Source organism: Xiphophorus maculatus, chromosome 3 (assembly GCF_002775205.1).
Source record: "Xiphophorus maculatus strain JP 163 A chromosome 3, X_maculatus-5.0-male, whole genome shotgun sequence".
Taxonomy (NCBI): Eukaryota; Metazoa; Chordata; class Actinopteri; order Cyprinodontiformes; family Poeciliidae; genus Xiphophorus; species Xiphophorus maculatus.
In genome coordinates this window covers 20758186-20902364 of record NC_036445.1, presented here as the reverse complement: position 1 = coordinate 20902364, position 144179 = coordinate 20758186, and the positions used below count along the sequence as shown (strand labels likewise).

At 37.0% G+C, this 144179-nt stretch overlaps 6 protein-coding genes across 11 annotated transcripts; 5 read left to right on the top strand and 1 right to left on the bottom strand.

Annotated features, from left to right (window-relative positions):
* The first annotated feature begins 26985 nt into the window (after nucleotides 1–26985).
* Nucleotides 26986–53462, top strand: tnfrsf11b (TNF receptor superfamily member 11b). Its single transcript, XM_023330261.1, has 6 exons — nucleotides 26986–27089; nucleotides 41235–41462; nucleotides 41890–42034; nucleotides 49193–49393; nucleotides 51418–51636; nucleotides 52256–53462. Exons 1-6 carry the CDS (start codon nucleotides 27042–27044, stop codon nucleotides 52648–52650), a joined length of 1236 nt encoding a protein of 411 aa, XP_023186029.1. The 5' UTR covers nucleotides 26986–27041; the 3' UTR covers nucleotides 52651–53462.
* Nucleotides 53463–58667: 5205 nt separating this feature from the next.
* On the top strand, nucleotides 58668–61003 carry LOC102228915 (tumor necrosis factor receptor superfamily member 6B-like). The gene is made up of 5 exons (XM_014472968.2): nucleotides 58668–58740; nucleotides 59077–59458; nucleotides 59602–59781; nucleotides 59910–59991; nucleotides 60091–61003. Exons 1-5 carry the CDS (start codon nucleotides 58732–58734, stop codon nucleotides 60314–60316), a joined length of 879 nt encoding a protein of 292 aa, XP_014328454.1. The 5' UTR covers nucleotides 58668–58731; the 3' UTR covers nucleotides 60317–61003.
* Nucleotides 61004–61296: 293 nt separating this feature from the next.
* On the top strand, nucleotides 61297–66149 carry LOC111608062. 2 transcript variants are annotated; one of them, XM_023330423.1, is made up of 6 exons: nucleotides 61297–62419; nucleotides 62532–62662; nucleotides 62782–62902; nucleotides 64271–64333; nucleotides 65683–65748; nucleotides 65838–66149. In XM_023330423.1, exons 1-6 carry the CDS (start codon nucleotides 62227–62229, stop codon nucleotides 65864–65866), a joined length of 603 nt encoding a protein of 200 aa, XP_023186191.1. In that variant the 5' UTR covers nucleotides 61297–62226; the 3' UTR covers nucleotides 65867–66149. The 2 variants fall into 2 exon arrangements, with proteins under 2 accessions (XP_023186191.1, XP_023186192.1); XM_023330424.1 differs by lacking the exon at nucleotides 61297–62419 and having other exon boundaries at nucleotides 62428–62662.
* Nucleotides 66150–68529: 2380 nt separating this feature from the next.
* LOC111607904 lies at nucleotides 68530–74278 on the bottom strand. 2 transcript variants are annotated; one of them, XM_023330088.1, is made up of 10 exons: nucleotides 73928–74278; nucleotides 73182–73590; nucleotides 72960–73065; nucleotides 71562–71779; nucleotides 71243–71313; nucleotides 71092–71152; nucleotides 70713–70757; nucleotides 70418–70605; nucleotides 69532–69716; nucleotides 68530–69418 (listed from the first exon to the last, which is right to left on the bottom strand). In XM_023330088.1, the coding sequence occupies exons 2-7, from the start codon at nucleotides 73584–73586 to the stop codon at nucleotides 70743–70745; spliced, it is 876 nt and encodes a 291-aa protein (XP_023185856.1). In that variant the 5' UTR covers nucleotides 73587–73590; nucleotides 73928–74278; the 3' UTR covers nucleotides 68530–69418; nucleotides 69532–69716; nucleotides 70418–70605; nucleotides 70713–70742. The 2 variants fall into 2 exon arrangements, with proteins under 2 accessions (XP_023185856.1, XP_023185851.1); XM_023330083.1 differs by having other exon boundaries at nucleotides 73182–74277.
* Nucleotides 74279–77691: 3413 nt separating this feature from the next.
* LOC102229027 (F-actin-uncapping protein LRRC16A) lies at nucleotides 77692–131457 on the top strand. Of its 4 annotated transcripts, XM_014474543.2 has the most exons (40): nucleotides 77692–78132; nucleotides 83040–83137; nucleotides 96763–96813; nucleotides 99741–99800; nucleotides 102024–102145; nucleotides 102856–102950; nucleotides 103150–103220; nucleotides 103379–103452; nucleotides 103656–103731; nucleotides 107374–107462; nucleotides 107820–107914; nucleotides 109422–109508; nucleotides 110735–110838; nucleotides 111777–111854; nucleotides 112385–112461; nucleotides 113734–113838; nucleotides 114350–114419; nucleotides 115337–115348; nucleotides 116180–116261; nucleotides 116359–116458; nucleotides 117018–117072; nucleotides 118479–118651; nucleotides 119001–119069; nucleotides 120503–120596; nucleotides 120745–120843; nucleotides 121052–121180; nucleotides 121411–121542; nucleotides 121646–121821; nucleotides 121913–122000; nucleotides 122188–122328; nucleotides 122943–122960; nucleotides 123787–123853; nucleotides 124298–124524; nucleotides 124686–124798; nucleotides 124945–125199; nucleotides 125275–125485; nucleotides 126155–126191; nucleotides 126635–126895; nucleotides 127007–127147; nucleotides 127995–131457. In XM_014474543.2, exons 1-40 carry the CDS (start codon nucleotides 78093–78095, stop codon nucleotides 128165–128167), a joined length of 4245 nt encoding a protein of 1414 aa, XP_014330029.1. In that variant the 5' UTR covers nucleotides 77692–78092; the 3' UTR covers nucleotides 128168–131457. The 4 variants fall into 4 exon arrangements, with proteins under 4 accessions (XP_014330029.1, XP_023187055.1, XP_023187056.1 ...); XM_023331287.1 differs by lacking the exon at nucleotides 115337–115348; XM_023331288.1 differs by lacking the exon at nucleotides 122943–122960.
* Nucleotides 131458–131643: 186 nt separating this feature from the next.
* On the top strand, nucleotides 131644–143495 carry LOC102229288 (secretagogin-like). Its single transcript, XM_005814052.2, has 11 exons — nucleotides 131644–131809; nucleotides 132092–132162; nucleotides 134711–134803; nucleotides 138791–138880; nucleotides 139531–139587; nucleotides 140067–140144; nucleotides 140662–140717; nucleotides 140838–140883; nucleotides 141652–141711; nucleotides 142595–142663; nucleotides 142965–143495. The coding sequence occupies exons 1-11, from the start codon at nucleotides 131740–131742 to the stop codon at nucleotides 143091–143093; spliced, it is 819 nt and encodes a 272-aa protein (XP_005814109.1). The 5' UTR covers nucleotides 131644–131739; the 3' UTR covers nucleotides 143094–143495.
* Nucleotides 143496–144179: the final 684 nt, after the last annotated feature.

The window sequence follows — 144179 nt, the reverse complement described above, 5'->3', positions numbered from 1 at the left end:
TGATCCTGTGGTGACAATACATTTGCTAACTATTAAAACATTTTCTTCTCTTTCTATTTCAAAAGATTGTCGATCTTACACATATTATAAAACCTTCATGCATTGTAATTTAGCATTTGATATTTGCTCACATAAAATCCGATTTAAAGTGAAAACTCTGAGGCTTTTTGCAAGGTAGAAGTTTCCTTGGAAATGGGTCCCATGCTCATTAGCTTGAGTCTGTGGAGACGTCAACATTTTAATTCCCTACATTGAGATGAACGAGCCACTATTTATTGGAGGGAAGATGCTGACTAGTAAACACCACAGAACCAGAGAAAATTCAAGCAAGTTGCTTTAACAAGCAAGTCTTTATTTCTTGTTCAGCAGCATTGTTTTGCCAAAATCAATAAAAAATTAGACATTTATAATCATCCTCGTCATAATCATTACTTTATTGTTGCCAATGTGAAAAACCAAGTTTTCAATTATTGGCCTTTGTTTGTCTCTCCAATGCCGAATATTATATTCTTCTTCTTTTCTTAAATTTCAAAGGTTTTCATATTTTGAACAGTTGGTGTTTAGTGGTCAGAAAATGCTTTGATGTGTCCTCTCTAAATACGGGTGCATCCTAACGTAAATGCCAGTGCTCCAACCTGAACTCGTACGCACCCTGGATTTCCCATAACTGTCCTGAGGAAAACACTACATTTCTTTTTCAATTGAGCAAGCAAAACTGCAGCATTAGCATGAAATTTGAGTGTAAATGTGTAATTTGACAGCTCCTATATGTGACAGCAGAAAAAAGACAAGGGAAGGAAAGAATTGGATTTAAGGTGAAGAGGGAGAAATTGAAACATTGTGTGACCACAGATAGGGCCATAAATGGCTTTAATTTACCCAACTAAAAAGAAGGGGAAAGCCAGAAAACCCAAAAGGGGGTTTTGGAATCGTCACTTTCGCAAGCGACCTGGCTAGCTGGCCCAGGAAGGTGGATTGTGTCACACAAGGGGGGCCACTGAACTGTGGCTTCTTTTTCTCATCCAGCTCTCAGTTCAAGCTTCTCCTTTTGTCTAATGCTTGGAGCTTCTTAACAGTTCAAAGATAAATACCGAAGCACTTATTTTAAATGCTTTTGAAGTGCTTTTCTCTCTACTAATCTATCCTACTTACTGCTACAACATTTTAGGATGACCAGGCAGCAATAAAAAGTACCTACCATGACCGATTACAAAGCCACATCAACTATTTTGCCTTCCGAGAATACAAACTAAGACTGGGAAAAATTAAGGCGATATTTCTGTCTTTTCTTTAGCTCTTCCAAACGCATTACCCTGCCTCAGTGGAACAGAGTTGATTACTAAAACAGAAACTTGGAAACAAATTAAACGGTGACAAGAAACAGGGGCATCTTAACCACAGAGCCAAAGTATTAATTTGAAAATACATCGTTGGGTACTTTGCAACTGGATTCATCTTGCGTTTCCTTAGTTGTATTTATGAGAAAAAAACATTAAACACTGTGTAATCGTAGTTCAAATGCTCAAATGTTTCATTATAAACTATGAAAGCTTTAGTCTTTATTTGTAGTTCTTTGTGGGTCAGACTGGGCGTCAGAAACTGCCATGAAAATATTGTTTCTCAGTGATACGTTTGGTTTGGCTGTTAATAAATACCAAAGGGAACTGTAATGTTTTATAAATACCTGCCTATGTTTACCTATGCAATAGATGAAGCAGTGAATTTGTTCACTTCCGTTCCTAAACAGCAAGCTCTGCACACATACTCTGAATAACCCAGCAATAGCCCTCCAAAATTTATCAACAAATTGCTTCAACTACACATTAAAATTATTTTGTTAGAAAACTCTTTAGCAAGACTAATAACATTTAACTGGAGTAGCTACTAAAAAGAAAAGAACATAACTAAAAAAAATAAAGAGAACACACAAACACAAACAAATAACAATAAACTAAAACCAATGAAACAATGAAGTGATATCACAATTCAGTGTAAATATCTATGTTTAATAAGAACCAATTTCGAGGATCTGGAATGATGCAGAATTATCCCCAACCACTTTATGCAGCTTCTCTGGCAGAATCCTAGTCCCTCCAGCATGTCCCGGGTCTTTCTTTGGGTCTCCTGCATGGAAGATCTCACTGGGGAGGCATCATCCTCACCAGATGCCTGAGCCACCTCAATTTGCTCCTCTCAATGAGGAGGAGCAGCAGCTCTACTCTCAGCTCTGAGGGAGAGTCCATCCATAATCTCATTCTTTTGGACTGAAAGCTTGTTACCATAAGTGATGGTAGGAACATTGATCGATCAATCTGTAAATGTGGAGTTTCACCTCTTGTCTCAGCGCTCGCTTCACCACAAAAAGCTGCAGCACCATCCCTTCAGACATCAATCCACTTATGATCACCCACTAATCACCCACTAAAATTTTTCCACTTGGTGCAAGATCTTGCCCAGAGAGGGCATTTGACCATTTTCCAGCTCCTGGGTATTGTCCTGGATTTGGAGGTGCTACTTTTCATTCTGGGTAATTCACGCTTGACTGAAAACTGCTCCAGTCTGATAAAGCCAACATAACTAATAGATCCAAATCTGAGGCCACCAAAGCAGATGCCCTCAACATCTGTCCAAGAAGGTTATGAACAGAATCAATGACAAAGGGCGACCTTAGCAGAGTACAACTCTCACCAGAAACATGTTTGACTTACAACCACCAGTGTGGACCATTCTCTGACACCAGATGGTCCAGGGGCTTGGCACTTCGTACTCTTGAAGTTCCCCCCAAAGGAATTCCCATAGGATATGGTCGAACATCTTCTCTAAGTCCACAAAACACGCAAGCTGAATTCCCACACAAGTGGGACACAAGCTTAGGGTGTAGATTTGGTGCAGTGTCCCACAGCCAGGATGAAAACCACATTGTTCCTGTTGAACAGGACTGAGTCTTCTGCTTGGACTGGTACATGCAGCAGCAGATGGTTTCTGGGTGTAGCTCAGTCCTTTTTGTTCCTCCCATGGTCGGACTCAGCAACATGTGAATAGGGCTAAGCTGTAAACAAAAGCCCTGAACTATTGCTTTTGGTCAAGTACTCCTTTGTTGTAAAAATTGTCTTTGACAGTAAATTTTATACTGTTGAAACATCTGTTTATTTCCCTTTAAATTTTATATTCGTAAGGAAACCACATATTTTGGCTTCAGCCATTAAAAAATTGTCAAATTCTCTCCAACTATAACTAGGAGCTTATTCTGCTGTCAATCCATGTTTGGTGTCTCCATTGTACTAAATTATTGAAGTTTTAAAAATAAAAGTAAAAAAACAAGACAAATTCTTATCTAACAATTTATTCAATCAACAAACATAGGCCTTTGCAGCAGTGTGTTGGAGAACTGTGCACAGTCACCAAACCTGGCAGCTCTTCCTAGCGGTGGTCACCAACTTGGTCACACACTGCGAAGGGGGGGCATCCTATCCTCCAGTTACAATTCTCACAAGTCAGCAATTGTGGTTGTGTTGGCCACTCTGGCGAAAAAGCACACCCAATTTGATCACACAAGTTGAGCTTAGAAATTGCAGGCAGTCCCTTCCATCGTCTCGACTCCCAAATTCTGGAAGATGTGGGGTGTTGATTGCCAAAGTTTCCAGACTCTCATCTCAATATCTGTCTGCATTGAGATTGTCTCTGATGATGACAAGCTTTTTTGGTTTTCAACCTGAGGTATGTGCCACCCCACACCATTCCATTGGTTCCACCAAAAAGCTCTTTGGCATTGGCAGAGAGGATTTGGAAAGTTTTTCATTGGCACCAGGCATGTATTGAACTCTGCACAGCTTAGTATAAATGCACTTTCCATACAAATGTGGCATGATTTAATGGGTAGTAAAAAGACTTTCCAACTGTGAAGGATTTAAGGTTAAGATGCTTTGTTACATTAAGTCTGGAAAGAAAAGGTTTTTATAGACTCATCTATGAGGATTGATACACATGGTTACCACTTGCAGAAAATAAAAATGACACAAAAATGCTTTAATGCAACGTTTCAAACTCACAATAGCACAGGATGGCTCATTAGACTTGTCAGTGTGTGTTCATTATTAATTTAATAGGGATGATGCACAATAGGGAAACTCATAACACAGTAAGATACTAAAAGACAGAATTATTATATACTTTTAAAGAGAAAAAGCTTAGTTTAACGTACAAACTTAAGAAAGGACACTGGCGGTCAGAGGAAAAAGGAAATGGAAGACAAGAAAGGGTGGAGCTCCTGGAAACACTGAAAACCTTTCAACTTTTTCTTTAAAGTTCAACTACTTTCTGATATTATACAACAGAGTGACGTGCACAATAAACATGGTAGCGATTGTAAGTCAGATCATCACTCACTGTAACTGAACACATTCTTTCCAGATTTTTTTTTAGAACCGTATAACACTGCAGAATTTTTTTTGAAGGAAATGTGTAGATGATTGAAGTTCTTCGCATTCCTCAGAAAATAACCTCATGAGGATTTTTTTACTCTTGTATGATGTCACCTTTTTACAGTACTGCATCAAAAATACACATCAAATGAGGTTCTTTTAGCTTTGAGTTTCAATAACTCTTTACACAAAGTAGTCGATAGATGGTTTCAGACCATCACTGACCATATGAACCCAGATCCACACGCATACCCAGCTTCCAGATGTTCATTGATAAACTATGGACCCTGTTTGGCCATTCCACTCACGCTGGTCCACTGTTTTGCTCCCATTCAGATGGGAGCATGACAGAGTGGCCTTCTCCCCAAACCTCAGTGCTTCTTTGATCTTCCAGAAGGTTTAGAAAGAGACTTAGGAGTTCTGCTCATAATATGGTTACTGGTTAACCACCAGCAACCACATTTTGCTCTCTGATGTTGCCTTCAGAGCTCTGTGCAGCTGCCTCTTGGTAGAGGTTTGGCTCAACAAAAGTCTTTGTAGTGTGGCAGGTTGCACAAAAGCCGGGAATATCCCCTCGTTGAATTTCTGTCCCCCAGAGCTTATTTCTTATCAAGAAAATGAATTTATGGCAAACTCCCACACCAAATGCATTTTTATCATATTATTCATGGAAGGTGGACTTCCGTCAAACCAACTCAAAGACATTTTAGCAGTCAAAACAATCGCCAAGAAACAATTCTTGTGCATTTTGTCATTTATTAAAGTAATAAAATTATTACTTTCTGTATTTTTTCAATAAAATAGAGCTTTTTTCTTCAAAGCTGTCCAAGTGGATGAATTTAAGTCATTTGTCATTATGATTACAGCTGAAAGCTAAAGTTATTTTAACAACGGGTTTGATGTCTTTCTCCTAAAAGTATTAAAAGTTGCTGAACAGCACCATCTGGGACTTAACTGTGATGTAAAGGAATGCAAAGACATGCAAAAAAGAACAAAGCCAGAAAAACAAACACTTTATTGCAAGATGGAAGCACTCAGTGGTTTTATCAACTGGAAATAAAATGGGTTTAAATTCACATTTCTCTGTCATAACAATTTTGCTGGTATACAGTAATGATGACTACAGCACTGTTTCTACTAAAAGGGTCAACTATGCAAATTGAATGTTATAATAATTTTGAAAATCAGTTAAAAGTTGATATCAGTTTCAGTCTACATAAGGCTGGTGAAGAAGTCGGTTGTACTGTTGTCTTGCAACACAAAGGTTTGAGTACTGGGCCTGAGATATTTATGCATGGAGTTTGCATGTCCTACTATGCATGTGTAGGTTTTCTCTGGCCTCCAAAACCACATCAACTGATAACTCTAAATCACCCTGAGGCATATGTGTGTACATTCATGATTGTCCTGTACGTCACTTTGTTGCCCTGTGACAGATCGGCGATCTATCCAGGGTGTACCCTACTTCGAGGCTATGTGGAGACAGGCACCAACCAGCTCCTTCCACAACCCTGCAAGGTCAAGAGAGTGTAGGTGTTCTTGTCCTTGTACATCCAAAAGCATATGCATATCTAAAAGGTAATTAAAACCAAAATATAATTTAAGCATTTTCAGTATCATGCCCTGAAGATATAAAAGTTGTTCTTCCATGAGACCATAAATGTACCATACCTTTATGCTTCTTTTGCTTTTTACAGGTGTATTTCTTAGCAATAAAATATTACAGTTAAAGTTGAAATGTTTAAAATTTTTCCTTTTTGAGTCTGACTTTGTCCATGTCTGTTTGTACGTTGTTCTTATAACAAGTACTTGCCTCATTACAGATTATTTTCCGTGTTTGCTTTTTTGGACTCCCTTTAATATTTCAGCTCATGAAAGACATTTTAGTATCACACAGCGATAACTTGCAATTTTAAAAAGATTTGCTCTTTTTAAGGTACCCCTCCCCCCCAAAACTATTCAACCCAACTTGGTCTGATGTAAAAAAAAAGAGAGAAAAGTAATTGCCCTCTAAACCTAATACTTTGTTGAGCCACAGGATAACATTGACATTTAAGTGGAGATGTTGAGTACCTTAATTATTATGAGTCATTCAGACTTCCTGGTGTGCCATGGATTGTTGATAGTTACTATGTAACGTAACCCAGCATGCTTCAGCTTAAGGTCTCAAAATTAAGTTAATGTGTTAATCTGCCAGGGCCATGCCTCATCCCCTCCTCTAATTTCCCAGGATCTGCTTATATCCAGTTCACCCATCTTTACAGTCTGCCATGTTCTTTCAATCCCACCCTCCTTAACCCTCAACCAGACTTCATCTCATCTCTCTCCTCTCCCTCCTTTTGAATGGTGGTACTTTTTCCTTTGAGATATTGAAGAGCAAAGAAGATTTTATGTTTTCATCAATTACAGCAAGTCATGTAGGTGTGAAACCAACAAAGCAGCTGACCTGACTGTCAGCATTTTGTACAATTTTGTGTAAGTTTTTAGCCCAATTTGACTGAACACAAGCCTCCCAAATAAGTGTCACGTTTAGTCCACAGAATATTTTCCCAAAAGTCCTAGGAATCATTTGTGTTTTGGGGGGAATGTGAGACAGGCCATTGTATTCTTTTTGGTCAACAGAGGGGTTTTTTTGCCTAAGAACTCTCTCATCAATGCAAATTTCCCAGAATATTTTTCTTAGTGTTGAATCATGATCTAAACTGAGAAAAGTATGTATGAGCCAGTCGCTCCTGGGAATGGTTTTCAGTGAGAGCTCTCAAGAGGTTAAATTATCATTTGAAAACTTGCATTTTGTTCTTCTTTTTAAGTTAATTTTGTATTTAAGGCAAACAATAGAAAAGCTAAATCAAAAAAACTTTAAGGAAGCAAATGCTTACCAAAATATCATGCAGCTCAGTAAAATGCTTCATGGACAATGAAGAGATGAGAACAAGTGCATTTCCCAGCATTTCGCTCTGCATCTTACAACTAAGTATCATTTCAAGATGTTTCTGAGTTGAAGGACTACTCTTGCCGTCAATGCTACTAGCACAAAACATCTGTGAGCTGTGATTACACCAAACATCAGTCAACATCTCAGTGTGAAAATGCACAACCACAGAGAAAACCGTGATTCACTTCGTAGATATGTGATGACTCTTGCCAGTCATAGACCAAGGACATCCTGCCTGGTTTAGTCCCCATGATGGACAGATACACTTAAGTGAAAGCACACAACATTTGTGAGTGATTCATGCAACCTAGCTATTAGTTTGTGTTTTTCACACACCCAAAGAACCACACCCTGACACAGATTTTGTAGGCTGGCAGAAAAACTGTGAAACCTTAGTTTCATTGAGTGAAAATCCCCCTCGCTTTTACTTCATAAACTTCGACAGATAGCTCATTTGGGGTTTGTGTGTTTTTTCACATCATTGTTGACCTTGCTAAATTTTGCAAAGACTAAAATAAACAAATGAGAATTCAAATGCTTACGTCTTATTTGCAATAGACAGAACAGTAACAGTTCTCACACCCTACTGCAAGAAAACTGCTGCAGCAAAGTATTGTAAATGGAGGTGAACTGTTCAGTTTCTCTATTTTAATGACCGCAGATGTAGCTGTGGATCTCTGTAGTTCACTAAAACTGTGTATAACTTTCATTAAAAAAAAATTTATTGTTTTTTTTACATATTTGTTAAAACTGTCATTATATTGTGACAGTGTAATACTGTGAAAGCTGCGATGGAGTGACGACCTGTCCAGGGCGAACCCCGCCTCTCGTCCGTTGACCGTTGGAGATTTGCTTTGAAATTCTTTCATGGATGCCATTATTTCCAAGTTCTTTCTTCTTGTTGAATTACTTATTTTCGTGTCTTGAATTAGATTTGTTTGGTCTGAAGAATAGAATAGAATAGAATAGAATAGAATAGAATAGAATAGAATAGAATAGAAGTACTTTATTCATCCCAGCAGGGAAATGACTTCGCAGTTACAGCATAGAGACAAGACACAATAACAACTACCACTTAGTAGTAGTTGTAGATAAAATAAAAAATAAGATATAAAATGCTATAAATTGTAACAATATAAAATGCTGTTAATATAAAAAGCAACTTAAGAGCAGTCCTTGCAAGATTCAAAAAATGCAGATATGTATATGTAAATATATGTACAGCAAGTGTGCCACAGTGCAGTTGTGCAAAATTGGACTGATTAGTGCAGAACAATGATTTAGCTTTTATTGTACTGTGAGATGGCATGTGGCAGGAAGGATTTCCTGTATCTGTCCCTACGACAGCGGAGCTGGAGCAGCCTATGTGAGAAGGTGCTCCGCTGTCAGTCCACTATGTGGTGGAGAGGGTGCTGTTTATTGTCCATAATAGACAGAACCTTCTTCAGTGTCCTCCTCTCCACCACAGTTTCCAGGGACTCCAGCCTTAGTCCCAGTACAGAGCCAGCTTTCCTGATGATTTTGTCCAGTCTATTAGAGTCGCTGGCTCTGATGCTGCTTCCCCAACACACACCAGCAAAGAAGAAGAAACACTTTGGTATGACAAAAAAAAGAAAAAAAAATCTTTTATTGAGGATATTTTTTTTTTGCATTGCATTATAATTAAAAGTCAGTATGTGAGTCTTCGGTTTGAAGGCAAAATTGCCTGAGGCTGCAGTTTTATTAACACACAGACATCTTAAATGATCCAGGCAGCCCAGATCTGCCTGGTCTTACAGTAGGAACTGTGTGACGTTTGGTTAGCCACAGTATAGAATACCAGCCAGTGCTCACACTGTGTTTCATGGTTTGTCTGTTAATAAGTCTGAGTCACTTTTATCTGAGCTTTATTTTAAGGCTGAATAGGCAACAGTAAGTAATATAAGAATGTCTGGGTTTGTTTCTTGCCAAGTATGCTCTCACTGAAAAAGTGTCCTGGTGAAAAAAGGAGCACACTTGATGAGCTGCTGAAGTGTGTTCTGGGGGAATTTTATGATGTAGCGTGAATGCCAAGGAAGACAGCAACAGGAAGGCAGACATTGTGCTTGTGTGACCTAAATATTAACATGCAAAATAGTTTAATCACACCAAAAATCTGGAAATGAATAAAAAGAAAAAGGAACGTAAATATATCACATCCACCAAATAGATTCTTTTTATTAGCATGATCAGTTTTTACAGCAATTTTTTTTATTATTATTTAAATGAGCAACTGATCAGGGCGGAAAGGCAACAGATGAAATGCAGTTAATCAAAAAGTCAAGGTGGATAACACAAAAAACACTGTACTCATGTCACAAACCAAACCGAATGCAACTTTTTGGCTATCAAATTAAAAGATGTTTTCTAAAAACTTCCTTTGCAATTTTTGGTGAGTTACTTAATAATTTTAAACACATCATTGTGATGCAACAGCATGTGTTTGTGTTGCGGTAGCTCATCCTGCATCCCTTTAGCTTTGCAAAATACCCCAAAGTTCTTCGCAGTACAATCCAAATTCAGTCATTTGCATGAATGTTCATGAATTTGACAAGTGAGCAGGGGAAGCCAAAGTTTTAACCACACCAACTCCTGAGTCATGCCTGCCAGATTTAATCACAGACTGGAAAAACATTGAATGAACAAAAAATTACCATCTTTAGTCAACATAGTAAGCAACATGAATACTAAATAAGACCTTTTTTCTTCCAGCTCAATGTTTGACATTTCTGTCTGACCCAGGTGGTGCCAAAAGACACTTTCAACCTTTTTTTGAAATTCGCAAAGCAGTTCCTAAGCCACAAAAATGAAGCACTCTATTCAGTAATAACCAATAGAAATGTATGTTGCACATCAATGAGCTTCCCAAAAAATCAAGCTGATGTTGCAGTACCATCGGCGGAGTGGAATTAAACTCAATTGAGTCATTGGAGCATTAAATCTAGAATATGTCACAACGTCTAATAAAACTACCTCTGCCTGTTCAACGTCTGTTAACAAGAGTAGAAGTCCATGGAACGGCACAGTGTTACATCTGTGCCAGCAGTGTTTTGACTTTTTTTTTAAAAACCATTTTGCAAAGCAATGTATGACATCAATCAGTGGAAAAATGTTGTTTCTATAATCTTTACTGTTTACCTACAGCAAATAAATACTATCTCATGCTTTCATATCAAACCAAATTGACAGGTTGACTCCAGTTTTAAAACTTTTTGTTCTCTTGTGTCTCTGGAAAGGAAAAAAAAAAGACATGTAACCACAACAAAGAACCATTGCCAAACTATAGAGAGAGCAGCTGCAATGTCCTTCATCAGTTTGGTGATGTAAAAGAGTGCAGTCATCCACAACCCTGTTGAAAATTAAACAGGTATTGTGGCAATGGATGAAATGATGGTTTTGTTACTGCATACTCAGGACAAAAACTAAAACTACTGATTTGTACTTAAGTAAGGTTTTACAATGTTTTAGTTCTATAGATTATTTTCATAGTCTCTCCATCTCTGAGTGCAAGATGTCTACAAAAAGGAACTGCTGTGCTCTTGTACATCTTCAAAATCCTTCTACCTATACCACATAAACAACAAAGTTGGGGAAATACCTCATAAAGTCTTTCACAATGTTCTCTCTCAATGAACACACTGTCTCATCACCATGTTGACCAGAAACAAACACAACATTGCTGCAAGGAAAGAATTAATTGCTAGTTACATTAGTAAATCCCATCAAAGTCCACCTTATAGTACATTAGAGCCAACAAAAGAGACTCTAACTGTGAGGATTCCTGCCAGCCTCTACAGCAGCAGAGCTCACCGTTTATTCACCCCTGACTTATAGGAACTCTCCACCACTCTACCACCCATTGCTTTGTATTACCAGTAGAGGAACTGGCTGGCCCACAAAGCCGTTCATGACAATTTAGCTGGCTCCCTCACACTGCCTTCCCAGCACCATGCTACTACGTGATTCCACTGGGGAACATTCGTCTGTGTTTCCTTTTGCCTTTGTATTGGAAGGAAGTAAATAGTTTCCGACCAGACAGGCATCACTAAATTGTTTTCAGAGGGATCACCAGAAGATTGCGGATTATGGCTTCTGAGGCATCATTTCAACTGCAAAAAATATTCGTACTGCTTATAATGCAGTTACTTTAAGAGACCAAATTTGATATTTAATATCAAACATATGATGCCAACATACAGCAATTTTCAAAACTTTTGAGAGACAGAAGACTGCAGAAATATAAGATGCCAAATGATAATAGGTGGGGTAAAGTCTGGACAGATTACCAGTGTATGGCAAGAATCACATAGAGACACACAACCACATGCACTCAATTTTATGGTCAAACTAGAATCAATAATTCAACCTCCATATCAGTGGGCTGTGGGAAGATGCCAGACTACCAGGGAAAACAGCACAGCCGATGTTTAGAGCAGAGATTTATTTCTTTTCAATGGTATCCACCACACCATTGTGTAACCTCCATTTCCCTACACAGTCATTGTTTGTCTTGTACCATGTATGGAGAAGACATTTCCTGTAAATTGTCTTTGTATAAATAAACCAAATGAAATGGAATTAGAAACACAGAAAAATCCATGAACTCATTTCATGCACAGTGAGGTTTTTTTCAGCCATTTCTGGGCTTCAACTTTTGCTTAAATTGGATAAAAAGAATGAGCAGGCAGCAGTTTGTGAACTCTCTCTACACTCATTTTGTCATTTTATCACAAAATCCTAACTGTTCCATCTTTCACATATAATGTTTCTATTTTTCTAGGCATTTTAATATATATTTTTTGCTGATACTCAACTTTAGGAATGCCTAAAATAACCACTTTTTAAATACCAGGAACATTAGGTTGGACTTTGACTCAAAAAAGTGAAGTGCCTTACCAAATATAGGAAAATGTTCTAAATACCAATGTAATTCAAGGCATTGCTAATCCAAACCTGGAGAAAATAAAAATAGCTTTTGGCAACTACAGACATAAGTATTCTGTTAAATTAAAGACTAATTTTAGACCTTCTTTGAAATGTTTTGTGTAAGTAGTTGCACCTTTATTTTTAGATGCCGTCAAAAAAAACAAACCATCACTCAATTAGGAAAGATCACTGGCTCTGTGGGATACTGACTCTGTGGGATATATCAATCATTTGTGCTATACATATATGTACATAACATATACTGCTGGAGATACAATCTCCAGCAGTATATGCAATCTCCAGATGCAATATCCAGATGCAATCTCCAGCAGTATATGTTTTACATATTTTTCTTATTAAATGGAAATCAAGCAAATTGGTGTAACAGAAAATAGATATGGAATGCTCTTAACATGAGATGAAATAAACAAAATATGGAAAGCAGTGACAACAGGTAAGCTGTGCAAATGCTTGACTATCAAAAAGTCAAACATGCAGTACATCACAAGCATGTTTTGGACACAGATGGTTTTAAACGTCTTCTCTACTAAAATGTTTTTAAGTTATTTTAAATACAAATGAAATTGCTTAGTCTGATGATAGTTGAAAAATAAATCTATTTAAAAAGCCTTTTAAACTAGCAGTTCTATTTCATGATTTTGAATCACTGCACCTCCTAAATGATTTTGTACCGATTTACATGGAAAAATCCTTCAAGTTCCCTTTTTTTCAGAGCAGCTTTTTCACTTAGTTTTCTTTTATTCCTGAAACAAACAGGTGAAATATTTCCTTGGAAAAAACTAATGAAATAACAGTCTGTGATACAAAAGGAGACTAAGAGTAAAGTTGAACAAAATGGGGGAAATAGGAAAAACTAGGAAAGAATGAGTGTAGGATGGAGGATTACAAGAAATGCTACCTGGAGAGTGGAACTACTAAGTTCACTTAACGGGATACTCTCCAGCTGTGCGGTGACTTAATGGCACATGATAAAAACCCAAGCAAACCCTGGAATAACTAAATAAATAAGGGAAAATATAGAAGAAAGGACCAAAACCTGTGATAATCAAGAAACCGATATTTAAGAATTTACAAAAATAGGAGAATAGCTCTAAACCAAATGTCATAATGCCTGTTTAGTTGGCAAAGTGAGAAGCAGGAGATATAATGGAAAGACTAATGAAATGACTAATGGAAAAACCATAAAGGGGAAGGTTACAGAAGAGGGAAGGTTACAGAAGAAAATAACTTGAAAGAGAATTAGGAGTTTAAATCTTGGGGAGGTTGATTACTAGACAAGTGGCAGGTTAACAACCTGCGGCTTTGAGGGGAGACCAGGCAGGAAGGCAACCTGATGTCACAAGCAGGATAAGTGTGTGAGATAATGGATGGATAATGTTATTCAATCAGTCACTTTGGTAAAATATTAACATTTCATGTAACCTTTCTGGAAATCGAAAACAAAGTTGACAAAATACAAAAATTTTGCAATAGCTCTAATTTCATGTATATTTCCATTTAACTTCATTCAGTATTTAATCTGCTCTAATAGTGAGACTGCAAACCTTTTAGGCCTGATTCATCAGTTGCGTACTGCACATCTATTCCCATCAGTACTTGGAGCATCAGGTCTTAAAGTGACATCATCTTAAACAATAGTAGAAATAAAGGGAAAAGTACTTTTAACAAATCATACAATAACCGACTAATTGTGCCACTGAAAAAAAAAAAATCTGTAATAACACAACTTAAGCATCAACATTTTAGGATTCAAGAAGAAAAAGATTCAGAGAATCTGATTCACATGCATGTATCATGAGTCAATCCTCTCTGCATCCAAGAAGAATAAGGCACTGTCGTGATGTCGTGATATGGAAAGCAGAAGCAGAAAGGATTATATGACTAAAGCGTCTTCTTAAAAGTCCTCCAGTCAGAAAAGTCAGAAAGTAATTACTTTCGGGAAGCGCTAGATGGCTAATGGGCATTCCTTCCAGCTTACCGGGACCACCTAATCTCCAGAGAGACTGACCTAGGAGAAATCCTCTTCAGGTGCTTAACCCAACACAACCAGCTCCTTTGAAGGAGCAGCTGCAGTAGGTGTTCTTTGACCTCTTCCTTATTTTCAAAGTCTTATTACCCAAATCACGAGCCCCGGGACACAAAGATCATTCTTCTTTTTCTAACTCAACCTCGTCAGTTATAGGTGAAAGGCCAACTAATAAACTCTAATATTTGCCTTACGGCTCAAATCCGTCAACACCACCATGCAGTACAGTAACTTGTCCCTCTTCTACTGCAGATGCAGTACATGGGGTATTTTAAATTTCCTGGTAGAGATTTTAAATACCAGGAGATTTTCCATTAAAATCTTCTGGTATATTATTTTACATTTTGCACTGTAAATATGGCTCCTGGGATTTCTTTGAAACAGATACAGGCTTAGCACCACAGATACACATTCTTTGTTTCACCGTTGACTCACATGTAGGTGTGAGTCGACAGTGCGTCCCAGAAGAGTTGATACATTTTAATCACTACGCTGTTTTCCAATTTACACTCTCACTCTTGGCCACTCATATAACAATGTTCTGGTTCCTATGGTTGTGGTTTTCCTGTCTGCCTGTTCTCACCTTTTGATATTGTCTTGTCTTGATCACTTGAAAAAAAAAAGTTAACCAGCTTATGAGCTGGGTTTGGCCACAGCATAACCTTCAGTACACCACCACTGTGGTCAGAGAGGGAAACTTCTGATGGATTGCCTGGATGAAGCTTCCCAATATGTCTCCTCCTGACAACCTCTGTTAAGCACATATAAAACACTGTTTTGAAGGCCCAGTGGAGCACAATTATTAATATTTACCTAATCTCTTTCTCCAAAGATGGCTTGTTCCTTACTTGTCATCTGTGAGACCAAATCAATATATCAGTTTAACTTGAATTGCATAATTACCCATTTTCCCATTTCCCCCTTTTGTTCTTCTGTCTCATTTCTAATTTTTCTGGTGTTTTTTTTCTCTACAGGCATTTTTATTCTCCATGCCATTTCCAGTAAGTCAAGTCCTGCTCAGACAAGTAATTTTAACACCCATAGAGGCAGTGGATCCCTCAGTGGGTATCGCAATTGCTCCCTGCTGACTGGTAATTTAATGTATGAAAGCATCTATCTGAGATTTTGTTACAACACTACCTGGTGCTGTTCTGTGTGCACACTTCCAAAGTTTATCATCACTGTAAAATTAGTGTCAGCTTAAGAAAATAAGCATAACAAACATGTATAATTGATTGCAAATAAAGAAGGGATAATGACTGGAAATCACGCATTTAATGCCGGGCCTCCTTAAAAGGCATACCCTAGTTAAAATAAGCAAATAAATGCTTCAGCTAAAAAGGGTTTCACCTCTAAAATCTCTGATGTTTACAGAAAACTTTGAAATGGCTTTTGATGAGTGAGCACATTCCTGAATACAACACAAGCAGTATGCTTTTACTAGATTTTTTGAAAATCATGCTAACATAATCATTAAACATTGAATTGCTTTAAAATAGAGAAAGCACAACTAGCATTTGACTGAAGGCATCTTACACCTTAAATTTAACAAGGTTTATTTTATTATAAAAAAATAGTTCATATTTTATACAGTCTTCATTTTTAGCTTTTCAATACTGATCCCACTCACATCTCAGCTCCACTTCAAGCTAGACTCAAAAGCAGGCAACACTGTGCTGGCTCAATTTTAAAAGAGCAGTATGTTTAAACCAGCCTTTCTATCATAAACTAGACATGAGGACCCGACCAAGACTTTTGTAGGCTATTTATTTACGAGACAGGCAGCCTGAATGGTTCTTGAGCTTGTACCTGCAGCTGAGCCCAATGTGTCACTTCAGAAGCAGCCACATGCTTCCAAAAGATGCTTTTGAGCCAAAGTTTTACAACTAGAGCGGGATCTGCTGTGCATACATGGAGCGACCTCTAATAAAACAGGAGGAAAGAGAGACTGAAGGAGTTTCAAACGAGAGCAGTTCCCAACAAATTAGTTATTCTTTTATTCAGCCAAACGTTCTTGTTCTTTACTGTACAAGAGGATTAAAAGCAGTGACAGAATATTTAGCCGAAAATACTTTCTTTTTCCAAATGTTGTCTGTCACTGTGACGCGTCATGTGACTCCAACAATACCAACACTGAGAATGTGTTTGGCATTAAAATACCTTCATAGATTTTAAGGAGACAACAAAATGTAGGTTAAATGATACTAGTCGTATGTTGAAATGGAGAAGCATTTTTTTTTTGTTTCATTTACTTTTACACAGCAACACTCACCCTCTCCGGTAATTGTCTTTATCACCCAATTAACGCACAGGCCCACCCAAACAGAGTCCTCTGTAGGCCTCTCACAGGGAGAAGGGCCTTACCTTTCGACTGAGCTAAGAGCCCAGTGCTGGGAAAGCCTGCAGGCTGCATGCCAATGGCGTCCTGTAGTGAGCAGGAAATCCTGCTGCTGTGTCAAGGGCTGCTGGAAGATTTGTCATCTTTTCCAAGGTAACCAGAAACTGCAGGAGATTGTCCAAGTGGAAAAAACTCAGATAATGATGGAAAAAGACATCATCAAAAACTTTGACTCAAGTGGAAAGGCTGTTGTCAAACTCTTGTCAAACTAATGATTTTGTCATCTTTGAATAAAAATGATTGATATTTATTCTAAAAAAAAGAGATGACTGTTCGTGCAAGGAAGTGAATGGATAGTAGGAAGGTGATGAACTTCAACCATATCCTAAATATAAAGGTTACGATTCTTTTTTAAAACCCATTGGTGTCCAATTTTTGTGGAACAGCATCATGCCGTTTAATAATTCATTTGCAGCTTATTTGCTTGTGCTTACTGCTGTTGAAAACGTCTCATAGGAAGTCCAACATCTGAGTAATAATGTGTAATTGTGAATGTGTAATTTTCACCCTTTCATGAGGTGCAACAGGGGTGAAGCCTCAACGCAGTACAGTAGCTGCACAGTTAAGCCATCTTTACTTTGGGTCCACGCCACTGTAGATTGTGGTCGGTGAGTAAGGCCTTCTTTGCCACGGGCTCATTTTGGATGGCAAACATTTGACACAAATACACACATTGAGTGATCCTTTCATGAAACAAATTACATAAACAAGGCAGCAGGCTGCCGACTCTTGTCTGTTGACTTTTCCCAACCATCACTTTTCCCCTGCTGGCGGCAAAATAATGAAAAAGCTGTAAAGTGCATCCTTGTAATTCAGCTGCGTGTTTATTTGAAATATGTTTTTACAGGAAGCAGGCGCTTCCCAGCAAAGAATTGTCTGTAAACATTGTCATTCATTCTTAAAAGTGAATGCAGTCAGACTGTCTTAGCAGCAATACCTCAGAGCACCTGATTTTATGGACTTGAAGAATGTTGATGCTTTCAATTCCAATCTAGCATAGCTCACGGTCTGGTTAACAGCCGAGTTTATCATGGCTATGAGGTTCAGTATCACATTTCTTGTCCATGACGGTACACTATCTGTTCCAACAACACCAACTTGAGTTGTCATTAATTATGTAGAGTGCACTTGTTGATGTATGAGAAATTGCTGGTAGCTCATACACTTCACAGCCAGAAGTAAATATTAGTTTGTCAGCTTGTCTTTGGAAATGTAAAATATTTTGTGGTCGGCAATGGTGTCTGGCAGCAAGAACATCCCAGGTTGCGAATCCCAGCTTGAGCTCTTTATGAATGGAGTTTGCATGTTCTCCCCACACATGCTTTGGTTCTCTCTGGGTACCCCTCTCACAGTTTAAAGCATTATGTCCTTCACTTTTCTCCTCTCAACATCAATATCTGTCTGAACACAACATGCAGAGTAGCTCACAAGACAAAAGACAGCAAAGCAGCCAATGCAGTCTCTTTTTCACTCTGAACATCATTGTAAGAGGTAGAAAACACCTCTGTTTGTTGGGGAAAACCCATATATGTTGGACGCATAAAATAATCTGTATGGTCTTTCGTAACTGTGCACACAAAATAAGGAATTGTATCAGCATGCTGGCTATCACTGTTGGTGCAGCTGACAAACGCATCACAGTACACCAACAAGTATTGAGAACTGAGTTCAGAAAGGTACCTCAACTGTGATATTTTAGTTTTTTTCTCAGACTTGCATTAGTCACACTTGGCAAACACAAGCCAGCTCGGGTTTCAGTATTCGAAAGAAAATACGCTTAGTGACAAACACCTTTCTATTTGGCTTAGTATGTGGTCAGAAAAACACAAATTACATAAACATTCATGTAATAAACTAATAAATTAAGAAAAAAGAAACAGGGATCTCTACCCATTGGGGGCCTTTAGTTTTCGAAAATATATTTTGACAGTTTTACAAATTATTTCTCTTTGGGATGCATAATTTCTGTACTAGCACAGTAATCATGTAAACAAGTTGACTTTGCTATCCGAACTGAGTAAGACGTCCAGTCCCTCAGACGTTCATTACCGAATGAAAATGATCTAAATGTGATTCTTCTCCTTCAGATAAGGCGTTGAAGCGTATCCTCAGAGTGAGGCTCACTGTATGCGTCACTCTCAACACCACACAGTTCATAAGCCCAGAAGAGTTTCCCCTAAATCATTTTCAGAAACCTCACCCGAGAAAACAAGGTGACCACATCAGCTGCTGTGGAAATCCAGGGATCCCTCTACTGTTATTTCTTCTCTCAAGGTCACATGTGACTCACTGCTTTAACTGGCAAGACTTCCAAGACTCGGAGAAAGTCTGCTGGAACTCTTTGCCTACTTTTTTTTTTTCAGCAGCCCTGTCTGACTATTTCTCTCTGCTACTGGTTCCTTTTCACCCTCTTTAGAGAAAGTGTTTGGCTACTTAGTTCATCTAATTTTAGTTTTTTGTTCTGCTCCTACACATTTCCGTTGCCCTTATGAGTCTACATTTACTTTAGCCATCTTTGCCCCACACTAATTTGCATGTTGAAGGTTTGTCATCCGTTTGTAAAATAAAGACATGTCCACTCTGATTTCCATTTGAAGGGTCTGAGCAATGTGAATTAAAAAGTATACTGAAACAAGACCTCTGAGGTGGACCGCAGGAAGGCTGAGCATCACATATGAGAAGGTCAAGATCCCCAAGAAGGTAAAACTCTGTCTTGGCTCAACAAAAAAGTGAGATTTCCCGAAAATCTTAGGGTCACCTTATGCCACTGATTTCCAGCACAGATAAGGTCGATCTAGTTTACTTCTGAGTTAATATCCAAGTACTCAGAAGTCCCTTCACTCCTACAAGTCTTAATAAATCCGTCATTATTTTTGATCCCCTATGATGTTATCAATGGACAATTGTTAAAGGATAAAATACTTATCTATATATCTAGTTTAACAGTGATAATTATTTTCTCAGTTAGAAACTCACTGTATTATCAATAACAATGTAATAACATAATTTCATGAACCATGGACATCGGACACCAAAGTGTAATCTAATAGTGCATGTCCAAACACGACTATTTCTTGAATCTCTTCCTTTGATTGACTGGACACAAAATTTGGAAAACCGATGTCTCGGAAAACTGTGTTTTGACCTCTAGCTGCACTTCAAAACTCCCATTTTTGGTTTTTGTATTTGGTTTGTGTTTGGAAAGTTGTAGCTTTAAACACTTGTGGTGAAGGCTGTGTGTTAAAAAGAAATAGTGTTAGCCTTCAAAATCAACTTTGGTAAGGTCAAGAAAATATTTTGGTTTATGTTCAAATATAGTCTATATCCTCTTCCTAGATTATAGGGTAACGACTCCAGTCCTTTGTTAAATACATAAAAGGGGTTTCAAGTGAAATGTGAGCCAAAACTGCCACTGAAATATTTAATTTAGTAAGTTTTATTGGGAAACATGAAAGAGAGAGAGAAAAAGGGATTCATTAAGTTTCCCATTGGGATAACAATTTCCTGTCAGTGGAAGTGAAGTTATGTTCATTGAGATGACATTACATTGTTATTGGTGTATTAATTTATTTGAACTGATCAACTGAAACTAAACACCCAGCCACCTGTTTTATGCATCTTTCACTGATGTTTGGAAGATTATGAGATTGTTACTGCATGACAAACCAGAGAAGGCAGCCAACTGAGCTAGAGGGGACACATTGAATAGTGTGACATACAGTATATATAGGCCTTTACAAATATTTACAAATATTTGACTGTTGTGAGTATGAGGTGACCCTTGAGAAATTGCTTCATTACTGTTACTTCATGCTAGCGATCATCTCAAAATAAGAAGGAATACTTGGAGCTGCGAGTATAAACACACATAGGCTAATGTACACTGTCCGGTAAGAGACTGTTGTGTTTTTGTTTTTGACTGGCCCCAAAGGAATCTCTCTTTCAAGTTAAATGCCAAACCAGTATCTTGGTTCTTTGGTGTATGTCTGAGTTAAAACCTAAAACTGTATTTAATGGAGACTATCACCATCTGTAAGCACCCAGGACAGTTGGTTACCATGGAGACTGAATGCCGAAGTTGCTCTACCAGGAGACTTTGTGGGGGGTTTCCACCATGCTGTTTCCAGTTTGGTGTGTTTCCACACTCACTGGCATCAGTGTGTGTGACCCTGGCAGCAGTAAACTGGTGCTGTCTAATCGCCAGCTCTTACCTGGACCAGTGGAGTGAACTGCTTTTGCTACAAGTTGCATTATGATCCTTCTCAAAACTACAAGATTAAACTGGTGGAGGATCAAGTGTTTAGTAGGTGACATTTTATCACGATGTAATAATATGACTGTTCAATGGACTTCAGACTGTGGACAACTACAGCTGTTTTAGATGTACCAGGTTCTGTTCCACTTCCAAGTGATTTCTTCTCCCACAACTGAGGGAAAGTAGTACTTCAATGCAATCCCCCAGTAAGAGAAATTTGTTACTCTGTATTGTGTTGATACATTTGAAATCACAATAAATTACTTGTTACCCCTGAATATTTGAAGGATTTTATGCCACGTCTGTTTTACAACAATACCAGCACAGAAGAAAGTAACTAGGAGGAAGTTTACACTAAAATACTTTTTATTTGTTATTGTTCATGTTAAGTTGGGCTTGACCATTTTGTTTCAATAAAACTGATTTGTTAATCTTTAGCAAGACATGTTGGACTATTTCATGCTAATAACTTTTAGAAAACAGTTCACATCGATATCATATCAAGTTCTGTGGATTATTAATATAAAGTCGCCCAAGTCGTATGTGTGTGAAGGTCATTTACACATGTTATTATAAAATTATGATACACTGAACACAAACTTACTTGAAACAACTAATTTGCAGCCAAAACCTGTGCTGTGGATTTAGAGCATCAAAGGTACCTGGGAACACAGCTGAGAAAATTGAGAACATAATCACATGAGAATTTCCAACAAAGTTATCAGCCCATCTAATGGCACCTGATAGCATCTGTGGGAGGAACAGACTGATTGCTAAAGTCTATGTATTGCACACTTCTTGAAAGCTCTGTTCAGGAAACCCAGGAACCTGAATGATAAACACTTTACCATAATCGTTTGTAGACATGCTACAAAAATGTAACACAGCTGTTGACAAGTCAAAACCAGCAAATAATTTACACTGTAAGAGAAGTCAGCAAAAGTCACATCTTTACACCCACTGTCATCCCGCTTCAACACTAGAGGAACTAATTTCAAAACGTCAAACAGGATTGTCTCATATGTGTTTTGATACGTGTGTAACAGTGTGCGCTTGAGAGGTTAAACCCTGAGTTTGTGATACCCTTGTTGTGGTCCCTTCTGACCTCAGTGCTAAAAGATCTCCGCAGCCTGTGTATTTGTTTCAGTCTTTTGTAGTCATGATTGTGCCAGTGTGTGTATTTGTGTATTTGGTCATGCTGTGGTGAGTTTTGACCTCATCTCTAACATTTCCATTACACGCCTCAGCGGCTCGTACGTGGGCGAGTGTGTATTTCTGTATATGACGTTGAGACCTTGTACTTCTATGTCATCTGTGTGACATTTGGTCATCCCTCTGCTCAGGCTGGACTGGACAGCGACAAAAAGGACAAACTGTAAAACCATACTTGTTGTGGGTCTTCTCACGTCACGCGTGTCGTTTCGGTGGGGCAGTGTTGACATCAGTGTGTGGGTGCGACTGTTGACTGTCATGCAATTTGACAAATGTTAGGTGTTTTTTAATTCTTGGTGGTACTTTAATAGACTTACTGTACTTGACAAAATTAACATGTCTTTTGAACAATTTTATTACAATGTTGGAAAAACAGAAGGGAAAGTTTTAATTGCTTTGAAATCTGAAACATTACCTAAAAATGGTCTCATCCAATTATATGGTTCTTTCTTGCTGGTCCTTTGATTATGGAAACCAATGTGCTTGTGTTAGTGTAAGTTTATCTTCTAATTACTAAAAGACTGTCTTTTCTTAGCACACGGCATAAACACAAGAGAGTATAGCATAGGAATAATCTCTGTCAATTATCAGTTTACAAGAAAGATTTTGCACAAGTTTACCTTGGAAATCATGAGTAATTCAAACAGACCGTTGACTCATTTGAAACAGTGTCCACATGATATGATAGGAAGCACCTCCTACAAATGACGACAGGTATAGCTTATTGCTGTGTGCTATCACTCATGAAAAGTGGACCTGTGTTGCTAAACTGCTTCTGCTATTCTCAATACACTGGCAAGTATTCAGCAGGCACACAAAATATAAGCTTGCACATACATGGGATTCTTATGCAGATCCTAGCCGTGGTTTATTTTGTCTCATTTCCTTGACTTTGTTAGTTTTTCTCTCATCTGTAACTTCAGCTGTTATTTCCTTTTTGGATTTATTGGCCTTTATTTGATAATTAATTGACAGGAAAGTGGGTAATGAGAGAAGGGGAAGAGGTCGCCAGGCTGGGAACTGAACCTGCGACAGCCGCGCCGAGGACTAAGGCCCCCATATGTGGGTTGTGCTTAACCCATGCGCCACCACAGCACATCCCAACTTCATCTGTAATGACATGCAGCAGTTTTTCTTCTTGTAGATTTCTAGGAGATAGGTGCACCAATACAGCTGTTTTTTTTTTTGTGACTCTAATTAATTTAATGTGGTTGGCCACAGGAGAATGTGTTAGTTTCTTCTCCTCTTCTGTACTTTAGTGGTGATGATTTTGTTTGAGTTTTATGGTTTTCACTGTATGTACAGAAGAGGCATCCTTCAGTAGCAGGGGCTTACAGTAATCGACCATTCGCCAAGTAACACTAGATTGAACAGTTTTGTATGACAAGTGGAAAACAAATAAAATACAATAAAAAATAAAATATTACTTTCAAACCAGCAGTGTCTTGCATAAACAATACTTTCTTCCAAGTGTCCTTAAACTTTGAAAGCATGTCTTAACATAAAAAACAGCATCATACATCAATTCTTGAAATGGCAAAGGTCAAAAACTTTACATAGCAAACTGAAGGTAGAACATGATATTAATGTAAGCAAAGCTGATACATATTTAGAAAATAAATAAACAATAAAGATGGAAGAAGATCACTTTTAGCATATCTGTGAAAATGTAATAAAAGCATTCATTGTGAGGAATGAAACATTTAAATTGGGAAAAATATGAGCACAAATGCATTAAGCATCACATCCAGAGAATACGATTAGAAAACTGATTCTTAGAATTTTGTAGGCTTAAACTCTGACATTTAGTTTTATGTGGTCCTGATTGTTGAAGGGAGAGAGAACACCATGGTGAAACAGAAAGAGCTGCCAGAGGTCTTCAGACAGAAAACTGCAGCAGCCAAAAAGTCTGGCAAGGGAATCTAATTGGTTTCAAATGAATTCGTAATCCTCCAATCAATATGTGGCAGACATTTAAAACAACATGGCCAGGTCTGATTGCCTAAACAACATCTCACTGAAGCCAGACTGCAAAACACTCAAAGAAGTCTCCAAGATCTCTTGCTTTTCATAGAAAAGCCAGACAATGGATTTTTGGGACACCAGAACATGTGACAATTTGGCATAAACCAAACACAGCACTGTGTTTTCAGAGTCGGACCCTGAGGCATGACCCAAAACATAAAACTTCCATCAGATATGTATCAGATTAATAGGTGGCTGGAAGAGGTGCCACGGATTTTTTTTTTCACCTGACTGTCATTTTGCAATATGCCTAAATGGTCATTTAGAGCATGTTGACAATGTAAAAAAAAAAAAAAAAAAAAAAAACAAGAACATTCCCCTCTGCAGCACATAGACTCATATATGCATGTGTGAAACTCCTAATATCATGCCGATGTGAAACCTGTTGGGCTACAAGTAAAATGGACTGAACATTTATGATTTTGTTCTTGACACATCATAAACTTTTATTCTACAAGTCACGCTTTTATTAACGGATATGCAGACCGAAAGACAACACAAAGTTCTCATTACACAAAGTTTCTTTCACAGGAAGAAATAAAACAGGGTAAGATAGTTAAATAACGCTATATTATAATGTTAACGTCACCAGAGTTTGTGTGAATGACCTTAGTTCACTTAAACCAGGAGTGTATAAGTCCAGTCCAGGAGATCCTGCAACTTTTGCATTGCTTCTCCAACACACCTGGATTAAATGGCTAAATCCCCTCATCAGCAATCATTCAGTTCTGCAGAGGGCTGGATTTGATTCAGCTGTGCTAGAGAAGGGAATCAATTAAAGGTTGCTGGATACCAGCTCTCCAGGACTGGACTTGGGCAACTCTGATTCAAATTAACATTCAACATTCATACTTTGACCAAAGAATTGCTATAAAGTCAGCATACACAAAGAGTATATTTCATACAAAGTTACATATTAAGAATATCCTAATTATATTATCAATAGAAGTCTCATTAGGCATTTATCTAATCATACAAAATTAAACTAAAAGTAAAAAAAATAAAATTAATAAATCCATTTGATACTAATAAACCAAATACAGTATGTTGGATCAAATGCATGATCCAACCTCGTTGTGTTAAATAAACCATGGTCTGGATTGGTTCACACATGACTCAGGACTGGATTAGCAAGATAACTCAAAGTGACTCAGCAGCTGGTAGCGTGCATCAGACACCAGGCTAGAATATGCATGCATGTTTGAAGCAAATTGAAAAACAATGTGTTAAATTGTCAGTGTTACAAATAACATGCAATAAAGGTTTACCTATGTTACTTTGGCAAAGTTGAATGCATTCTGTCTGAGAATTGGGTTTGTAAACAAATTACTGTAATTAGGACGTTCCGATAGTTTGTACAATAAACAAATCCCTTCTGAACCTCAAAATGCTTTGGATAAAACTTAAATTTCACTCTGAAATTCTATGGGTAATAAATACTTTGACCACAAAATGTTATGTAAAACTTGTTGATTTTTATTTTTTATTACAAGGTTTTATTACCTCAACAATGAAATGGGTAATTATTGTTTCAAAGATGCTTATTTTGCAGTTCCATATAATTTATTGGAGTTATGTGATTAGTCAGATGTTGCATGGAAAAACAGTAGTCTCGGAAAAACTGTATAACCTATTAGATGAGTTTGACAAAACTCCTTTTAGGTTTTCTTTGCCCTACTCCTTATACTTGGTCAGGTTATAGGGTGTATCTTTTATGTCCAAGTAGGATTTCAGGTCAAATTTCAACAAAACATTGTAATGAGCGAGGATTCACTTAAGAAGTGATTACAAGAACATCTGACTGTTTGAAAGAGAACTATTAAGGACAAAGAAGAGAATTGTGGACAGTAGTTTGCTTCTGCCAAGTGGAACATTTAAAAATGCACCAAGGATATTCAGAATATTTAGAAAATGTTGCCAATACATATCCAAACATGGAATAAGGTCACTGAAATGTGTATTTTTAACCCAAACCAGGGTTTTAAGAAGGTATGGGGGTGTGGGGACAAAGAGTAAAACACACATATATGCATATAGACTACACAGTTTGTCTTCAACCTACATCTGCATATCAGAGCATTATAATTTATTCTAGGTTATAGCAGAAACATTCGGATGTACTGTATATATGAGAAATTCAAACAGCCTGTTTTTTTATTTCTCTTTGCTTTTACAGTTTGACTTGTGAGCAGATGGATGATGTAAATTTCAGCTGTCATAGAGACACAATCTAATACATGTGTAGATTTGTATATACATTTATATGTATGCACGTAAATATTGAATAGCATTCTGATAGAGAATTTGTAGGTTTGTAACTCATGGGAGGGATTGGAAAAGACATAATTTTTTCTCTTTATTTTTGTTTAAATTTTATTTGGAGAAATTTAAAAAAGGAAGGAAGAAAGAAAACTGTTACGTCTTTCTGTGGCTGTGCTGCCTGCTGTTTTTCGCTCAATTGATCTTATAAAAGAAACTTGAACCATTTGTCTTTGATAGTACACCTCAAAGCTTAATGCGTTCCAAAAATAAAAAATAAATAAAAAATGTCACGTCTGTTTAAAATACAGATGGACCCCCTTTTGGGGGTTGGGGCGGTGTTTTCTTCATCCCTGATGCTGTACACCTACTTTTCACAATCGCTGCGCTCGTGGGGTGGGTGCGCCCTATTTTTTTTTTTTTTTTCAATGGGACAACGTGCTGGGTGGGCACCTTCTGTCTTTCCCTCCCTCTTTCTGAGCCATATAAGAGCCGAACTGTTATGGAGACCCCATCACACTGCAGTTCGCTGTTACTGAGAGAAGATGAGCACACGGATACTGAAATCCAACCCTGCCATGAAACTAATAGTGGTGAGTAACCAGAATTTCGCATTCTGCGCTTTTCCGTCTGGCCAGCTGGAATACAGATGTTCTCCATAAGGAGCAGATCGTCTTGTTTTACCCTAACGCGTACACTTTTAAAGTAGGCATGAAGCGGTTTTCTCTATTTCTTTTTCTCATTTTCTGTACGACTTCAAGTCGCACAGATGCTGAGTGTAAAAAAAACTGTGGGAAAAAACGCAATATTCCCTACTTTGCGTTGAGTTGTGCAGTCATTCGGTGCAGGTAGCTTTCCGGGCTCCAGATTATTATGTTCGCCACACTTACACGCCTTCCTCTTTTAATTTAGCTAATAATTTTATGTCAAATGTAATTACTGTTTACTGGCATTATTATCGTTCAGTTGAGAGTCAGGTATTATTTGCTGAAAATAGTTAATAGGTTAAAGCACTGGTACAACTTAACAGGCTGTGTGTTATCAGTTGCATTAGACTGTGTATTTATCTTTTGCTAAGAAATACTGTCTTAATAATTTCATATTATATGAAACTCCAACTAACATTTCAGATCATTAATAAATTATTTGCATGTAAAGCTAAACTTTGTTTATACTTATTGCTGTTTGCTTCCAGTAATGGGCAAAGCTCATGTTTCTCGTTAATACACTCATACAAACAAGATATGTAATTCAGTCCTGAAGGACAGTTTACTTTAGCTCACATTTCATTGCTTTTGCTCATGTACCTTTACAATGAATGATATTTTACTCTCCCAGGCCGACCCCTTCTCCCCTTCCTCTTAGGGTATGTTTGACATGACACCAGTATGTTGTTTTTGAAATGTTCGCCTCTTGGATCAAAGGGGTATGCTTTGCATGCAGTGCCGATCTCTAAGGTTTTGCATATGGTAATAATAGCGATGTGTATCAGGTGAGAGACAGACCACATTCTGTAACCCAGAACACTCGCTTCACTATCTGTCACTATGGTCTGGGTGTTTTGTGTGGGTGTGCTGGCGTGTGCGCGTGTGTGTGTGTTTGTCACACAGCTGTGAAAGGAGCCCATGTTTTGGATGAATCCCGGTCGGTTAGAGATTCTGTTTGTGTGATGTATTCAAAGGACCAGGGTCTTTACATGCAAATGACTAGTGAGCGCAGCTACTTTGTGTGCTCACATCTTGGGGTGTTATGATTACAGATCAGGTCCTCTCTGACTCAACTGAATCTTTTGCTCCCTGCAGGGTTCATTTTCAGTAGCTCATGATGCTCTGAGTTTTCCTTTAACAAGGGAATATTTCTTCCTCACCTGTCTGCTTTGGTGTTTTCCCGCCTGTCTCCAATACATGTTCCTCTCTTCTAAAACAAAGGCATTTTGTTTGAGTTTTTTCCAGGATGCAGTCAGTGGAAAACCTAACGCAGCTCTGTCTATTTGGATGAGAAAATATGTTTATATACGAGAAGCGCAAAATAGTCTAAGCAGGTATGGCGCCAGTGGACAGTTAGTGGGATTTTTTTCTTCCAATCCATGCCCTACTCTCCACTTAAATCCATATGCAGAAGTTCTCATCCCTCTGTTGTGCTATGTGCTATCTGCAATCTCTGTATCCTTATCTCGGCGACCCCCACCTTCTTAAGTCTCTGTTGTGGCCGTTGGATGAAGCACCAACTTCCCTAAACCTGGAGGCTTCTTTGCACACAGTGCAGGTCACATGTGCAGAGGCAAATGAGCCAGCAATACTGACCTCCTCTTTTTTTTTCTTTCTACAAAACATCGGAACTGCATGAGCCAGGATGAATTATTAAAAAAAAAACTTGTGTTTGTCAATGTCTAGGATCAAAATTGCACAACAATTAATCAAGGTTGTGGATTCATAATGCAAAAATCACCTCTGCAAGTTGCTTCCTCACACCTAACTTCCCTTTTCCATCAACAGTAGCTCTGATAGCAGAAGTGTGTACCGGCGTGTGTGTGTGTGTTTGGGATGGTTTATGAGTGCAGCACAGCTGTGACAAACTAACGGATCCAGACGATGTTCAGCGCTTTGTAAAAGTATTCACATCCCTTAGACTTTTGTCCACATTTTGTAACATGTACACCCTCGAGCTTCAGTGTATTCGTTGGGATTTTGAAGATGAACACAAAATATTGCATGGAATTTTTAAGACAATGATAAATATCCAACTGTTTCAAGTATAAAAAAAAAGTGTGGCATTTATTACAGACCTCTTTTACATTTACATCCCAAAATGAAAGGTCAGTGCAGAAAATTGCATCAGGAAGTCAACAAATGAGTCAAGTCAATAAGTTAAGACAGTCTATGTATGCATCAGGTGTAGACAAAATGTAATGAATACAACAGTTGCTGCAAAATGCTAAAATCATACCTAAGCGCTTACATTAGTTCCACTCTTATCACCCTGCAGATTATATTAAAAACAGGATGCAAATTTCTTCAGAAACAATATTTCTGACAAGAAGAGTTTGATTTATTTGACTTGGAATTTGAACAGGCAGTTCAAAAAGTCCACTGATTTAAATGTGTGAAGCGTTTTTAGAATTGCAGCAACTGTTCAATTTGTTTTTCAATTGTTTCAACTTAAGTCTGTAGAGAGACGAGAGTAGTGACTCTGACTTTGAATAAAATGCAAAAAAGAGGCTTCTTTCAATTTCAGACTGCAGTTTTTTAAAACTAAAAACAATGTGCATGATTTGCCTACATAGCTCTATAACCTGCTTGAAATTCAAAGATGTATTTATTTAAGTCAAAATTTGTTTGTGCCTAAATTGTGCCTATGACTGTTTGCAATTGCTATTAAATTAGTTTTGGCTGCTAGCCAGACCTGCCAACTCTGTTGATTTAGCTACACTGACAAAAATAAACTGTAGATTTTATTCAGTCTAATTCAATTTGCATAACTTTTATATTTGTAGATTTTAATCAGCATTTTAGAGTAGAAATGTTGTAACTTTAATAGCTAAAAGACATTTAAACATATTAAAACACAAGTATTATTTAAGTATAGATACTAATTTATTACCTGTGCTCTTTAGATAAAAGATACAATATAGAAGATTTATATTAACTTAAATCTCAAAAGCAACTTTCTGTGCATTTTACATCACAGAAAGTCGCCTTCAAAAAACTTGCATTATATGTCAAAGGTGCAATACCTCTACATTTAGTCTGTTGCCTTCTGTGTGATCTTACTGTAAAATTATATGATCATATGGTAATTGTCTGACAATAAAAAATCAGTTCTTACCTCCTCAATATAACTTTAGCCCTGTGAATATTATCTAAATATTTATACTGCCTAGGATGGTTCCGCTCTTTTAGCGTGTGAAAATATATAATCCCGATTTTCCTGTCAATATTAATATAGCTCATAACTGATATCTTTATTTCAAGTAAATCTGCAATGAAAATTTGCTCATGAAATACTAGAACACGACTTCACAAAGCCAAATTGAACGAACCCGTATTACATTGCCTGCCCAGCTCTAATGCAGGAACAATATTATTTTCAACAAAACCAAATATATTCTGAAAATAATAACTGACAACTCTCACATTAACTCGCATACCTAAAAAAAACCTCCGTAATAGCAAATAATTTCTAAGACTTCCATGAACAAAGACCAAGGCTTGGCAGCGTGTTCCAAAGTCACTCCAGATCTCTGTGTGGTTTAAAAAAAAAAAAGACTGATTTGATATTCAAGTGAACTAACACAAACACACACACACGCACACACCAGAGGGCTGGAATCCCCCCTCAGACCACCTGCGCTCTACAGTTAACTGAATCCATGTGCTCGGTGCATGAGCTGGTGTGGTGCGGTTTGCTCCCTTTGTGCCATTGGTCCTTTCCTCGTGCCATGACTTTCAAGCTAACCCCAAGGCAGGCCAAGCATGGAGTCTGGGCCTGTGTTGCATGTCAGTAATGCTGAAAGTTGAATGTAACTCGAACCCTTTAAATGTGTATGCTGAAAGATGCTTCACCAATAAACATTTGCATCAGAGATAGTAATGATAACTTGAAGATCAAAGATTTATTAATTCATGACTTCCCCACGCTAAGACTAAATTCACTGTTTGATGATGTAATTGGCATTCATGACTTCATTATAAGACTTCGGTTAACTGTCTTTATAGAGTAATTTTGTTTGAACTCTCTGTCCCTGCCTTTCTCTCATCCGTTGCCTGAGGCAGTTTTCAGCTCTGTCATCAGGTTGGTCAAAAAAGAATCAGCTCTCTTTGGTCTTTTGGCGCCATCTGAAAAATAGACAACATTATACAATGCTTAAGTTCCCAATAGCAGCCTGTGATATATAAACAGAGTGAACAACTCAGGCTTTGCTCACTCAACATCCTCTCACGTTCAGTAAACAATTGTCTGGTTCTGAGTATATTTGCTTCACAGCCTATGGGAGTCTGCTTCTCCGTCAGGCAGTTTTACATGAAAGAGTTCATAAGTTGCACCGCCCCTTGTGTATCGCTCAAGCACGCTTATGTAGGTTCTTTAAAATTCTGCTTCCAGTCATACCTCCATCCATCCTTTCCTCTCAGCTGGATGAGCTCCATGATGGGCCTCTTGGCTTCCCAGAAAATGGTGACAGTATAATTATGACAGTATAATTTAGGTTTTCCGGGGTTGTCCAGGATGTCTTCATATGGCGGCTTCTGAAGTGAGGACTAGGGTAAAAAGTTCAATATCTCTCTAACAGTTGGTAGAAGCCCTTACTCACAAGACATCTATCCTTATGGCCAAAAGCTGCACGTGTGGTTGGTTGTTGGAATATTGTCTGATTTTGAAAGAAAATATATTCGATTACCATATTTACTTACTCAGATGATTTCTGATTGACTAAATCACAAACAGTTATTTATTTAATTGAAAACCACATAGCATTTCCTGCACAGATCTATTTGGACATGAACAGTCTCTATATCATGATTCATTTTGTGTTGGGTTCATTCCTGCATTGCTTATTCAGCCTATTCTTTGTGTTGAGTGTTTAACGTTTTGTTCTCTTTGCAATTTTGTTAATATTCTTAGACTAATGGTTTTTCCCCTTTTGGTTTGTGGATCGTTTTATTCAGTGCAGCTCTTTGTGTTCTTTTTATTTATTAGTCTCTTTCCTTCATTTACCCTGTTTAATATTCTTTCTCGGATTTTGGGCATTCTGATTCGACTCACCTGGTTTCCATAGCACTTGAATGTCGAACTGAACTCAATCCGTAAGTTTTTCATATCTATCTTTTTTGGTTTGGTTTTTTTAGCCCAAATAAATTATTTATTTGAATCTACTCATAGCTGTGTTTTTACCACCACCTGTAAGTGTTATTTATTCGACAACGGTTGGAAATGTTTTATTTACAATGTCCTTTATTGTGGCGTTGAAAATTTTAGCTAACCCTATTTTACACGGCACAATTTTTAGTTTAGTTAATTACTAAGAATTTTTCTATCAATTATTTTCACTGACATTATTTGACTGCTGATGCATGTCTATAGCTTTTAAAATGTCCCTTTTAACTGTTAATATGAATATTATTTAGCACTGAAGGTAGCATAGCTGTTAGCATCGAGCCATTAGCATTGAGTCGTTAGCCTTTGACTGTTGGCCAGATTGATTCCAGATGTTCTGCATTGTTCAGGTTGAAATAACCTTTTTGACAAAGGGTATTTAAGCGTGGTGAAGCACAGAGGGGAATTCTACCAAACAGCTGCCATGACGCATCGTGAGCATGGTGGACATTGGAGATGGAAACAGATTCATCAATATGTACTTTGTGTATGAAATTAGAATGTTGTAATAAAATAATTGTGTTGATATACTTGTGTTGTATATGTGTTTTTATTGATTTACATACATTAAGTGGTCTGGGACAAAAATGGCATTTACATCTGGCCCAGATGCCTCAATGTATGACGGGCCACCAGTGGCCAGGGTCTGGTTTGCCAGTGGTGAAACGGTATATGGGCCAGCTATGGTTCATATACTATAGCTAGCATATGGTATATGGGCCATATACCACTGGGCCAGGTGTGAACTGGTCCAGCACTGGGCCATGGGGGGGGCGTCATTAATTGCGCCATGTGGGTCAGATGTAAGGGCCAGCTGTGGGCCACATCTGGCCCAGACCAATTTTGCTATGTGGGCAAATGTTGTCTGAAAGTTGTCTGAACATCCGTGTGCTAGTTTTTATATGCGTTTACTAGCTTCAATACCCCACTTAGGCACTAGGGGGCTCCACGCATGGCCAAACATTATCCTCTCCATTCAAATAATGGTTACAAGTCTGATTTTCTCATTCCCTTTCCTGCATAATCTGCATTGCGTTTATTATAAAATAATGTATCTCAAAGGAGAGTAATACTTAAATAAAAGTCCAAGAAGTACTTTCATTTGAAAAATATGTATATTCTACCGAGTGACGTCACTTCCCAACCCGGATTGTATTCGGATTTCTGCAGTCATGAAACGACGCTTCTGTATTTCACATGAAACTGATGGGATCTGTTCGGTAAGTTATTGGTTTCCATACTTATTTGTACCATTTTTTGAGCAAGCATGTGGTTAGAGCGTAGAAAGCCGTATTTGTTACCGACTCCTTTTGTGTTTCCTCCTTCATGCAGACCACGTGGTGCCATTATCTAATTTCTTCTCAACTTTGATTATAAGTTTGACGCGGCCAGAAATATCATTCTGTGTGAAATGTTCTGCTCTGTTTTTCCCATAATGTTGTAGTTTTCTGAACCACAGTGTCAACATAACTGGTAAGCAGGTAATCCAGAGAGTTTGCGTACGGACCGCATAGACTGAGGGCCTAGAGAAAAAAACCATCATGGCGTCAGTCCGCATATCTACCTAAAGTCAGGAGGAGTGAAGCTGCTGGCAACGAGTAAAAATGATAGGAAGGGACTGAATGCGAATTGGCTTTTTCAGCGCAATCAAATGGTAACATTTAGGTTTGAGTTGCACATTGTCCCTTTTAAAAAGCCAGGTTAAAGAAAATAAATGCATTAATACTTAAAGTTTATACAGTCAAATGTGCAAAGGAGGAGGAGACGGCCTGGGAAACATAGCGAGCTGTTCTGACCCGACTGACAGCTATTAGTTCTGCTGAACAGATGTTCTCACTGGATGAGCTCGGCCTTCCAGCCTCCGCTGGAGAAAAATTAGAAGTCCTAAGCCAAAAACTGGAGTGAGGAGTTGTTCAGAAATAAATAGTATGTATAATTCTTGGAAAACTTAATTAGCCTTTCTCTTCACATTATTCTACCCTTTCATCAGGGGCAGTACTGTTTAAATATCGACTTTTAAATTATTTGTTACTTTTTTAGCTGAATCTCTGAGAGACCTGATCTGCTGTCTGCAACATTTTATCCAAAATCCTCTCAAACCACCAAGCAGAGCAGCAGAGCGAACGGGGTGGAAAGAGAAGTCTCTCTGCTCACCAGCACTTGGTGACTGAAATATTTAGTAAGTATAAACTCATGTACTTGTCAGTCTAAAATTGTGTGAACTGTTGTACATTATCCTATAGGTGGATTTTGTCGTGCGCATTTCCCTGTAGCCAACGAAACATTTTGTTTCATAAAACCATGAAACATGTCTTTATAATACACATCTCAGTTTAAAATATATATTTTGTCTGTTTTTCAGGGCTAATGGTCAGATTCAGAACACCAAAACAGTTTTAAGAAGGCTCAAGGTTGTTTGGCTTGTTTGTTTTGTTGTGTGTTTTTTTTACGTAGTTTATGCATGTGTTAATGCTCATTAAATCAATTCTGGTGTAAATATCTCTTTTAAAATCATATTTTTAAGCAGTGGTTGGTCTTAAATGCTGACTTTGCCTTGATTTATTATTATTGTGAATTTCTTTTCTGAAAAGCCATTGTATTAAAATGTATACTGTGCTGTTTTACTTTGTTCTAAGGAAGGTTTCATAAATGTCTTTGGTACACGTGTATATGTATGAATAAATGTGATTCTTATCATATTTTGTCTTGTGTAGTCTTTAATGTTAATTCTCTAAAATTAATGAATTCTTTGCCAAGTGTTTTAAAAGTGCTTGTCATCGATTTTATAATTTGTTACAACATTGGATTAATATGACTAGGCAATGGAAGTTCCTCATGAAAACCTTTCATTCCAATGAAATTGCTGCTATATTAGCATTTCCACAGACCTAGCAGAACCACATATAGCACTTTATTTTGACCTACTGCGAATGTCCGCCGAAAGTTGTCAGCGAACTTCTGGCGGACATTCAACTGAAAGTCCGCCGGAAGTCTAATGGTTTTTAATTTTGAGATGAGAAAACGTCCTCATGAACGTCAGCGGACGTTCAATGGTATTTCATTTTGACGTCCGGAAAACGTTGGCGGCGGACATTCAGCGACTGTTCAGCGGACGTCGACTGAACATTCAATGCTAACTGGGTAATCATACCTCTTCAGTGTCTAAGCTTCCTGGCTTTCATTGTTTATTGTGTTATTATGCTCATCCTGTCATGGACCTTACCAGAGGGGCCGCTTTTCATTGGCTGATGCCCATTCTACGTGGTGACGTGCGTGTCCGTCTCACAAACACACTTAGCTTCCCATTAGCTAAGAAAAGCATAATGGCAGTACCAACTTCTACACAGTCTTACGTTAGCTAAACAGATCAATATGCAATGTGTGCTGTATCTGACATACACTAAAGATTTTATTTTAGCAGAAAAGGCTTTGGACTAAACTGTTACTCGTGTTAGCCACGTTAGCACCAAGTACAGCTAGTCAATCAACCATCGCTGTGTTCAGGGAAGCGCTGATTAATAATCGAGAAATAAATATGAAGCCTGGAAACTTAATACCGTAACGGACTGAATGTTATGTTTTTAACGTAATCGTTGCTCGTCTTGCGGGGAGCAGACGGTTGCCACGGTAACAGGTGTGCTTAAACTACAAAGAGAGAGAGAGTAAAAAGGTAGGAGTGGTTTTGAGTTGATCACCTGTTCAGGTTATTTTACCTTTGTTTACCTTTGCTGTGGCGCATTACAGCCGCTGTAGTTTCTAAACGTTGGAGTTTACCTTATTCACAACAAACATCAAATAGAACAAATATATTTCATACAATTTTAACAAACAAATGGCTTCTACCGCGATAATTATGTGAAATTAAGTTAATTATATCCCAACTTCAGAAGATTTGCCTTTACCTTTACAGAGCTCTTTGGTTCCTCCTATCAGTCTGTAGCTTCTCATATTGACGTCATCAAACCAAATTTCAGATCTACCATAACTGACTGACACCTGCTGGCCTCAGGTTTGCAACCAGCTTGTGACTGAGAAACCAGTAACCTCCTCCCAGATGATGACATGAACTTGTTAGTTCCTCTGTCCATTGTAGTAGCTGATATATTGTGAAAATCCAGTAGAAATGATGCACTAAAGGAGTCATGTTTACATAGAAACAACGGGCTGCGAGACTTTGCTTGTGAGACTTGAGGTCACGTGGGTCGGTTGTGGGCGGAGCTTGGTAAGGCGCATCAGTTTTGTAAGTTCCTTTGTTCCTTCAATAAATCATCTCTGCACTACTCCCACTAGGTTGGACATAAAAACAAGGAAAAGAAAATTGATCACATAATCTTTAAAAGAAATCACTCCTTACATTTGTCATTAATTCATTGATTAAAGCAGTGAGATGCCTTATATTTCTCAGAATTCAATCAAATGAACAGTAAGGTCTATTACCTAATGATGTCATTTAGAAAATGCTAAACAAAAAATAATATTACAAATGTTTTATCTCAGCTGACTAGGAAATTTCAGCAAGGTAGCTATTGTTCTAACCAGGAAGGTGGAATGCTCATAGTTCCGGTTCAGTTGACTAAAATGTTTAACAAAGTCAAGGAGGGACTGACTCCAGTTACATCGTTGGTGGGAACTAAGCAAAAAAATAAGTTGCTAGAAATTGTACAAAGATTTTACAAAAAACCCCGCCTGTAGAAAACATTTGACTTTAGGAATAAAAAAAATATGTCTGTTTTAATTTACATATATATATATATACTGTATTTTGATCATATTCATTGAACTAAACAGAGGCCTGGAATTTAAAGAAGCTATGATCGAGATAAAGATTCCTGAGTGGAGTTTCCTATGTGAATTATTGAAATAAAAAAATAGACTATCTATTTCAGAATAATAATTTATTGCCTTTACATAATTCCAACACTTTCTGGAATTCTAAATTTGCAAAATAAGATTATTTATATATGTTATACTTTGGTTCTTATTCATAGGCATTTGTAAAGTCCTAATGCTTCATGGTGATAACTTTATTAGCATACAATTAAAGGGCGCTATGGCTAATCACAAAGATCAGCAATGGGACGTTGGAGAAAGTTACAGTTAAATATGTGAAAGGCCAGACATCTGATTTTTTTTAGCAGTCCACCTTCTTGTTGGTTTTCATTTTAGATAAGAATTTCATAATAAGTGTAAGACAAAATTTGCAGTAGTTTTTAGAAAGCCTTTTTCAATTACAGAGCTACATGTAAAGCGAAAGTTCTGAACTTGTGTTGCAAATGGTAATACCTTGGTTGCCTCTAGTGAAACCATTTTGGTAACAACTATTTTAGTTAAATAAAATCTTATTGATAGTAATGTGGAGCAAACATGATCCAAACATTATCCTTTCTTCAAAAGAGAAGTACAGAGGAAAATATTTGGAAAACGCCAAGATAAAGTGAAACCAGATAACAGAGAACCAAAAAGAAGTGTTGGTGGCCTCTTCACTTCTGAGGATCTGGGAATAACATCACAACCAACGTAACCATTAATGAATATGTTAGGTTGTGCTTAGTGACGAGCTGATGTATTATCAATACAAGCTAAGTATAGTCCCCCCTTTTTTTACACTTAAACAGTAAATGAACATTTTACCTACACTGGCTTTAAATTATAATCTTTTTAAATAACAAATAATAATAAAAATAATGAATAAAAGTTATCACTACTTTTTATAGTTATGTAGCCACATGGGGTTTAGATTCTTGGTTGCTTAAAACCCCCTGACATTTGACATTCATGTTTAAAATCAACTTGGACATTCTGACATCTTAATAAAAATTTAATGCACTATTGAACTACATCCTTCAACTTGAAATTCTCTATAGAGATATATGTTTTTTATTCAACAATAAAGTGGAGAAATTTCAAAAGTCCAAGAGTGTATCACTCTTTTCAAATGTCTAAGCTTAGTTGGAAACCTTAGACTTCTCCGAAGTGGCATTTGTTACAAAACGTTGAATAACCACCGGTGCAGAGCATTTAGAGGTAAATTGCATGCATTGTAATGATTGTCTTGAGATAATTTATTTGTTCATTTTCCCAAATCTGCAGTATTAGAGTTTTCACAGTTTAATATTGTTGCCCAGGAAACTTATAGGGCAGAAAAATCAAATGATGGGGCTTAGACGAAATGATCGAGCGGTTAAAGTCATATTAGTAGGATCAAAGATGTTTCTAATGTTTGATCATATTTTTGTTTTAAAAAGCATCTATGAAATTTCAAGTTAACTTGCTGTTGTGGCTTTTTATCCATTCTCGTAATTGCTTTGCTCTATTTAGTTGTCCCAGTAATTAGGCTACTTAGATCTACAGAACCCTCTGGTGACCCTCTGCCACTACATCAGCACACATCATCAGTAGTTCCTCATGTTTCTAAACTTAATAGGATGTGGCTTCACGGCCCTAATAGCAAATGTATACACTGTGATTGTGGGTTTGAGCCCTGATGGGGCCACCCATACTACAAACAAACCCATGCAGTTATGGTTCTCCTCAGTGAGCTGCTGTAGATGAAAGCTTGCCCTTAAAAACGCTGTATTCAGAGTTTGATAGGTTTTGCCGGGAAAACCGCCGCACTCGCCAAACTGTTTGAAGCTTGGGTTTCTATTATGGTGTTTAAAAAACGTTCATCTATTTTTGCCATCCTCTTTTGTGAGCAACATTGCAAAGAAAAGCAGTAACAGATTAAAAAAATGAGCAGTATTCAGCTCTAAATTATAGGCACAGTGCACAAACTGTAATAAATTGATAGGAAGGAAAGCTCAAAGCAGCTTAAATGCTTTATTCTATTTATATTGTATAAATTAGTTAGTATTATATAAATTTTTTTATTATGAATTTAATGTTTAATGCTTATTTAGATGCTCAGTGCACCACGGGTTTGAGAGTAATTTCAATCCTCTGTATTAACAACTTTGTGTTTCCTCATTTACTAGCAAATACAGCTGATCCTGATATATTAACATACACTGCAATAAAATACATGTGTTTTTTTTTTTTTTTTCTCCACTTACATTTAGCCTGAATAAACTGTTTTGTTTTCTGGTCAGCTAGGATTACAAACATTATCCGTATTGTTGAGCGATAGAATGGTATGAGTGAATTTTATTTTATGATTTTCTTATTAATTACTGAAAATTCAACAATTTACACACTCCATGGCTTTGTGGGGTTCCGTCTGCAAAGGCGGTCTGTTTCCCAGAGATTTTAGGGGGATGGAATGTGTGAATTGACCTGTGCACGAAAAGTCTTGAGGTGCGTGTGCTTTGCTGCAGAATAAACTTGTAAACCTTACAAAACTTATGCCATCATGAAGAAAGACCATTTTGAGGAATTATTGAAGCAACACTTTAGCAATACGCTCGCAAATTAATACTTTACCAGAAATTTGTCTTGCAAATTTTGGATGACCCAATCACAGCACCAAATTAGTTGCAAAGCTTCTCAATGACAACAAAGTCAGTCTTTTGCTCTTGTTTGCAATAGAAAATTTGTGAGCAGAGTTGAAGAAATCTATGTGAGTAAGTCGCCCTGCAAAATAGTTGGGAAATATCTGAAATTGCAGCAACTATAAACATCTCTCTCATTATTCTGACATTTAGCAATTTGTCCAATTTCACACCTGGAAAGGTTTTAATCTGAATAAATGTTGACTTTATGTTGACTTTATGTGTCCTTTTATAGAGTGAAAATACCTGCTTTTAACAAATGCTTGATGAAACTGTTCTATATGCTATATCCCTCACACTTGCTATGAAACATGAAATTCTTATAAATATTAAGAAAACAAATCTGTGGCAAAATGTGTGAGGCAATGGTGAAGTTCCCCTTGAACATATCTCTCTTTTACACTGATGACAATCTTGTTTCAAACACATCAACAAATACTAAACTGTGTTTTGTGGTAAATCACAAGTACAGATGCGCACACGCAAGAAACAAATCAGTAGTTTAAAGTTTGGTAAACTGTAGAACAGAATGTTTTGTACTCTGGTGGCAAACAGGGGAAAGCCCAGCAAACCTCTAGCAGCTCCCTTTATGTGCTGCAGCCAGGACAGGAGGCCACAGAGCTCAAAGACCAACACTAAGGAAGACCGTAATTGTACGTGAAGCTCAACAAACAGGCAGCAAACACACACACTAGTAGAAAACACATTCCTGAGAGAGCACTCTTGTTTGTTGAACGCGTTTTAAGATGCACGCTTTAAACATGCACACGAGCAATACATGCTAAATCTATTGTTAGCTGCCCAAACAGTAAGGATGAACCCTTGCCAAAGGGAAAGTCCGCTGAGCCAATGGTTGAGGCCCTTAGAGGAGGGAGCCTGGTGGGTGACATCTGGTCTGCATGTGGGCTGGTCCTGCTTCATGGCTGCATGTCTGACATGCTTCCCAATTAATGTCCTAAATTTGAGGCCTGACCAAAGCTTTGCACATCTTGCGCAGGCAGCGAGTGACATGTGAGTTGGTTAATGAAGCAATATCTAAATTGGTTTGTGGCAGGAGTCATACTGACAGCTTCTCTGTGCCAGAAAACATTGTTATATTGCCTCAAGAGGCGACGTTGCCTGCAGATACAGGCAGGTTGTTTCCCTGCAGTTATGACAAGCAGTGAAGTTGCTGAAGTTTCTTCTCAGAATTTAAATCAAGCCCATTAAGAGCTTTACCTGAACCACATTGACCTTCATTTGAACTCATTCTGTGGACAGTTTGGTTTAGCACAAATTCATAAATTAATGAGTGCAAAAATATTAGACCCTTTTTTGGGCATGGGGGATATTAACCATGCTGTTGAATCGCTTGCTAAACCGAATTCCTTTCTCTTGCAGCTCTTCACGGCTTCTTTCTCGTGGGCCTTTCAGGAGCAACCCGTGCCACCAAAGTACCAGTACAGAGATCCAGTGACATCTCAGGTCCATTCTTGTGACCAGTGTCCCCCCGGTACATCCGTCAAACGACACTGCACCGCTGACACGCCAACCGAATGCCAGCCCTGTCCTGAGAGGCATTTTGCTGAGAACTGGCACTGGGGGGATACGTGTCAGTACTGTACCTCAGTAAGTACAACACAAACTCATCTACAGACATTCCTATATCAGACAGGATTGTATTTATTTATTAGAATATATTTACAGACAAAGAAGTATTTTAATCTTTAATGCAAAATGTACTGTATATATATTTTTTTCCAGTTTCGACTTAATTACTGCTCCGAGGGTGTTTCTCTCTGTATACTTTCCTAAAGCACGTTTAGTGATTATTTGATTATGAAATTAGATGAAAATTATTTCAATAATCAGTTCACCAAGATAAGTCTGATTAATTGTTTCAGCCTAAAGTAAATTGATCCTTAACTATCAATTGGAACTGTTTGTAACTCTTTTTAAAACATATTTCTCATGTATGTATCTATGAATAAGTTCTGGATTTTTTCTTTTCTCATCCATTGTTGGAATATTTGTAACCAGTGTGTGTTGTGTCTAGGTGTGTAAGGAGAGACAGCTAGTGAAACAGCAGTGCAACAGTACGCATGACCAGCTCTGTGAATGTGTACCTGGATACCATCTAGTGGTGGAATTCTGCATTGCACACAGTACCTGTCAGCCTGGATACGGAGTCACAGTATTGGGTAGGTCCTCTCTTCATTGTTGTGAAACAGTGAGGTTTTATTCAACTACATGAAATATGGTGTAGTAATTATTTAAAACCTTTCCAGATTTTGTCAAATTCCAACCACAAACATGAGCATGTTTTATTAGGATTTTATGTGACGGGCAGTATATTATGTAAAATCGACTTTTTTAAGCGTTATTATGTCATAATGTTATTCCCTCAACAAAAACTTATCTGGAGTATTGCCTTGATTCTTTCATGCATGTTTGAGAAATCCTTTCTCTCGTGACAACCGTTCGTCTGGTTGGATCTAGCGCCGCCTTCGGACGCAGTTCCTCCTTGGAGCGGCAGTTTCCAAGCTTCGGCCTCACAGAACATCCCTTCCCCGTGACTGCCTCAACTCAGCTCCTCCAAACTAGCCGGCAGGGATTAGCAAACCCAATGGAACTGCGCTTCTCCTGAGCTCATTATATGAATTACTTCTCATTGCATTGTTGCTAAAAACATTATCAAAGGGTTAATAGAGGAGTGTTGTTGTGATGACTTCCTGTACTCCTCCAGGAAGAGCTTGAGCTTTAGTAAATATTAAATAAATATTATATATATTTAGTAAATATATATATATATATATATATATATATATATATAGCATTTTTTAAACAACTGGAGTTAACAAGCTAGCATAAAATGGCACTGTGTGTCTGGAAAACATGTAATACTGCCCCTTTAATAAGAAAATAGTGCATACTTGTGAACTTGAAGGAAAAATAATAGATAGTTTATTGAACGAACACTGTTTTGACCTCCTCTCTATCTTTCTGGATAACTGTTATCCTGAAAACACTTACATGTTATCCAGTTGAGATCACCGGTGTCCTCCAGGCAGTTAAGGGGTTTTAAGGTACAAACACATGGACAGGATTTTATTTCGGGGTAGTAGACTAAAGGGATCTGAATACAACACAACACAAGTTTCATATGTAAGACATTTTAAAAATCATAAATCATTTTCATTCCAATTCTTTTTAGCACTCTACTTTTTGTAGGTTTGCCACATAAGACTCCATTAAAATGCACAAAAGTTTGCTTTTGCAGCATTTAATTTTTTCTTCTTTCTTTTGCGAGACACTGTTTTAACATTTCTCAGCTTGTATGTATGTATTTATGTAGGGGTGTGTGCGTGTGTGTATGTATATAGGTGTGGGCAAGGGTGTGGATGTGCATTGAAGCTCTTATCCTTTAGTGTTTTCAGTAGAGAAAACTGTATTTTTCTCAGTTTTTGTTAATTTAATGATATGGCAGAAGCTCTTGAAAGGATTCACATGCAGCATTTTTATCTCAGTCTTCTTATATAAGATGAACAGAAGCATGTCTACTTCTTTTCCTCTAAGTCACCGCATCAAATCTTTATCAGATGTATGCATCTCTTTTAAAAAACCCAGAAATACATTCTCAAAGACCGATTCTTTCTGAGAAATGCTCTCTGTGTTGTCCTACTTGCTCAATCTCAGAAATTTTTCATGGTCTATACAATCTCCTTAGGACATTTTTCTATTGAATCTCTTTTTCAATGTACTTTTTGATGACAGAAAGAATCTATTAAAGAATAAGATATTGAAAAAGCATGTTTTGTATGTGTTTTTGCAGGTGTTTTATGGGAGTATGACATCTTTAGCTGCTTTCTGTTTGCTTCAACTTCTCTCCACATGTCCTCCTCATTCATTTAATGTATGATGTATTCATCATACTCAAAAATAAATGCCCCTGGAATCAAGACAGATCACATTAGACCAAAAACCTTAAAGTATAACAAACTGTTTCAGGTAGTGCTAAAGCAAATGTTATATATTAATGCTTATAAATAGTATACTATGTGCTTAAATATCAGATAAATGGTAGGAAGACAGGGTTTTTATTCTTCACAGTCAAAGATTGGATTCTATTCCAGCTTTTGTTGAATCTAAAAGTCCCTTGCATTAATGCTAACAGCATAAATGCACGTTCTTTCTCTGTATTCCTGTAATTATCTTACATAGACTAAATTTCCGTTGGCTAATACCAGGAAAAAATGTGAGTCAACTGAGTTGATTTGGCTTCTTTATAAAATGGGAATGAGCCATTGCCTGACAAAAAAATGACTCATTGTGTCTGCATTGTAAGGATCATATTTAAAGAACATGAAGATGTGTATTAATTTGATAAAGAAAAGTAAAAGTGGTAGGTTTAGGGCTATTTAAAGGTTATTTTGTAAACATATTTTTCAATATTTTTTAAAATCTAATAATTTAAAGTCTGTAACCACTACATTAATTTGTGGTTAAACATTAAAACAATACATTAAGCCACTGCGTCATACATCGAGCAGGCTGAGTTCCTTCCAATATTTATCTCTCATGGTTTAACTCAGCTTAAAATCCAAAATAATTTTGGTAGTCTTTGCTGACATAGTACAGAAGAAAAGTTCAGTTTTATTTAATTATAGAAAATGAGGAAAAGTTATTTCTTTTCACAAATTTATGTTAATATCAGATTCAAACTGAATATACCCAAAGGGGAGATAAATGTTTAACCTTTTTACAGCTTTAAGTTTGGTTTGAATTGATGAAATTTGACGTGTTTGCCCTCAACATTTAAATTGTTTTAGTTCCCAAGCCTGAATTTATTATTGCAATAAAACTGATTTACGTCTTTCAGTTAATAGTAATGGTTTTGTTTTGTATATCACCTTATTGTGCAACATGGGGTTTTAGTTTCATTTATCAGAGGTGACTAAGTCTGAAATATCTTTATTGAATGTGATACTCAACGTCTTGTTAAATATTTATAAAGCGTGATGCTCATTTTCTTCCATTACATCTGCACTGGTTCCTCCTCGCCGTAGTGCTTAGTCATGATTAGTGTAACGTATTGTAGGTCTCCCCCAGTGGACCAGTTAATATGCTCTCCAACAGTACAATTGCTAGAATAAAAGTTGGATCAACCATTTTTTTTTTGCACTCAGTTACAATGTTTGCTCAAGACATTAAGCACTCATATATCTTTTTGGGCCAAACCTCTTTCAGTGTTATTTGACATGTCAGAGAGCACGGTGGCGTAACACTGTCATCCACAGTGACAGATATATTACAGCTGGCTGTAAGCGGAAACTGGAGGCCATCTGTTAGCCTCAGTAAAGTGACACAGTTTCCACTGAATGCCTGAGATTTTCCTTCCTCTTTTATTTCATTGAAATTCGGTTCATGGTAGTTAACATATAATCTGTCCTGACAATTTATTTATTCAGAATCTCAGATTCAGAACTGAATCATTTAGAGTTTGTCCATTTAGAGGAGGAAAAAATCACTACGTGACTAGAAATAAACAGCTTGGCAATTAAACCCATTATCCTCCATAGGTTATTTGTTTATTGATAAAAGATATTATGCTTAATGTATGCTAAACTTGGGATTTTAAAGTTAGGTTGTACTTTATATAGGTATTTTACAATAAATTGCAATAAAGCACATAATCTAAAACATTGTAGCTTAAGCTACCATTCAGTCCAGATTCTTTTTTGTGACATATGGTTACAACAGTCTTCTATTTTTCTTTTTTTTTACCAGAGCCAATACACAAAACTGGTGCAACAAATTTTCCAGTTCCCAAAAACATTTTCTTATGATGTTGTCACATTGATTCAGAACACAGCATGGACTTTTTAAAACCAACATTTCTCATCCTAACTAAACTTGATCTTACAAGTTTTCATTTTCTCTTTGACAAGCTTTGAGGGGAACCTTTTAGTAAGTCTCTGATTCTCAGGTACGTTCCAGTGGCTTCAACTACTTCCGTGTATTCACGGAAGTAGACGATTTGTCTTCAAATCGTCTGATTTCTCAAGTGCTATATTGCTCAGATATGAGACAGTAAATCCAATAAATCCACAGCAAACTTTTGAGTTGGTCCAAGTTTAGCAGACAAGTGACACATTGAAGGATTCAAGGAATTATTGCACAGTGCGTCTAGTTGCAGTTCAGACTTTTAAACCACAAGTTTCTGTTTCAGTCCCAATAAATTACGTTCTGTTTATGACTATGTTGTTTTTTCAATTGGCCTCTCTCTGTTTGGCTTTGATTGTTACCACTAAGTGAAATTAAGACATTCAAGCTGATTTTCATTCTCGTAGCTGATGTAACAGGTGGGATTAAGCAATAAAGCAATGTTATTTAACCAGTGCAAAAGGTTTTTGGCTTTTATCAATTAATTGTTTGATTAGTTGTCCAAAACCATGGATCACTTTTTTTTAGTAATCTTCACAGAATTATCAAAAGTAAATTCATTGACGATAAAACCATTTAAATGTAGCCGCTACAAAAATATCAACACTCTTTGCTTCTAGGCCTTGTCTCTACAATATGGCGCACAGGTTTTGGGTTATTTTTTTCCCCCTTCGTCTTTACAGATTTTCTCAAGCTTAGTCATGTTGGAAAGGCAGCATCAGTAGGCAGTTATTTTTAGGTCTTTGCAGAAATGTGAAATTAGATTTAAGTCCAGGTTGTGTCTGGAGTACCAAAGGACATGCACATACTGTTCCTGAACCCATTCTTTTGTTATGTTGGCTTTGTTAATCAGCTTGTTGTTATGCTGGAAGACAGTTTGTAACCCTGACATACATGAGACGTGAGTAGGCTAATCAGATGAAATATGGAACAGCTGTGGCAAGAGATGAGACTACTTAACCTAGGAGCTGAACTGAAACTACAAACAACTGGGACCAAAAGAAGAAACAGGACTGAAAACAGTCTAAAATGCAAATATCCAAGAAACATAACTCAACATGAGGAAAGAAAATAGAGTTTTTAGACAATAGCCTGGCCATTGCTTTTCTGTGCAATTCCGCAGTAGCAATTTTATATTGAAAAAATAAAAGGGTTTTCAATACCTTTTAAGTGTTTATTCTAAAACACATTTATCAAGCATTTTGATAAAATACAAATTTGACAAAAAGTAAATTTTTAGGAAAAACATATTAATGTCAGCATATATTTTAAGTCACCTGTGTCATTCACAAGTCTGTACTGTATGTGCTTTGTCATCATCAGTGCAGGAAATATTTTCCGTATGCATATCTGCAGGTGGTTTCTTGTTTTTGCGTAATAGTAAAAGCCAACGCACGCATGCCTTGTGAGCGGGAAACGAATGAAGATGTTACATCTGATAAGAGCATGGTGGCTTCCCACGCACTTTCAACTCTTTGGTTAAAGTTTTAAAATAAAAAGAGGAAGTGAATAAACCACTATTTCTGCTATGTCAGGTAGTCATGTGATCTGCAGGGGAAAGTACCAGAATCCAAGACCATTTATTGTAATATTACCAAGCAGGAATCCCTCATTACCACCTCTAATTGAAATTTCAACAAAATAGATTTTCATTTTGCAAGATAGGAAAATGGCTTTCGGACTGCATTGCATAAAATGTGGAAATATATATATAAGATTTTTATATCTAGTCCGCTTCCCTCTCGTGATATTTTTTATGTAAAACCATGATGGTCACATGTCATGTTCTCAACGTCGTAACAGTACTGAAACTGCTACTACAGATACATCATAAGTTATAGAAACTATGTGGGTGTGATGAGGAAGACCTGCCTGAGTCATTTTCATACAGTTATCTGTGGTTTTGATTGATGGACATATGTTTGCGGGCTTGGTTCCTAGAATTACGTCAGATTAGTTGATGATCTTCATGAGGGAGGAGATTTTCACACACTGAAAACAGCGGCTATAGATGAAACAAAGGTTACCAGCAAGCTATTGAAACTGATGCGGCATCTTTTCAACTTCCTCTGGTTAGCTAAGTGCACTACAGGGTAGTTTGTGTGAAACACCTGCAGTAGTGCATTGCCCGTTATTTCGACATAGGCAAGCTCACAGAGGCCACAAAAAGCAACCTTTTAAAGGAAAAGACAAAAAAATACATTTCTTGTGATTTGTTTTGTACTGGTCAATAATGCAGAATTTTAATGAAACGAACAGAGTGGACAATTTTTTGCAGAAAAAAAAATTAGTAATTCACTGTTGATTAAAAAAATTAAAATCCTGATTAACTCATAACAAGATAGGCAAATAATTAACATTTTTGGGAGGTGGATCACTTTGGGTTTTTTTTGGCAAGAAATCTTTTTTCTTGGTTTTTCTTAACAAGAAAAGGAGATAAGTCAGTAGTTTCTGTATTTAGCTAAGTGTAATCAGTGAGCCGGGGATGCTTGGGTTCTTCTTACTACAAAACTACACAAAAGCACAAACATAGTTGTTAAAAGAGAAATACTTCTTGTTGTGCTGTATTTGCTCCACTCATGAATTGTGGCCAGGGGCAGAACAATATCGTTAAGAGGGGCACACTTTGGAAACGCCTGATCTAACCTTGTCCTTGGTGGCTCTGCTTGTATGCTGTATGGAGCCTTCAGATTCTGTTGCAGTCTCTAACAGATCTTCTTCTGGGATTGCTCCGTATTGCTTTGACCTACTTTGACCAGTTTCAACATTCTTTCTGAGAAAATGTTGCCCACAAGATGCTTCGTGATGCTAACACCACTAAGTTGAATGGAGGGATGGAGTGTTCAGATTGATGGACAGTGTTGGTTTTCTGTTACACTTAAGTTCAGTTTTGGTCTGATGAAGTGTCATATAAAGATTGGTAGGAAACTTGGTTTGACTGACACGTAGTGGTGGAGAAGGCTTTTACTTTCCCTTAGATTTTAGAGATGTCGGTATAAAACTGCAGGGCCACATTATTAAAATATTTTTGCATTTGAAAAAAGCTGCACATTTGATAGATTGATATACTTTATTGCCATCATATGCCCAAGCCAATATATTGAAATTTTGTTAGCAACGGTATGTCAGTGCAAAATTGCTGGTCGTATTTTGCCTGCTTTCTCTATGTGACAGAGCAGTGCCAAGATGCTGCGAGTTCTCTCTCCGCTCTGCTATTTTTCTTCCACTGCACAATTGTAAGCTACATGATGACTGCACACATGAAATCTCATTAAAATATGACAAGAATTGAGGTTGAGATATGAAAAAGCGTGAAAAGGTCAAAGGGGTGGCTTTGAGGTTGCTCCTTTTTTGTTAGGGAAAGAATCCATTCTGTCAGTTTGAAATCAAAATAATTATTTGTGGATGTCTTGCAGGTACACCTGAAAGTGACACCGTGTGTGAACGCTGTCTGGATGGTTATTTCTCTGTCGGCGGCTCCTCCACGTGTCAGCCGCACAGACTCTGTGCTGATTTTGGCATGAAGACTCTGCGATGGGGAACATCCACTTCAGACAGCCTGTGTGGCTCTCCTGACATCAAGGACTGCTCCCAGCATCACACTCTGTGCCATAATGGTGAGAACATAGAGGCCACAACGGATGTGAAAAGCTTTAGAACTATTCCAGCAAGGGGTTAGTTTATATCCAGCACATCCCTCCTTTACACATGCATATGTAGGAGCGCTTAGAGTAAACCTCAATTGTCAACAACCGAAAATCATTCCGAGCTGAGCTATTTCAGACTTGTGGTCAATTTCATTCCCCAAGGCAGGGGATTTCCTCAGTCCGTTTTCTCTTCCAGATTCCAGGCTTTTTTACTAATTCTTGCATGTCTGAAAACCAGCTCTAGAGAGACTCACCAAGGGTTGCAATGAATGTTTATGGCGCTCAATTCGGAATGACCCCATGATGGATCAATTATGCATTTAACTGTCACATCCTCAAACACAATAACAAAGGAAACTGAGTCAATATGAGACACAAAATGAGCCTTTGGGGCTTTGTTACTCAGACTACAGCTATGGTGGATGCTTAAATATATTTCAAAAGGCAAAGCCTCAAATATGATACTGAATTCCTGCAGCTTTAGAAATCACTCACAAGACCAAACCCCAGCACACTTCTGCACAGTATGTAGAATATTTTGAAGATCATTCACAAAACTCTCAGTACTCAACAAGAATGATGCTTCCCTCAAACATTCGTTCACCAGCTGTCTTCCTTTGAGGCACATAGCCACAAACTGTCTGCAGCTAATCTTGCATCGGTTGGGCAGTTTGAAGAAAAATGTGAAACTGAGATCAGTGGTGTTCCCAAAGTTAAGTTTTGAGGGATTTCAGGATGCCATGACTGAAAACCACACTTACATCATCAGGGTAGTAGAGAAACAAGCCAAATGCCTTCTTCATATTACTGTAAAGTCAACCTCTAGGTTTGAAAAAGAAAATTTTTTGCTCACTCCGGAAACTTAATATTTGCAGATTGATCAGAAACCCACACGTATGCACAGAAGCGCTTCATGATTTGCTTAAATTCATGAATCTAAGCACCAAAAAGTTTCCGATTACCTTCAGCTCTGAATGTCATATGCAAATTGGGACTGTCCACACTGACAAGAACAGCCGCATTTTTATAATAGTCAAATTTAGTTGAACAAACCCTTCTCTTTGCAATTTTTAGTTTGCCTTTTGAGGTATTCTTTGTAGCCTCACACTTGCAGTTTTGTGCTGCTGAAACATTTTAGTTTCCCTCATTAGACAAAAGACTGAGTGGTTTTTCCAAATGGTGTGATGTGTTAAAACACGTATGAACACGTGTAAAGTAAAAAAAAAAAGTCTTAACGAAATCTATTATGTTCAGAGTCAGGATAGTTATTTAAACTCCCAAACTTTTTGGTATAAAGTAAATAAAATTTTTTGAACATGTTTACTCTAACCGGAGGTAATATTTTAGAGCTACAGATTGGGGTGTTGGCAAGCAGGCCTTCCATAGTCACAGACTTGAAGCTAATCCACAAATATCCTACGTACAAAGGGCTGGCCAGCCTTTTTAATAAAGGCTTCATTACTGAAATGTCAATGAACTAAATCCCAGCGATTTATTTAACTGATTATTTAGCTGAGTAATGTTTAGTGTGCCATTTCTAAAAATAAAATGTGAATAAAGCAGTTAATATTTCAATATCAAATTTTGTAAGATGTCTAATTTTCTATCAGAACCGAACTTTCTGACTGGAATTTATTTTAAGTATAAGTCTGTCAGGGGGAGGAATAATTTGTAGCTTAACAGTAATATGATTTTTGATATGAAAAATGTATATTGAAGAATTCTTTCTTTCCCCATTTCTCTTAATTCTTTGTCCTTTTTTTTTACTGTCAAAGTCAGGAATTCCAGGTTTAAAGCACAGTTACTTAAAGCTCTGCTTAAATGCATTTGCTAAATGTATGGGATTTACCATGGATTTGGCACATTTCTAATGAATTACAAATATAAGTAAGAGGAAGAACACCTCCAAATATTTAGCAGGTAAGCATCCAAGTAGCTATATGTTGTACATTTTTGTAATCCACAAATATTTTCTCTTCTATAATTCTTCGTAGATGCAACTCTGTGTGAAGAAGCAGTTTTCCAGTCTCTGGCATCGCTGCGACTGTCCTCGGTGCCTCTGGAGCGAATCCTCGAGAATCTCCCTGGACAGAAGGTTGATCTCAAGAGCCTGGAGAGGCTGAAGAAGGCGTGCTCTCCTCAGCAGCAGGTCCTGCACCTGCTGAGGCTGTGGAGAGAGCAGAACAAGGACAAGTTGTACGGCATCATACAAGGTATGGATTAGAAGCCTTGAAACATGTCTAATCTAACCATTAACACCCCTGGTATAGAAGTGGACAGATATCTTAAAATGACTGGTTGCTATGGAATTTATGTAATGTTTGTGTAAAAGAAATTGGATTCTGGTCATTGTTTTTGATCCTGGTCCAAAACAATGACCAGGAATGAAACGTTTTATTGACGATCAAGCTGCATGGACAAGTTTAGACAAGGAGCAGCTTTGTTGCAACCACTGCTTCAGTTCTGAACATAATCATACATTTGCCTTTTTTGTAGGAACTATTTTCTTGTTTTTCCTGTTGTTACAGAGTGGCTAGGAGAAATGTACCAGTGCTTCATGCCACAGAGAAACAGGAAGTTGTGGTTTAGAAATGAAAAATCCTTGGATTGCCTTGATCAACTTAATAACTAAAGTATAAATAAAAAAAAGACATTTTTTTTGTTTATTTTTAATAAAAATTTTTAGAGGTGGACTTTGATTTTGTTTGAAGCAATTTTTGTAGCTAAATTAAAAATACAAACCAGGAAAGCTAATAAAATATGGAAGCAGCTGCACACTTTTATTTATGACTGTCACTTATACATAATAATATTGTCCCTGCATTTCCCCAGGTGTGAACCACTGTGAGCGAAAGGTCTCCCGCTGCAATGCTCTAAAGAACCTGACCATAGACGACCTCATGAAAGTGACTAACAGCCTGCCGGGAGTAAAGGTCCAGGAGCAGGATGTGAAGGCCGTGGTCTCCACCTGCCTGCCCAGGCAGTACCTCCTGCAGATCCTCCACCTGTGGAAATCTGCAAACTACAACCTGGATCTAGCCAAAGGTCTGACTCGTAGTCTGAGGGTGCTGCGCAGCCAAGAAGCGCCGCGGTATCTCGTCAGAAGCCTCAAGAAAATCAGCCGCATCATAGGGACCACGTCAGCGCACAAGAAGTACGAGAAGATGTTCATGAGCATGTTCCAAGATGAGTCGTGCTTTAAAGCTCATAAGCAGCTAAACGAATGAGGTCATGAGATGCGCAAACATGAAACTATGCAGTCCACAGCATTTCAAAAACACAAATGCATTATCTGACTGAAAACACGTGAAAAGATACATAAGAAGCAAAAGAACACAGCAGCCATTGGACAGAGAAAAAGTCATTTGTGAGAGAACGTTGTGAATGAGGAAATACCAAGCAAAGCACATTGAGTACAGAAAAATAAGGAAAGCATACAGAAAGTAAATTTTTTTGTTGATCTTCAAATAATACCACAGGCAAATATTGTCATCCAGAATCTAAAGTATCAATGTGTAGGGATGAATCTAATTATCCTGAAACAGGAAGAAAAGAACTCCCGCAGCTAATGTGTTCTCACATCTGTTTCCTAGAAACATTTTTTCTTTCCTTTTTTTTTACCAGAGTCTGTTGAAAATTAAGATCTAGTTAAGATGTAAACAAGAGGCTGCTTCACAAAAAAAGGTTGAAGATTCTGATTTGTACTATTAGAGCTTTCTCGCTGTTTGAGAGCAAGAATTTGATTTCATAATGAAATACATTTATTTTACTCAGCTGTCCATTTTTATTTGTTCTGGACTGCTACAAAGTAAAGCTGGTTTGTTTTACATTTATTTTTTTGGGTCAGTTATATGAATGTATAAAGGAGTGCAATTGAGTGTTTTCTTTATTTAAAGTGTAATTTTACTTTCTTAAAGTGTAAAAGCTTGTTTTTATAATTTTTTATCGTAAATACTGGATTCTGAAATGCTGCAAGTCCCTGAAGTGATATTTTTTTATGTTTTGTTTTGTCACTTTTATATTGGAAGTGGATGGTCTATGTTGTATATATATATATATATATATATATATATATATATATATATATATATATATATATATATATATATATATACAGTATGCCTGCCTGTTTCTCTTTAAGCTTGTGTAACTAAGTTGTGAAGATTTGTAAAACTCTGACGACAATCAGTTTGTAAAAAAGTCTTGTTTTATTATAAAAAACGCATTGAACAGGAAAAAATGACGTGTCTTTGCTTTTCTGTTATCAACTAAAATCCTGACCTAAAATGATCTAGTTATTTACTTTCAGCTTCCGTTTTTCTCTTCTGATTTCACGTTACTACAAAGACCAAAACCTGTCAGACTGTCACATGCTTCAATTGCTCTATGGCCTGGATTTAGAACAAACAAACCTACATTGGTTACAAGAGAGAGAAGTGAAAGAACACGTTCATGTGAAGCCAGAAGAACCTACCTGGAACAGAAGAGGTGGTTGAAGGTTTTTATCTTCCTAACATCTACAGTGACATTACAGTAATTAAATCCACCTCCCCACTCAGTTCTACTGGAACTCACACCTTGAGATATGCGACCAAAACTGTGCACAAGTTGACATTGTTGGAGATTTGTCAAGGTCATCAATGTCAACAACACTTACAGGGAATTGAATAGAGCCTTCACTGTGTTTCAGCTCAGGACCCCCAAAGTGATGGAGAGCCAAAGCCCCAACAACACTGCTCAGAGAAATAGAAGGGAAAACTCCAAGTCAATCACACTGCTGTTAAGTTCCTGTCAGGACCTTGTGTTGTTTTGGGATTTGTTCATTGTTCTGTTTTTTAAGCTTCTTATTTTGATTAGATCAGCCTTGTTTCACTTTAGTTCAGTCCTTAGTAATTCTAGTTCATTATGTTTGTTTAGTCCTTGTGTCTAGTTATTCTTTGTTGCCTTTAGTTCCCCTGTTGTGTCTCCCTCACCCCCTGTGCCATATTATCGTTTTCTCCTCGTCTTCATTTCCTTGCCTTCCTTGTTCCTGCTCTTTGTGTTTTTTCTCTGGCTGATTGTATGTTTTGTTTTATCATAATTTTTTTCATTATACCTTCTCTGCCTCTCTGCATATGAGTCCACTGAAAACATGACACTTCCATGTTGTGTGGAAGTGTTATTGTAGAAGATGCGATTAGACCACATCTTCCAGCATTCTTTGTGTTGCAAAAATCACTTTGTCTTCCTTTCTCTCTCTCTTTCTCTTATTCTCCCCTTCCAATACATCAGAAGTGATCAGATAAGAACTGAATCCATTATAAAGGAACATGGGAAGAAAATAAAGCTGTCTTTTAGAGTCAACTTCCAATAAAGACAGTTCCTCCTCTCTTTTGCTGTTTGGAAGAAGGACTGTTAAAACCTTCGAAGAGTACCCTGGAGAAGTTTTAAGGAAAGCCGTATGTGTGTCCAGCTTTTGTAGAGTTCTTACATCAGCCAGAGCTGAGGTCCAGGAGACTCGCACCGTGTCCAGCACACTGCAGAAGTCCCTGGAAAAGGAGCGTAAGTCCACAGAGCCAGTCAGCGATTCTTCCAGATATTGATCCTTCTCTTGGACCAGTCCCTGGATATCATGTCTGAATCTGAGTGAGCCTGATCAATTCTCAAAAATAAGGTCAGAGCTTAAGTGATTTGCATCTTGTGCAGAGTTGAAAGAATCCTTCATTCTTGCCCATCTCCTCTTTCTCTTTTTCTCTTCCCTTTTTTCCCCCACTATTATCCTCTTGCCATCACCAATGTTCATTTTGTTGTGCAAAGACCAAAGTCCTTGGTATAACTTAAAATTTTGCCTGAGTACATGGTCAAGTTTTATGACTCTCCATTCCAAAGTGGTGGGCAGGTCTGAGACTCTCTCTCCTTTTGTTTACTCCTCCTCATGTCTCTCGTGTGATACTGTCTTTAGTAGCATCGTGGCTCTGCTGACCTTTCTCTTTCTTTCTTTTTTGTTTAATTAATCAATTTCTTTTGAAATTATTATTCAGTATTCTATTTCATTTTGTCATAGTTTGTTCATTAATCTGATTTAATCCCCATTTTATCATTCTGTATATACACATTACTTTTTTTCTTTTCCATCAGAAAAGTTTGCATGCTGATAGTTAGAGGAAGAAGCTTGTTAATAAATCCACAGACTTAATAAGTGTGCCAGTGATCATTCCTTGTGAAGAGTTTCTTCTGTCCGGTGGTCTGAATTCATTCCTTCACGAGAGACTGAAACGCTTAACTTGTGATTCCACAGATTCTAGATGGTGCCCCAATTCAAATGAACAAACCTGAACATCCAAGATGATACATGATTGTGAGCTGTGGCAAGAAGGTCTGCCGTTTGTTTGTTTGTTTGGATCTCCATTAGCCATTGCCGTAACAATGGCTACTCTTTCTGAGGTCCACATCATAAAAACATTTATTGCAAGAAAGCACTTACACACACTGTAACTCCGTAGAAACATAGCACATTAATTCATAAATGCATAATTATCACACTTTGCATAATAAAATAATTAAGTTATGATTGAAACATAACATATTTCATGATTATAACACTACATAGCAAAAATAGTTAAGCAGGGCGCTTTTAAAAGCTCCAGCATTTGTTACATTCACAGATGAAGGGAATGAGTTCCATGTTTTCATTCCTCTAAAAATAACAGTCTTTCGTCCAGCATTCCTGTTACATGGTGGAATAGTAAAACAAACTTTTAAAGCATGTCTTGTATTAAAATTGTGTAAAGTTTGGCTAATTAAACATTGATTATTTAAAACAATCGGTATCTCAGAAACTACAATATTTCTAAAAAAGCCTAAGAGGATAATTTCCCCCTGCTCTGTGAGCATGGAGGAGAAACCAGGAGAGGTGGAAGTGGATGTAGGAGGGCAACAACCCAGCAGCAGGACAGTTACTTCCTCCTTTATGCAAAGAAGAGCAGGAAGAGCAGGAACAGCCCTGCACAATGAAATCCAGCAGGACACTAATGTGCAGGTTTCTGCTCAGAATGTATCTAAAAAAAACCCACAAAAGGGCTTGAGGCATCAACGATGAAAGGAGAACATGTTCAATCTCTGTCTGCCAACTGCTGTGAATGTTTCTGATGACAAATTTATAATCAAAACTTCATGCGAATCATTTACATATATTTGGTGATGGACGTTACCATCCTGTAACATACCTGTTGAGTTTTGGTGCTATATACATAAACCCAATTGAATCTGAGTTTTAACTATATGGTTTGACCCGCTAGCTTCTTTGTTGTCAGAGTACGGATGGTATGGTTGTTTTATTAATAAAACGGAAAGATCTGATTCATTTCCTCTTCCAGTTTGTGTCCGCAGGCTGTCCCTTTTTTTTTATTATTTCTTCAAAGAAGGATACTGGTCACTTACGGTCCCCAGGGGAATCTCCTGCATGCTTCTGTGCTTTTGGTGAAAGTGAAAGAAACACTGACAGACCATGGTCAACGGGAGATTTTCATTGAAGTAAAAGATTGCATCGACTTCTCGGAAGGTATCCGCATCCTTGGGGGGAATTCGGAACAAGCCTCTGCTCCAGCCCAGAAGAAGAACCACGCTATTCTGTTTATCTTGCACAATCTTTGTTCAGACACAAAGATAATGCATAGCACTAGCTGTCATTTAATTATATCTATTTTGCATCAATGATACATCATCTAATTAAGTTCTGCTAACGTTCAAATGGATGTCTATGCATATATCAGTAATTTCTTGTGAAAATCTTAATTAGTCAAGAACAAAATAGGCTAAAGTAAAATAGGAAAAACCAAATTGATAATTTGGCAAGTAGGTAGAGTATGAGTTTACATATGACTCTTCTAAGTGCTATTAGACACACATTTCTAACATTTTTTCAGGTGAATTTACAAAAGGTATGGAAGTTTCTGTTATTATAAAAGGTGGATTTAAGACTGTTTAGTAAAGAAATGGGTAGATTTGATTACATTTTTCATATTCCCTACACTGATCTTAAATATAAAAATAAAATTTTGTGAAAGAATAATGAAGTATTTTTATAATCAGAACATTTTGAAAAAATCATTGCCAGGTAGTTAAGCATAGAATATCACAAAATGTCAAACAAAGCATAAAATTAGTCTATTCAGCCATTTAACTCTGACACTGTATTTCAGCAGTATAGTGCTCCATGAAAACAGGAACAGATGACACGTGTATCCGTCTGAGTCACAAAGCACTCACATACTCAAACAGCGACTTTTCAAACTCAGCAAATTACTCTACTATTCACACCTCTGAGTCACTGACGGGTTCTTCAAAGAGCAGCGGGGAATTATTAACCTCGTTTTCACCAGTGAGCAGAAAATTATTATTCAGGTTTTTCAAATGTTACAAAGTGGAGTAAAATTATATGTAGTCATGCAAAATGTCAGAGAAGAGACATTTCCGGAAAGCTGGGGAAGCAGGAGTTTTTCAAGTTGTGCAAAAAAGTATATTTTCTTTAAACCTTTTGCTACATCTTTAAACAACTTCAGCAACTTCCAAACCATCTAGCCATGTGTTAAAAAAAAAAGTCATAGCTATTGAATTTAAAGAGCGGTGTTAATTTTTACTTACTGTAATTCAAATGTAAATATGAAATGTACTGACAATGGGAATGCCAGTCAATTCATATCATGCAATAAGATACTTTCACCTTTTGTTTTAAGGAAGTGGCTAGCAATGAGGCTGGAAAGAGCATGTTGAGAAGAGATGAGGCGGCTGTCTGTGTGTTATCTATTGCATTATTTAAAAGCTCTGTAAAGGTGAATTAATCAGATAAAAATAATAATTTCTGTCTAGGTTTATTTAGCAGGCAATGCATTCAGCATACATCAGTTTGTAGCCAAGCTAATTTAACTTAAGTCTGAGTCTTTAACATCACCACCACATTGATTGTCATTATATTTTATTTGCTTTCCTTGTTTTCATGAAAATGGGAGAAACATGTTTTTACTAGAACTATAGCATGATTCATTGCTACATGTAATTATTTGGTGCCCATTGAAATGAAAGTAAATCAGCTTTTTTAAATGCTGATTTACTGCTACTTAATCACACGTAGCAGTCGTTGTTGTTGTCGATCTTAGCAACTTGATTTACATCTGTGCATGTGCTTTCCATCACATGGAACCAGATTGACCTTTCGACGTAAGCTGATCAAAAGATTACACCACAAGAAAACCACCTACGCAATCACTTCCTTATAAAAGTCACTGAATCTGCTCCCGATGTCAAATCCACTTTAAAGAAGTGAAGACATCATGAGCATGGTGAGTGTCTGAATGATAGCTTTAATGATGAATGAAACTCAAATATTTTATTTAAACTGATGCCAAATTAGAGTTTTTTTTTTTTTCCAAACCTGAACAAACATGACGGAGCATTTTAAATGACAAAGGGCTGGTTACTCGTGTGTTTATTTAACTAATTGAGAGATACAGCATGTACTTTTCAAAAAACTTCAAGATGACATTTTAGAGGATGGCTGTGAGACCTGCAGTACGTTATGTTTAGAAGAAAATGGAAAATGGCATTACCAGGGTCCAAAATGAACAGGATTAGAAATGAGTGTGTCATTTCTCATCCTTTAATAATTCTCTCCACAGCTCTCCCTGTCAGTCCTGCTCCTGCTCCCTGGCATTCTCTTCTGCACCGCAGAGGTTCCCACCTATGAATACCAAGACCGTATAACAGGTGAAATTCTCCAGTGCAAAAGATGCAAACCGGGAACTTACCTCACCGCTCACTGCACTGCCGCCAAGGATACACAGTGCGCACCATGTCAGACTGGCCACTACACGGAGCTGTTTAACTACCTTAACAGGTGTCTGTACTGCAACAACTTCTGCTCACAGAACCAGGAAGTGGAGATTGAGTGCTCTCCAATCACCAACAGAGTCTGTCGTTGCAAAGCAGGGTTTTACATGATGGAGGACTTCTGCGTCAGACACACAGAATGTGGCCCTGGACATGGAGTTCAGGCTATAGGTAACACTAGCTTTATTACACATAGTCCGGTATTAATATGAACGATTAGATTATGTCTACATTATACAGAAACCTTTATGAGATCTTTTATTTCACAATTGCTCCTAACTCAATGCAATGGCAAATTTATTTTTCTGTCGTAGGTACACCAACAGAGGACACAGTGTGTGAAAAATGTCAGAAAGGATATTTTTCCAGCTCTTCTTCTGCCTCAAATCAGTGTGTAAAACATCAGGCCTGCTTAGGGGAACAAGTCATCCTCCTTCGAGGCTCAGCGTTCCACGATACAGTTTGTGGCACCTGTCAAAGTCTTGCAAATGGAGGTATGGAACTTGAGTCTGGAATTTCATATGACTCAAATATTTAATGAAATTCACAAAGTAGGTTAGTAAGTTTTGGTAAGGCGAAACATTTAGACTTTAATTGAAACATCTGGTATTCTCATCTACAGGTGATGACCTCAGAGCAGTCCTGTCTGCATCATTTACTGGGAGCAGGATACCAAGAAGAGATTTAAAAAGACTTATTCACAAGTGAGATCACACTTAAACTTTTCTGCAATAACATTGTTCATCCATTATTTGTTCATTTCTTTAAAGCTTGAAACATCTTTTTTTTGTTTCCTACAACAGGATCATTCATAAGAATCAAGAGGATGATTGCACCGGAGACTCAGCTCTACCAAAGCAGAGAGGCCCTCTTGTAGATGTGATCAGAGCGTGGCTGGCCCAGGCTTCTGCAGAGCAGCTGAAAATGCTGGCTAAATCCATGAGGGATTCCCAGTTTAGCTCCATAGGAACTAAACTAGAAAGCATCCTTGATGAAATTAAGCAGCAGGATCCTACCTGCAGTCTATAAAATCTGTGTGGGGAGCCTGTGCTGAACTTAAACATCCTTTCTCATAGTGTTTGTTTACTGAACATATTTTTTACAGAACGCTTTTAATTTTGCAATCATGTGCAGCATTACTGGGAGTAACAGACGTTATCAGTATTACTAAATGTTCTTCATGTCTCTATAGGCTGGAAAAAAACTGTTCAATCTTTGTTTTAGTTTCCTGTATGATGGGCCAGGTTCCCATTCATAAGAGCATAATGACGTATTATTTTGAATATCCCGGTGAAGTACTGAATTATATTTGTGTCAAAAATAAGCTTTAGAATATTATGAAAAGAATGTAAAACATTTTGTAAACTACATGAAGTCAAACTGAATTAATAAACTTCTCGTACGGCAACAAAAATCACCCGCTTCGGATGTTATCATCCCATAGAATGGCGATTATCAGTGGTTATCAGCCCCATTGAATGGCCTCAGTTGGTCCCTGCTCTACCTGCTAGCAGGCTGTTATCAACCGTTATCAACCATTCTATCGGTGATAACAGCCGCTTGTCGCTAATAGAACCTTTTTTTAACCTTTTTTTAAAAACCTTTATTTATAATTTATCTGCGAATTTGAACAGGATATTAAGAATTTACTAAAAATACAAAAGCCAAACGTATCCGTCATAAGATTTTAATTAGGTATTGTAATAAACGTTACAGTATTTAAAAACAACTCACTAAAATCTAAAACCGGAGGTTTTTTTTTCTGTTTTGTTTATTTTTGTTCGCTTTTTTAAAGACTTATATTCCCAATATGCCTTTTATTTCTTTGGATTTTTTCCAATAATTCACTCAAAATAAATGCCAAAATTTAACATACTTGGTAAATTTTATTGGATCTTTACAAGACGTGTTCTCTCAATACATGCCGTGTTTTTATCTTCCGGTCGTGCAATTATATATATATATATATATATATATATATATATATATATATATAAGCATACAATGAAATTAAAAGGTATATTCTAGAGTTATGTAGTTGTCCAACCTCATAGCCTTCCACTAGGTGGCTGTATGTACATCCGAAGTTGCTTGCAATCCATTAATAATGATAAGAAGAAGTTAGGGTTGGCCCTAATCTTATTTTTAATTTAAAAAATTAAAAATAAAAATACGGATGGATTTGCTCATATGATTATATGAAAATCTGTGTTTGTACCATATGAAAATGTTTAATATTTGTATTAGTAGTAATAATAATAAATTACGGATTGCACCCGACAAAACATTAGAGAAGAAGAAGAAGAAGAAGCTTACGTCATTCGACGCGACACTTTCCACGGTCGGAGCTGGTGAGTAGCCCCTGAATCTGTCAAATAAAAATGTAGTAAAAAACCTCAAAAGACCGAAAGTCTACATTTATAAATCTGCTGATGGTAGTTCTATGAGTTAATGTTAGCGAGTATGTGGCACAGCATGTGTTTGTACAGATTTAGACACGTTTTTAACCCTATTTGGTAGAAAAAAAAAGCTAGCTAAAGTAGCCTCTTAAAAGCCAGTCACATTCAAATGTAGCTGTCCTTCATACCTTTAATGACAATGTGCTAAAATTTTGTTTCATATATCTTAAAAAACCGTATACTTTTCAGTATACTAGTTTATATCAGTATATTGATTTAATGTTAGGATTCTATCATACAGTTCATTACATTTCATCGTTTCCCACAGTGTATTATAAGCCCTGAGGCCATCATTCTTTATTTGTTGCCCCACCAGGCTAAGCATTGTTTATTTATTTAAGTCTTTGTAAAACGTTTGCATTTTCTATGACTTTATAGTTATTGTTCAAGTATTAATCTTCCAATCTTTCAATAACACATAATTCTCAAAATGTAATTTCAAATTTCCCGTCAACTTTTAACATTTTTTATCTCAAAAACATGACCAGCTACAGGATGACTGACTGTCATAAAACTGAACCACCGGGCTTACCATGTTTTCTGGGGGATACCCTGCAAGCACAATGCATGCTAATATTTATTTATCACATACCAGAAAAAACAGCTACCTTCTGTTTATTCATATTCATGGTTGTATTTTCTGTCTTTCTTTTAGGTTCAATGTCAAGAAGAGGTATGTGTAGCATCTCTTAAACATTGAGCTATACAGCAAGATCTAAGAAAATATGTGTTTGTCCTGAATATTATTTTTTTATATGCTCTGCTTTTTTTCATTTCATGATAAGAGAGAACACATATCTCGGAGGAAGCGAAGGTCTTCCTCCAGAAAGACTATAAAGAAGGGATGACCAGGGTGGGATCTCCACTGGTTGGAGCGGCATCCCAGGCCACTGGCTTGCCACCGTTTGTCATTGATGTATGTTTACCAAAGTTCTTTCTAGCCATTCAATTTCAGAATTCAGAAGGCAAGATGCAATTTCATATAAAAATAAATTCAAACTTCCTGTTTTGTAACAAGACTTTTGTGTTTTTTAGAACTGGATTGGAAACTATAGAAGAAAAAAGCCATCTTCTTCTCAACCTAAAAACAAGAAGTTATACACCAAGGACCTGTCTGGTTACAACCTGTTCTGCAGGGATCAGTTAAAGAACAAGGGTGAGAGAGGATTTACTGTAGCTGTTATGTTGACAAGCATTGTTGTGTGTATAGCTAGCCTGATCATTGCAATTCTCACTTACAGCACAGCCTTTGCTTTCTCCCCTTGACTCGGATTATCTCCTGCAGACGTTTCATTGTGCCAATCAGTAAACAGAAGGAGAAGTTGTTAAGACTGCCAATTTTCTGTGCTGTTTTAGAATTGCAGTCCACCTGTAGTTGTAGCAAAGTAAAGGAAGCCATTCAGTCTTTGTTGGCCTTCCAAATATGGAATTAACATGGACAGCTGCCTCGATGAGCTCAGGGCTTCTGTCTTTGTAGTGACAGATTTTATGTATTTATTTATTTTATTTTATTTATTTATTTATTTGCAGCAAATGCAATTTCAAGTAGAATTTTTGGCATTGAACTGGCACATGACATACGTCACAGACAAACATTAGCGATTGGGTAAAATTTAACACCTCTAGAGAGGTGTTAAATGAGTGTTAAGTGAGCAATAGTGTCTCAATAGCCATAGCCCAGACCCTCTGGATGCTTCAATGTGTAGTACAATGGGTCATTTTTTTACCAGGCTATTCATAAACTTAATTTTTGGAAAAAGTATCTTGCCTTAGTTATTTTGTAGTTGTGTAATACTTGCATTGTTCTGTTCGATTTACTTTCTAGAACAGTGGTTTCCAAAGTTGATTCTCAAGGGCTGGAACCTTCATGCCCTTGAGCCATGATTGAATCTAGGTTAACACACCTGGATTCAATCATGGCTCATTAGAAGGCCAAAGAAGAAAATTGACATGTTGAGGAGGTTACAACCACCAGACAGAGAAGTAAAACAAGCGGTCCTTATTGGAAGGACTTCATTCAGTATCCCTTTCCATGTAATAGGGGTTTTTTTTTGGACTTGTTTTAATCATACAATTCCATTTGAAATTGTATATATGGTTTTTATATCAGATTTATATTAGAAATAAATCTCTTTCCCTGTGACAATTCTATTCAGTGTATCCCAACAGATACCTGCTTAGTTATTTGCAATTATGGTCTATGATGGAATAGTTACCGTAAAAACTTTGCAGAAGCAGATGCCAACTTACAACGAGAAATGAAACAAATATACCCTGAAGTATGGGAAATTGTCCTTTCGTTCATTAAAATTAATAAAGTACAATGTTGTGTTGATTAATATTAGCCTTAAGAAAACCTTTAATCGTTCACACTTCACAATGTGTACTTGAGAAATACTGTTTAAGCCATGTCCTGGATACTTGTACTTTGTACTTCAAGTTTTGATATTGCATTTTATTGTACTCATATTGAAGATATGTTGGAAAAACAATTTCAATAATTATATTTTATTCTTTGTATCAGACCCCGGGAGGAAAATTAGGACACCAACTGTGGAAGACATTTTGAATGCAATGTGTGCAAATGGTAAGTTTGTTGCATGTCTATCCTGAAAGTCCTCCATTACAATGTTGTTATGTATGTTATGTGGGTATATTACAAAGCGCACTACACCCTCGGTAACACAATATGTCTGGTCTTCCTTAGGAAAATATGTATTCCGGATGATTTATAGGTTTTCAGATACAAAAAGTGTGGGGAGTCCAGCTTTGTCTTTAGGTCACTCTGACGTACAACCAGATATGTTTAAGAAATTATAAATATTCCATACTTAGATAAATCACATACGCTTTGGGGTACGTGTATTGGGTGATCTCATTAGTGAGGATGTAACACCTTTCAAAATGTTCTATATGGCTATTATGTATAGTTGGATTATAGCTGTACTGTCATGTCAATGTCTGCAAGATTCATCTCGGCATTGATATTGTGGTTGTACAAAAATGTATGTGTAATATAGTGCATGTGATGCGTTTCTCATGCTAAGACTGTTGAACAAATGTAGTTGTGACAATTAGCAAGTTGGCAAGTCTCACAACAGCTGATGTTCCCTCTGAACAATAGTCACATTCACAAATGCGGAATACAGAAATATTTTATTGTGAGCTGTTAAAAGTAATAGTTGCAGCTGGTGTCACAGCTGACATAAATCCGAATACTTTGCAGCACTATGTTTGGTTATGTTTTATTGCTTATTCAAACCACTTGAGGTGGAGACCATCAGTCACACAACAAAACACAGAAAACTCTCATTCCCTATGTACATCAACCACATTTCCAGCTTTAATTACACATGCAAACATTAAAGAAATTATTAAATTAGATGTACCACAAAATACAGTAGTACAGAACTAAAGCATAGATGCTTATCTTGCATCACTTGTTTAACTTTAAGGAAGTAGAAGACATCTCAAATTACGGAACTAATGAATGAGCAGGCAATAATTTGTTTTCAACATAAAAAAAAAATTGCAGAAATAATTACATACAAATCACACTAACCAATAGCTTAAAGTAGGGGTTCCCAAAATTGTTCCTCAATGGCCAGCACCTTGCATTTCTTAGTTCTGTTCCTGGTTTAATGCAAGGCCTATGAATAGGTTGACATGATGAAAAGTTTGTAACTTCCACCGGTGAGAGAACTAAAACATGCAGGATGCCCATCCTCAGGGCCCTAATTTTGACGACAATGAATAAAAATAAAAAGTATTAATAATAAAACTGTTTCAATATGTTTAAATATGCTGTTTACACAGAACTGATAGTAACGCTTGAGTTCAACATATTCCCGTATAAAGTATAATATGTTAAACGTTACTTGAAGGTATGACCTACCTTGAGATCACATTGCAACCAAACTGTTAATTCTTCTTTAGATGAGCGGAGCGTAACAGAGACTATGGGTTTGACGGAAGTGCTGTCAAGAGAACCGACTACAGATGGTATACATTTAAATAAATTAAGGCATTATGCTTCTTTTATGTTTTTTAAACTACATTTGTCAATAAATTACTTATTTTTCTTTATTTAGATACTACGGATGTTTGCAACATCTGTTGAACAGACGTTCATCACTGAACGTCTGTTCAGTGATGAGAAAAAAAATGCCAAGAAGAAGTGGCGTGAGTGGCGACGTTGCAACACATGTGAGCAGTGGTCACACCTGGCATGTGGATTCAAGAAAAACTGAAAAATTGTCTGCACTGGGACTGCAAAAAAGACACTTCTAATTTGGTCACAGTTGTGACATCTGACATCTGTCAATGTTAGCATTTCCTGTAGTTTTTTCTTAAACAATTGATAAATGTACAATGCATCAATAAAAGCTTTTGTATTGAAAAGATATTCTGTCAAATGTGAGTTCTTTAAATAGTAACAAACATTTGGGTATCAAACGAACACATCAGTGAGCATGTTAGCTGAACTCATTACTATTGCACTTGAAAAATTTCCACATGGTAGCACAGATAATACCCTTTAGCAAAAGAATGAGTAAGATCTTTCCTTTTAAATAAACAAATTGACCAGGTTAGAAGACGACACGTTCAGGTAAAGGCACTTTCTCCCTTCGCGAAATCGTTAGGACAGGCATGTTGATAGGACACAGCTGGAGAAGATCCCAGTGTGGGATGCAGTAGTTCCACAACGTCACGTTACTATTGGTTATCAATGGGTGACACGCCACGTGACCAGTTACACACTTTTTGCCGCTTAATGAAAACTATTAATACGATTTGACATTAGGATTTCATTCTGTCTGATAATTTCAATTTATGACTGGAAAATGTGATTTACTTACTTTAACAGAATTTACTACCCACTCAGACTGGTGAGTTCAATCATGACATCGCCCCGTGTGTCAGTGCACCCGCGATGGGGCGCATTCCATTTCAAATATTGAACGTGTGCCGCAACAATAAGACCCTGTGAGTTGTAAGTGCGAGGCTGTTATAAAGTAATGTATATGGTCATTGAGAGTATAATTGTAGTGTGTAGTGTTTTAAACTATGATCAGGGCTTCACTTTTTTCTCATATTTAGTTTAGCTGCACTATTACAGATAGTATGTGCTAACAAGGAGAAGCTGTATGGGAGAGTGATGCAAAAGAAGCCTTTTCAGCAATTACGCCTCAAACAGAGCCGCTTGAGGTCTGCAAAAGCACATTTGGACGAGCCAGCTTCATTTTGGAATAAGGTCCTGTGGAGTGAAGAAACAAAGATTGAGTTGTTTGGTCATAAAAAAGGCATTATGCATGGCGGGGGGGGGGGGGGGGGGGGGGGGGAACAGCATTCCAAGAAAAACACTTGCTACCCACTGTAAAATTTGGTGGAGGTTCCATCATGCTTTGGGGCTGTGTGGCCAATGCTGGTACTGGGAATCTTGTTAAAGTTGAGGGTCACATGGATTCCACTCAATATTAACAGATTCTTGAGAATAATGTTCAAGAAGCTGATACGAAGTTGAAGTTATGCCGGGGATGGATATTTCAGCAAGACAATGATCCAAAACACTGCTCCAAATCTACTCAGGCATTCATGCAGAGGAACAATTGCAATGTTCTGGATGGCCATCCCAGTCCAGACCTGAATATCACTGAACATCTGGGATGATTTGAAGCGGACTGTCCATGCTCGGCAACCATCACACTTAACTCAACTGGAATTGTTTTGTAAAGAGGAATGGTCAAAAATACCTTCATACAGGATCAAAGAACTCATTAAAAGCTACAGGAAGCAACTACAGGCTGTTATTTTTGCAAAAGGCAGATCTAATAAATATTAATGTCACTTTTCTGTTGAGGTGCCCATATTTTTGCACCTGTCAAATTTTCTGTTAATGCGTACTGCACATTTTCTGTTAGTCCAATAAACCTCATTTATTTCTGTGTCTAATGGAAACAGAAATATTACTGTGTCCATTAGATATATCAAACTGAAGTAGCTTTTGTAAACACCCAAATATTTATACATAAAAATGATTGAGATTAATAGAGGGGCCCAAACTTTTTCATATGACTGTATGTTGCCGCTTTCTCAGGTAGGTTACAAACAGTTATGTCATAATGCCCCAGCCGGCATACCTAGGTGGGCCCCATAAGGGAAAAAAGAGGGCAGACAGTATAGGTCCCAAAATGGTTTGTTACCATTTTCCATAGTGGCCCATATATTTTTTTATGTAAGCAGAGACAAATCACATAAGACTACATGTCAGAATTTTCTGACATACAGTTGGTGTTATTCAGACTCTCTGTCTTTATATTCCTGCCTGATCTGTCCCGCTGTGTGCTTACATTTTAATGTAATATCTGGTGTGAAGGACGTCAATATTCGCGTTGCCCTCCTGAAAAACGCAAACATCAACACTAATATTAACTGCTCTATAACCTTTTAAACAACCAGGAATGTACATGTCCTTACAGTTGCAAAACTAAATGCAAATCTAACAGTAAGATAATTCTCACTAGTCTGTGCAGCCATCTGAGTGGTGGAGCAGTGGAAGGAGCGCGTAGACAGCAAACACTCAACCTGGATGCTGGTGTGAGGGGTCTCCTAAAAAAGTAGTCAATCATCCAACTGCAGATTATATATTATGGTGCTGCTGGCATTCTTACTAAAACCAGGAAGGTAAATCAAATAAACCAGTTTGTAAGTCCCTACACAGGCTACAAATAGTCCATATTGTAAGTTTTGAAATCTGTCTGAAATATCACAGAAACACTGACGTAGCTCTTAATGAATTTTTAATACAGAGTAGTGCCCTTCAAAATAATGTAATTCTTGGATAACAGTCAAATATTTCTCAAATATGAACATCACAAAATTTTTGTCCACTACGTTTTAGTTATTTCGTTGTTGTGCCCAAATTTAAAGATATTATGTAAAGCACATTATGCAGCATCTCAAAATTAAGAGTTAAATTCAAACTGTAAATGAAGTTTAGTCATTAACAATGTCATACTGAACAAGAACATTAACAGTACAAAGCTGTAATGAGTAAAACTAAAATGCCCTTGATTATATATAGCTTGACTTAAAAAACAGATATGTCTCAACAATATCAAAAGCAATAAACTGAGATGTTAGAACAAAAAGCTTATATGAAAATCATCAAACAATAAACTTTTTATACTGGAATATGTGCTCTTCACATAGGACAGTAAGTGGCCATAAATCATGAAGATGATTCACAATCTATGCTGTTCTCTCCTTCGTCAACATTGTCGTCATCATCCTCTCCATCGTCAATGCTTTCATCATAGTCTATGTAATGTAGATCTGGAGACATAAGTGCTTGAGAATGAGAGTTAAACTCTGGTAGGTGATGATTTGGAGGAGGGGCACCAACTTCAATAAACCTCTTGAACATGTTCATTGCACTGTACATTTTCTTTTCTAACATGATAATGTTTTGATGAAGTACAGCTTTTGAACCAGGATCTGCAGTATCATTTATAGCTGAACTTAAATGTCCATGTTGTTGATGAAGGTGAAGAATGACAGTGTTCATCTCTCTCTTAAGTAGAAGCTTTTCTTCAGCTGCTCTAGTCTTCAAATGCAGGGCTTCTATTGCTCGACTTTTTAGGTTCTTTGGAACAACACCATGATCTTCAATCTTTAAAATAAGAGAACAATTGCAAGTGGAACCTTGTTAAAGCGTAGTAGCAACATAAAGTGAATAACAGCATGTAGAAAGTTGAATAAAACCTTTAGATCAATTCTACTCACTTGTTCATCAAACAATGTGTACAGCTGGGAGGAGGCATCACACAATTCTCGAAATTCTAAATGTGATGGAAAGATGCCAGTTTGTGGAGGCCACTGCAGATTATTGTACTCTGTAACAATCTTCTTCAGTTTCCTGTTACAGGCATTCACTTGCTTGGACAGCCTTAAAGCAACTCCCTGTCCATCTGTAAAGAAAGAAGAAATATAAATACTAGTAAAAATAATACAATCAACACAATATGAAAACATGATACAATAGTCATTTATTGAAGTATGTTAAACATAATAAAAGGTCAACATCTGAAATAGTGTTTATCTCAATTTGGATTTTGTGAACACAAGTAGTGGCAGCCAATTCTACACAAGATATTCAACATGACACTAAAGTTTGCATAAGGAAATCTCAGTTTGTAGGTCAAAATCTATTACTGCCAATAATTGAATGATATTTTAATTGTACTCTTAAAAAAGTTATCCTCAGAATATAAAGACTGATAGTTCTTACAGTGACTTAATATCTGCAGTAATGCATAAGATCATTGAATGTCCATTAGAAAATGGATGTATTACAATACTCACTTATCTGTGCCTATTTACAACGGGCATTAGGTGAAAGACAGGATACACCCAAGAAACATATTCATACACCAAAGATAAATAACCATACACATCAAAAGCACATACCCATGACAAAGGACAAGTTGGAATAAACCAGTCACTTCTTACACTGCATAAAGAAGCTTAAGTACCCAGAGTGAACATATGCATGGTGCAGGGATAACATAAAGATTAAATTTAGGTTTACCACATGCTGGGATTCAACCACAAGACCTTTGAGCTTCAATTTTGCTAATGACCATACAGTCAAGAAAAGAAGTAGCGTTACCATTATATCTTCTTTTCAGGTTGAGAAGAGTGGTCCTCTCCCTTGCTTCATTTTGTGCTCGTCGTATCAGCTGACCTCTAAGTTCCTGGTCAACATCTCTCAGTGTTCTCTGGAAAATGTCATCCGAAGGGAGCCACCTTCGTTTTACACCATGGTGTCTCTCAATTATTCGAAGATCCCTGTCCAGCCTAACCACAACAAAAACAAACAAAAAAAACAAAACAACGCACAGTTTCTTTACTTGAGGCGAGAACTGTTGTTCAAATATAGAAGAGTACAAATTTCTGTCTCTTACTGTGATTCATCTTCAATGAGTGACTCCTGTTTATGTGATCCGGATCTAAAAATGAAAACAAAGACTTTATATTGGCATAGCTTGTATAATTAGCTGAACTTAATACTTTGTCATTAATGTGGCAACATTGTAAGTCTTGTGTAAGTATTTCACAATGTTTATACATTATCTTATGCATGTCTGAGGTTAGTGCCTAGTAGTGAGGCTGCTTCCCATAGGTGAGGTTAGGAACATGGAACAACCACCAAATCGAGACATTTGACTACATTTTTTTGTATTTACTACATGTCTTGAAAACTGCAGACCTTTGCAGTGCCCTCGTCATTACAGACACACCACCAATCTGCCTACTGATTTGGTATTCAAAAAAGGATCATACCTGAGCTGGTTGATTTCGGTCAGCTTCATCACATAGTTCCTCTTCCATCTTGGAACAATCTCTGTAGATAAGTCAACAATGTATGTTATTGAACAATCCAATATCTCTGTGAATAATTGGAAATAATACAAATTACATCAAAATTAGTGACCTTCGTCGGAAGTGATAATGGCGAAACTGGGAAATAGACTCTCCTACTAGGGCTCTGTACAGCATATTAACCTGTAGTAAAAAGAGTCACAGTACTTATGTTTAATCTATTAATTCCAAAGGTACATAAGTAAAAAAAATAAATAAATAAATACTGTAAAAAAAAAAAATTCTAAATGAGAAAGCAGTAAATAACACATCTAGTCTACTGGAAATGCCATCAGTGACATTAATTTAAAGAAATATTTAATATATTAAACAGAATAAAAAAGTTGCAATATTGTTGACATATTTACTAGGACATATCTTTTTCTCTCTACCTCCATAACAGTAAGATTGTTTTTCCACCGTAAGGTGTTGATGAATCCCTCTACAGAGACCTGGCACTCCAAAGAAAGATGGACAAATAGCTCAAGAAGAGCCATTGAAAAAGCAGCCTGTGGCTTCTCCGGTGAAGCAGGCCAAAGGCCATACTTCAGAAGAGTGCAGACCTCAGGTTCGCATTTACAAAAAGAAACTGTGCAATTAATGAGATGACCTAAAAAGACAAAGGAAGAAAAAGGATTCATTCCATTTTTTATCTCACAGAGTCAATAAATACACTGTTTTATAGAACTCGGAATTAAATCAGTCCACAATATGTGTTATAATTATACTTCGATTTTATAAGTTGTATAACAAATACATGATATCCATATGAGGAGTTGATCTTTTTATTACTGCTCCCTTTAGGGACCACCGAGCCACATCTATGCTTCTAAGATGGAATAGGACAGGGGTGACCAAAATTCGTCCTCGAGCACCTTCATTCTGCATGTTTTAGTTCTCTCTGTGGTGGTGGTAACAACCTTTCCAGCAGGTCAATGTTCTTCTACTGAGCCATCACTGGATCCAAGTGCATTAAACCAGGGACAGAACTAAAACCTGCAAAATGCTGGCCTTCGAGGACTGACTTTGGGCACCACTGGTGTAGGATGTATTGGGATTACACCCTAGGAGCTGGCCCAATTGGCTGGGTAGAGGGAAGTCTGGGAATCCTTAATTATGCTGTTACTTGGGTGACCTGACCCCAGATAAGCAGAAGGCAATGGATGGATGATATATCCCTTCTTTAAACATGTACAAACCAACGCAGACTTGCCACTTTAACTGTGTTTAACTTAACATGTGTTGTCTTTAACTGAGCTTCCCCTCCAATCTATGTATTTATGTAGTTTTCTATATTTGTGTATCCAAGTATAAATAAATAACAACAAAGAAGAATAAAAAGTTATTCCACAATAAAAAGTCACATAAACATATATTCACGTGGGACAAGATTAATAATCATAAAGTGAAAACATAAATTTTACTAAATAAGATTTAGAATTTTGTAGAATATATATATATATATATATATATATATATATATACACTGCTCAAAAAAATAAAGGGAACACTTAAACAACACAATATAACTCCAAGTAAATCAAACTTCTGTGAAATCAAACTGTCCACTTAGGAAGCAACACTGATTGACTATCAATTTCACCTGCTGTTGTGCAAATGGAACTTTGTACAGAACAAAGTATTCAATGAGAATATTTCTTTCATTCAGATCTAGGATGTGTTATTTGAGTGTTCCCTTTATTTTTTTGAGCAGTATATATATATATATATATACATACACATATACACAAAATTAATTAATTAAAAAATTACATAGTGTAAAAACATACCTGTGTTGACAAAAGTCTTTACATCTCTGGAGTAAACAACATGGGTACTGTGATCCCCACTTAAATGCAACACCAACTGCTGGAAAGCAGCCTCATAGCAGGTTTTCTAAAGAGACACAAAAAAGGACAGAGAAAAACCGAATTTTATGCAATTAAGAACTCATTCTCATTCTATACATCAATTACAATATTTATTAGTACATTCAACAAAAATGAACTTACATTCCACTTTTCAGGGAGGTGCAAAGAATTTATGGGTACTGTGTAGACACAATCCTTGCAAAAAACACTGCTTCTGCTGCATTCCAGACAGCGGTATACTCCAGGTTTCTTGCACACAGAGCACATGTCAGAGAAAGGAGCGGAGGACTTATAGGACTCTTCCAAGACCTGATCTTTTAGTGTATCCCATAGGCTCAGCTCCTTCCTTTTTGCCCTGGTATACGCGGTCCCTTCTTCCTTTGAGTTTTCAGTACAAATATCATGTGATGAGGGAAAAACAGTGTTGGTGTCAGATGAGCCTGCATGTGAGGGAATGTAGGAATATTTCGCCCGAGCACCGATGGTTTTCCGAGTTACTTTTATTTTTTTGGTCTTACAACGGACACTGCTCTTATATTTAGGCATGGTTCTAAAGTGGGAGAGAACAGAAAGAAGACAGAAATACTGTAACACCGAGAAGCATAAAATAATAATAAAAAAAAAACAAAATTTTAGCACATTGTTATTAAAGGTATGAAGGACAGCTACATTTGAATGTGACTGGCTTTTAAGAGGCTACTTTAGCTAGCTTTTTTTTCTACCAAATAGGGTTAAAAACGTGTCTAAATCTGTACAAACACATGCTGTGCCACATACTCGCTAACATTAACTCATAGAACTACCATCAGCAGATTTATAAATGTAGACTTTCGGTCTTTTGAGGTTTTTTACTACATTTTTATTTGACAGATTCAGGGGCTACTCACCAGCTCCGACCGTGGAAAGTGTCGCGTCGAATGACGTAAGCTTCTTCTTCTTCTTCTTCTCTAATGTTTTGTCGGGTGCAATCCGTAATTTATTATTATTACTACTAATACAAATATTAAACATTTTCATATGGTACAAACACAGATTTTCATATAATCATATGAGCAAATCCATCCGTATTTTTATTTTTAATTTTTTAAATTAAAAATAAGATTAGGGCCAACCCTAACTTCTTCTTATCATTATTAATGGATTGCAAGCAACTTCGGATGTACATACAGCCACCTAGTGGAAGGCTATGAGGTTGGACAACTACATAACTCTAGAATATACCTTTTAATTTCATTGTATGCTTATATATATATATATATATATATATATATATATATATATATATATATATATATATATATATATATATATATATATATATATATATATATATATATATATAATTGCACGACCGGAAGATAAAAACACGGCATGTATTGAGAGAACACGTCTTGTAAAGATCCAATAAAATTAACCAAGTATGTTAAATTTTGGCATTTATTTTGAGTGAATTATTGGAAAAAATCCAAAGAAATAAAAGGCATATTGGGAATATAAGTCTTTAAAAAAGCGAACAAAAATAAACAAAACAGAAAAAAAAACCTCCGGTTTTAGATTTTAGTGAGTTGTTTTTAAATACTGTAACATTTATTACAATACCTAATTAAAATCTTATGACGGATACGTTTGGCTTTTGTATTTTTAGTAAATTCTTAATATCCTGTTCAAATTCGCAGATAAATTATAAATAAAGGTTTTTAAAAAAAGGTTAAAAAAAGGTTCTATTAGCGACAAGCGGCTGTTATCACCGATAGAATGGTTGATAACGGTTGATAACAGCCTGCTAGCAGGTAGAGCAGGGACCAACTGAGGCCATTCAATGGGGCTGATAACCACTGATAATCGCCATTCTATGGGATGATAACATCCGAAGCGGGTGCAAAAATAAAGTTCAAGTTGTTTTAAGTAACTCAGGAAAGTCATGTGACCATATTTATATATTTTTTTTACGTCTCCTATAATGATTTTATTATTATTATATTTAAAACTTCTTTGATAGAAATCAACTGATGATACAGTATCCTTGAGATCAACTCACCTAAGACTGTAGCCTATTTCCATTGCCTTCTACAGGCTTGTTCATGATTTTCTAAAAGAACTCTTTACTGTCAGAAAATATTTTGTAACTACCTCTGAACAGAAAGCAAACACTTAAACTGTATTGTTGTTCTAAATCTTTAGAAAAGACAAGACATTTAATGTAAACGATTGGGAGAGGTTAATAACGCTGGAAAACCAGAGAAGCTGTAAATGATGTTTTACAGTAATATCTCCCAGCTTGTCATGTTCTTAATAATTTTTACATGATAATAATGTTCAGGGTCTGTTCTGGATCTTCTTCAGTGCAAACTGTTTCTGTTTCTATTTAATGAAACATAACTTTCAACATGAGTTCCTACTTAAGTTTATGCACATCTCAAAATATTAACTTCCCTTTACGCAAGAAATTTGACATTTCAGGTTACATTTCTCATGTAAATATTGTGACTCATTTGATAACAGGAAAACACCCATATATTCAGATAAGTTCCTTGTCTGACTGGAAATACAATCTGATCGCAGAACTTCCACCATCAAAACTCAGCAACATAAGTGAAAACATAATGAGTCCGATAGTTTTGTACATTAGAGCTTTAGGAATGAATGAAACTCTATCTATTCATATTTCAATTCACAGTCTAACAATGTTTCTGTTTTGAACCTGAATTAGATTTATAGTGACATTTCACTATGGAGTCATTTGCATTTTTCAGCAATGAGCATCAGTCAGGGTAGAAGCTAAATGACAGGTTTGATCAAATCACAGGAAACTCACTGTTTCCCTATAAAGATATCAGTTTTACTTCAGATAACAGTAGCATGTAGTGTCTGTAGAATGAAAATGCAGTTGAAATGAAATTATTCTAAACACATTTCTTATTTACATTCAAATGTCCTGCCTGATTATCCTTGCAGAGTGTTATTTATCTCCAGTGGTCATTATAGGGAGCACGCTTTTTGTCTGTTATTGGCAGAAACAACCATGAAGTTAAGGGAAACCCAAATTAATCTAAAATATGAAATGTGGGAGGACACTGGAGTACTCAGAGAAAAAACCAAACACAGGAAGAATGTGTAAACTCCATACATAAAGGTCCTGGCCTGAATTTTAAAGCCAGAACCTTGTTGCTGCAGGGGAACTGAGCATTTAGCTGCAACACAATGCAGCCCATTTCTTTTTCACAGATGAAGAAAATAAAAATCAACTCAAGCTTAGTTCCAATTTGGTGCAGATATTTCCATGGAGAGGTATATTGACAATAAAACAAGTCATGAGTATTTCCAAAATGTTCACTTTTATGTAATAAAAATAAGACATAAAGGAGTCAGATACTTTTACTTGTTGAAGTTGACATGATTTTCCCAGATTGACTCATTTTTATCTATAGATAACAAGAGGAATAAGACATCCATCCATCCATCCATCCATCCATCCATCCATCCATCCATCCATCCTTGCTTAACCTTACAGGATTGCTAGTGTCCATATATCTAGTGGTAGAATAAAAAAAAATACTTAACTATAATTTAATCCAGGTAAAGCACCAAAATGAAGTTTACGTTATTTTCACCAGCGCAGCTCTTAGGTCTTCATGTGTAATCATAATACGTGGACACAAGGTGGCGCTGTTTCACTTCTCTACGGGTACCGGAAGTATATGCTTCGAGAATTTGGTATTTTCATCATTCACCAATCATTGTGAAAGTTGAATGCCAGGTTTGGTTTGATCAAGGAAAATCAACAATTTAAACGAAGGTATCATAATTTAAAACAAACTTTCAGCAGGATTTTGGTAGGCATGATTTCTGATCCAGTCCAATTTCCTACTCCTACATGCGTCCCAAAATCAGAAAACCATGCAGTGTTTGTGAAAGTCTATATTTTATCCACATAATGAACCCTATTCAACGTGATTTACCTAAACTAGAGTAATGTAGATGATAAAATATTATCACAAATGTTATTCATGCCAATAAGACTCAACAACTTTGTCTGTCATCAATTCAGGCACACTATGTTTTGATCTAAATAGTTTTGTTAGCCTAATTGTGACATGCAAGAGAAAAGTTGTATTTTTTATTTTTTATTTGGAAGTGTTATATCTGACCTAAAACTAACACAACCAACGAGCAACAGCACATCATGCAGTCAAAACATGGTGGCCACAGTGTGAAGATTTGGGACTGATCTGCTTCCTCAACACCTGGACAAATTGAGTTTTTTCTGACATTTTTGACTTGCAAGAAATTTTTAGAAAATTTCTGAGATTAATGTAAAAATTTCCGAGTTTTTTGACGGCTTTTTTTTTTTTTTTTGGTGGAAATCTACTTTTTAAGCAACAATGGCTGTGATCAGCCGTCGTGGAGAACCCTATGTTTGTATACTTTCGGAATATGCAATAATTCCCTAAAATAATATTTTACGGATTTACTGCCTGGAGGTCAGTAAGCTTACATAACCGCTAGGAGTCGCTGTTTCACAGAATCCACCTATGTAGACGTCTCATTAATAACAAGTCTGTCACCACCATCTTCGACGCCCCCTTCTGCCCCGCCGTGACGCCCCAGCATCGCATCGGCTCCCGGCTGTGGCATCACCGAGCGGGGAGGGGCTCCGTTCAGTACTACTGGTTTGCACTGTAATACCGACGGCTTTCCGATAGGGCCAGGGACGAAAAGATGTTTCAGAACAGTGGTCCTTTCATGTACCCGAGGCTCCGGGCTTTGATTTGATTTTAAACAATACCTCGTTTTGTTTTTCCTGCCTTTGTTCTTATTATAAGTCCTCGGGACCGAGGGAATTTTACCAACCGAGAGGAGATGCGTCCACCAAAACGCGGATACATTGTCCGGACAGGAGCGGAGGAGAGGAGCATGTAACCGGGAGAACCGCACTATCACCACCTGACACTTCTCTTCCACTCTCCTCATTATTCCCCTCCAAATTTACTGGCTTCTCCATGTGTTGACTCAGTTCTCGGCGCTGTTTGGGAATATTTCTCTGCAGAAAAAATGAGCGAAGAATCGTCTGATGTTCCTAAAGAGCTTCTGGGTAAGAACAGACAGTGATTTGTAACCATGTGTCCCTCCTGCAAACAATCACTGATCCTGCTGCTTTATCCCACTCTGATCATTCGCTCCATGTGGGTTTAGAGTGAGTGGCTATTCATTATCTTATTTAAAGTTGCGTTATTATCTTCTTAAATATGCAAAATTTTTCCTACACTGACAACAGTTTCCTTTTTATTATTGTAGGGTTTGCAAACCATTATCCTTCTAAATATATGCACTTTATGCAGAGTTTATCATGTGAAGGTGGTCCAGCTGCACTGGACATTGAAGCTGTTTATCCATGGAGCTTTGCCACAGAGCTCACACGCTCATAATGTGGACTATATTAGGAGGAGAAGCCAAATAGTTTAGATGTGAGTGGTCTGTCTGTCTGGGCTGTGCACATTACTCACAGGATCATTTTCCTCATATGGAAAGTCTGGGCCGATCTCCCATCTCTGACCTGCAGTTTTAGCATTCATAGCAGCCTCATTATTTCTGCTTTCTTGTGCTTCTTCCCTTATTTGTCTTTATTATAACCTCAGAGTCCTGTAGCTCTTTGGCTGTAGATCAAGGTTTCTTTGTTTGGGAGAGTAATTCAGTGTCTGACTCCTCAGTGTAATATTGAGCTGTTTCTCAGGGTTCATTTCTTACAAGCCCAAGATGCTTTTGGCCTATTTCATAGTCATGAAAACCCTTAGGTCACAGGTGTCAAACTCCAGTCCTGGAGGGCCACTGCCCTGCAACTTTTAGATGTGCTTCTGCTGCACCACACCTTAATAGAATAATTAGGTCATTAGCAGGACTCTGGGGAACTTATCTACACAAGAAGGAGGTAATTAAGCCATTTCATTTCAGTGTTTTGTACCTGTGGCACATCTAAAAACTGCTGGAGAGTGGCTCTTGAGGACTGGAGTATGACAACCCTGCCTTAGGTGGTGTAGAATATTATTAAGATTTCTTTCTTTCTCACTGCTATCTGTTCTGTTGGTTTAACTTTATTCACTCCCCCAAACTGACAGCTGAGCCACAGTTATGCAACAACTGCCATGATAACATTTTTTAACCCTGCAGAAAGGAGGACCAAAGACAAAAGAAGAATTCAGAATGATCTTTAAATCTGAACATTGACAATATAAGGATGTAGTCTTCTCCTCAGGTTTACCTCTTGACTAAGACAGAAACAACAACCACAAATTATATTAAAATTACAATTGTTATCATAGTTTCAGAGTGCGGTGGCACAATTGTAATTTAAGTAAAATGCAGCAAAAATCTGCATGCAAATAAGAAAAATTGTTTAATAGGCTATTGTTGCCCCTGATGACCAAACCTCTCAGAGATGCTAGAAATCACAACAAGATAAAGGAAAGAGAAAAGTGAAGAAAATCAGCTTATTGACAATAATATCACAATTGCATGGAGTCAAGGGAAAAACAAAGCAGAGGAACTTTAAATTTCTGACACAAAGGGAAGCTGGTTGTTGTTACTACAGAAGGGTGCCATTCTTCCAGTGTCTGCCATGTGATTGGCAATGGAGCAGGTGAGTGTAGACTGGATCAATTTCTGGTTGTGATATTTTTTTTCTATAGAAAAAGTTTTAATTACCTTTTATACAAATTCATCAAACGTTTGATGAATTTGTATATTGCAACTAATATTTGCAACTTTGACTTTCATTGTTGGAATTTCTTGAAACCCTTGTTAATTTACTGACCCAATTTTTTACTTGTTGCATAGAAAATCTAGCAGGTCATGACTCTCAAGTCATGAGGTGTTGACTGGAGAACTAGACCCGGTCATTGTTTCCAACCATGCTGCCTGTGATTTAACATCATGCATTATCCTTCTTGGCATGCATCCCAAAGAAGAAAATTCTTCACGATGCTGTTGACTGAACTAAATTGATGATTTCAGCTAAGTTACACCAGAACTTTCTATATCCTCTTAGACATCTTTCGTAACTAGTTCTTAGGCCTATTAACTTTTATCTTAAAGCTTTCAGAATGAACACATTTTAATGTCTCTGGGACTAAATGTTTAGTAGAGAAGAAATCGTCAGAGCTGATTAAACGTACGAAACAAATTGTATGCAATTTGTAGCATCACGCTGTGTCTAACAGAGATAATCGGGACACTTTTGTGTCATCTCAGCAGTGAAGAATCGATTTGATCTCAGTATGTGGGTTTTCTCACATGGCCTGCTTCAAAGAATATATATGCACTTATTATGGAGACAAGTTTCTGTAAGATGGATGTGAGGAATAGCGATGATCAAGCAAAGTTTACATATGTCAGAACACAGATTTCTTTTTTTCAACCCAACTTGTCTCTATATAAAGATATAGTCACCTCTCTCCTTGTGAAATCCTTTCATTACCGTTTTTTGGTTCAATTTCACAACTCACAACCATTTCCGAAGACGAGCATATAGATTTAGAAACCACTTACACAGAAGCTGTCTGGCAACATAATATAGGGCTGACGATCTAAAAAAAATAGACCAGCATGTTATGAGTCAACCAGATGATGACAAACAAATCCACAGCAAAATTTAAAGCACTTATACCCTCACTTGCTTCATTTTACGTCAGTGTCCTTGATTCAGGAATAAGGAGGAGAAGCTGGGCATAACGAACACCTGTGGCACTATTTTCAAAACCTTTTTGATTATACCAAAGACTATTGTGAAAATATTCTGTGAAATGACAATACAAAATTTAACCAATTGTGGATAATGTGTCGCCAGTGACAACGAGCAGAAAACTAACGCAGCATTTCAGAAAGAAAGTCATACTGACATTCAAACATGGTGGTGGCTGTGTGATGGCCTGGGAATAGTTTGTTGTTTCAGGACTTGAGCTACTTGTCGTAATTGAGAGCACCATGAATTTTGCTCTTTACCAGAAGATCATGAAGTTAACTTCAGTTATGCAGCAGAATAACGGTCCTCTGGATGATTCAAGGAACATTTATTTGTGTCTGAATAGTTTATCCAGACTCTACAAGTGACCTTGGTGTCATATTTCATTAAGATTTTGTTTTGAAGTTAATTGACAGAACAACCACATTTGACAAACCACTAGATACCACTTCTGCATGTGATCCCAAGATGGCTAGACTCGTGAACTCAGAAAGGCCTAAGATTTGGATAAAACATTTTTAAAAAACCCTCACCTCTATGTGTTTTACTTTGTGCTTGTGCGGTGGCAATTCTGCTGAGGATTAGGATGCACATTTGATGTTTATTTTTGAAAGCTTCAGGCTGGCAGATGAACCATTCTTGCCTTCTACCTAATTATTAGTGTTGCTTTGATCTGATGATGGTGGGAGGAAGCCTGGAGGCGGGGATGTGTGCATGCCAATACAGATGCCTGCTCCCAGAAACACTGCCCGTGTCAGACGCGTGCACAGACTGTTGGAAGTCAGCTGTAATGCGTGTGTGAAGTGAATGCATAGTATGAAGAGGTGGTTGACCCACTTATACGTTTTAAACCAGTTGTCTGACTGATGACTGTCCTACTGGGTGTGAATAATGAATTTGAACAGAAAACCATGTCTCATGTGTCATTTTGTTTTCATCTAATTTCTTTATATATATATTATAAAAAAACAAATAGGTGAGTCACATATACAAGGGCTAATAAATCCACTAAACTAAACTGTCATAATGTTTAAATTCCTTTTAAAGAAATTTCAAAGTGACCAAATTTGCAATGACAATATTGTTTATGCCAAGACATTTCTCATTCTTTATCTACATCACACTCAATGGGCCTTAACATCTCTTTCGCTAAAGTTAACCTTATTCTTAAAAGTACAGTGTTCCTCTTCACTGGTGGTTACGTTCACAGTCAGTGAACCACAAGTAGAGGCCATTTACCAAACACAATTTTGCACGTGTGTATGGAAAGCAAAAAGTCCCTCCCTGCACACTTGTCTTGAAAATTTAAATTATGCATTGTCTTTCTGATTGCAAAGACATATTTTTTTATCTAGGAAGACCTAGATATAGGTCTTGTAATGCTATTACCTTTAGGATTCTGGAGACTGTATTTAGCCTCTATAAGTCAACTTTCAGGATGAACCTTCTTGAACAGGCAGACCTGGGAATGGTGTTTTAAATTTCTTTGACTTTCCATATCATTCCATATTGTAAAAATACTTTTTTTTTCTTTTTTACTTCTTTCAATCCTTCCTAACCTTTTGATCTTCAGGTTCCAGATTTTCTCTCTGGGAGGAATCGGCAAACTGAGAATTTGAGACCTTTTTTACACTTGGACTCATTTGCATCAAGAATGTTTGAGAGAAACCATGATGGCATTTGAAAACTGTCTTTTTTTTATATGCTTCAAAAATGAAAAGCAAATAGTACAAGTCATTTTGCTTTACTCCTGACCTGAATTGGCTTACCAATGCCATTTAAACACGGCTCAGAACAATCGCAACACTAGTTAAGCGTTCATCTTATATGAGAATGCTTGTAAATTAGTGGTGCAACCTATCAGAATTATGTTGGTAGAAATGTAAGGATATTTCTAAAATATATTAGTTTTTAAGAAAAAAAAACATGTCTGTATTGATGTGACTTTTCACATCTCATTCACTGACAACTCCACAAAAATATTCCCACACACTGGACTGGGAAATTAAATGTGAACTACTAAACCCCCCCTGTCCCGTAGTCAATTAAAATTGGATTTGATAAATTCTTCATTGAACATCTAGTTTTTCCTAATTAGCAAAAATGGGGAATTATTCCCCCCAGTGGCAATAGAATCTTGAGCTGTGTTGGGCAAAGTAAGCAGAGCTAAATATCTCCTCTTCTATCCTCTCCTTGACTCGACTCAAAAGATTTTCCTCATAAGTTTCATTCTCTTCTCATTTTCTTTCTTGTCCTTTATGTAGAGAGTGTGAGGGATGCAGTGGGGAGGAAGGTGAAGTTGTCACTGAGGAAAAGAGTCAAATTGGAAATCAAAGGAGACAAGACGGAGAACAGAGTTTTGGTGAGTCAATTTTTACTGCTATTAAAGTCCTTCATTATCACTTGTAAAACCTTTAATGTTGTAAAATGTCATAATGCTTTTCATAAAATATATAGTTTTGTTTTGACAACACAAACTTCCTCTTTTCTAGCACTACCACAATTCTTACCTCCCTAATTGGCAGCAAACATTTCAAAGTACCTTGTGTAATGTATAAGACAGGTGGAAAGCTAAAAATGACAAAAAATAAAAATTAGTTTAGCCTTTACTCAGCTAAGCCTTCCTGTTATCTTGTGAAAGCATTGCTGTCTTGCTTTCTTGCAGACTGAAATTACCACAGACTGATGTTGAAATGTTGTAGAAAATTTGTTGATTTGTAAAAGGTGAATGATGTCTGGGTTTCCAACAGTGAAGCCTCAAAATGGTTCTTGTTAAAAAGTAAAGAGATGAACAGGGGTGATGGCTTTGGACTGGTAATAAAGCACTGCAGATTTTTTTGAGCATGCGTGTGTAGGTTTGTGTGTATTTATAGGTATGTCTTTACGTATATGTATTATGTATGTGGGCGTTTGTGTGTGTAGGCATATGTATTATTTACATCTGGTTTAGGAACTCTGATTTAGAAGGAGAACAGAAAATGGGAAGATTATTCATGTCATGATCTACAGGATGGAAAAGGGAAATCATTAAATAAGTTTAACTTCTTCATGCCACTTTTCAGACACACAGTTACCAAATAAGTGATGATTTTCTGTGTAATTGTGAATGTATGGTTGGCTATAGGGTGTTGCATTTACACCGAGGAATATGTAAATAATGCTTTAATTTTGTCCTGCTTTTTTTTCTCTTGGTGGAATGTCTGACATAAATTCATCAATTCAAATTCAGACAGGTCGCCCCCATCAAGCTTAACATGATTCCGATCGATTCCTCTGTGCATTTCTATTTCCAACAAAACAGCAAAATTGGATGGTATTTGCTTTCCAAGTATTGGAGGGAATGATTATGCAGCTCAGTAATATGGGCATAAAGATACCTTTTTAGACTTATTGACTTTATTTAAATGCCATAGAGAGCTGTGGTGTTTGGGACAGTCTTGTCTAAACCGTTTAATTCACTGACTTGGTCAATATCTTCATCTAGCAGTAACAGCTCTGTATTTAAACATCAGCCCTCAATGTGTTCAAAGCAGATGAAAATGTCTGCTTCAATTACTACCTTTTTGGTAAAGAGACATAAATTCACCAACTGCTGAATAATTGATTCTTGGTTGGTGATTAAAAATGCATATTGTCTCCGTCTGAGAGGCACAGGGATAATAAGATGATGACACTTAGGAGTCAGCAGCTAAATTTGTGTTTCAACAGCGTCTATAAACTTGACCACTAAGTCGGAAAGCTTTTTGTTGCTGTTGAGATTTACTGTAATGTGCTTGTGTCCGTCGACATGACAGAAGCCTTTTAGCTATGCAAGACTCAGTGGTGAAGGGAGATTTTAGTTTTATTGCACTATATGGAATAAACTGTTTGGAAAAAGCAGGAAAACCTTGGAGCCTCGTAGAGATTAAACCCACACAGCCAGGGTCTGCTTCAGACATATCTTACCATCATCATGCTATTCCAAACATAATTGAATGTTTTAGGAAACCTAAATATTACTCTTTGGAAGACGTCTACAGGGACCAAGAACAGAGAGAGGTGAAAGTAATTAGCCTTATTTTCTCACACCCTCTTTGCTAAATGATGTAGGAAAAAGACTGAGGTGAGAAACACCAGAGCTGATCAAGTTTCCTCAGAAGGCCTTCAGATAACAGGGGGTGGGGAGCTTAAAACTGGTCTAAGATGTGTATTTTGTGATGCAAGATGGAGCTGCCCAATTATGGCAAAATCAATAATGATCATGATTAGTATTGGTCTCTTTTGAAATCAATTGTTTAAATAATTACTCATGTAGTTTGGACAAGCAATGCATGTACTAGAAGAACAGCTTTTTCCCTAATAGCTTTATGTTGAAACTTCTTCTGAAGTAAATGTAAAACTATTTATTCAAATATATATAATAGCTTATAAAAAATAAAAATAATGATGTCATTATGGTGTATTGCCCTTGAACAATCTCTTACATAGAAAATACTGAATTTAATTTAAAGTGTAATATACTGTAAAATACACAAAAAAAAAACATTGCCAAAACAACTTTTCTTGGATTGTAACACTGCTTCTGGTGCATCATATACATTTAATTAAACTCTGGCTAAATATGTTCAATATATTTTTAGTTGCTTGTTAATGACTCACTTTGTGTTTCAGCTTCAGGTGGTTGGTGTAGTGCTAAAATGACCTTGGGAGCTTTACTTGCATATTTATCCCCTTTCTCTCGCTGCTCATTTCCTGCAAAAGACACCACTACCACATTTTATTTGTCCAAAAATCTAGCATTTGAACAGTTCTGTTGTAATTTTGAGTGGTGCTGAAACAACAGAGCAGTAAGTGGTGAAATGAACACCCACAGAAAGGAATTGACATCACCTTATTATCTGCTGATATTGTACTTTTGAAACCACAGTTCCTTAGTATGGCTGCATTATAACAGAAATGTTTTTTTAAAGGTATACAAGCCATAAATGCACCATATTTATAGCCTTTCTAACTAATCAAGGCGTCCCCATTGTAATGTGTTGTTTCAAAGAAGTGTTGCTCTAAAACTACTGACTGGTGGTGATCCTCTGAATATGCCTATATTTTACACAATCTTAGAAATTACAGAGGAACTGACCTGTGAGGGTAAAGCATCAGTCTATATGTAACTATAGACTCTTTATGACATTCATGGTTTGATTAAAAATGACTTTGCTTTGGTACTATTGAAAAAAACAAAGCAAAACATGAAATTGTTAATAATATAACAGTGATTATTATTTTTCTAATGTTGTTTTGTGCCACAAATATTACCTTCCCACTAGTCATCTACTTATCATAGTTTACCAACAATATAATTAAAACTGCAATAGCTCAGCAGGAGAGGCAGGTTTCTTTCCAAACAATGACTGTCTGCATTTGAAGATGCAGGAAGTCCTTCCTAACTTCTGGTTTTATGTTTCTTGTGAGCAAAGGAAAATTGTACGGACATTCCAACAACCAGCTGACTGCAAGTATGCAGAAAATAGCACTGTGTGCTTTATATAGTTGGAAAAAACCCTCTGGTCACTACAGCAAGTTCTCTAGAGCTCATTAAAAATAATTCATAGCCAACAGGAATGCAGTGATGAAAAGTATATTCAGCTCTAAGACTTTGATGCTGGTTATTCAGCTCATGCTCACGTACACCTCAATTAAACAATGAATGTCCCACCTTTTAAGGGGGGTTTATTATTTTTTTTAACTGATATTGATAAGTCACTAATGATTTATTCTTTATTTTTTTATTTTCAAGCAATATATTTTGATGCCTAAAGTCCCTGGTATTGTGGCAGGTTTTCTTTCATCCTCTAATGTTGTCCGTCTTAGCTTTTGGTTTCAACTTAAGTTAAAATGGGCATCACAGCTTCATCACGTGGGAGCAGGACACAGAGGCCATAGTAGTGCACGCACATTCTCAGACAAAAAAATGTAGTGGAGTGGGGACTTGGAAGTGAGGAATGCCAGTGGAGCGGCTGTGGTATTTCATCCTGACGCAGAGCAGGGGTTCGTATCAGTGCTCTGCTTGACTGAACTGGACAAATAAACCCCTGTTTGTTGCTGCAGAGAAGCCGAGTTTGAAGGGGCAATTTTGGAGGAAGCCGCTTGGAGAGAAAACAAACTTGTCGTTGGGCTGTAACCTGTTAGTGTTGGGGTAACGAGACATGATGAAAGAGCATTTATTTACAGATGGTTTGGAGATCAGAGGTTGTGATCAAATGGTAGTTTTAAGAGTTTCTCTAGGGTCTACAGACAGGATGCAGCAAAGCTTTGGAAGGGTCACTTTGTTTTTCCTTTCTCCTGGAGATAACCAAATGTCCCTTTTAAAAAAGGACCTTAACAACATCACAGCAATTATAAATGAGTTAAATTGCATAATAACAAAGAAAATGGAGTAACATATTTGATAATTGGAACAAATATTTTATTTCCCTATTACAAAGGAAGATGCAATGTATTGATTGTTGAGACTATTGTGTTCATCCACTAACAATAATGGTAAATTATGTCAGTTTTAGTTTGAAGAAACCACCTAAATGTGTATCTGTATACCCTCTTGATTTCATCTTCAAATAATCATTTTTAAACACCTCAGTAACACTGACAATGGCTAACATTAGGTCTTCTTCCCACAGTGACAACTTCCACACTTTACAGCAACCCACCTGTATGGTGCGTTCACTGATTAAAAAAAGAGCTGTAAACTTCTGACCAAGAGGTCAGATGGAAAATTAGCTGACTCAGGTCAGCAGCCAATTACTTGCTGTATCTCCAACTTCAGCAAATGTATCTCTATTCAACCATATCAATTTACAATAAAGCTGCACACACACAATTGTAAGAATCTAGATTTTTTTCCTAAGTCAATTTTCCTATTTCAAACATTGACAGGCCCTTCTGTCTTTTCCTGGGAGTGGAGCATCACAGTACCTGAGGTGTCCCTTAAGCCCACTCAATCTTGATGGATACAGTAGTCACTCTCCTTTAAAGATTAAGGAATGAAGGGCAAGGTGATAATAACATCAGTCCATCAAACACCCCGTGAGGAAGTAGATAAATGGAGACGGAGCTAAAAGAAACATCAAAATAGTCTGTAGAGGACTCATGACATGGAAGGGGGGTGAGGCTGAGATGAGAATAATCATGAAGTGTAACTTTAGAGTATGACTTGTTTGGGAATAAATCAAATGTGGTGTTAAACTATGAACACAGTCATTTTGTCATTTTCCCTAACCAAACTATTTGGAGGAACAGGAAAAATATAAATGGCCAGTGTCCTTATGTCATGATGGTTACTTGTTGCATTTATAAGATTATAAGAACCAGTGATCTTGTTTTGTCCTTTATGGAAGAACTAATGTAGCTCTTTTTTTTTATCAGCAATAAATAGCATTTTGTTTTTTTCAACATAATCACAAAGGAATTGGTAGTATTTTGTAATATACAGTTTAAATCAATATTTTTATTTTTTGTTTCAAATTGGTCTTGTATGTTGGAGCATTTGAAAATTAATGCATTTATTAAATAGAAAAGCAGGACAGAAAATCATAGTGATACTGAGACTGTAATCATTTGAAGCATTATTATACTTTGATACTGCTAATTTACCCCCACTTTGCAATCCACTGTTTTAGATTTATATGTGAAGTGGAGAAATTATGAAAAATTCTTCTCTAGAAAAGATCGTCTACAAAATAATTTCCTAATTGACTATGTGCAGCTGAGCTTTTCTGGAAAAAAAATAATTAACTTGTCTGTCTGTCTCCAAATCCCATCCACAAGCCTTGATCCTGATTATCTCAAAGGTCAGGGTCATTGTCACTCACGCAGTCTTGGTAATGAATTTAACCCTGTCATTGACCTGAATGATTTTGTTTTAAAACCTTTACATTATTGATTTCTAGTAAATCAAGTTTCAACTCTCAGCCAAAGGGACCAAATTAGCTATTTGATGACTTCTGTTATAGGGTAATATTTTAAATAGTGCCTTTTCATGATGACGGGTGCAGCATTATAGGAAATGTATTCTAGTGTTGCAGTGGGTTGCAGTGGGCCAGATGGTTCTCACTTGGTGTAATTGAATTAGGTTTGTAGGTCACAGAAGAAGTCACAATTGAAAATGATGACTACTTAACATTATATTAGACATTCACAAAGCAATAGATCTGAATATACGTATGTTTCATATTTGAAAATAACAGATTCAGGAAAGACAATTATTTGTAGTTTATTTTGCTTCCCAGTTACATTATCCTTGACTGGTTGGATTTCAAGTTTCGCTTAATAGAAGATGAATTTTACCACCAGTTCAGGCCAGAGGAGAGTCAAATCATTCGTATCGTCTTTGTTTTCAAAGTTTGTTATAGAAATTTGAACACATGCAGCTACTTCTCAGTTAGTTTACTGCAAAGCTTTTGGTGTGTAGCTTACAGCCAGGCTTACATCCTGTTGGTATCTTTCTACGGATGTGCATAAACACTCTTTTACAGATTAATATACAACTATTCATGTTACCCTTTGTGTCGTCAATTTACATTTGTTCTTCAGTGAACTTTACTAATATTCTGGGTATCTGCAAAAAATAAAAAATTAATGGCCATGTTTGATATCAACGTAACTGCTAAATTTATGATCAGGTCCTCTGCTAAGCGACTGCATCCTCTGCCACTATACCAAAACAGATTGACACCCAAATAGTAATGGAAACCAATCAAACATGCTTATTACAACCATGATGCATTTTTCATACTCTGGTTCACATTAGCATCCATCACAGCAAATGGATTATCAGCATTATATTCAAGGCTAATTGCTTGTAGCAGGAAGGCTTCCTCTGTGTAGGCTGTTGCTCAAGAAAAAAGACTATTTGCCTGGAGAAAAATGCTTCAAAATTCTTGTTGAAATAAGTATATTCACTCAGAGCACAGTGTTTCCTAAACCCAGTTTAAACAGGATGGTCAGTGTGGGATCTCTGCACCCAAATTATGTGTGCAGAGATTAGGAGAACATCCAACCATGTAAAAACGGTACTCATTGTATATATTTTGGGTAACGTAGACTGTTTTCTGCAAGACATAGCAACAAATTGCAATAACTTTTGCAATCCCAATGATCCTACAATCATTAAACCAGCTGTTTACTTCCTGTTTTGTTTCTTAAGATCACTGGTTGTGCAGCTGCATAACTGGGGGGGGGGGGGGATGAATGCATCTTTGGTCATTCACTTTAAAATATTCCCAAAATGATATGCTCCCATTTAGTAACTTATAGACACCTATAAACTGCAGATATTCATAATGGATCTTTAACAATTCAGCTTTAATAATGCAACTCTAATCTTTTTGAGTATTTATTATCCTGTAGTTGGATCATGTGGTGACTGTCTGATCCCTGGTGCTGAACAGGGGTTTGTGTTTATCTGTGTGTCTTATTAGTGTTCACTGATGCCATCTCAGAGGAAAAGCATGGGTCCTGCCAACATCAAACACGATTGACTCCTCCTCCCTCATCCCCACATTGCTCTGTCTTTTGTCTCATTTATTTATTTATTTTCTTATTTTTGTCATATACACATGTCTGTATCATGTCTTCCACTTTTACTTTTTCAAGTGAGATGTAGCCTCTTGTATTGTTGTTTGTACCTCAGCTTTTCCTGCCTGTCTTGTTTATCCCTGTGGTCTGCAGTGATTGCTTATTTACCCAGAAGCCAAGAGTCAGAATCACGTTGCTGCACACACAGAGCCCAAACCCACGTCCTCCCCATTGTCTGTAACTGGAATACTGATGAATGAGCAGGATTTTTCTACAAACTAAACGGGGACACATGTCTCCAGTTAATTTCCACAGCTTGAAACAAAGAACTGTCATAATTCATTGTAAAAATACAAGTGTGTCAGTTTAATATCTATCCTGGAGCCGAAACCTTGAACATAATCCTAATCTGAAAACCCAAATAATCCTTCATTTAGCCAGTTTGCTTGTTTGTTTACTCCCAGGAGGGTTTCAGCGGAGGATGTTCTCTGAACATTTTAAATATGAAGCTGAATTTTTTTTTTTTATCTGCTATATGGGATTTTATTGTCTCCGAATTGCTGCCTTGTATCCAAAATGTACATTATTTCTGTCATTTATGAAGCAACACATATACACTGGCAATTTTTTCTATAAGCAAGACCAGAAGCAGAGACCAAAAACGGCATTAAAATAAAGCATGAAATGTTACACAGTCAGACACCACATGCCTCAGCTCACTGCAGCTGTGGTCTGATGAAACCAGCCAATCAAATCGGTTCAGGAAGCACCACTGTCGGCTGCCTTTGTTCTTCTCCGAGCTTCCCTCTCCAGCACTAAACACATAATGATGAGCAGGGCAGTGATAAAGGAAAATTGATGTCTTTTTTTTTTTGTTTTTACTGAGGCTGCCAGTACAGCTTATGAGAAGGATGTGCCCAGCAGATAATAATGTGGAAAAGTGGTCTCCTGCTGCCTGCCTGATTAGTATCTGGGGAATCTGAGAATGCTTCACTAGGAAAAATTGCATTTTAAGCATTTTTGCTCATTGTTTTGTCTTGTAGGTGTCTATCCTTACTGGTGGTAATGTGTTTTATTAAATATAGAGAGTCCTATGGAGTCTGCGTTTAGATTTTGCTTTTATGGAGAAGTATTAAATATTTCCCCTCAAATATAGACTTTGAACATGTTGTGCCATGACTACCTGTATAGTTTGATCTGTAATTTTGGTGTAGTAGGACTCCTCAGACTTTAGCGCAGGATGCTCAGCTGTATTGTCAACAGCTTGTCTTTGTTGTGGACAAGTAATGTGAAACAAGTGTTTTCACTGTTTATCTTTAACTCTTTTATTTATTTATTTATTTATTTATTTACTTATTTACTTCTTTTTTTCCCTGCAGTTTGTTTAGTTTCAGTTCAAGACAGGAACGATCTCTATGGCTCAGGAATATAAATCTGTTACATTTATTTCTAAATTATTTGAGTTTTCTTAAATTAGATTTTTTTCCACTTTTTTATTATTATTTTTTTAAATTATTTTTTGAGTTCTATGTTTTCAAGTTAACATATTCTAAGTACCTAAAAAGTATTGATTCATAAAGCAAATTGGCAATATAAAAAACAATCTAAGCGTTTTGGGGTTTAATCAAATTTTGATAAATTGTCTTTTTTTAACTCTACTTTTTTAACTCTATTTGTAAATATTGTTTGTGAAAGATAAAGTACTTGTGTCTAATGTGACAGGAAACATGACTGTGACTTAAATTCATGTTTATTTAATCCATATTACATTTTTTACAACAGTGTTGTATTCTGTGATCCACTTAATTCAATCATCAATTATTATTTGATTATTAAGATTTATGTCGGCTTGTCCAACACATACAGGTATAAAGGGTCTTTAATAAATGCCCATTTAATGTTTTCATCTCACATCTATTATTTTATAAACTTCACTTTGAATACTAATTAAAAATGTCTAGTGTTACAGCAGCCTTTAGAGGATTACTCTTCTTTCCCACATGACTTATCAATAGTGTATTAACCTATTAATCTTGAATCAGGTAATATTAATAGCTACTTACTGTATGTAAAACCAATTCTTTCAAAAAACCATGTAATTGGATGTTCTTTCTAATGGCTAAGGATTACCTAAAATGTTCCCTTCTTGTTGTGTTTAATGATATCGGATATGATGCATCTATTACTCATTGCTGACTCTAACTATCCCAGTGAGATTAGGTTAATGTAGATCTCATGAATAATGAGCTGTTATAGCAGAGGATGCTGCAGAAGGTCTTTGCCCTGTAGAGTATAGAGTCTTGCTTTGTTTGCTCACCGGCCTGGATTCACAGTAACAGCCTACAAGAATTCAACTGTTTACCTCAGTCATTCATATGTAAGTGGCTTCTTTAAGATTTCCACAAAACTCTTACAAAGTAAAGATAATTGAACTCCACTGAGTTTATTTGTGAAACATTGTTTAAAAAAATGTTAGAAAGCTGCAATATGTAACTTTTAGAAATGATGTTTTTTTTTCTTTTACACATTTGTTAAAACTTGTGACAGATAATCTGTGGAAAAAAAATAAATAAATCAAACTCCTCTAGCTTCCCCCTGTGATAATATACCCATGTGGAGAAATGCACAGCTCCCGGTCAGAAACAACCAATCAGAGCAAAGAGAAAGATCTTAACTGTCAGCCGCCCTCTTGTATGTGCTTTTCACACCTTTCCCTCTACTTCCCATTAGCATGCAACTTCCCTTTACACGCTATGAAAGTCATTTTTGGTTAGCCACTTATTTGACTCAGGGGACATAAGAAAAATTAAATGAGAAAATTCATCTCCATTTCCACTTTGTCATGTGTTGTTTTTTTCTGTTTGGACTTTATGTCTTTACCTGCTGCTCTCCTAGATTACATTGAATTTAAAATGTGGGACACTGTTGTGAAATGCACAAATAAAAAAACTGAGCATTTCATTGTCTTTAGTTATTTTATATTACAAGATGAAAATTCTTACCTTTAAATATCTTTATAAATTAAATTAAATTAATTTACATTTTTACCACTTGATGTTATTTTCATATACGGTGCAGTAGTTTTTAGAAAGATAAAACTTTTAAACCCTTCGGTTTAACAGATCTGCTCAACTCTAATTTGTTTTCAATAGTGGCTCCATTTTGGGTCATCTGTTTAATAATTTCACTTGTTCTGCTCCTCTGGGTCCCTTTTATTTAATTATGGCCTCCTTTGTATCTTCATCGCCTCCACTCTGTTTGTCTCAGTGGATGGTCTTTGTGAGGTTTCCCTCCTTTTCTGCTTGGCACTAGAAGTAGCCACTTCTGTCATGCTGTGATGACAGTTTATGTTTGTAGCTGGGACATCACAACTCGTTAATGTCAGATACGCCGGCCTGCACGTGAAGGACATTCTGACAACAGTTATGCAATAAAAAGCCTGTCGGCAGTGGATCTGTGAATTAAGCCAGCTCTTATTCTAAGACAACATCCTAAATAATTCTGTCTCAGGAAGAATCAAACTCCCAGTTGCTTTTTCCCTACTAAACCTTCAGACGACTCAAGTGAACTTCTGTTGAATACTAAACATTTAGTCTTAAAAAAACCAGCACAATTTTTTTTAAAGTTGGACTCTTCCAACTTTATTTTTAAATGTCTTAAAATTAAATTTAAAAAAACTACTTTGAAACATTGAATGTCAATTGGTCATTGATCAGGCCAGTCAAGTTGAAAATCGGCTTATGCCAGTCTCCTGCTGAGCAATCGGTTCATCTCCGTGTCAGTGTTTGTGTGTTCTCTGTGCTGCAGGCCAACAAGACAAATGGTACTGTACAGCCGGTGGCAGTACTTTTGTATGTAAGCCACCAGTGTGTGGTAGATTGTGTGCATTACAGCGAGTGAGAGAGAGTAATGGCAGATGCTCTCCTCAGCCGAGTACACATGCTCCAGTACTGCTGCCATCTGGTTGTGTGAGTGTATCTGAGGGCGCAGAGCTGGTCACCGTGAAATCACTGACGGAGGAAGGCTCCAGGCTTAAATCCACTTAAGATAGTGAGCAGAGATGGAGAGAGGTAGAAGGGGGGGTTCACGGACTGTAATGCCTTTGTCCCTTTGAAAGGGCAGATGGAGAGAGCCCTGTGCTGGAAGAGTGCAGTGGGACAGTCATGCATTGAGGGAAATGATAGGACGTTGGCAAGCTGGAGAAAATCATGAGTTGTAATGGCAAATTCATCGGAAGGAAATACAACATTTAAACAAGTTAGTTTCTATTGTTGTTAATGTTCTCAAGCAATGATCGTACCTCCTACAACAAATGACACTACTCGTCTACTTGTTGTGAGACTTGATGTCCAAAAATGTAATTATAAATGGTTCATATTGATATGCCAATCAGTTGGCTTCTGATTGAAGTTGGTGAATTTGGTTTTATTTACCTATCTAATAAATGCATAAAAATTGTAAATTCATCAGAAAGCAGAATTAGCTTTATTGCAGCTTATGTTGAGTAAAGATTGGATACAGTTTAGGGTTATGTTTGTTTTTGTGTAAATTGGGACAATCTTTAAAACACCTTTGCATTTTTCTACTAGATTTGGCGCCGCTTTTACAAACGACTCAGAGAACATTATTTGTCTTAGTTTTCAGTGTCCTTTCAATAACACACAGCTTAAACCTGACAAATGATTGTCAAAAAGCTTTTCCGCTGAGCTTCACATATCCCGACATCATATTCTAATTTATATGAGTGCTTTGTAAAACAGCAAAATAAATGCTTATAACATGCATGAAGAAGTGAATGGTTCAAAAGCAAATAGATATGCAAAAAAAACTAAAAACAAGAAGGAAAATATTTTTGTTTCTGTGTCCATCAAATGCATTATTACTCAGAACGTCAGTACTTCAACCAACATTTATTGAAAATAATTTTTGTTTATTAAAGGAGAGATGAAGATTATGAAGGTCTACTGATTAGTTTTGCATCCATTTCTTTCTTTTTTTTTGTTTTTGAATTCAATTGCAAATGTAGTTGCCAAACATTTAAAAAAGTTTAAAGATGAAAAGTGCAAATGTCAGATGTTTTTTCTGGCTAAATGATATCAGAGTAAATCTATCATTAAACATGTGAATGACCTGCCAGATAACTACACCTGTTAAAAGAAAAAAGAAAAACAAAGAAACAAAAATTTTTGTTATTGTCCAAACTGACACGCTCATTTTGTGATAATTTAGCAGGCTTATTTACATTTCAATCTGGTGTTGGATATCATCTTGCACTGTCAGATTCCCTTTCCTTGCAGCCACACAGCATGCAAGGTCCACAGTGCAGGAATGAGACGTAGTGCACGGAGAGGAAAGGCTGAGCAAACCAGTCGTGACTCTTGCTCTTTAGAAGAGGTTATCTTTGGCCATACAGGCCTGCCTGTCTGCCTCCATCACATCAAAACATGCAAACGCTGCCTGTGGAGCTGACCCACACAGGGCTAGAAATCACTGTCATCCTTTTTTTAGCCTTAGTTCACACACTTCTGCTTCATTCTTTCACATCTTTTAGAAATAATGGCACTTTCTGGGCTTTTTGAATCCAATCGTTGCTTTATGTTTTTGCTTTGCCTCTCTTCTCTTTGCTGGATTTGTTCAGATAATTTTGCCCTTCATCTCTTTTACACACTTTCTTCCTTGTTTTTCTTTGAAAACCACCTTCCATGTATTCTTTCTCCCAGGCATCAGTAGAAGTAGAAGTCTACTTCTGGCTGGTGTTTTGCTGATAACTGGAAGTTAAATGTGTCTTACTCAACGTGGCATGCTCGAACACAGTCATTTGTTGAAATTATTTTCAGATATTTAACAGAGATTGCTGTTCCAGCTTTTTCTGGGAGTTGTGTTTGCTGACCATCACAAGTATTCTGTCAAATTGGTGAAAATCTCCCTCTGATTGCTTATAGTTACAGGTCAAGGTATATACCTTCTTTCTTTAAGATGTTATTTAAAAAAAAAATTATGACTGTACCTTTGTTTATGAATAAAAATCACTTACATTCATTGTGTAAGTCATGATGTTTCAGTAGATGAGTCCTTAATTTCTTCTACCTTGGCTCCAGATTCTCTGGTCAGCAGGTGAAATCTTCAAAAAGTGCATTGACAGAGTGATGCATCTGTCAATGCATCACTAAGATGTGGTGTTTAAGGGATTTTATTTGGTTAACAAAGTTTAAAAAGCTTCTGAAGTTACTGGTTTAATGCATTGAGTTAAAATCCTCCCCGTTCGTCCTTGTTTTGTGTTTTTTATGGAAATGTTTGTGTCTGCTGCTCTCTGAGTCAGCGGGACATTCCTCTGTGTTCCTTGTGATTTTCTTGTTCTTGTTTCGCAGAGGGTATTTAAAGCTGCTAATTATATACATCTCCTGCGACACACTCATTAATCCCTCTGTTCTCTCTTAGGCTCTTGCGACTCACCGAGCCTACCTCCTAACAGCACGCATTCCAGCCAAGGTAAGAAAGATGGCAGAGGTATCGTCTTTATTTAAAAAAAAAAAAAAAAAACTCCAGTGGAATGCACTAATTATACCATGCTGAACTAAAATCATTTTGGTCACAACGTACTCTCTCATGTTAGTCATGAAAAAAACATTAGTTGATACTTTTTTCAATTAAATAAACAATTTATTCAAAGATACGTTTAAAGGAGATCTAACCTGGTACCTACAGTATGTCTAGTGGTCATTGGGCGAGAGGCGGGGTACACCATGGATAAGTCGAGAGCCCATCACAGGGCAGCACAGAGGACCAACATGGACACACACTCATACCTGTTGACCAGAAGACAACTTGACACAACAGCCATGTTTTGGACTGTGGGAGGAAGCTGGAGTACCCTGAGAGAACCCACACATGCACAGATGGAATATCCAAACTCCATGCAAAAAGATTTGAACTTGGAAGTTTCTTGCTACTCCAAGATGACCGCTGATCCCTGACTGTTTACTGTTTGGTCGGCTTATAAAAGCTCAAAAATATTAGAATTTATCCAATCTATTTAAGTCTTTTGAGGCTGAGGGAATTCATCGATTTTGGAAGCAGAAAGCTTCAGTATTGACTTGCTATGTTTCAGTATGGAAACTCAGTTTGCTCCTGGCTGTAAATTCAGAGCTGAAAACTGCCTGTAGCTCCTTTTATTCTCTTCTCAGCGGGTTTTCCTGTGCGAGTTTCTTAGATTGATGATTTGGCTCCTCTTGTAAAAAGCTTTGGGGCTTAACAGTCTGTGACTGCTCTGCAGCATTCACACAGGCTGTTTCTCTCTCACATAATCATTCATGTTTTCTTCCTTCTTCCCCCCTCTTTGTTTGTTTTTTATGCCAGGGTCTGGAAAAATCTGGAACTTCCTTTTAGTATTTTCCAGGTTTGGCTATGCATAGAAGAATGAAAACTCGGTGTCAAAAAATATTCATGTGTTCAAACTTCATTCACTACACTTTTGCTTAAAAGTTAAATAAATGAATGGGTAAAGTTCTTTTCACATAGATTTATGTTCAATTTACATCCTTTGTCTTTGGATTGAAACATCTCATTTTCATATTGTCATGAAACTTATTAGTGGCACCGAGTAAGGGAAACCACAGATAAACACTACCAATATTTTAATCATAGTTTTGGCATTTTCATTTCTGTTTTTGGTGTGTTGCTGCTTAGTGACTGATTCTGAATAAGTTTTATTCCATGTTTCTTTCTTTATTGGAAAAAATCTGAAACAGTTTCAAAGCGATGCAGCAAAACAGATATGCTAAGATATACTTTAAAGCATAGCAATAAAACCTAAAATTATGTTAAATGATTTGTTACAACCAATCTTTTTATATCAGCCAATGAAACCTAAATGAAAAGAGATACTTGAAACCACAACAGACATAAAGAAGATGAGCTACTAAGCTGACAGATGGATAGTGGACGACTGACCAAACAGCATTTGGTTCCTCCACACAGCTCCCAGTGTGACATTGTAGTCACTTGTTAGCTTGGATTTATCACCATATTGACTTCAGTAAGAGCTGTCCAGCCATCAGAAAGCAGAAGTAGATGAAATTGCAAATAAAACAATTAAAAATCCATGCCTAAGGTTTATTGTATATTATTGTGTCACACCAAAGTCCAACAGTTGCCTGTAATTATAGTTTGTGTAGCAGAAGATTAAAGTGTTGGTAGAAACCAGTGGGTATGTCAAGTTTTGCCGATGAACTTTGGTCATCGAGCAATGATTTTCTCACAGGCAAAGTAGTAACAGCACAGTCACAACTAGAAATCTATTGATATCCAGAAACCTGTAATGTACACCTGACACACACTTAGCTGGTGTCTACTGAGGCCCATAATTTAAGCTTTACATTGTACTATATTCACTGAGGTAAATATATGCAGCCTTTAAGCCTCTGCTCATGTGGAATGAACTGTGACAGAGAAGCAAGTAGCAGTCAATAAGGTTATCTTCCCACAGTTTTTTTTTTTTTGTCATTTCAAAGGCTACACAATCTAATGTGAAAACATGAAGCCTAACTCCTTTATGTGTGTGTTTGGCAACATATGTCACAAACTTAGCTTTATTTCTTTGGGATTTTAGCCTTGTATCATTTGTGTATTTAATTATTTCCTTCTTTGAAATGATTATAGATGATTCCATAGAATGGAAATCAATGAGCGGGCATCTATTTTCCAAATGGAAATGGAAAAAATCTTGTTGTTTATATATTCAAGAGTGTGTTCAAAGCCATTGGGAACAAAAAGGCATACACACACACACACACACATACACACTCCATACTGTAGTGAGACAGTAGACAGACTGAATATCCTCTTCCTCTCTCTCATCTCTGTGCCAAGCCTGAGAAACAGAGCTCCCACCTGGAATAGTCTGGTCTCGATGCCTGGCCTGCCCTCAGGCTCTCTGCTGTTCGCCTTTCTGAAAGAGGAAGAAGCGGTGGAAAACTGTGCTCACTGTGGCTGTGTGCAGGATACCCGTCTCACATAAAACGACTTATTTTGGTCTCTTTTTAGATGTGGAAGTATAAGCAATGAGGTTTTTCCTTCTACTTTTATCTGCCCTAAAATGCAATTTAAACAGAAATAAAATATGTTAATGCAAGAGTGGATTTTTATTTGCTTGGAAATGGCAATGCTGAACAAATTATAAACTATATATATATAATGATTTGTTTTGACAGTAAAAGTGACTATAGTCACATTTTATGTATATGCATCAAAAATCAAACCCATTTGAAAAGAAACATACTTTTTGAATGAAATTAGTGAATAAACTATTGCTGAACTCTTGCTGAATGTATCAGATCTGTTTTATGTCTCTTCCATTGCTCCTTTCTTTGTCTGATTTCATAAGTTTTTTTCCATCTCGTTTCTTTCTTTTTTTGCAGGTGGAACACTCCTTTAATTATCTGGAGATCCAGGGAATAGCTTCCAGCAAGCCGACCCAGGTATTGCGCATTACCTATAAGAATAAAATATTGAAAAGGGTTTTACATTTTTGGAAATATAAATAGAGTAGAAGAAAAATGGCTTATTGGAGACAGTGGTTGTCGTTTAAAAGTGGGTGCATTAGTCTTTTTAAGTATATTATAGGCACAAGGTAAGCTAAGCCTAATTTTGTGTGGCTTGCATACCCCTTAATTTCTTTCAAATTTTATCATTTTACAATCACATACTTAAGATTTTATGATAGAAATCAGTAAATTGTGCTGTATACTTGTATGCAGGCCTTCCACAGTATTTACAACTCTAAATAATATTTTATTATTACAGTATTTATTTTATTTGCCAACTTTGAACATCTACATTTACATGGTTGCCCATTCTTCTTTGCTATATAGTTCAAACTCAGACTAATTGGATGGAGAGTATGTTTGAACAGCAATTTTTGATCCTTACTGCAGTGGGGTTCAGGTCTGGGCTTGGACTGGGCCATTCTAACACAAGAAGCCCTTGCTGTTTGTTTACCACTACCGTCGTGCTGATTTGGGTTGAACTTCCAACCCAAATCTTTTGCAGCAGATTTTCCTTCAGGATTCCAATTAAATTGCTAAATTTGTCTTAACGTCAATTCTGACCAGCTACTTTTGTATAAAGTGAATTTATATTACCCTTCAATCAACAGAAATTAATATATGATTTTTTTTTTACTTTTTATTTTTCTTAAATTGTTATACATACCCCACCAATAGGGTTGCACCAGATATTTTTGGCATGAATATGTGTACTTTTACACCACTACTATTTACTACTTAGGCAACTTGATAATGTAGTTGTTGGTTGAACTAGATTTATTTAGGGGTATCTCAGTAAAGGGGACTGAATACGTGAACTCTGGACTTGAAGTACTTCTGCTACTACATATATGTACTACTTATTTGTGTAGTACAAAGGATGTCAAATGTACTAAATATGTACCTGCAAAACTGGAAATGTCATATTTATGGCTCCAGTTGTTGTAAAACTAGCAGAGAATGTAATAATGACTGAAATAACCCCTGCAATGACAAATCTCAGGAGTATTGTATGAAAAAAGGAAGCAAAAAATAAACACTACCTCTGGAAAAACTTATAAAAGTGTGCTGGTTTCTAAATTGAAGCTCTTCAAGTCTCAGGCACAGAGTTCCTGCACACATGCTACTTGCAGCAGCTCCTGTAAATTGTGTGATTGGGAATTGATGCTGCTCAGATCTAATCATCATGTTCTTCATTCTGAGCTTATATGGCAGCCTAATCACGCTTCAATTTATCCCTGACCTGGTTTGGTGCTAGGAAGAAAATCAGACATTGTTGTCATTTGTGTCAAATTGTAATGTTTTGGCTTGTCATTGGAAAAAGCACAAACATATTAAAGTTCTAGATGCAAATCATCTGAACGAGTGTTTGCTTTAAAACGTTCTTAAGTCTTCCAACTCTGCTTGGAAGATCGTCCTTAAAATCTCAACACATTTTTAATGAGGAGATAAAATGGACAAATCCAGAAACACACCCTTACAATATCTGAATCCTTCTGTAATCCTTAAAACTCATTAATAGCAGACATATCTAGGCTGAGCCCCCAAAGGCTTTTTGACTGGAGCGAGTAAGCTATAAGTCAGCAGAAGCAACATTCAGAGTATAATTTGTCACAGACAATCCTGTTTCTGCAGCTGTACCCCTGTCCTGCTCATTTTGACTGTCAGTTCTCTGAATAATTTGACTGAGGGTCTCCTGTGTCCCAGCCAGGAAGAAATATGCTAATTCCGGCCCACAGAGGAAGCATGTGTGTCAGTATATCAGCATTTGCATAATTGCAGTGAAGACTGCAATGGTTAACAGACTTGGTTATGTTATTAAGCCCCTGCCTATATCTAATAAATCCTTAATTGTGTTAATGAAAAAAACCATGACTAAGCTAATTTGCAGTAAAATACTTTTTAAAAATCCCAACAAAATATAGAAATCATTAAAGTCTCATAAAAAAAATAATCTGACATTTGGACTGAGAAAAGAGGGATAATTGAATAAAACAAGAATATGTTCTTGCTCATGTTTCCCAAACTAATTCTTCAGATCAACAATAAAAAAGACAAGCATAAAGGGCAAAGACAGTCTATGGGGTCAGCTTTATGAACAGTTTTTTTTTCTTTACTGACTTGTATTGATCATTCATTATCAATTTATGCTTTTAGCTACTGGTAGAGTATGAGCGAGGCTCGTTCTCAGTGAAGCTGCTCTCCACAGAGGAGGTGAATGATGTGGTCGCTCATGTAGGAAACTGTCTGCTCAGGATATGTCCTGGTTTGCCACCCAGGTAAGTGTAGTCAGTACAGATTTCTGTGTTTCTCTATATGTCAGATGATACATTTTTAGACTCATTAGTCCAAAAACAATGATTCTACAAAGGTCCTTCTTTTGTATTCTCAGTGGGTCATTTCAGCACTTGAGTTTTCTCCTTGCACAAAACCCAAGAAGGTTAAACTTTTGCATGCATGTATAATTTTTCTGATTGTCCATGTATGAAGTTTTATATTTACAGTAGTAAAATGCTTCTGCAGGTACTTTAATGACCCATTTAAACCTCTGACAGACTCGAAGGAAGCTGATGTCTCCTTTCTGAAGGTGTTGAAGGTGCCATTAGTCTCATCTAATAAGTCTCATCATTTCAAAATCCAATCTTAACATTGGATTTATGCTCACAGAAATATTTAACTAAGCTAAACTCAAATTAAATCTGATGTTTAAACAGGGCAAGTGTCTTTCAAAATGCTGAGTAATGACGTTCTAATCTAATGAGCATTATGTAATATGCCTTAGCGTTGATCTTAAATTTTTTTTAAATAAATGTGGGAACTTTAGATGATAAGTATTCAATTAAACCATTAGCAAATTTGTCTTTTTTTGCAGCATTGCAAAAGTAGTTCAGCAATCCCTCTTTTATCTACAGCAATGGATAATTTCTGAGGCTTTCATCTGCTGCAACACAAAAATGAATGAGCTAAACGTTTTCACTTCTCTCGTCAGTAAAGTGATGAAGAAGCTTTGCATGGAGCCTCCAGACCGACTGAGCTACCTGCAGTCTCTGTGGGAAAACAAGCCTGCTGAACCTGGACCTTGTGGTAGGATCCTGACACTTTACCTTAATTGCTGTCAGGCTTTAAAACATAATATTAAGAAGTGAGTGTGTGTTAATATAACACCCCTACTAGTTGCTGCTAGTGTTTATCTTTCCCTGCACAAGGCCAGATGAACTCTGACTATATCAGTCACTCCACCTTATATAACTATGGGTCTCTGTGTCTCTTTCTCTGCCTGTAGGTGGGTTTTCCCAGATGTACAGATGTGTGTGTGACTGGTTAGGACTACCTTACAGAGAAGAAGTGCAGTGGGTAAGTGTGGCTTACTGTCTTTTTTGGTATAGTTTCACATTAGAGCTGTGCATCTGTCTTGTTTTTCTACTGGCTACATAAAACTGCATGCCGTCTTTTGATGAATATGAGTGCAACAACACTAAGGTTGAATGTATTATTGAATGTTTCCTCTGCAGGATGTTGACACCATCTACTTGACACAAGACAGCAGAGAACTCAACCTGCAGGACTTCAGCCATCTAGAGAACAGGTCATTATTGTCTTTCTTTAGTCTTACTGATCAAAATGTAGGTTATTTTTGTTGAAAACATAACATTTTGCACAAAATAAAATTGATATTCTCTGGAGGGATAAGATTAATAGTTTGCACCATTAATAAGCAAAAGCAAGTATGTCAATACTGAATGGTATTTCTAAGAAAAATTCACTGCTGGCTCCTCTGTGCGTCATCAGGGATCTGGTAGCTATAATAGCAGTCCTGGAGTTCAACCAGTGGTTCACCAAGCTGTCTACCAAGGATTACAAACTGGTCAGTACCTGCTAACATCAACAATCATTCTTGTCCTTTCCTGTTTATGTTTTTATTTATTAAGAGCATCACAGTTTTATTATAATGTGTAGAGGTAGTGTACTACACAGAGTCAAGGCTGCTGGCAGTGTATATGTTTTTATTTAAAAATGCACTTTTTAATAAGAAAAGTGTAGACCAATTCTACCATTTCAATGCCTTAATTCATTTCCATGTTTTTCTATAATTTTCTAGTCTAGGTTACTTTCTATGTTTCCCTCTATGTGTGATTTTTATATTCATCTCTTTCTTCTTCTGTGTTGGACTGTGCATAGCTGAACCTGTCTGTCTGTAGAGAATATTTGTTTTTTTCTGTCTTCCCCTGCAGTGTTTTGACTGAGGATCAGTCCAAATGTTCTTGTGTGATAAGACTCCTAATCCAAATGAGACAAAGGGGTTCAATGTCTGAGGCTGTTTCCCTCCCACCCCCACTCCTGGTTCATCACTCCATTACTAACTCAGCATCTCCACGCTTCTCTCAGTCTCACAAATTACCACACGCAGCTTCCTCTGTCCAAACAATTACCTCACACCTCCGTCACAGACATTTCCTCCCTTTTATTGAAACTTAAAAAGCCGTCCCTCACCATGCTATGTGGAGATTGAAGGAGCAGTGGTTCCTGCAGGCATATGTTTGACTAGTCCTTTGTGGCAGCACAAATTTAGCATGAGCGTTGGCGCCTCACTCATATGAGGTGCAGACAGTTTTCGACGATGCAAAAATCAGAGAAATTCCATGTCATAATTTTGGTTCACTGGAACAGAAGATCACTGTATCAAAAACCCAACCAGGATTTACTCGCTGTAACTGTCCTTCTTTAGTAGATATGCTTTAAATTTTAATTAATTAATACTGTGGATGACCATGATCGTCCTAAAGAATAAAGTATTGGTTGAATGAACTTGCATGGCTATAAAGTATGCAGATCGTTGTGTCAGGGTTCCTACACAGTCTGGAAAGATTTGGAACTTGTATTTTTCAGGTTTATTAAAGTAGGAAATGAGAACATGGATTGGAAAAATATGTCTATTTCCATCTATCCAACCATCCGTGTCCATCCATTCATGAATCCAACCATGAATCCATTTGTTCATATGTCCATCCATTTAGTCCTTGCAGGTGCAGTATTTAAGTGTTGAAGACAGCAGATGTACAGTATGTGCCTTTAGGTTTTTAGAAAACTTCTAATAACAGAGCCCTTTGTAGATGTGTGAGTATTAGAAACCATTTATGTGGTTGCCCAGCCTCTGCAAGGTTTAAAGGCCTGACTTGTGTTAAGTAGCTCTTTTTGAGCAGACTTTATTAAAACATTCGAAACTGTCTGTTTAAAAAGATATTGGATTGAGCAGTTAATTGTAAAATTCCAGGATGCTGTCATTGTGTCCTTTCCTGTGGTGTTTCATGTATGTAAGGGTATCACAAGGAGATGAGTGCAGGCAGGGAGAAAAAGTGGTAACACAGCAGACAGAGAAATGGCGAGGCCTGGGAGAAAATGACAGATGAATAAGAAAACAAGTCAGCGTTTGAAAAGGAAGCCTCAAAGAAGGATAGAAAATACACAAATTTCAGCTTTTAAGTCTCCAAAACAAGAACAAATTAATCCTGCAGACTTACAGAAGTTCAGCACTATGAGTGTTATATCAGTGCTGTTGATAATCTAATATTTTACATCTGGAATAACTAAAACTGAACAGATATGTGTCGAACATGAAGAGAGAAGAAAATGTTGCTGAGATGAGTAAAACCAAATCCTAAAGCTGCAAGTCCAACTCACATTCTGACCACCTCAGTCAAACAGATAAGGAAACTCTGTGCTGTTCATTAGATAAACAACACACGCATACACACACACGACAGGCTTTCACAGCGAAGGATTATGCTGCTCATCCCCAGTTCAATCAGGCTATTAGTCGTGGGGGGTGATCAAGATGTTGAGCCAAATTGAGATAAGAAGGGAGGATGAGAGAACTGCAGCGATAAGAGGACTAGCCTTCTGGCAATCTCAAGATTGGACAGAAACTGTGGAGGCATGTTCAGTTTGACCAGATGTCGGGTCAGGACATTAATTCATGACCACGCTGGTATTTAATGAGGAGAAAATGGTACAATACACATGCTGACAGTGTCACTGTTCTGTGCTGCTGTGACGACTGTGCAGAATGGACCTCTCTGTGTTTCCATTTGACTATTTTCTCATGTTTCACACCATTTCACCCCCACAATACTCATATTTTATTTCTCCTCAGATTGCTGCCATCTCTCCTTCTGCTTCTTTAATGCTCATGGTTCTCCAGCATAGCTGTGTGAACAACAGTCCCCTTCTTCTGTGCTGTCCAGTTATTCTCTCTCTTTTCCATTATTGCGCCCGTCTTTCTCTCCTCCTCGCTGCTGACTCGCGTTGGACAATGCGTCCCCTGTCTCCGCCACACTGAGACAGCAGGCGAACAGAAGCAGTTCTTGTAGGGCTGATGTTGTTAATCAGGAATAACAACACAACATTCCAGTAAAGTTCTGTCATTATAATGAAAACTGTTTGCTAGACTCTTAAAAACTTTTATTATAAAAAGAAGTCATTCTGAATGCGTATCGATGCGTCACACAGTTCATGTCTGGCTATGACGCAGCACTCGGTGAAGTGGGTCAGTGAACATCAAGGTGGTTTTCAGACTTTCAGCTGTTGAATTTTTAATTTTGCTTAAATATGAGTGCTTTCTCCTGTTGTGCTGAGACCACAGAAGAGAGGCAACTTGTTCCTCTCTGAGTATGCTCTGCCCGATGTGTCTTTCTCACACATGAACAGCTTCAGGTGGAGGATTGAGATCTTGTTTTCTTTTTCACATTCTGCTGCACAGTTTTAATCGGCCTGCATTTATGTAAACCTAAGAGATTCAGCACAGTTTTTCTTGTGACCTTGATCACGTCAGTCTCAAGTTTTGATGTTTTACATCTCATGGGATCGATAAATAATCATTTTATTGATATTTTATAGAATTTACTGAAGTGTAAAAACCCCCAAATTTTAACATCTATTTATTTATTTTTTAAGTGTTGATGGAGTTATCTTTTTTTTTATTTTGTTGAATGTGCCGAAGTAACCCAAAAAGCAATGAATATTGAAATTATGTCACTTGGTAATGCAGTTAGGCAATGAAAGGAAAGTCTGAACTACAAATAGTTTACACATTGCAAAGTTATTTCAAAGTAATCCCAGAGTGATGTTTAGTCATTCTAGTTTGATCAGGGATCAAAATCTGCCATATTTCCCTGAAGTGTATGCTGGCTCAAATGGGCATCAGAATAAAAAGGAATGGAAATGGGGTATAATTCAGAATGGGACATAACGTTATTTAAATTGCAAGTGAGATTTGGCGATGTTTATGATTACCTATCTCAGTAATGCATGAAAATAAATTCATGTACATCTTTTTTAAGATTACAAAACAAGCCAGAATGGAGAAAATGGCATTGATTGGCACTAAATGGTGGAATTGGCTACTGGGGGAACTGAGCTGACCACTCACTCTGTAGACGCTATTACACCCACAACACATTTTATAAAAATAACTCAGATAATCTAGTTCTGAATATTTGTGTGCCTTTAGTCTGCAGACGTATGTGAGCAGATTCTTCGAGTGGTGTCTCGATCCAGTCGACTAGAGGAGTTGGTGTTGGACAACGCAGGACTCAAAACGTAAGCAATGCGTTTAATTAAATTTTGTTTCTGCTTTGTTTTAATTGTGGAAGAATCCTCTGCCCAAGTTTGTTGAAGCGTGAGTATTTGATTCAGGGAATAATCTGAAGTTAAAATAATTTGAAGTAAATTAGAGCTTATTTTTTGGCTTTGATGCAACAGTAAATTTTTGAAGAAATGTTTTTCTATCAGATAAATTAACAAATAGATCATTTTAATTTTAATTTTGTGTGATTTTTATACATTTCTACTTCATATCGATATTTAATCATTTTACGTTTGAGTCTTTCCGTGGATGAATTAATGTTTGGCATTTCCCAAGAATATGTTATCAATAAATCCTTTCACAACTTGCAGAGAGTTTGCCCAGAAGCTCGCTGCTGCCCTGGCCCACAACACCAGCTCAGGACTTGCTTCCATTAATCTTGCTAACAACCCACTGGAAGACAGAGGTACAGTCAAAGTCCTGATCCACTCGCTGATTGATTCATTGCTGCTTTAAAGTTCCCTTTTATGCCTTTCATAGCCTCTACCATCATTCACTGCACTGCTCTTATGTTACATTCTTTAAACTGCTTTAGCTCTCTTCATATTTAAGGTAGCGACTAGCAAGACGTAAGAAGGAATACTGAGTCCTTTTTTTTATTCTGCTTTTTATATATTCTATGCTGGAGTTATTTACCTAGAACTAATTGTAACACTATGGTTGGTGATGAGAAAATATTCCGAGTTGACAAAATATTAAGTAAAATCTAATACAAAGCACAGTGTTACATAAAGGCTGCATTTGAACAAATCTCCAAACAGCAAAACAGAAGTAAAACCTAAAACCTTATTATTTAGTTTCATAAAATCTTTCCACCATTATTTGTAATATGCACTGCTTTATTTAACTTAATTAAATAAAGCTTAATTAATTCGTAGTAAATGGTACAATAATTAATTATTTATTTAATTAAATCATATTTAACTTAATTTGGACATTTAGGTTTCTATTAGCCATCGCTCTTTAGTTTGCCTCTTAAAATGAAAACCTTCTGACAATAGTTTAATGTATTTTTTCTTAGATATTTATCTTCACTCTGTTTTCCTCAGCAACTGGCAGACTAACCACAATCATCTTCTAGCCATTTTAAAGCATCCAGGGTAATATTAGCTGGAAATTTAACCATTCTTTTCAGATTTTCTTTTTTTACATTCATTTAATCAGGATAATAATTCATCCATCCATCCATCCATTTTCTGTTCACCCTTTGTCCCTAATGGGGTCGGGAGGGTTGCTGGTGCCTATCTCCAGCTGCGTTCCGGGCGAGAGGCGGGGTACACCCTGGACAGGTCGCCAGTCAGTCACAGGGCAACACAAAGACATACAGGACAAACAACCATTCACACACACACTCACACCTAGGGAGAATTTAGATAGACCAATCAACCTAACAGCCATGTTTTTGGACTGTGGGAGGAAGCCGGAGTACCCGGAGAGAACCCACGCATGCACAGGGAGAACATGCAAACTCCATGCAGAAAGACCCCGGGCCGGGAATCGAACCCAGGACCTTCTTGCTGCAAGGCAACAGTGCTACCAACTGCGCCACTGTACAGCCGATAATAATTCATTGAGATTAAAAATCTCAAGAACACGAATGTCCTGGGTTTAATAGCAGCAGAATTTGCAGGTAATTTGAGGTTCGAGCAGTCCATTATTTTGAATGGGTCTGAGTTTGGGTTTAAAGAAACTCAATGTTTTAATTTGTGTTTGGAATCGCAGTTATTGTTGGAACCTGCAATTGTCAAAATTACAGCCATTCAGCAATTTAAATGCCTCAAAATGAATGTAACTCCTGTTAAGTTAGCCTTTAAAGCACTTTGCATTTAAAAGTTAAAAGGTAATTGACACATCCTGTTACAGATATAAAATAAACATGTTTTTGTGTTTGTTTGTTCTTTTGCTTGCTGCAGGTGTTTCTGCTCTCGGTGTGCAGTTTGCTAAACTTCATTTGGGGCTCAAGCATTTAAACTTTTCCAAAACCTCAATCTCACCCAAAGGTATGTGCAATTTTCCAGTTACACAGCTGTGGCAATAGAGAAGACAATGTGTTGTTTGTAATGAAGCTGTGTTTTGATATAGATAAAATTGTAGTGTTTTGTGATTATTTTATTTTGAATTGTTGCTGTTTTGATTTCCCTTAACACCAGATACAATTCATATCTTTCATTAGTCTGATTGCATCTCCAGCTGACTTGCTGCTGAGACTTATTACAGCACTAATAGAGTCAAGATGAAAAAGGAAGGAGAAGATTTGCGTTCACAAGCTGTTAAGTAGCGTATTGTGTATTTCTATCTGCATAATGAGTGTTCTCTGGTGCGTTTAACTTTAGTTAATTAAACTAAACACCGTTTTACATAATGGGAAGTCCTTTCACTCATCAAAATGGGATGAACATACAACAGAGAGTTTAGAAAGAATAAATGTGTCTGTCATCAAACATTACATGCAGATTTCATTGCTGATGTTTCCCATCCCTGTTCTCAGTACCAGGCAGCCTGTCGGGATTCACTGCCAACATGTTCTGCTCTCAGGAAGTCGATAGAGCTATCATGTTTCCACTCTGAATGTTTGAAAGGTCCTGTGCTGCCTAAACTGTAGCCTGATTCTCTTGCCAAAGGCTCAGTCCATATTCTGTGGCCCCAGAGAATTAATAGCACATTTTAAATATCATTTTAACTATTTATTTTTCAACACGCTATATTCTTTTCCATCTGTCTAACTTGATCGGGAGAGTCTCGGGATTTATGACCTGACAGTCTGTCAGGACATCACTGCTGAAATTTGTCAAATCAGCTTGTCAGTCATGTGATGGACATGGCACAAATCAGAGGCTGAACACATAGCTGCATCTGGCTGCCATAGAAACAGCTTTTATTTTTCAAATATGTAAACCACTGGGCACTTTTGAAGTGATCCAATGATGCATTATCTGCAGAGACACCTTTCTGTTTTTGGAGTTTTTAAAAGTATATAATGTAAGAAAGTGATTTTGTGTTGCAGGACATTGACTTGCCTTTTGAAAACCATAAAAATTCAGAATCTTTTGTGTTAACAACCACACCCGTCTCCAGCCTTCACCTGCTTCTCATTTCCTCTGTCATTTCCTTCAAAATGATTTCAGAAATGTCAAGTGAAGATTTGAGCATAGTGATAAAGCCAAACACTACAGGGCTGTTTATCTGTGTGTGTTTGTGTGTTTGCTTGTGTCTGTTTGGGCTTTAGGGGTGAACAGCCTTTGCCAGTCACTGAGTGCCAACCCATCCATCGCCAGCAGCCTAGTCCATCTGGACCTCTCAGGAAACATGCTCCGAGGAGACGACATGCAGGTGAATAACCCTCCCACTCAAGCTGGATCACTAAATATATGTGTCAAAAAGAAAACAAATATTAATACATTAGTAATACCTAGCATGTTGGAAAACGCTCAGTGACTTGTGTGACCTGCATATAAGAAGTGCATCTGTTCTTTCTCTGGACAAGTCCACAGTAGTAACACCAGACACAAGAACAAAGTTTTGGAAAGAAGTTAGGTGCATGTTTGAGGGAAAAAAAGAGAATGGATAAAATATAGTTAACCATTTTCTCTAAAAATCAAAAAATACAACATTTTGCTTCTGTGTTATAAAAGAACACAAAGCAAATTCACTAGTATTCAATGTGATTTAATTTTGAGAAACTGGAACTGAGCATAGTACAATGAACTGTTCTTGCTTGTGTGTATGTGACAGACATGATGCATGCTTTTAAAAGTCATTACCAGTACAATTGGAAAAAGTATGGTATACATTTGTATTCAGCTGGCAGTCACAGCTGACAGCCCTTTGTCTCTACAGCTAGAAACTGAGATTTGCTCCCATTCTTATTAGAAAATACAGAACAAGTTGGTTTAGGTTGAATTGAGAGCATATGAAGAACACTTATCGATGTTTGCCACATATTGGTAAGTAGATTTAAATTTAGACTTCAACTAAACAATCCCAACACATGAATGTGCTTTGATCTGATTGTATGTTTAGAGTCTTTCTTCAACTGGATGGTGAATTTTCACACCAGAATAAAGTCTTTTGCAGCCTGTAAACCGTCTCATTCCACTTTATATATTCAGCTCCATCCATCTTTCCATCAACTCTAAACAATAGTGAAAAAATATCCCACAGTGGGACGATGCTTGATGGGGAGGTGCTTTTTTTTGTTGTAATGTACAGTGTCCGTTTTCCACCAGATAAAACATTTTAATTTTTGGCCTATTTATTCTTGTTCCTAGCATTTCTACAACTTCCTCGGTCAACCCAACAGCCTGGCAACACTAGACCTCTCCAACACAGACTGCACACTGGATCAGGTGAGGCTGCATGACTAACAGAAAGTAGCTAGATAAAATGTATTCGTATTGAGCAAATATTTCCATCGATCATAACAGAATTTCATAGCAGAACTTACCCCTAAAACTTTCAGCATTTCTTTCTGTAAACCATAACCTGTGGTTAGGGTTGTAGCTACGTGGAAAATGACCTGCTGGCCAATGAATAACTTTGTAGTGGGAGGTGTAATCTAATTTTGCACACCCATTCAATTTGTTGTTGCAGGTCACTGCACGATGAAGTGGTCTGAATAGTGTTGGTGATATATTGATGTGGGTCTGAGAGCCAGCCACGGCTTATTGATTGGTTTGAGATGTAGCCAGCTGTCATACATTCACTGAAATTATCGATTAAGCCTGAAATCATATTTTGTCGTTTCACAGTCAGATGGAAATGTGGACAAATAAAACCGTTTTACCATGAAAACTGCCCACATGTTCAAACTCGCTGTCATTTGAACACCACGTTGCAGAGACCATTGCAGTTATGTGAAGGTTTTGTTGTGTTTCAGGTTTGCTCAGCTCTGCTGCGAGGCTCAGCTCAACACCTCTCTGTTCTCAATGTGTCCAAAAGCATCTTCCCTCACAGGTGAATAAATATCAACATTTTAGTAGCTTGAACGGAATGAGGAAATTTGTATGTTCCAAATGTTTTGTGAGTACTTGGGAAACGAGTGAGTTAAAATAAAAGCTGGCCAGATCAATACTAGAGGAACAAAGTCTGTTATTTCCTACTTTGATAGAAATATTTGGGCCTTTTTGATAAGGATTTATGAGTTGGTTACAACTAGACAGCTGAAGGTCCTAGATAGAGTATCTGGAATATGTTTTAATGTGATCTCAGTCTGGAATAGTCTGTATTTTATCATTCTTTGTTGTTCTGGCTGTTGTGCTGTCTTTGAGCTGGTAGAGATATCCAGGGTTCCTACACAATCTTGAAATGTATGGAAAGGTTTTCCATTCTAATTTTAAAGTTCTGGATATGTATGGAAAATAGAAATCTTATTCCTTTCTTCCTTTTTCAAAAACAGACATTTCTAATAATGCTTTATTATCACAGTGGTTTTCACATTTACTTTTAATCAGTGATGTTTTTTTTTTACTTTCAGACTACATGTACACTGATTAAATATCTAACCAGACCAAACAGATTTTGGTTGTCAAACTTCAAATGCATGTTGAACTACACTTGAGGTTGTTGGTCTAAAATGTCATAAATGCCATGAATCTCATTATTTTTGCAGCTTCCTTTACAAATCACAGGTACAAACTGCATCTCATAGAATGTGAATTTAGTGTAGAATACACCAATCCTTATCTGAAAAGCCCAAGAGTTGTAGATCGTAGTAAATGGGTAATTCAGGTTAGATTGCAAAGTTTTTTAAACTTCAGTAAAGTTTTAAATTTTGTGATTAAAAAAGTGTTTGAAGCCTGGATGGGGTTTTTTTCTGTATAGAACTGTATACTGAGAATTTTTTGCTGTTTTTCTGCTTTTTCTACTTCCACTGTCCATATCACAGTGAGCATGTTAGTGTATGACACCTGCTGGCTACCAAGGAAAATTACATCATACATGCAAGGGAAAGTACCCATGTTGTATGGGGTTTGTGCTTTTGCCAACCTGCAATGTTTCTCCGTGTTTTTCTCTCTGTGTCCTCATATTTTGCAGCTTTCATTTATTAAAATTCTCATGGTATAACTGTTTGTGGAGCTCAGATAGATGTTTTTTTGTAAAAGACAAATTAAATACACTCTGGGTCACGGGTGTCTTCTACATGAAAAGAACATCGAAATATTGATGCTGGTTTAAATTGTAGGTCATACTGATTTTATTTTGTTTGTTTTCTTTTGGGTTGCACAGGAAAGGCAAAGAGGTGCCTCCATCATTTAAGCATTTCTTCAGCAGCGCCACGTCTCTCAGCTCCATCAATGTGTCGGGAACCAAGCTGCCGCCAGAGGCTCTCAAGTGAGACAGAAATTCATTCACGAGTTCATATTCATTCCCTTACGTCTCAGCTGAAATTCTTTAAGATGATTCTCAAAAAATGTATTTCAAACAAGCAACTTCTACTTTTATCAGCATCCCTGGTAATGATCTACGCCTTTTAAATTCATCTTTTATTAAAGTGGCATTTTCACTCTAGAATAAATACATGTGTAACTCAACCTTTGTTTAGTTTTTAGGTGAATTGTGTGTACCACACTAATTGGTACCTCTACCGTTAAACTTTTTGCAATTCTTTTTTGTAATTAAGCACTTCTTGTGTGTTAACATGACAAAAGATTGGATCAGAAACTCCATACTGAACAGATTTTTTTTTAATCAATGGGTGTTTTTTTATTATACAACAACGTTTTTAAACAAAAATCCTGATTCATAAACACTAATATTAAGTTGACGCTGTAAATATTCAATTTCCCTTGTTCTGTATATTAAAGTTATTGCATTTTACATTCACCATGTAAACTTTGAACAGAGCACTTCTACTTGGCCTGGCCAGTAATCCCAGTTTGAAGGATGTCTCACTGGATCTCAGCTGCTGTGAGGTAAGACCGTTTTAAGACCCAGCGCACAATCACTCTCATATTCTACATGAATTAATTACCTGTTTATTTGCTCAGTTTGTGTCAATAAAAACCAGTCTAAATGATGGGTGCACTAACACGTCCATATGAGGAGAGCTTTTTAGATCCATTTGAGAATATTGGTGCTCAATCACATAATTAAACCTGACTAGTTGATGTAAACTTTGTTGGATGAATCAGAACACTCAACCATTGGGACCAAGGTTTGTATTTTTTATTGCACTCTCCTCTTTTTGATTGCTTCTGTTAGCTTAAGTTTTGTGATTCCAGTTTTCATCAATTTCGAAGTATTTCTCATCCAATGCGATGGAGCTTTTAGGATGCACTTGAAAACCACTTGACAGGCCAGTGGCAGTGCCAAGAGGCAGCATAATGGACTCGTTGGCATACAGCAGGGAGTGGGTGATGGAGGAGGCGGGAAAGAGAGGAGGGGGGTCCAGTTTCCCTCTGTTTCATCACAGGATGCACTAAGGCTTGCTGCCATCTCCTCTCTCCCTTGTTTGAACAGAGACAGATTGCTGCAGAACATAATGACTAAAGATAGCTCATGAATACAAATTATACAGGATGTCTTCTTCTAAAAATCTTCTCCAACTGAATCTTCGGGGTGAAATGATGCCTTTTCAAAGCCTGTAATGAACCGTTCGACAGAGGCGGCCCTGAGCTGCCCTGAGTGAGCAAAACGGTGTGAAAAATCCAGCCTTTCTGCTACTCCCTGCTGAGCATGTTTTGCATGCCAGTGTGTTTGTCTTTGATGAGTTTTGTATTTGAACACAAGAATGATCATTAAGCATCTGTGGGTTTCGTTGCTGGTAATTGCTGGCTTGGCTTTGACTTGGCTTTGACATGCTGTTTTCTCCTCCTAATGCTTCTGTAAGCTTGGGCATTGTGTAAGTATCTATGCGCTCAATCTTATTTATGAATGTCTCATTCTTCCCTCTTTTTTGCACGTCTGCTTCAGCACTTTCTTCTCCTGCCGATCATAATTTATTTTTTTACATCTTAGACAAAAGTATTTATATGAATAAACCACAACTTTGTAGCAAATTTCCCATATCTGGATTTTGTAAAACTAGGACTTGCCCCTATCAGTTTTATTCTGACTTCTCTAGTAACTGTAATTTAGAAAAAAAACATTCAAAAGGTTTTTCCTAGTTTTTATATGTTGAATAATCATGGCAAAACAGTGTGTGAGAGAGGTAGTTAATAAAAAGTTTCCATTTTAGAACAAATGTGTGTAGGATCTGATACACACAGCTAACATATCTGTGCATGTTCTCTGAATATCTGCCAAAGTCATGCTCTCTTTCCCCTGGTTGCATGTTGACTGGCCCACAGACATGTCTTAATATCATAAATAACTGTTCACTTTTACACGCAGTGTTTTCCATCTCTGACCTTGCACTTTTACTCCTCACTGGAACAGAGCAGTTTTGTTGTTAGTCCTACATCGTACTGGTTAAGTATGATGTGTGCACTGATCATAAAACGGTCTGACGTTTTAGTTCCTGACACGTCACAAGTTGGGGACAGTCAGGCTTAAAGTCGACTATCTCCAATCTCACCATTTAATTTTTTTTTGCACATTTTTATGTTTTATGTGTTATTGAAATGTGTACAAACATTTACTCTTTAGTGAACTTATAAAACTTTGCAATATATGTTATAAGTCTCCTAATAACACATTAACTCTCCCTGCCTTTTTTTGTTTTTCTTTTCAGCTTCGTTCGGGTGGTTCTCAGATCCTTGAAGGTTGTATTGCAGAGATCCCAAACATCTCCAGTCTGGATCTTTCAGATAATGGTGCGATGGCAACGCCTATGCTTGTGTACTTCTAAGTCAAAAATCACCAAAGATGTTTGAAAAACATCAATAAAAATGTAATAATCTCTCTGTTTAGGCTTGGACTCGGAGCTGTCCACTCTTCTTGTTTGGTTAGCCAAGAACCGCTCCATCAAACACCTGTCTTTGGGAAAGAACTTCAACAACATCAAGTCCAAGTAAGCATGCAGGAGGAGGGGTGGGAATATGAATTTTGATAGTGGAGGTATGACTGATTAGGATTAAAATAAACTTGACATAAAAATTTGATCTGATTATTTTTTCTCTCTGACATTCAACAGTGAAGGGACAAATGGTCTTTAAAAACATACTAAGCACAGTGACAGCGAGATTTATTTGCTGCAGCTTTAGCAGCAAAAAAGCAAATAAATCTACAACATGTTTACTACAACATGAATTATTAATTATTACAAGTTCATTTTTCTTGTCACCTAGCATAACCCAACAAGACTTGCTGCACTGCTTGAAATGAAGCGTGGTTCTGCAAAGGAGGCTACATTTCAGATTTTTGTTTTTAAAAATAATTATTAGTGCACTTTACAATTATGTGCTAAATTATGTGGGAGTTTTCACATAAAATACACAGAAATTTTGTGTTGTAACATGATGAAATGTAGAAAAAGCTCCAACTTTTGTTAAAACTGCTGCATTGCACTGCTTGTAAAAGAAAAAAAAAATCCCCAATTTTTTCCCTCCCTCTTGTCTTGTTTGTATTAGAAACCTTGCTCCAGTACTGGATGGCCTGGTTCACATGATTCAAGAAGAGGAGTCAGTAAGTATTTAATTTCTCCACCCTCTTCTCTGTGAGTCATGAGTGTAGCTTTGTGCACCGATCGATAATGCTGAAGTGAAGCCATAAAAGCACAGGTTTTGTGTTGTGAGTGTGTAACCTGCCATGTCAAGGAACTGTTACGCTTGATGAGCCCTTCTCCCTATGGAGACTTAAAGAATTAGTCTAACCTTTCACAGTCCCTCTATCCATCTGCTTTGTCTTATCTAACCTTGTAATGAGAGCTGTAACAGGTTTTACTCTGGTGTCTGCTCTTCTTTCTCCGCCTCCGTGATGGATTGATGGTCCTTCTGTGCAATGAGTTCAATTTCTCTCTTGGTGCTTATGCAGCGAGGGTGCAGGTGCATAATTAGTGTTGAGGGGGGGGGTCATTTTACTGGTATTTTAGCTGGCAAAACTACACAGAAACTAAAATGGATGGAAAGTGAATTAATATGGTTAATGGAAAGATGTTCAGTGTGTGAACATCAAGAAAATGTGGATTTTTTAAAATAAAGAATAATTATAGCAATGACCAAATAAGAGAGCACTTATTTCTTTTTTTGTATGTGCAAGTTGCACTTTTTTGTTACTGCATTGTACAAGCAGTTAACAACCAGATCTTACATTGAAGTGATTGCTTGTTGAGATAAAATGCTTGTGTGGCTTTTGGAAAATTATACAGTTAAATACATTGTTGCACACATAGTTATTGTTTTATTTCAGTGGTATGTTTTTGCATGTGCAGATGCTGCCTGAAGCTGATGCACATTATTGTCAGTAACACAAAGTCCTGCACCGACATGAACTGAATTGCCACATGGAGAGGAAGAAGCCGTTACTCCAAAGCTAACATCAAAAGACAGATTACAGTGTACAAATGCACTTGAGGGACAATTGCTTTATTTGGGGGTTACATTTGATCCCATAGCAGTATTTTTGTTGTTGTGTTGCTCACTTTTGTATTTTTTTTTTTTTACTTTTGAGAAAACTCCAATTTGTACCATCAACTTTAAAATATAAAAATTTTCCATTGCTACAATGTTTTTTAAAAGGGAATTATTGTAGAGACAACACCTCAGTGAGTATTAATCTGCATTGCCATGCTGACTTTATAGGTACTGCCAGTCTGTCATGTGAGTGCAGTTCTCATTCTCTTAATATGATCTTGTGCTGCAAAATATTAGGAAACCTTGAGAAATTACAGGTGAAAATTCCTACGTATAAAAGGACAGTGAAAGTCTATCTAAAGGGCCAAAACAAATTTTATTATTTGGCACCTGTAATATTTTAGCCTACTACCTACTGCCTATTCTTTCCCAAGCAGCTTTTTCAGACAGAGATATTGTGATTTGATTCATTGTTCTCTGTCTTCCCCTCCTCCTATCGTTCCTTCCCCTCTACCCCAGCCCCTCACCTCTCTGTCTTTAGCAGACTCCAGACTCAAAAGTGACCTAACCATCGTCCTCAATGCCCTCGGCAGCAACTCCACGCTCACCAGGCTGGACATCAGCGGCAATGCTATGGGGGACATGGGAGCCAAGATGCTGGCAAAGGCATTGCAAATCAACTCGAAACTCAGGTGACTCCCAGGGTGTTCAGGAACAAAAGACCATCCCACATGTCTGTCAGCTTTGGACTCATCAAACTATTCCTTCTACATGCAGTGACCAATCAGCTAGCTTCCCATAAAATTTTATTGTTAAAGGGGTTATTGATAAGCACAATAAAACAGTATGACAGACTTAAATACATGGTAACAAACTCAGAATGTTACACTGACTAAAAGATACAAGTGAATCACAACTCAAGTTTTAGTTGAATTACGCTTATGTAGCATGCGCTTTAGATAACTTCCATGCTTCAAAATCCATATGTCCATTATTTTTTGTGATAATAGAGTTGTTTGTTTTTGTTTTGTTTTTCCACAGGACTGTAATCTGGGATAAAAACAACACCAGCCCTCAGGGCCTTCAGGATGTAGCAACCGCTCTGGAGAAGTAAGTAGTACTGTAAAATCTTTTTATGCACCAATCATGACAGCTTAACGTTTTCACTGACAGATTTACTCATGACTACAATTAGCAATGTGCATCTTGACATAAAGCTATCCTAGATTAAGAATTAACATATTTGACATGGTTACACTGAGCCTGTGCCTACATGTTATGAGTAAAAACGTGTATTTAAAAAAATGCACAGCAAGTGAAAAGATGAACATCACTCAGCTTTTCTACCTCTTACCTAGGTTAAAATATCTGTGTTAGCTGTTACAGCAGTGATTTCTTCTACATTCATGCTGAGCAGAAAGAAAAATAGAGAAACTTATAGACAGGAAGGAGGGAAAATAAAGGAAGGCAGGGGAGAAAAAGGCAAAGTCTCAAACGGGGAACTGTCAGATGACAAAATACAACCTATGAGGGAAAAGGGAAACACATCAGAGTAAGAAAAACATCAGGACTGAAAAGATCAGATATCGGCTTTTTGATGCTTCTGTTTAAATGTTGAATCTTCCCAAGTGGCTGCATTTATTTCTGGGACAAGCATCTGAGCTCTTGGTGGCTGTTCAGATGCAAGCATGTCCTCCCTTTGCAGCTCTGATTCTCCCAGCAGTGTGTCGCCCCATTTCCCCTTTGAGTTGCTGGGTTGCATTATTCAAAGGATGATGTCTTTTTTTTTTCTTTTTCCTTGTCCCTGATCATGATTCTGTGCAGCAGTCGTGTGTTTTTATCCATTCATTTAATGCTCTTCTGTCTCTGCAGCTCTGCTCATTCATTCCAGATTTATTTCAGAAGTTCTGCGAAGAATGTCAAATTTATGCTTGTTTTAGAAGAAGCTTTGTATTTTATCGAGATCCTATTCAGACTGGAATTTAAGTTAAATAAATTCACAAGTATGAAAAAAATATATGAATATGAGAAGTTATATGTTTAATGACTTTTCGCCCTGGGCCGTTGTCCAAATGTATTCATCGTTTATCCATTTTGTCCATCCTGTCTGTCTGTCCTTTTATCTATTTTTTCATTCAGCCATTCCTAATTTCTTTATACATCCAGATGACTGTTGAACCAATAAGTATGTTCCTCCATCCACTTTATGGTTTTATAGGATCAGTTTTAAAAGCCTCACCTCTGTAGAAATATCTGGCATTCATATTCTCACATTTATTTTCATTAACAAATGAACTGGGAGCTCTTAAAGTATAACATTTTATTATGATAAATGTATGTAAACCCTGTTTTACTACCTATGAATTTTAGCAATGCTTATACTTTTGTTTACTTAAATTAACTACAAGTAGATATAGTCTATGTAATCTTTTTTTACAGTGTCAGAAAACTTTTTTTTCTTTTCTTGTAAGTCTTTACATATTTTTCTCTTCTTGCATAATATAAACTCATACTGGAATGAAATGCTCTGTGTATTGCATTAGAAATTTTACCATTCGCTTCATGCCCATCCCAATCATCGATGCCTCGCAGGCCCTGAAGGCCAGCCCTGAGAAAACAGAGGATGCCTTGCTAAAGGTACAGTACAGGTTACTTAAATTCTTCTTTTTTTCCTACCTCATTAAAACAAATCTGTAAAATCGACAAAACACCGACTCTATTTTAGATTTTCATGACCAGTGTTTATAAATCAGACATTTACTGTTTTTTTGTTTTTTCGTTGCAGATTGAGACGTATTTATACAGGAATCATGAAACCAGAAAGTACCTCCAGGAGCAGGCCTATCGCCTTCAGCAGGGCATCGTAACCACAACCACTCAGCAGGTGAGTGAGCACAAATAGACAAAGACAAGGAACTACACTGTGCACTGTTTTAAGTTTGTTTTTTTGTAATTCCACAATGATGCCATAGATTGATTTTTAAAAAGTTTTGGACCTTCATTGGTTTCTGTTCTGAACAATTTGTCTATAATGGGGATATGACTGTTTGTTAAATGCAAATAAATGCAACTGTTATGGTCTTGTTTTCCAGATGATAGACCGAATTTGTGTCAAAGTCCAAGACCATTTGAACTCACTGAAGAACTCCGAGGCTGACGCCATCTTGGAAGACGTCAGATCAGCGGAAAATCTCATCAAAGATGCAAGAAACTCTAAAACGGTGAGGAAACGTGCAATAATTTCAGCTGCACACTTAGTGTTTTGGGTTTTTTTTGTCTTTTACTTTCTATAAAAAATACTTTACATAAGCAGTAGCTTATTCAAATGACTCTAATTTTAAGGTGTAACTCTAATGTGATTCAGCACATTAGATCACTGCAGCCTATCTTAAGAATGAATGAACATGTTTGTGGCACTGCTGTGAATACTGACTTCTCTGCATGATCCTAGCTGCTCCGTAACCTTTACCACCTTGGATCAGCATCCAGAGAGGAGCTGAACAGTTCATCAGCAGGTCCCATCCAGGAGAAACTGGAGTCCATGGCTGGAGAGGTCACCACCGTCATGGATCAGCAACTCCAGGTGGGATGTTTGGGCTAAGCATCTGGGGGAAAAAAATATTTATAACCACTGGAAACTAAACAAAATTGGCATAATCGTTTTGTGATGTGGTTGGGGCTTTCAGTCTCTGCTAGAGTCCATGATGGACACTGCGGAGTCTCTGTGTCCACATGTGATGAAGAGGGGAAATCTTCGTCCAGAGTTGATGAAGGCAAGCTCAACTAAGATGGTTGTACCTAAATGCTTTGTCACTCAAACCCTCCTGGAGCAGTCAGGGGTGGATATTATCAACAAGATCAGGTCTGTATCTCCACTACACTGGCTTTGAATGCTTTTTTTTTAAATCTTTATATTGACTTTTTACCTTCTCTCATCTTCTGAAATTACTCAGTGAAGTGAAACTGAGTCTGGCCTCCTTTCTGTCGGATCGCATCGTTGATGAGATCTTAGAGGCTCTCTCCACATCACAACTCACACTGGTAAGAAGACACCAGTTTACTTCATCTTGCCACAGCTGGAGGAATATATCAAAATAAAACAAATCCAGAGTCAAGTTGATGAGATTCTTAAATTAACACCTCATGTTTGCTACTATTATTCATGCTCAGGAAAGCCGAACCCTGCCTACAGTCTCTCTCTGGTTTTTCTCCTAACTGGTCTCATCAGGCAGACCATCTTGTGCAACGAGGACGCCGCTTGGTGCAGCAGGAGTCTATGGATCAAGACGTGCCTGAGGAGAAAATTCCTAAACGGGCATCGGCTGAGATACTAGAGGCAGAAAGGCTTGAGGATCTGGAAACATGCATGGTAGGTGACCACTTTGTTTTTTGTGGGTAAACCAGTCCACTGGCCAGCACTGGACACAGAGGATTCTATTAAATCCACTTTTTTTCTTTGTACCGTTTATTGTATTTTTTTTAATTATTATGAATTGAGGTTTCCTTTCACATCTTTGTGCAAATAATTTGTTTTATATTGTGTAAAGTTGTAAAATGTCAGTGTACCTCTCTCAACACATTTTTATTTTATACTTTGGCTTTATTACTACCTTGATCTTTTTTTCCTCTGAAGTGTTTTTTTTTGTAATATATTTCAGGAAGTGATCTGACTTTTAGCTTGAGTCATTTTTATCGTTTTTATTTTATCTAATTTACTTTGGTGGCATTTTAATTTGTGAAACTATTTGAATGACTTCACAGGGAAGCCTTAGTGCAGCACAGTCTCCTGTCATCTGTCGTTTTTCTATAGTACTTGTGCCCATAACTATATTCACCCCTGCTCTTGATCCAGTTTCTTCCTCTTCTTCCACTTCTCTTGCTGCATGAGTTTTTCATTTTCCTCCTTAAACCTTATGGTGTATTATTTTCTCTTCAATCTTCTCTTCTGTTCCTTCCTGCCCTTTCTACCTTTGCTCCTTGGAGATTCTGTGCTGCACCAGCGTAAGTAACGCAGGACTGCCCCTCTCTACACTCCTTTCTCTCCCGTTTTTATCTTACTTTGTTTTTCACCTCTCTTCAATGTGCTTGCTTGCTGGACAGTCCTCTGTGGCTTCTAAGCTGCTCTGTGTCATCTGCTTAAAACTCTGTACAGAAAATGCACTTTATTTGACTAACGGTAATTTGTTCTTCTTATCATCTTGTTGAATAATAGATTTCATTAACCTCCGCACTATTTTTTTTGTCACACTGCTCTGTTCCTCTTCATGAAGTGCACCATTTGTCGCTGTCACTATGTGAATGTGGGTCAGAATCAAAATGGGATGCATTAAGAAGTCACTATGAACAGAGAGCATGTTATGATCCAGAGATATATCCCAGTTCAGTCACTTAATATTCCATTATTATCCAGTTCTTAGTGTTTTAAGATTTGCACACTGTGAAATTACAGTCTTTTGTTGGTATTTTTGAAGTTATGCGTTTTTATAATAATGACCTGCAAAACTGCTCAGGTTTTTGGGAGGAATGTTTTACACATATTATAATATTCTGACCTCTATCAGTTGTACAAATAAAAGACAGAATGTTACAACACACTGCCAGGCAGTCTACAAAGAAAATGAAAGTTCATGATGATGTGTTTGTAGCTCTGTGTTTTGGTGGATGAGAATACATGCTTTTATTGTTTTTGATTTATTTTTAATTTGCACAAACTTAGTGAGCTTAATGGACTTCCACATGCATTGTACTAGAAATGCTTGCTTGTTAAAAACCACAAAGTTTCTTCCTGCTGTTGAGATGTATGACTAATTTCTGCTGTTCTCTTCAGATGACTCCTAAGTCGAAAAGGAAAAGCATTCACAGCAGAATGCTGCGGCCTGTGTCTCGTGCCTTTGGTAAGTTGTTTCGTTCTTAATTTAACTTTAATGTATCAATAAAATTTTTTGAAATAAGCTTAGACACAGTGCTGGTGCTGTCAATAGCTACAAATCCCATATAGCTTGTAATGTGTTTTTTGCTAAGGGACTTTCAACTAAATGCTATATTTTAGCATTTCATTTAGATTTGATCCGCAATACATTTATAGCTCCATCCATCTTATTTTCAAATTTTATTTAAGTTGTTCCCTTGTATGATAATTTCAGCCTGAAGCAAAGTTCAGATAAATCAAAAAGCACAAAATTAATGAGATCAATATCTTTAATGAGCTTATTTTAACTTCTGAGCAGTTAAGTTGCTCCTGAGTGTTTTATTAGTAACAATTGTTTGGTGTATGAGCTTATTAAAGTTAATGGAATGACAAATGTGTTTAAGAATCTTATCAAAATTCAAACCTGCAGAGATGGAGTTTGATCTCGATAAGGCCCTGGAGGATGTTCCCATCTACATGGATGACGCCTCCACTTCGTCCCAAACTCCTCCCACTCCGTCTGTAGGTGGGCCCAAAGCGGAGCAGCGTCCGACCGGAGCGATCGCAGAGCTGCCGTCTGAGGAAGAGAAGAAACTGCAGCATTTCACCAAACTACGACCGCGAAGGAACAAAAAGATGCATTCTAGTAAAGTAGCTGTAAGTAAAACATTGCTTCTCTTTTACGACTTAAATACTAGTCAAAAGTTATTAAGTCATTGTCAATAATTTAAGTTGTTGGCCTTGCAAGTGCTGAAATAAACAGATAAGAGTAGATCATTGATATTGGATTTTTCTTCTTTTTGCTTTTGGTCTTTCAGCAAATTAACAGCACTCCATCTCAAGATGGCGGCGAACAAAATGGTCTGATGGGCAGAGTGGATGAAGGAGTGGATGAGTTTTTTTCTAAGAAAGTCACGAAGATGGATTCAAAGTGAGAAACTACTGAAAAAAATGACAAAATAGTTCAGATAAACGCATTTCCATTTTGTTAAATATGAACATATTCTTATATTGTATTTGATCATCTATTTAGTTTTGACTTTAACATTCTATGCTTCCTCTACTGCCTCTTTTAAGACGGTCTTCGAAGAGCTCAGAATCTCAAGATGGAGAAAAGAAGAAGAGTAAAGGAGGATTTCTGAATCTCATCAAGCGATCCTCCAAATCCGATAAGTCTGATAAATCTGACAAATCAGATAAGTCAGAGAAAAGTCAAGCAGCTCCAACATCCTGTGGTGCGCCCGCAGCCTCTGCTGCAGCCTCAGCGATCCCAGAGGAGCCCTCCTCTCCAAAGGTGGCAGTCAGGAGCCCACCTCCTGAACCAAAGTCAAGGTATGGCTAACACCTGATCACACATAACGTGTGCCTCAGTTTCAACTCCTCTAACGGTGTCTGTCACCAATCCAGAGACTCCTCCACCCGCTCACAGCCCACAGACTACAGCAGCAGCTCAGACCGGTCCGAAGAACTGAGGACTCCGGACTCCATAGATGAACCCTGGGAGGGTTCAGACGGCAGGGGAAGTCCTCAAGGTGGGAAGAGGTACACTGGAGTGCAGATGATGGGAAGTGGCCTCTTGGCAGAGATGAAAGCAAAACATGAGAGGAGAGCATACAAGGTGAGCAACGTCAGGTGGAGCAAAACTCATGTGGTAGTTTAGAGAATAATAAAACCATCCATCCACTTTCTACAAGGAATTTTCCCTTTCTTTATTTTTTCTGTGCACACTAGTTTGAACACCTTGAGAACATATAAGTAATTAGAAATCTGAGTCTGGAAAACTATGACCTCAGTATTGTTTTATGTCACACAACACTCTTGACTTCAACCAGAACTTTTGCATAAAATGAATCTCTAATTCAATTTTTGTTGGCAAAATTACACTAATTGTATATTTTTCTTTGACTCTATATTTGAGCAGGACATTTTTTCCTCCCGATGATTTATTTTTTCTCAGCAATTCATCCCAATGTAATTCCCTGCATGTGCTTCCTGTTTGCAACATTATTATTTTTAGACTGTAGATAAATAGTCAAAGAGCTGCTCCAACCCTCTGCTTGTTCTAGCAGGTTTCTAGGTGTGTGTGCAGGTGAAATGGATAGCACTGTTTTCTGAAGAAAGGTCAAAGAGAGCAGGAGCTGCATCGTCTGTGTTTCACCATGTCTGTCATTTATCCTCTGAGATGCAGCTGTAAATTTTTGTTCTTTTAGAAAACTGCATTAAAGAGGAATATCTACATCTGTTTGTAACAGGCAGTGATTCCATATTTTGTCTTTGTGTCTTGTAGTCTTCCAGCCCTGACAGGCCTGACAGCAATGCAGCAGGTAAGCTATAAGGAGAATTTTATGATTAAAATTTAGCAAAGAAAACATTTGCTGTAGATCAAAGCATCCTCATGTCAGAATGGCCCAGTCGGCCCTGTGGGAAGACTTGAAAAGTTTTCAGTTCTTACAGCAGACAGTCTGACTGAAAAGAGTTTTAATGACCGTACAATGGAATGATTTACGAATGCTGAATACAAATGCACACCACACATTTTGAGTTTTGTAAATCCTTTTCAAATTAGGCTTTTTATTCTCAGAGTGGCACATAATTTTGTGCCACTCTGTAATACAATACATTAAAGTTTGGTTTGTATTGGGATAAAATGCGGCAACGTTCAGGAAATACTTTTGCAAGGAAATGTACTTAGATGGTTTTTGGTGGTGATTTCAAAGAGTTACTATTTTATCCTTTTTCTTTTTTTTTTTTTTGCATTTGTTGACAGCCAAGTCCCAGTCCTCAACTACTGAAAGCAAGACTTCCAGTTGTCCCACTAACAAAGCCAATGCTGCTGCTGCAGAAAAGTCCTCACCCCATAGTGAAGCCAAGTCTGAACCTTCCGCTCGTCCCAGAGCTACGTCTTCCTCAACTTCCCCTGCAGGACCAGTAAACCCTAAGCCACCAGTGCCACAAGGAGCAAAGCCAGCCCTGGCTGCACGGCCCACCATCCCCCAGAAGCCGAGGGCCAACAGCAGCAGGAGCATAGGTATGATACACAGTCTGCACAAGCTGTCTGCAGCCTTGCCAGGCTTTTTGAATCACTTTAAAAACAGACAAATTTTACAAAGGTATGTTTCATGCCTGTTTTTTCACATAGATGAGAGTTCAGCTTCCCCCATCGGCAGCGGCCATGTATCTCCCAAAATTCTGCCCTCCACCCTAAAAAGGACAATGTCAGAAAAAGACAAGGAGCCCATTCTGCAGACCGGAGTTTCCACCAATAAAAGCCCTCAAGAAGGTGAGTCGCAAAATCAGCTGAAAGCTTTCAGTTTCAAACACTAAATAATCTTAGCAGCCTCTTCTGAACAGTTTTAACTGTGTTAATCTAACAGAGTTAGTTCCCCTGTGACCTCATGTTGCTGCTCTGTGTCTAGCAAGTGACCAATGTGACTGGCAGATTCTGATTAAAACTGTATTTTATCTATTACGCATCATAAATCAGCAAAATATTTTTTTACTGTTTTTTTTTTTTGTATCGAGCAATCCTTAAAATCAGTTTTTACAGACCGTTGAACCTTGCATTTAAAAGTAACAAAAAGAACCCTTGCAAAAATAATTGGCTAATTTTAAACCTTGAAGCCTGATTATGTAGCGTTATAACATTTTGTTGTTTCACTTGTTAACTAAAATCTAAAAGGTTTTTTCGTGAATAAAAGCTTTCGCTCTGTAAAACATGAATGAAGCAGATCAGAATATAGATCATGTACTGAGGTACACACAGTAGTTGACAGTTCATTTTAGTTGGAAAAAACAGATCACTATACGATTTCAATTACTGTATTTATTTGATTAATGAAGACCGACATTAAAAGAAAAGGTGTGTTTGGGTTCCTTTCAATCGACCACAGTGACAGGAAGAAACATCAAATTTCGATCCTTGAATTGTTCTCCCATTTTCTCCTCTTGTCTTTTATTAAAGAATAGCGTTGAATTTATAAAATGGTAAATCGATCTTCGGAGAATAGGTCATAGAAATATGGCAAAATATCCATTTAAATTTATGGGATTTTGGCTTATTTTTCTTTTCTTTTCCATTTGTTCCAGTTACATTATTAATGTTATTTTATTGTGTCTGTTGTTTTCAGTGAAGTCAGCATCAGACACTGCTCAGAGATCCAGCCCTCACTGCACCAACACTGATGACCCAGGCTCCTTCAGAACCAAGGACAACTGTGCAAACACAGACAAAAGCAAAGCAACCAGAAAGAAGTCCTCGGACTCGGGGGAAGAGGCAGATAAGGACTTTATACTAATATGAGCCACTCACCAAGTCTCAGGCTCCTTTATATAAAATTAACTCCAAGGGAACACATCTCCCATGGTTGATTTTTACAATATGGTACATACCTGCAGGTCCAGTTTGACCACAAAGTACAAGTCAGACCTGGTAGGCATGAGCTGTAGAAGCAGAAACACAGTTTTGACCTTAATGCATGACCAATATGACCGCAGTGGATGCAGCACGCCTCCAAAGAAAAAACCAAAACTGTGCTTCATCTCATGAGAGCTTCCTTGATCCAAACAGTATTTTTCTCCAGATGTGCTGTCAACTTTACTCATCCTCACTTTTCTTACTAACTCTTCAGGGTCTAAGATGAATCATCAGGGTTTGGTCCTACTCACTTAGACCGTAAATAATAAATCATGAAGTGTAGTTAAAGTTTGAAATCTCTAAAAATAAAGCAAGGTGCTTTGAGAGAGTGTGATTATAACTAACTACTATTTTCTACTGCTTGCTGCGACAGCTTGACACCCAGGGACCAAACACAAGAATAACCGCCACATACCACTTCACTGTACTTGAAGCCAAACCATATTAGCAAATCAGGACCGTTTCTGATATATTTTTGATGGATTTTATAACACTCTGTTTTCTGTATGTGCTACTAAATAGGATTCAAAGTGACTGAAAATGTTATGCAATTTCCTTTTTTTATTATTTACAGGAATAAGCAGGTTTCAGCTGAGTGTCTCAGCAAAGACATAGATCAGAGATGTGTGGTTTACTTTATAAGTGGAACAGCTGCAGACTTATGCACACTAAGCAACAGTGTGTATTACTCCATGTGAAAGCTGGAGTGGCCATATGATGTGTTACTGCTTTGAGAGGACTGTGGTACACTTTGTCTTTACTGATAATCAGTATGGCTTCAGAACTGTTAAAAAATTGCTCTTTTATATTCAAACACTGTGGAAAACATAATTTTTTTTTAAATCTGGGAGAGGAACTTTGGGAATATATTTAAAGTGCAATAGAGAGCTATGTTTGGTTCTTTCTGGAGCATATCTGTAGTATAATTTCTTAAAAGAAGTTTTGAACTTTGTTTTTTGTTGTTATTTTTGTAAATAAATAACATTGAGAATTTGAATTGCTCCTAGAAAAACTTGAATCCCATTCATTAAAACTATGCTAGTGTTCTACATGTCCAGTGACAACAAGGAACTTACTGTAAAATAGGCCTGTTACATAAAGAAATCTCAATAGAAAAAGACAGTTCGAGACAGTCTTAGTTCTTTGTATAAAAGCAAAACACTGAAGGAACTCCAGCACACAAGTTTTTCGTAAAAGTCTGCCTCATTTTGCTTCATTAGATTAGCAATTTGAAAATGTTCTTAATTCTCCTTTATGCCTAAGAATTAAGAAATGCACAGAATAAAGGCGGCAATTGTACTGCTTGTTTAAAAAACAATAATGCACTGTGTGGGGTGAAAGTGAATTGTCGGTGGGTGTACATTAATTGTGTGCCATCAGTTTGGCCGTCAGGCCGATTCTCCTGTTTTGGTTTTAAGACGACACACCTGTTTCGCACTGCTGTAGCGTTTGACTAATTCTGAAAATGAATTTGTGTAATAAAAAAAGCTCTAGCGTAAATGAATGATGAATAACAGTGCACGGTTTACAATTGAAATATTTGATTGTTTTCTCAAATATTTCCATGCCATACAAACAGTATGGGATGATCATTATATTTCTGTTCTGCTATGTCATGATTGTTTTGGCTTAATTCTCAATTTTCTGTGACTATTGTGAATAAATAGAAACAAACAAGAAAACATAATTGTTGCTGGGATAAAAAAAACAGATTAATGAAATAGAGTACAATGCCAGATTTCCAGGGCACATGGCTGTATTTTTATTTTTTCTGTGTCTGCATTTGTGCGCATTCTGCCACTGTGTGAATGCATTTGCATGCAGCAAAGTGTACAGGGCTCCTAAATATGCAGCCTGAATCAGATTTTAATTACTGTCCATATCTGGGTAAATCTGGAAAATTGACAGAAAAGTTTGATAAAATCCAAAATTTCAGAAAACAATGACTTTTTCAGAGCTGCAATTTTTGATTTATCAAATTCAAACTTAAATTTTATTTAATTGAATGTTTTACTTTTTCGATTACTGCCAGAACCCAAGTCCAGTTTAAAACCTGACAAAAAGACTAGAAACAGGCTCCAGAGTCTAAATCCTGCTTCATATCTAAATATCAAGAAAGTTTCTTTCATTCCTATTTATTTTCCTCGAAAATTTGCAAAAGAAGAATAAAGAAAATGTTATCCCAGAACACAAATTTTGCTTTAAATGATCAAGTTTCATTAGTAAGAGTCAGATTTGTTTGTGCAGCCCTTTTTTTTCACTTTAAAAGATCCAGATTGAAGTCGGGGCCAGAGCTCTGACTAGTGCACCTTTCCCACATTGTGGTGTCTGATGATGTCCTTTTATGGCGTTACGGGGGGGCTTTCCTTTTCTTGTCACTCTTCACGGTTTACAGATATTATTTCTAGTGTATATAGTCAATCTGTCCTGGATGTACATGACTACAGAATCATCCTTTTTTGTCTCTGAAGTGTCTCTGGACACTAAAAATGACAGGATGCTTCTACATTGCATGTTGTTTAAATTTAATGCACTCATGTGTGCAGTTGCCATTTCTGAGTTTTTCTTTTTGCCGTAGCAGCAGCAGCACAATGCAGCAGAGTTTCTGTTGCATTGTAATGGAGACTGAAAATAAGTTGAGAATTATTCAACAACATGAGCGTCTGGTTCTTTCTGTTGCTGTTCAGTGTACAAACATGCCAGTACTCAATAGCATTCGGTCTAGACGTGCCAGTCTGTATGTGACTGCATGATGTGGCTGTGAGTTTTTCTGTATGTACATATGTGCTTTCTTGCATATAGGGCCCGTGTGTTTATGTGTGTGTAACATAAGTTCATGTGACACATTCACACGCCTATGTGAAAACATGAAATCCTACGTTGTTTTTGTACTAAGTGCACTACTATACTAGGGATCTGTTTGTAACTTATTTGAAATAAAATAAAGCAACTGAAGGCTGATGTTCTTTGTCGATTTTTATGTTTGTTGTCACTTTGAATGTGTTTTAGAAAATGAAACAAACTTTACCTGGGACTACATGATAGAAATTGAATGTTTGGTCATCTGTTTAACTAAATTGTTTCTTATTCTGTCATGACTTGGCATGTTTTAATCATCCTTGTGTTGGGAGTTTTTATGCAACTATTAATACTGATTAAAATTATTTTACATTCTGCTTCATGTTTTCATTGGTCTCATTTGGTACATTTCCAGTCAGCCTCTTAGAACTTATTTTGCTCTGCAGTGTAACAAAACCTCCACTAGATGGCGCATATGTTTTATACTGTAAAATCCGACATTAACAGACTGACTTACTGACATACAGAAGAAGGAGGTGTGGTTTTTAGTTGAGAGAGCATATGTCAAGCAAGCAGACGGCTGAGGAGTGCACAGTTCATCTCTTCAGACGTCCTTGTTTTTACGTGTAAAAGTTTTAAGTTTGCGTTTCTTTGGAAAGATGGAGAGTTCTTTTGACAACCTTGATGCAGCAGGTTTCTTGGAAATCTGGCAACACTTTGATGCAGATGGTGAGGACATTTCATGTCATCTTGCTATTCTTTAATATGAACCGGTTTCAGATTTGATAATTTTGTTGGGCTTGCATTATTGGACCTCAGATGGTTTATTTGTGTCATGGATATAGAGGGAACTGTGATGTTACAAATAAGTATGCACTGAACAAGTAAGAGAATAAGTAGTTTTTTTATGGGTTATTATTGGAAAATCTTTTATGAATCTACTTTTTATACACACAAAAAAATAACCTGCTACATATTCCAACTGTTTGATTTTTACTCTTGTTTTTGTAGATAATGGCTACATTGAGGGTAAAGAGCTGGATGAGTTTTTCCGGCACATGATGAAAAGATTGGGGCCACAGGTGAGTGAATATTTTATCTGCAGAAATGTGCCACTAATTTATAAATAGACTTTCACAGGTAGTTAGCAACAATTTGTGGCATCATCTGCATGTGTTTCTAATTGTACAACCTGAAAGCAACAGCAGTGTGGTGCAGTTAATTGTATTCGAAGTTGTCATTTCGTCCTTTTCCCTATTTGAAAGGTTAATAGGTTCACATCTTTATGGAGCACTCTGCTGTCTGGGTAGCCAAAGATGTTTGCAGCCGTCTGAATAGGCAAGGTCTCTGTAGTGATGCTGGACAGTACATTTAAAAACATCTGGAAACTATCAGAGAACAATCTAAGTCGATACAGTTCCAAACAGAGATGGAGAAAAAGAGCCTGTTGGCCATGTTCACTAATGGCACATCATGTTTGCAGAGCAAAGTTAAATGTGGTTAAGCTGAGTAATGGCCAAGCCCTTTTCCTGCCCAGTTTTAATGGAAACTCCAATAAGCATACATCCACTGCCTGTTGTTCTTCAGCGTTCTGAGCAGACTCCCTTGGATACTAATTGGGTTGCACTAAAACAAACAGATTACCACACTTATATTACTCTCTCTTTTCTGATGTTTGCTGTCTGCCACTAATGCCCTCAGGAGGGATGATGTTCAATGGATTTCTGTCAAGCTACAAAGACACTGCACAGCCATCCCATCTGCTCTGTCTGCTGTTTACTGTTGTGTATCATTTTGTTGCCAATTTTTATTGTGGTTTGTCGGCTATTTTTTTTTTTTTTACTCCAATATAATTAGTTTCTGTTCATTGTACTGTACTGCTGTATAAATAATTTTGACATTTGATCTGCTGTGGAGTTAACATTTTGTCAGGTTAAATTACACACACACATTTTTGTATAATCAAAAGGATACATGAACAGAAAAAGGGAACAGCTGTGACACCTCTGACGAAGACAGAAACATGTCAGGTATGAAGAGACATAAAATAACTCGGCAACTGTATAACATATAAACACATCAATTTCAGAGATTTAGGATTTGAAAAAAGAAAGAAAATGTCTCTTAATTGCAAAGTTCTGATTTGACAAGTCTATGTGTTTTGAAATTTGAAATGGAGTCAATTTGGATGCAAAAACAGAAAAAAAACAGTAAAATACTGTATTGGGTTACAGTTTTTATCAATTTAACCTGAACACATCAATGACTGTGAATTATTTATATTCTCTTTTGAACCAAGGTTAAAATATAAGGTAATTTATCAAACAACTGTTGCCGTGGCATGACAGGAAATTTGTATCAGGGAATCTAAATGATGTTAAAATCATTCAGTTTAAACAAAATGTGTTCATAATGTTGCAGGTGGTTTGGGGAAGCAGTAAACCACATGATGTTTAACTTTTTTTGTCATATAATTTTACATATGTAGTTGTATTTATCTGAGACTTGTCAGATGTTATGCTTGCCTTTGTTTTCAGTGTCATTCTCTGAGTGACCGTTATAGTGTGTCTCTTGATCTTGATTCGTGATAACTCTGTGGCACCTTATGGTCTGCAGACTGTGTCCTCTGCTCTGCACAAAGTGATCATTCAGGTTTAAGCACCATGGATCAACATGTTTCCATAGTTACAGGAAGGTGACTGGAAATTAGAGTGTACAATTTGGAAAGTTGGTTGCTGAGTAGAATAATTTCAGCACCTGAAAGTATAATTACCTTCAGATGTGACTGGAACCTAAATTGAGATTAGTTTTATAGAATATTTGGAAAAACTCAGACAAACATATAAAAAAACAAAACAAATGGATCTCAGTCTCAAACTGTTTTTTCATATGCCCAATCCGTTTTACACATACTTTTACTCTATCCCCATTTTCTAAGTGTTAGTAGTTTGTTGCTATTTATTTTTGTCTGAAACTGTATAGACAGAGAGTGCTGACCCCTGCAGGTCTGGAGATGTCAGGACACTACTGCTGCTTGATTAGTGGGATGTATTACACCTGAGACCAGAGAGTCACATGGGAACTGAAGTGCTGCTGTCAGTCTTACCTCTTTATCTGCAGCCCTTCACAAAAGAATAGGTCTTTTGTTTGCAGATAACCTTCACAGTGACATCCTTTAAAAATGCTACTGACTGATTTCTACATCTCTTGAAGCAAGCAGTCAATTTGGGACAGTTGATTTGCGGAGAGCCAAATAGTCAATGAAGGATTTCTGCTTTATTGGATATGTCAAACAACTTCTGTTGTTGGATGACATGGTTAGGGTCAAGTGCCATAGACCCTGTTAGTTTGTTTGAGTTCAAAAAGCAGATCTTGAAGGAGGAAAAAGTCTTAGATTAAAGGTGTATCCATGGAAACGATACCAAAAACAAATGTGACTAAGCTGGAGATGTAAACTTGTATTTTTATGCAGTCTGGTTCTTTATATCTTTATATTATATTCTTTACATTTAAAAATGTTTGTTGTATTTCCTTCAAAATCAGACTTTATTTACCCTGAGTTTGGTTTGGAGTGAAGCAAAACTAAAAATCATTGATTCATTTTGATTTGCTGTTTTTTTTTTTCCACAGGAGAAAGCCACTGAGGAGAGAGTTCAGAGACTGAAGCAGAGGTTCATGTCCGCCTATGATGTGACTGCTGATGGTAAACTACAGATTCAAGAGGTACAATTGCTCATGCCTCATTTATATTAGCCAGAAACCAATTTAAAGATATTTCTGACAGAATGCTGCTTCATTTAAACAAAAATGAATGGTAGCATGGAGGGTTTGGGCACAGGTTTATTGATTTAAGTAGCAGATCTGAAATAGGACAGATTATAATTAGATGATAAAAGACGAATGCTGGCCTGAAATTACATTGTCCAAGACGTTGTATATTTCTGACCTTACCTTTTCAAATAATCAAAAGTTTAATAACTGTTTTGCAATGATTTTCTCAGCTCTGTAAGAATTACAGCTGAATCGTATCTTATTCCAAGTATGTTATGAAAGCTGTTCAGTGTGGCATCTAAGGCTTCAGGCCTGACAATAAATAGGTTGTCTCAACAAAGCCACGTAAGCAGAAACTCTTTGGGACTGGTTGTGATTTGGATGGACTGGAATACAGCATTATATATGCATTATGCATACATTTTAAAGCTGTTTTTAGTTACTCTAAAATGTAATTACTATTAACCTTTGGCCCTCTTTTTGTAACTTCAGCTTCCTCTCCACACTTCTATGTTGTTGTCAAACATGACACATTTAAAAGCTGCTTGCTTTGAGCTTACGTCCTCTTTATTCTACAGCAGTATCATCTGTCTTCAGCTCCATTCCTTTTTAATTGACCACCTTACTGTTGAAACCATTTAAAATTAACACCAACATTGTGTAACATATGAAAGAACTGCCGTCCAAACCATCTCGTGTTCTCAAAAGCTCCAAAGTGAAAAGAACTCAATTGTTCCTCACTCGGTTTTTTGTGTTACATAAAATACACATTTAATAATTGAATGCTGCTTATTTCAGTTCTCTCTAGTAATTTCTGATATGCTGGAACTGATTCTTACTGGTTTAAGTCACCTTTATTATTTTCACATTGATCCCAGGCTGCAGCCTAGTTAATCAGGATATCTCATAGTGTAAGATATCATGCTCCTCTCCAACGTAATTAAGTGTATTATTTATTTCAGAGGACAGAAACTATTCATTGGGATCACTCCTTTGATGAATTACACCCACAGAACCAAAGGCCTTGGCTTGCTCTAATACTGAAAGAAGAAATCAATATGCATTTTCTATTAGTGGCTTGTTACATGCAGTGATTTATTGTAGTTGAAGCAGGAACGGTGAGCCCAACATGGTACACCCCTGCCTATCTGACTTTTATCTTTATTAAAAAAACGATTCTGAATCCATAACTCACAGCTCCTGCCAAGAATCAGTTCCAACAAGTGCTGTTGTAGCAGTTTCAGGTGTTTAACAGGTTACAAGCTCTATATTTCAAATCTACCTGCACTGATCTTTCTTAGAGGAGCTTGATATGATTGTAAGTTTAAATTAATTTACATTAGAAGTTTTATGTACATGTATTCATTGGTTACATTTATTTCATTTTAACTTATAATGCCAAAGCTCTAATTTTTTAAGCATATTTTTCAGACCCCTACATCTTTACCAAAGGTAGTTTCTGCAAAGACCAGCTGTAATGTGAGGGCATTTAAAAAGGCAATGTAAAATGTAAAAAAAAATAAAGACAAATTAATAATCATACAAAAACTAAACTAAAATATTTTTTCTTTTTAGAAAACTTTGAAAGTATGGGTATTAATTGGGATACTTTAAGTGTTTTGTCATTTGGTTTTCATGGCATGTTAAATTTTTTCAATGCAAATCAAAATACAAAACATACTAAGAATATTGTCATAAGACCTATTGCATCAGTTATAGCAAAAGTTGAGAAATCCTGCTGTTGTAAAAAACGAAGAAAGAAAAATCGTCTGATAAACCCGCCAGTAAAATGCCCCAGATTTTATGTTGGATTTAAAGGTTAATGGGTTAATAATTAGGTTTCTCCTCAGCCAACTGGTTAGGGATGATGTGTTCTGGAGCTGAAGCTGTAATGCCACAAGAACTTTGACAAGATGTCCTATAAATGCTAAAAATGTATATCATTTGCAATGTTATTATGGTTTAACAAGCTTATTAAGCGTGGGTGCAGGAGACTCCCTCTTCATTCCCTCAGCAATGAAGCCAATATCTTTCTGCTTTCTGCAAATAAACTAGTTGTTATTTATATCTTTGTATCACCATGTTTTTCTTAGTAATTATTTATGGGTGAATTTAAAATGTGTGCATGTAAATGCTCAAATTTCAAGTAGGATTTAGTTTAGCAGGATATGTAGTAAATATTTTATATTTCACCTTCAATTCATTGTGGTTCTGATCCCTGTTTGGGTCAAATGGGTCTAATGAAACAAATCACAACAAAGTGAAATCACTCTTTGCGAAAGCACAATTGATTTGTTTGAAACAAAATCTCGCATGCAAGAAATTTTTTTACCCATGGTGGTTGATTTTATATGAGAGTGAGGCACAAAATGACTGGCACCCTTTGGAAAAATCCTGGGCCGTGACTATGAAATCGCAAACAAAACTGAACCTAACAGAACAAAATGAACTTTAAAGCTAAATCAACCTAATTTGTGTGCAGCATACAGTGTGTTTGTTTTTTCATTTTAATAACCGCACATTACAAATTCTAATATCCTCAAATAATGCTTAAAGGCAACTGAAACTTTTACTAATGCTTTCTGGAGAACAAGAAAAGCTACTGGTGTAAACAGGATGTTTAGACCTGAACAACCATTGGTAAGCAACAAACATTCTGTCTTACACAATGTCCTGTTGTTACAGCATTTTCTAACAGACCGTCTTGTGCTGTATGCATCTTTAAATGAAATTGTTTCCACAAGTGAACTCCACTGTTGTCACTTTTCTACTTGATATTCTGTGTGTACAAAGGATTTAGCAGCCTTGAAAGCTTGTTTAATAAGATGTCTTTGCAGATGCATAGAAGTCAAAGAGGAAGTCCACATTTTTATCTGCAAGCCACAAGATCCTGTCAAAGTTGCACAAAGTGCTGGCATGCTTTCAGTGTCTGTTCACTTATATCAGAAGAAAGAGAAATGAACTACATTCAACCTCTACTGCCCCATAAGTGAAATGTGAAAACTAGCATATCGAGTATAGAAAAGTTTAACGATGACCACTCTTGTCAAACTTAGTAAATGTGACTACTCATGTTGAGCGGTTTTCAACTCACAGTGATGTAAAGCTGCCATGTGAAGGCATTTTTACCAGCAAAGCTCTTGGAAACCACTTTCTGGTTTTATTTTAGAGCTGTGCTGACATGGTCATCATTTACAAAAACATGAATTGGAGAATAATCAGATTATTAACTTTTTTGATGAACACCTTTTCTGCCTTTAGCTGTCATCTGTTTAGAAAATGATCTTAAATAGTTAATCCATCTACTCCATATGAAGTGTGTAGAAAAGGCCTTGTAGGACGTCTCTGCAAAAAACAGCACTGTTATGGCTTCATCTTTGTTTGCTTGTGGGGTGCATCATTTATTTCCGTTCTCATTGGAGAGTTTAGTCTATTAATGTAAAACTGGCTCAACATTAACTGGAGCGGATCCAGGTCAGCTGGTGCAGAGGTCATTCCACGGTGGGTTTGTAAATCTTCCGTTATGGTGTCCGGCTAAGGAAATCGAGTTGCAGTTTATCTTTTGTAAAGATATGTTTAGCTTTTCCCCCTTCTCAATTACCAGAAGTCTTTGATCCTCGAATATTGTCTATCGTTGTGCTTTAAGGTTTGAAACAGGTAGCAGACATCTTGCACATCAAAAGTTGAATGGCTTCCTTTAAGCTTACGAAGATACAATCACTTGATGCCACTGATGCATGAAACTCGGCTCGGCTCCAGCCTACTTAGATTATCTTATACAACAATCTATTCCTGCCCATTCTTTACGTGCCAACATTTTTCTTTTGCATGTGCACATTTTTCTGTTCATGTGTTTGAACAGAAAAACGGAATAAAGCACTCAGTATATAAAGTATGCATCGTTTCACTGAGATCTCTGCTTGCTGTCTTGTTTTCTAGCTGGCCAACATGATTTTGCCAGAAGAAGAAAACTTCTTGTTAGTTTTCAGAAGAGAAGCTCCACTGGACAACAGCGTTGATTTCATGAAGGTGAAGATGCACACATTTACATAAACATGAAAAAGATGTTGCTCAATGATGAGGTAGATTACTTTGATAGGTTTCTTGGTCTGGTAACCACATGCTGTTGCATTTGGATGTCAATCTAGCCTTTAGAAACACATTTACTTGAGACATCCATGAAGTTATCTTGCCTAGATCAATGTGAAGTCTCTGTAAAATGACTATTCGGTCATGCCTATGATAAATGGTGCTGTTGACCAGAAAAGACAGTACGAGTGCATCACTCCACCTTTGCCTTAAAAGTTATTTCACTTGCTTTATAATATCATCGTGGTCCAGACAGCATACAAAGTTCAACATTTCATCTGTTAATGAAAGTATTGCCACGTAAACCAGCTATTCTTAAAGTGGATACTTGGATTGGACTGAATGGCACGTACATATTGGTCAATGTCTTGAAGAAATTTCTAGATGATTAGAAATTTGCTTTGTAAAAGGTTGAATTCTGAAAAGGGTAAGAATGCATAAAACTGAATTTTTGAATAAATAATCAGTACAGTCTAGCAGGTTTTGACAGTTCATTGACTGCAGACTTGTCATTTTTCAGACTAATGCTAGAATAATTTCTTATGGCTATAAATAACATTTTCTGATTTGTGTTGCTGTGTCCGCTGCAGATATGGAGGAAGTATGACATCGACTGCAGCGGCTACATATCAGCCCAGGAGCTGAAGGTCAGACTAATCAAAGACGAACGTTTTTTTTTGGGGGGGGGATCTTAGATATAATGCAGCTTAATTCAACATTTTCTTAGTAGAACATAAATAGTTGAAAATACAGTACTTACAGCATTTTTGGAAAGGATATTCCCAAAATGGGTAAAGTGGCACAGTTAAAATTATTTCATGTGTGTATAAATGTTTTGTAGGCACATGCTTTAATAGCTGTTGTTGTAAAATAACTTCCGTTTTAGTAGTAATGAATTCCAGGAAGCAATTAGCCGAGGCTAATTGTAGTAATGCTAAAATGTACATTAAATATTTAAGTTGTACACATTTTTAATGTATTGATTATGGAAGGTAAAAAAATATGTTTGTTAATGTCGAATAGAAAATACAGCAACGATCTGAGAGTAACTGTAGCTGTTGCCCCTGCAGGGAATCGAGCTCAATGGATGAAAATGTTATTTTCTTTCTGGTTTTTCTTCTCCCAGGCCTTTTTGAAAGATTTATTTCAGCAGCACGACAAAGAAGTGTCCCCTGATAAACTGGAAGAATACACCGACGCAATGGTATGAAAACTCTGCCGCAGCCTCAACACATAGTCACACTTTATTAAAACTTGACTGATTGTCCAATTCAAAAAGCTATTGAACATTTTTTTTATTCAAAGGAATTATTAATTTTAACACTGTATACCTTTAGGACTTACCAGGCAGTATTTGCTTTGTTTGTTTAGTTAGTGCAATTATTGTTCATCTTTTTGATTGAGCAGATTTCCAGAGATGAGAACAGCTCTCATTTTGCAGAAATATTATTCTACAAACTCAAATGTACATCCTCCTGTAAGAGTTGAATCTTCCTATTATGGATTACCTTGTATTATAATCAAGAGGGAGATTAAAAACATCAAACTTTTTTTCTCTTCACAATTACTGTTGGTATAATCAATTTTATAAATTTTTGGGGAGAGCCAACATTTGAAGTTAGTTTTCTGATTTTATACATTCACATTTTGTAAAAGTCTAGAAAACTGAGCAGAGGTGGATTTTCTGTGATTTTGAAAACTAATGAATCCTTTCTTTTCAGATGAAAGTATTTGACAAAAACAAGGACGGCCGTTTGGATCTGAATGATTTAGCCAGGTACATTTCTGCAAAGATTTTGTACCAGAAGCTGACTACTTAAAGCTTTATAAAACATTTCAATGTCTGTTTGTTTTCCTTTTATGATTAATTAAATTAATACTTGGGCTTATGCTGAAGGATCTTGGCTTTGGAAGAGAACTTTCTGCTTCAGTTCCAGATGGATGTAAGTATCTTAGTCTTTTTGAAGAGGCAGTATTATGTATTGTCTGTGCACAAACTGCCATTTTATAGCACAGTCAAAAATGGCATTGACTGTGCAGTGCCATTGCTGAAAAAAACATTTTTTCATTTATTGTAAAAATGCTTTTTATATCAAACTTAAGTTAAAAGATATTTGACTTCACAATTTAACACCTTGGAATTGAGCCTCTGTTTCTTTAAGAAACTCTGCCACATAACAACAATATTCCTCTACCAAGGAAAACTATCAGGAATGCCACCAAAATGTTTTTGATCAGCGTTTCAGTGAGAAGCAGCTTGTCTGATGAACTCGGCAGATTCCACCAGATGTTTGCTAATTGCTGTTGGCTAGTCTGAAGGAGCAATGTGGAGTAATCACAGGGGAGGTGTGCTCTGAGAGGCAGAAGCTCGGCTCAGAGACTCTGGGATCAGCACTCTGTGGTGTAACCGAATGTTGCCTTTTCAAAGCAACGCTCGGTTTCACCACTCGTTTTCTGAACCCATTACTGCTCGGGCTTGGCCTGTTGCTCCTCTGGCTAACAGGGGAGATTAAAGGATTACTCAAACATGCATGAGAGAATCAAAGCAACACTCCAGGTATGTTTTGATGAGGGAGTGACATCTTCATTTAAAAAAAGTTTACTTTACTTAATACAGTCCCTTTTAAAAAAACCAATATAAAAATAAACCCACCTATCTAGTTTTACCGTCATATTTGTTTGATTAAAGATGTGTTCTAATTTTCTTTTAGGCTTCCAGTAAACTGGAGAGGAAGAGGGACTTTGAGAAGATCTTTGTCCACTATGATGTTGTAAGTCCATTAAGAAACTCTGTGGGAAATTATCTTCTACAAAATCATCACTTTTGTGTATTTAGGTTACACAATAAATAATGAAAGGAAAAATGTAAATGAACATCTTACAGAAGGATGTTTTGTAACATTAAGTACAGCACAGAGAAAATGAATCTACTTTGTTAATTTTGCGTAATAAAACGTAATAAGATAAAACGGCTAAAATGTGATCAAGTCACACCTTGGTTCATTATATCATGTAAAATCAGAACTCTTGAACAGGTTCACGTCTTGATTGTGAAACCAAATGCCTGAGAACCTTTTCTGCTCATTCACCATTTAATCTTTGAATGAAAAGCTTCAAGGCCACCAGTTTTGTTACTGAACCTGTTGGCTTTGACAGAGACGACGTTCAGAATAGCAGTACCAATGCAATTAATGTTAACGCAATGCAGAGTGTGAAAGACTTACATCTTCGTTTTTATGCTTGTATGACCTGATTTATCAAACTCTAGGCAAAGTGTGAATGGACAAAGTCTGATCTGAGTTTAGCTGGAGAACAAGTACTGTGTGCCTGAACCGTTGCCATAAAGAGACAGACATGTTTTCAGGTTTGAGATGTTTCAATTTGTTTAGACCAAGTCTTTTTGGAAAACTTATTTTCCTAAAAGTTTTTTAAGGTCTTTGAAAACCCGTTTCAATACAACCATAATATTTTTATTACAATGATTAATTTTTTTGTTTTTTTATAGTTCTGCATGGAAAAATTATACTGAAGTTCTCTGGGATTTTTGGAAAAGCCTAAAATTATATTTTTGCTGCCCTATTATTCTGCCACTGTCCCATCTTTCGGTTTCCTTCTATCTGATTATATTCCCTCCCTCTGGTTATCCGTCTCCAGAGTAAGACCGGAGCCTTGGAAGGTCCTGAGGTGGATGGGTTCGTCAAAGACATGATGGGGCTTGTCAGGGTAGGAGTCCTAGTTATTCATTTTCCTCTGTAAAATTTTGTAAAACCATTTTATACTATTTTATTGACATTTTCTAAGACTTTTTCTGATTTGTATGCAAGTATATCACTAAATTTTTTGATTCTGTGTCACTTCTCAACAATCTGGGGTCTGCTGTTGAACCTGAATTTCCTCTTAATTTTGAGGGTAAAATGTGATTGACCTCCTGATGAAAAGCTGAAAATAGTAAAACATTTTTCCTCCATTCTTAATCTCTCATTCACTAATCAGTGCTCTACTTCTTGCCTTCTGTCTACTTCAGCCCAACCTGACGGGTCCTGATCTTGACAAACTGCGAGCCGTTCTGTTGCGTCACTGCGACGTTAACAAGGATGGGAAGATTCAGAAAAATGAGCTGGCTTTATGTCTGGGAGTGAAACCAACACCTTAGAAAACCCTGTATCACATTCCTCGAATGAAACTGACTGTATGATGTAAGTCTGATAATAATGGAATGTTATCCACATAATCTCGCTAATTTTTCATGCATCAAATTGAACTTAATCCTTAAATAACAGAATGAACTTTATGACAAATTAGACTCTTCATACTGGGTTTCTAAGGTAGCACAAGGCTTTTGTTTGCTGGTGTGAGATGCTTGTAATTGAGGGTAACTTGATGTGCTGATCAACAAAGTGAAAGTGTCTCTTTTAAAGTGAAAATTTTCTGAATTTAAAGTTCTTTGTTGAGGCTTTTACATTTGCATGTTTCTATAAAATGTAACGGTATGTTGTGTGGTGTATAATATACAGTAATGAGCTATAAAGAAAATAAACAATGACAAGTGATGGGATATTAATGTTTGTCTGTCTTCTTTCCCTTCAGCATCTACACTGGATATTTATAAAGAAATGTAAAAAAAAAAAAAGATCTTTCAAATGCATTTGCAGCTATGGAAGTGCACAACAAAATGTAATGCAATCAAATCCATTTCAGTAACCAGAAAGAAAAGATGGCAATTTGCATTTAGATATTAATGTGGTAAATATTTTAAATGGATTTAATTGCAGGAGCAACAGAAAATGCTGCATGTAATGAAACATTTTGTTTTGAACATTTTCTCAATAACCAAAGGGGGGCCCAGCAGAAAAGGTTTTTTGAACCACTGACTTAAAATAAGTCTTTTTTTATTTATTCAAGTTATCTTTAATAAATCTGAAGGTTTTTCTCCACACTGTGGAGAAAACAACTTCACAATGGGGTTTAAATGTTTGGTGACTTTCAAGTGCAGCTGTATGAGATGCCATGTACCAAGTTAGAGAGAAAATTTCAACCTCATAGCTAGAAGTCCTTTCCGTGACTAAAATGAACCTAATGGTGCAGATCTAAAAGCTTTCTTCACCAGACTGAGATGCACTTGGAGTCAAAGCCAACATGGTGTGTGATTTTTATATGGTCTCAATTTATTCATATGTGTATTTCAATTAAACATACCACCAGCACTGCAAATAGTTTAAATGTATTTTTACTCTACAGG

What these genes read in the sequence shown, in the direction of transcription:
- tnfrsf11b (XM_023330261.1), top strand. Translation starts at nt 27,042, where the DNA reads ATGAGCACACGGATACTGAAATCCAACCCTGCCATGAAACTAATAGTG. An exon ending in CGTGTCAGTACTGTACCTCA is followed by an intron (nt 41,463 to 41,889) that starts GTAAGTACAACA and finishes TGTTGTGTCTAG; the next exon opens with GTGTGTAAGGAGAGACAGCT. An exon ending in GTTGTACGGCATCATACAAG is followed by an intron (nt 51,637 to 52,255) that starts GTATGGATTAGA and finishes GCATTTCCCCAG; the next exon opens with GTGTGAACCACTGTGAGCGA.
- LOC102228915 (XM_014472968.2), top strand. An exon ending in ACATGGAGTTCAGGCTATAG is followed by an intron (nt 59,459 to 59,601) that starts GTAACACTAGCT and finishes TTTCTGTCGTAG; the next exon opens with GTACACCAACAGAGGACACA. An exon ending in TCAAAGTCTTGCAAATGGAG is followed by an intron (nt 59,782 to 59,909) that starts GTATGGAACTTG and finishes TCTCATCTACAG; the next exon opens with GTGATGACCTCAGAGCAGTC.
- LOC111608062 (XM_023330423.1), top strand. Translation starts at nt 62,227, where the DNA reads ATGACCAGCTACAGGATGACTGACTGTCATAAAACTGAACCACCGGGC. An exon ending in GAATGCAATGTGTGCAAATG is followed by an intron (nt 64,334 to 65,682) that starts GTAAGTTTGTTG and finishes ATTCTTCTTTAG; the next exon opens with ATGAGCGGAGCGTAACAGAG. An exon ending in AAGAGAACCGACTACAGATG is followed by an intron (nt 65,749 to 65,837) that starts GTATACATTTAA and finishes TTCTTTATTTAG; the next exon opens with ATACTACGGATGTTTGCAAC.
- LOC111607904 (XM_023330088.1), bottom strand. Translation starts at nt 73,586, where the DNA reads ATGCCTAAATATAAGAGCAGTGTCCGTTGTAAGACCAAAAAAATAAAA. An exon ending in AAAGACTTTTGTCAACACAG is followed by an intron (nt 71,780 to 72,959) that starts GTATGTTTTTAC and finishes TTGTCTTTTTAG; the next exon opens with GTCATCTCATTAATTGCACA. An exon ending in ACAATCTTACTGTTATGGAG is followed by an intron (nt 71,314 to 71,561) that starts GTAGAGAGAAAA and finishes TTTTTACTACAG; the next exon opens with GTTAATATGCTGTACAGAGC.
- LOC102229027 (XM_014474543.2), top strand. Translation starts at nt 78,093, where the DNA reads ATGAGCGAAGAATCGTCTGATGTTCCTAAAGAGCTTCTGG. An exon ending in TGCATTCTAGTAAAGTAGCT is followed by an intron (nt 124,525 to 124,685) that starts GTAAGTAAAACA and finishes TTGGTCTTTCAG; the next exon opens with CAAATTAACAGCACTCCATC. An exon ending in CCTCCTGAACCAAAGTCAAG is followed by an intron (nt 125,200 to 125,274) that starts GTATGGCTAACA and finishes TCACCAATCCAG; the next exon opens with AGACTCCTCCACCCGCTCAC.
- LOC102229288 (XM_005814052.2), top strand. Translation starts at nt 131,740, where the DNA reads ATGGAGAGTTCTTTTGACAACCTTGATGCAGCAGGTTTCTTGGAAATC. An exon ending in GTAAACTACAGATTCAAGAG is followed by an intron (nt 134,804 to 138,790) that starts GTACAATTGCTC and finishes CTTGTTTTCTAG; the next exon opens with CTGGCCAACATGATTTTGCC. An exon ending in ACAGCGTTGATTTCATGAAG is followed by an intron (nt 138,881 to 139,530) that starts GTGAAGATGCAC and finishes TGTCCGCTGCAG; the next exon opens with ATATGGAGGAAGTATGACAT.